Consider the following 121,896-nt stretch of genomic DNA (forward strand, 5'->3'; position numbering starts at 1 on the left):
ATACCATTACGCTTGCGAGAAGTCACTGGCCCTGGGCTCCTCCTCTCTACTACCCAGCTCACCTCAAATGCTCCTCCAGTCCAAAGGCAGCCCCCACAGAACCTGCAAAATGAAAAACAGAAACACTTCAAACGACTTGCCATATAATAACACCACGCTATCAGAGTCCACCCCGGCCCACGACCGCCTCACCTTCTCAGACCGCTCGTCGGCATGCGGTGTCACCCCTCCGAGCCTGCGTGCTGCACCTGCAAGAAGCCAAGCAAAAAGGAACATGCCGAGACACCGCTCAAAACATTAGCCCTCCAGCACTGATCCCCGTCTCGCCCTCCTTTACCTCCACAGCTCGCCCAGCATCCGTCAGGTTGGGTGGCCGCATCGAGGCTTGCGCACCACCTGCGAGACCCAAACAACAGGGGTTGCCGAGAACTTCACCGGTAATACAACACCTGGAAAAAGAGCCGCCACTTCACACCACCAAACGCCGCTCACCTTGCCCAAGTCTGCTCCGGTGCCCTCGTCGCACCTCACTTTGGACCTGCAAGTAAGAAAAAAATATCCATCCTGTAGTCCCATAGCCAGCAATCACCTCCGCCCTCTAATACCATGCACTGACCCACCTCCTTACAGCACATCGCTCGGCTCTCCTGCATCGCCCCTTGGTGCGCACCTCATGGCTCTGCATCTGCAAAGGCAAGAATATATGAAACGAGTCACCCAGATGCAGAGCAATACCTTGACCGTTCCAGAGGTCTTGTTCCCATTTCAAAATGCCATCTAGAGCCCAACTAGAGCCTGTCATTAAACACACTAAAACAAAACCCTTGTTGAGGCACAACACAGAAAAATGCCTTACCACCTTTGAGGTGGCACCTACTTCACTAGCCCCAAACAGCCCCTCCCCACATGGCTCTCTAAAGAGCTGTCTGCACAAGCTGCTAATGGCTACTCAATCCTAGATGACTGTACAACCTTTGCCTCAACAGTCTTGGCAAAGTGACATACTAATCCTCGACTCTCACGGCTATTCCACCTGCCCCCGACTCTGCACCCCCGGGCAGGGCGGCTCCAAGCCAAACACACACACACACACACACACACCCCGACCGACACTCCACGGAACGCTACAAGCAACGCGGCTCAAGGGCGAGAGAAAACTCTCAGAGAGAAGGATGGCAACCGAACGGAAGACGCCGTCAGGCAAGGTGAACTGCGGGACCTTGATGCGAGGGGGCTCTACGGCGAGCCCCCACAGAGAGCAGAACGTCACGGCCTGTGACAAGAACTTACTTCCAGAAGTACTGAGAAGATGGACACGCAAGAAGCCTGGCATCAAGACCTAAGAACGTAACGACGCAGGGAAGAAATCCCGCTCCACAGAAACGGGTGCCTGCGGAGCAGAACTGCTCACGCAGCCGGGAACGATGCCGCAGAAGAGGACCATCGGAAACTTCCGAGATGCAAGAGCAACCCACGTTTTAACCTCGCAGCAGACTAAAAGAAGCACCACATCGACGCTATGGCAATGACCGCAGGAGTTCAAGACCCTTAGGGGTGGCTTCGGAGGGGTGCGCCACACCCCTCGAGCGCAAACAGGATGCCAGGAGGCAAGGCAAGTCTAAGACACACAAGACAGACCACACAAGTGACACAGACAGGCTGGAACCGCCCTGCCCGGCACCCCCTAACATCATGCTGACGGGTAAGCCGCTGCTCCCTTGACCTGCCCAAAGGGGACCATCCTTGGACATCCCCCTCCCCTACACTGTCTTTGAAACCCCTCCCCTGCAATTGCCAACCTCGCCACCTCCCCCCACTGACCCCTCTTCTCCAGCCCCGGTGCCTCAACTTAGCTTTCAGACGGCCGGGAGTCCGCATCCATCCTCGACAGCAACAGCCACAGCCAGCCCACCGGATTAATCCTCCCGTCGCCAGGCTCCTCTCCATCTTCTGCAAGACAAAACCAAGCCACGCACACAAACGGCACCGGTCAGCCAGCGTCGCATCGGTCAACGCAGACCTTTCCCGCAACATCCCCCAACTCGGACGCACCGCGGCGTTCCGCTCCCGTGCTCCACGCCCATTCCGGAGTCGGAGGCTCCCGCTGTCATCGCTTGAGGCACCTAGGATACCAAGAGACACAGATACCATTACGCTTGCGAGAAGTCACTGGCCCTGGGCTCCTCCTCTCTACTACCCAGCTCACCTCAAATGCTCCTCCAGTCCAAAGGCAGCCCCCACAGAACCTGCAAAATGAAAAACAGAAACACTTCAAACGACTTGCCATATAATAACACCACGCTATCAGAGTCCACCCCGGCCCACGACCGCCTCACCTTCTCAGACCGCTCGTCGGCATGCGGTGTCACCCCTCCGAGCCTGCGTGCTGCACCTGCAAGAAGCCAAGCAAAAAGGAACATGCCGAGACACCGCTCAAAACATTAGCCCTCCAGCACTGATCCCCGTCTCGCCCTCCTTTACCTCCACAGCTCGCCCAGCATCCGTCAGGTTGGGTGGCCGCATCGAGGCTTGCGCACCACCTGCGAGACCCAAACAACAGGGGTTGCCGAGAACTTCACCGGTAATACAACACCTGGAAAAAGAGCCGCCACTTCACACCACCAAACGCCGCTCACCTTGCCCAAGTCTGCTCCGGTGCCCTCGTCGCACCTCACTTTGGACCTGCAAGTAAGAAAAAAATATCCATCCTGTAGTCCCATAGCCAGCAATCACCTCCGCCCTCTAATACCATGCACTGACCCACCTCCTTACAGCACATCGCTCGGCTCTCCTGCATCGCCCCTTGGTGCGCACCTCATGGCTCTGCATCTGCAAAGGCAAGAATATATGAAACGAGTCACCCAGATGCAGAGCAATACCTTGACTGTTCCAGAGGTCTTGTTCCCATTTCAAAATGCCATCTAGAGCCCAACTAGAGCCTGTCATTAAACACACTAAAACAAAACCCTTGTTGAGGCACAACACAGAAAAATGCCTTACCACCTTTGAGGTGGCACCTACTTCACTAGCCCCAAACAGCCCCTCCCCACATGGCTCTCTAAAGAGCTGTCTGCACAAGCTGCTAATGGCTACTCAATCCTAGATGACTGTACAACCTTTGCCTCAACAGTCTTGGCAAAGTGACATACTAATCCTCGACTCTCACGGCTATTCCACCTGCCCCCGACTCTGCACCCCCGGGCAGGGCGGCTCCAAGCCAAACACACACACACACACACCCCCCGACCGACACTCCACGGAACGCTACAAGCAACGCGGCTCAAGGGCGAGAGAAAACTCTCAGAGAGAAGGATGACAACCGAACGGAAGACGCCGTCAGGCAAGGTGAACTGCGGGACCTTGATGCGAGGGGGCTCTACGGCGAGCCCCCACAGAGAGCAGAACGTCACGGCCCGTGACAAGAACTTACTTCCAGAAGTACTGAGAAGATGGACACGCAAGAAGCCTGGCATCAAGACCTAAGAACGTAACGACGCAGGGAAGAAATCCCGCTCCACAGAAACGGGTGCCTGCGGAGCAGAACTGCTCACGCAGCCGGGAACGATGCCGCAGAAGAGGACCATCGGAAACTTCCGAGATGCAAGAGCAACCCACGTTTTAACCTCGCAGCAGACTAAAAGAGGCACCACATCGACGCTATGGCAATGACCGCAGGGGTTCAAGACCCTTAGGGGTGGCTTCGGAGGGGTGCGCCACACCCCTCGAGCGCAAACAGGATGCCAGGAGGCAAGGCAAGTCTAAGACACACAAGACAGACCACACAAGTGACACAGACAGGCTGGAACCGCCCTGCCCAGCACCCCCTAACATCATGCTGACGGGTAAGCCGCTGCTCCCTTGACCTGCCCAAAGGGGACCATCCTTGGACATCCCCCTCCCCTACACTGTCTTTGAAACCCCTCCCCTGCAATTGCCAACCTCGCCACCTCCCCCCACTGACCCCTCTTCTCCAGCCCCGGTGCCTCAACTTAGCTTTCAGACGGCCGGGAGTCCGCATCCATCCTCGACAGCAACAGCCACAGTCAGCCCACCGGATTGATCCTCCCGTCGCCAGGCTCCTCTCCATCTTCTGCAAGACAAAACCAAGCCACGCACACAAACGGCACCGGTCAGCCAGCGTCGCATCGGTCAACGCAGACCTTTCCCGCAACATCCCCCAACTCGGACGCACCGCGGCATTCCGCTCCCGTGCTCCACGCCCATTCCGGAGTCGGAGGCTCCCGCTGTCATCGCTTGAGGCACCTAGGATACCAAGAGACACAGATACCATTACGCTTGCGAGAAGTCACTGGCCCTGGGCTCCTCCTCTCTACTACCCAGCTCACCTCAAATGCTCCTCCAGTCCAAAGGCAGCCCCCACAGAACCTGCAAAATGAAAAACAGAAACACTTCAAACGACTTGCCATATAATAACACCACGCTATCAGAGTCCGCCCCGGCCCACGACCGCCTCACCTTCTCAGACCGCTCGTCGGCATGCGGTGTCACCCCTCCGAGCCTGCGTGCTGCACCTGCAAGAAGCCAAGCAAAAAGGAACATGCCGAGACACCGCTCAAAACATTAGCCCTCCAGCACTGATCCCCGTCTCGCCCTCCTTTACCTCCACAGCTCGCCCAGCATCCGTCAGGTTGGGTGGCCGCATCGAGGCTTGCGCACCACCTGCGAGACCCAAACAACAGGGGTTGCCGAGAACTTCACCGGTAATACAACACCTGGAAAAAGAGCCGCCACTTCACACCACCAAACACCGCTCTACCTTGCCCAAGTCTGCTCCGGTGCCCTCGTCGCACCTCACTTTGGACCTGCAAGTAAGAAAAAAATATCCATCCTGTAGTCCCATAGCCAGCAATCACCTCCGCCCTCTAATACCATGCACTGACCCACCTCCTTACAGCACATCGCTCGGCTCTCCTGCATCGCCCCTTGGTGCGCACCTCATGGCTCTGCATCTGCAAAGGCAAGAATATATGAAACGAGTCACCCAGATGCAGAGCAATACCTTGACCGTTCCAGAGGTCTTGTTCCCATTTCAAAATGCCATCTAGAGCCCAACTAGAGCCTGTCATTAAACACACTAAAACAAAACCCTTGTTGAGGCACAACACAGAAAAATGCCTTACCACCTTTGAGGTGGCACCTACTTCACTAGCCCCAAACAGCCCCTCCCCACATGGCTCTCTAAAGAGCTGTCTGCACAAGCTGCTAATGGCTACTCAATCCTAGATGACTGTACAACCTTTGCCTCAACAGTCTTGGCAAAGTGACATACTAATCCTCGACTCTCACGGCTATTCCACCTGCCCCCGACTCTGCACCCCCGGGCAGGGCGGCTCCAAGCCAAACACACACACACACACACCCCCCGACCGACACTCCACGGAACGCTACAAGCAACGCGGCTCAAGGGCGAGAGAAAACTCTCAGAGAGAAGGATGACAACCGAACGGAAGACGCCGTCAGGCAAGGTGAACTGCGGGACCTTGATGCGAGGGGGCTCTACGGCGAGCCCCCACAGAGAGCAGAACGTCACGGCCCGTGACAAGAACTTACTTCCAGAAGTACTGAGAAGATGGACACGCAAGAAGCCTGGCATCAAGACCTAAGAACGTAACGACGCAGGGAAGAAATCCCGCTCCACAGAAACGGGTGCCTGCGGAGCAGAACTGCTCACGCAGCCGGGAACGATGCCGCAGAAGAGGACCATCGGAAACTTCCGAGATGCAAGAGCAACCCACGTTTTAACCTCGCAGCAGACTAAAAGAGGCACCACATCGACGCTATGGCAATGACCGCAGGGGTTCAAGACCCTTAGGGGTGGCTTCGGAGGGGTGCGCCACACCCCTCGAGCGCAAACAGGATGCCAGGAGGCAAGGCAAGTCTAAGACACACAAGACAGACCACACAAGTGACACAGACAGGCTGGAACCGCCCTGCCCGGCACCCCCTAACATCATGCTGACGGGTAAGCCGCTGCTCCCTTGACCTGCCCAAAGGGGACCATCCTTGGACATCCCCCTCCCCTACACTGTCTTTGAAACCCCTCCCCTGCAATTGCCAACCTCGCCACCTCCCCCCACTGACCCCTCTTCTCCAGCCCCGGTGCCTCAACTTAGCTTTCAGACGGCCGGGAGTCCGCATCCATCCTCGACAGCAACAGCCACAGCCAGCCCACCGCATTAATCCTCCTGTCGCCAGGCTCCTCTCCATCTTCTGCAAAACAAAACCAACCCACGCACACAGTGGCACCAGTCAGCATCGCATCGGTCAACGCAGACCTTTCCCGCAACATCCCCCAACTCGGACGCACCTTGGATCTCCGCTCCGATTCCAGAGTTGGACACTGTTGCTGTTGTCGCTTGAGGTGCCTAGGATACCGAGAGACAAAATTAACATTGTGCTTGCAATAAGTCACCGACCCCCTGCTCCTCGTCACTACTACACAACTCACCTCACAGGCTGTCGTGGTTTAGCCCCAGCCAGCAACTAAGCACCACGCAGCCGCTCGCTCACTCCCCCTACCCCGATGGGATGGGGGAGAGAATCGGAGGAGTAAGAGTGAGAAACACTCCTGGGTTGAGATAAGAACAGTTTAATAATTGAAATAAAGTAAAATAGTAATGCTAATAGTAACAGTATAATAATGATAATAATAATAATGATACACGAAGCAAGTGATGCACAATGCAATTGCTCGCCACCCGCCGACCGATACCCAGACAGTTCCCGAGCAGCGATCGCTGCTCCCCGGCCACCCCCCCCCCCAGTTTATATACTGAGCATGACGTCATATGGTATGGAATAGCCCTTTGGTCAGTTTGGATCAACTATTCTGGCTGTGCCCCCTCCCAATTTCTTGTGCGCCTGGCAGAGCATGGGAAGCTGAAAAAGTCCTTGACTAGCATAAGCAGTACTCAGCAGCAACTAAAAACATCAGCATGTTATCAACATTCTTCTCCTACTAAATCCAAAACACAGCACTATGCCTGCTGCTAGGAAGAAAATTAACTCTATCCCAGCCGAAACCAGGACACAGGCTCACCCATTTCCAAAGGCAGCTCCCAAAGAACCTGCAAAACCAGAGATAAACTCTTCAACCAAAAGCCCTAATTACCTACAAAGCCCCTTATGGAATTACCGAGCCTGTCATCCAACAGAAAAATCACCATGGCGTGACATGCGGGCTCAAATATCTAAGATAGACACCTTACAACTACAAAAACGGACAATAAAAACACAACGGAGGAACAAGGACCATAGAACATAACTGCCATTACTGACACTAGAGCAGACCTCATGGGGCACTTGGAGAGAAAAGAATGTCAGGGTAATAGAAAAAGCTCATGTGCCCAGGACTGTAGTAAGAGATGAACCCCTGGGTGGAGACTGTTACCAGGGCACTTAAGATGCATCTTCTTAGAGAAATACCAGGTAAGACAGTGACACAAGCCTGCACAGAAAAAATATGCCTCGTCAATGCCTGTAAGTAGCAATGACCGTGACACAGGGACCAACAGTGAAGGGATGGACAGGAAAATTAAATCAGGAAGTGAAATAGTCAAGAGGCAGAGAAACATAGACCTCAGTTCTGGAGAATATATCTTAACATACCTTAATGCAAGTAATGCTTTCCAAGATGAGCCTCATCCAACATTCAGAGCCACGTGAAGCTACGCAGTGGCCCAGGCAGTTCACACCATGTCTCACGTGAATGCAGTCACACCTCCCATCGGCTGTGGCAAGACTGAAATAGAACAGGCCTCACTGACACCCAAAACTAACTGTGAAACTCGTCTGAGAAATGCTGATGAACCCACCTCCCTTTCCCAACTGTCCCCCGGTCCCAAAACTTTAGAAGCCCCTTCTCCTCTCCTGAACTGTCAAGGAAGGAAGGCCGCTCCTGCCCAACAACTCCTGCCCTGTATTTGTACCCCTAAACCCCATTTATCAACTGCTCCTTAGGAGCTGTTCTTCAAATCCCTATCCCACATGCTGTGACCACTTCCCATCTTGTATCTTCCCATAGACTCTGGGCTCTGTCACAAGCCTGCAAAATAAGCAAAGTCCCAACACCTACAATGTAAGTAAAATCTACTATGAACCATAAAGATTCCAACAGTCAATTAGTACTCTGTGGACAATTGGGAAAGATAGTAAGCTGTTCCATATGCTGAAAAGTGTTATGGCTTACATCCCTGCTGCTTTCCTGAGAAATGCTTAAACTCTATATAAAGATAAGTATAAGAGGCTCATCTGAACCCATAACTAAGTCATTTCACTAACAGTCCTATTAAGACATAATATCAGTTATTTACATGGTATACAGCAAAACCAACTAATTAACAAAGTTATGCCTTGAACAAAGTCAGGAAGTCCAGCAAAACACAAAGTACTTACAATTAGAAAAACAATCATTACTGTTAAGCCAACTAGCCACCTCTAAAAACCTGATACAAAATTATCAAACTGAGAAAGAAAAAAAAGACAGATGTAAACATACTTTCTATTATATATGAAGCTGAACATCAACAGGCCCTGAATTCATTACCTCAAACAAACACCTCTGCTTCTTTAAACCTCAAAAGATACCTGCCCCAACACATAAAAAAGCCCAAAAACTCCTATTAACTGAAAAAATAGGGGAACACTGATACTGCAGAAGCCCAGGAACAGAATAAGCTCCCTGAGCTGAGGCTGTGGCTTAAATACCCCAGGCCCCGCCCACCACCCCACCCACAGTCGCCTGGGAGAGGGGAGGGGCAAAACACCAGAAGGCATAAAGGCTGTCGGAGGAGCAACAGGAACTTCTTTTCCTGCCACGAGATAACAGCGTGCAAAGCGCCGAAGAGAGAAAGCAGCCCTCGCCAGAAACAGCAATATCTGCTGTTTTACCGCATCTATGGCATCGGCAATGTGACCGGGTAGGAAATTAAAATTCATTTATCTAGAGTATAAATAGAAAATGATAGATGCTATACTAAGCTATATAGGAAAACAGCTTCTTACACACAATAACAATGTTGCTATTGAAAATTATGTGCTTTAGTGTCCTATCATAAAAGACCAAAATGCTATAGGGTTGGGCTTCATTTCTAGCAATATCACAGGTGCTACCTAACTGTCCTGGTTTCACTAGTATAGCAAAATCTACTACTTAAAGACAACATTTCCCCCCTTTAGAAGTTTCAAAATCTTCTTTTGAGACTTCTACCTCTCCTACAAAACCCAACTACACATTGAATAATAACATAAATGCACACTAACAAAATCACTACAACTATTATTAATCCAATTATTTTCTTAATTAACAAAGATAAATCCGGAATCCAGGAAGTTAACCATTTCCAAACTTACCCAAACCCTAAGGACGTGTCGTCTTTCTGAATTTCATGAAAAACCCAAGTTTGTTCCCAAATCTTATTCAAATCTGTGGTTACCCTTCCCGATTGGTCGCTATAGGTACAACAACTGCTGTTAATAATGGTACATGCTTCTCCTTGAGAGGCTAATATCATATCTAGTACCGTTCTATTCTGTATTGTAATAGTAGCTAGGCCTAAGGTAACCCAAGTTTGTTTACAGTCTGGTTCAAAGTAAAATACCCACAAACTCCATGTTCGATTCATGAATTGTTCTTTTTAAATATTAACCGCAGAGAGCTTTCACTTGGTTTTTCCACAGTCCACTTATCTGGCGGAAGTCCCTTCTTAATCCGGGTGTAATGAATCCACGGTCCTATTCCATCAGGCTTGACTGCAGTATACGTAGTCAGGAGCACTTGAAAGGGTCCTTTCCAATGTTCTTTTAAAGGTTCATGATTCCAGGTTCTCAGATAGACACGGTCTCTCGGTTGAATCTTATGGACTGCGGTATCTAAGTTCAAAGTTGTTCTCGACTGTAGGTACCTGTAGAGAGAAGGCAAAACCTTTCCTAGAGAGATCAAATATTCCTTAGGGTACTATTTTCCCATTAATTCTATAGATCCTGGCTCATGGTTTATACTTTGGTAAGGTTTCCCATATAATATTTCAAAAGGGCTAACCTTTTCTCTAGATCTCGGTGTAATCCTTGCTCTCGACAATGTCAATGGGAGAGCATGTGGCCACTTCAATTGTGCCTCCTGACAAATTTTATTGAGTTGTCTTTTAATTGTTTGATTCATTTTTTTCTACCTGTCCGCTAGACTGCAGCCTCCACGGTGGATGTAAATCCCATTTTATTTCGAATATTTTTGCCAATGTTTGAAGTACCTTTGCTACAAAATGTGGTCCTCGATCCGAGGACATTCCAATTGGAATCCCAAAATGAGGTATCGTTTCTTTCAATAATACCTTAACTACCTCTCTAACCTGGTTGGTGGGACAGGGAAAAGCTTCTGGCCACCTGGAAAATGTATCCGCCGATACCAATGGATGCCGATACCCGCTTTGCCTGGGAAGTTCTGAGAAATCTATTTGCCAATACTTGCCTGGTGTATTTCCCTTTTTAGTTTTCCGAGGCGGAGGTCTAAGTTGTGTTTGTGGATTGTTTCGCTGACAGATTTCACACTTCTGAATGATGCTCTTGGCTACATTTCCCATCCCTATGCTTAGAACATAAAGTTTAACGTTGTCCATAACAGCTTCTATTCCCCAATGTGTTTTCTTATGCTCTTCTTCCACGAATCCTCTCATAACAGTTGGGGTCGCTACCGCTCAGTCATCATTTGTAATCCCCAATCCGTCTCGATTCTTTTCTGCATTAAGCAATTTAGCTAACTGATTGTCCTCCTTATTATAGTTCAGTGGTCCCTTCAGGTTTTCATATTTTTCAGGCCATATCCCAAGGACCTGTTCTGCTGCTGCTCTCTTAGCCACCAAATCCGCTTGTTGATTTCCAGCTACTTCAGGAGCATTCCCAAATTGATGAGCTTTACAATGCGTAACTGCCACTCGCTTGGGCAGTTTGATAACTGGCAACAGTTTTCCTATTAAGTATCCATAATTAACGGGTGTACCTTGTGATGAAAGGAGACCTCTCTCTTTCCATATGGCCCTATGTGCATGAACAACCCCAAATGCATACTTAGAGTCTGTCCATATATTCACAATCTTTCCTTCGGCAAGTTCTAGGGCTCTTATTAGGGCTACTAGCTCCGCCTTCTGGGCTGATGTATTAGCCGGGAGAGCTTTAGCTTCTAATTCTTGTATTTCCTTTCCTCCAATCGTGACAGCATATCCTGCTCTCTGAACTCCATCGATAGCTTGACTGCTTCCATCTATGAACAGATTTAGTTCGGCCTGTTCCAGCGGGGTATCTTTCAAGTCCACCCTGCTGGAATAGACCCGTTCGACTGTTTGTAGGCAATCGTGTTCTAATTCTGTTTCTCCAGGCAGCGGTATCAGGGTGGCTGGATTCAGAGTTGTAGTCCCTTTTAGTTCCACATCGTCTCGTTCTAGCAGCACGGCCTGATATTTTATCATCCGGCTAGGGGACAGCCAATGTCCCCCCTTTTGTTCCAAAGTGGTTGTAACTGCATGCGGTACCTGTACTGTTATCTATTGTCCCAAAGTCAGTTTCCTAGCCTCTTGAATAAGTAGCACCGTCGCAGCAACAGCTCGTAGACATGAAGGCCGCCCCTTACTCGCTCGATCCAGTCACTTAGAAAAATATCCCACAGGGCGTTTCCAGGATCCAGCTTTTTGAACCAAAACACCCAACGCGACACGCTGCCTCTCACCTACAAACAGCTCGAATGGCTTCTCCGAATTTGGAAGTCCCAAGGCCGGTGCTGACATCAAATTTCGTTTTAGCTGACGGAAGGCTTTGCGGCACTCGGGTGTCCATTCCAGGATTTCTCCCGTTCCTTTCGCTGCTTCATAGAAAGGTTTAGCGGTCGGTCCAAAATTCATAATCCATGATCAACACCCCCCCCGCCGTTCCAAGAAAGGCCCTCAGTTCTCGTTTTGATCTGGGTTCTGGTATCTGACAAATCGCTTCTTTCCTCTCAGTCCCCAAACTCTGCTGTCCTTTGGTAATGGTAAAACCCACACAGGTGACCGTGTGTTGGGCAATTGGTGCCTTCCGTTTTAACACTCTGTATCCCATTGTTCCTGAGAAGTTCAAGAAGATCAATAGTGTATCGTACAGATTCCTCCCGTGTTTGAGTTCCCAGGAGGATGTCATCTACGTATCGCAGTAAAGTCACTCCCTTACTGTCCTTCTGCCAGCTTTCCAATTCCTTAGCCAATTGATTCCCAAAGATTGTCAGGCTAGTCTTGAACCCTTCAGGGAGGACAGTCCAGCATAATTGAATTTTTTGACCCATTTTAGGGTTTTCCCACTCAAAGGCAAACAATTTTTGACTCTCAAATCTTTTAGATCCAATACTGTGAACCACTGATCTGTCTCTTTAATGGCAGTCAGTAAGGTATATGGATTTGCTACCACCGGGTGGACGTCTTGTACTATTTGATTAATTGCCCTCAAATCCTGTACTAACCGGTGCTCATCTGCGTGTGGCTTTTTCACTGGTAAAATTGGGGTATTATATTCCGACTGACATTCCTGTAATAATCCATGGGTTACAAATGTCTTTATTAGAGGTTCCAAACCTTTTCTACTTTCCAATTTCACAGGATACTGTTTTCGCCTTACCGGCCGTGCCCCTGGCTTTCATATGACATTCACCGGTTCTGCAGCACGGGATTGTCCTTGTATCCCGGAGGCCCGTACCGAGGGGGTTACTGCATTCAGCAGTTCTTCCGGAACAGTTTTGGGTTCCGAGTTCTCTCGTATTTCTTCCTGTAACAGAAACACTTGCGCCCCCAAAGGCTTTTTCTTCAGGTATTTGTACTTGTATATTATCCCCTTCAAACACAATCTGGGCATTCAATTTACTAAGTATGTCTCTTCCCAGCAAAGGCATCGGGCAATCGGGAATATACAAGAACTTGTGAGTAAAAATTCGATTACCCATTCCACACTTAATTGGTTGAAAGAAAGGCCTTACTTCCCTTTTTCCTGTTGCCCCAATAATAGGCATACTTTGCTTACTTATTTTACCTTTACAGGTGTTTAATGGTGAGTATGCTGCCCGCATGTAAACTAAGAAATTTATTTTATCATTCCCCAACTTCAGGGTAACCAGGGGTTCTGTTGGGAGTACTTTTGAGTCATCCCCTGGTCCCCTTCAGTCGGAATCTTGACCTAAAGTAAGCAATTCCTCTACCCGAGGAGTCTTGTTCTGGAAGGGGTTTCAATTTTGATTTAGAGGGCACTCCCTTTTCCAGTGCCCCCTCTGCCTGCAGAGAGCACGCTCATCTCTACCTAGAAATTGGTGTTCCCTCAGCCCCCTGGGAAGTTTTGTATTTCCTTTTAAGGGGGGCCTCTTGATCCCTGCCCATTATTTCTCCAATTACCATTCTGATTGCCTTTTGTTATTGCAGCAGCTAGCAATTGAGCCTTGCGACTCTCCTTTCTCACTTGATCTTTCTCCTGTCTTTTCCTTTCCTCCTCATCCCTATTATTGTATACCTTCCAGGCCACTTCCAATAACCTGTCTATAGATCTAGCAGCTGCTCCTTCTACCTTCTGCAACTTCCTTCTAATATCCAGGTTTGACTGACCAACAAGCAAAGTAACAAACGTCAAAGCATCGGTTTCCTTTTCTGGATCTAAATCGGTCCATTTTCTAGCCATCTCACATAATCGCTCTAAAAAGGCCGATGGAGTCTCATCTTTCCCTTGCACCACCTGATACAGTTTTGACACATTCTTTGGTTTTGGAATAGCATTCCTCATTCCAAACAATATTAACCTTTGGTATTCGGTTAGTAGCAGTCTTTGTGCCTGATTATTAGGATCCCAATTTGGGTCGGTGGCTGGGAAGTGATCCTCCAATCTCCCTGCCTGAGCATCCCAGGCATGCACCTTTTCTGCTTGTTCCCTAGCTTTGACCAACACGGTCCTCCGTTCTTCATATGTCAGTATAGTACTTAACAATACCCGAACATCTCTCCAATCTGGATTATGATTTTCCGCAATAGTTTCCAATACTTTTGCCACCTTTTCCGGATCTTCTCTATAAGTTCCAGCCATCTCCTTCCAAGCCATTAGATCAGCTACTGAGAAGGGTACTTTGACACAAACGGGTTCTCCCTCCGGACCCACTGCCTGTGTTAAGGGTGCTTGCAACGCCGCTCCCCTCCTTCTAGTTCGCCCTGCTACTGGGCTGAAAGTCTCTCCTCCGTTTTCTTTCTCACTTAGATTTCTACTCAAATTCCCCTGCCCTGGTGCCATCAATAACCACGGCTCATCATCCTCCTCGCTTTCCGATTCCTTATACTTCTTATTATACCGCTTTCCGATGCTACGTGCTGAGCAGCATCGTTTTGGTCCCTTATTTTTCACTTGCTCTAAAGCGAGACTATTAGAGTCCTTAACAACTAACCCACATTCCTTCCGACTTTTCCAATCATTTCTTAGGGTAAAGAACAAATCCACATATGGCACTTCATCCCAATTTCCTTCTCATCTACAGAACAGCATCAACTCTAATACAGTATTGTATTTCAAAGTTCCATTCTTTGGCCACTTTTCCTGATCCTCTAACGCATAGACAGGCCACCACTGATTACAATATTCTATCAATTTCTTTCGTGTCAGCGGATCCCCTCCAAACTTGTTCCCATTCTTTAAAATACAACCTAATGGGGACGCCTTAGGTATTCCCCCTTCCTGGGAGGATATCACATTTCCCATTCTTACAAATAGTATAATACAGCTTTATCCAAAATTACACAAAGTTACACAAAAGAGCTCTTACTTATTCAAACAATTATATACGATAATACAACCAATACCGATGCCACTGTGCACAGTAATACAACCAATACCAGCACCGCTTGCTCCGGTCGTCACCGTATTAACGCAAATAGCCTTATGCAGCTGCAATACCAATAAAACCCATACCAATATTCCACCGACACGTGCTCCGATCATCATGATTTACTTGGGGAACTTTTCAATATTAAGCAATATATCTTAATTTTGGCTACGGCGTATTACTCACCTCTCCAGGGAATCGCTCGGGGAAGTCCCTGGATAAATAGTTCCGGTGCGCGCCGGAGTTCCCGTCGCAATCCCCGGTCGTGGGTGCGAGCCGCAGAAGTTGAAAACTCAGGGTCCCATCTGGGTCGCCAAAACCGCTACCTGGAAATAAAGCTCCCGAAACCAAAAATGGTTTGGAAAGGAAATATTGCTTTATTCTGCACAGGGTGCAAGGTGGAAGAATTCCACAAATCAAGCGCACTAAGTTTGGATTCTATGCCCTTACTTATACATTGAATATACAATCTCCACACCTTTCTAATACATAATCATTAACCTGTCTTTGTATGCTCATCTTCATTGGTTAACAGTTTACTCGCATAGTCCTTAAAGCTATAGTGTCTTTTTAATTCACTGCGCTTGCACAGGAGGAGTGTGTCGGGGGGTACTTGCTTCAGTCCTTAATTGGGTCGGTGGTCATGATCTCTCCCCTGCCCGAATTACCTCTTAGCCAGTTTCTCCTATTTTGTGCATGCCCGTTTGTTTTACCGTCCCCTTATCTTTGAAGGTCAGCAACCAGCCGCTTAGCCATCCTCCCTTCCTCCTTCAGTGTAGCAAAATATGCATTACTTCACTACTACTGTGGTGGTACATCCCCCCACTCTATTCTTCTGTTCTGTTTTTCCTCCTCACTTCGGCCGCTTTACAATCTCAGGAACTCCAGGCCGCAGCTTTTGTGTAGCGAGTTGGTCAGTTAATTGTACCAGAAACTCCTACGTGGCTGAAGCAGAGAGCGGCCCTGTCCATATCAAGATCTTCATATTATGGCTAACGAGGGGAACGAGAACAGCTACCCCAGACAACCTTGAAACAGAGTGGTATCATCACTGCTGGAATTCCAACAACAAGCCGAATTGTGGCTCGGATGGAAATTTACTGGTGATTAAAGTCAATCATCTCACAATCCTATAAACGGCAGTCCTAAGCGAGGCCCTTTGAGCTCTCCTGGACTGCCGCGGGCTGCACCAACATCTCCCTCTGATCGAAATGTCTCTCAGAGTCAGCGAAAACTAGCAGACTCCAAAAGTCTGCTGCAACCAGAACTCCATTGCTGAAGGCCAACAACGGAGCCTGGGTTGCTGAAATCCTTCACTCCTCGAGGCTCTACTCTCGCCCGTTGAGAAATGCCAAGGCTTTAGACGTGAGTATTTCACTAAACTCGAGGGGAATTTTTAACAGGTATACCATTTTCATATATACATTCATATTTGTGAGCGTGCATGCGTGAATCAATTTAAGTAGTCTGTAGATGTATGATTTAATTTTAAAGGGAGTTGTATACTGCTGCATTATTCTTATAGCATTACTGTCATAAACCATTGACCAAGTCTGAGACTAAGAGTGGGCCCAGCGACACCTAGACTCCTCTCTGAGAATGAGTTTAGAAAGCAAGGGGGTCTATTCTGAACCTTGTGACTCAACGGGAGGGTTTCCGTATCCCCTACATACGATTTCTCCCCCCCCCCCCCCCGCCTTGTGTAACCCAATTTCCTTTATACACTTTCCCTATGTACTAGATATACATATATATATTATCCTTATTCCTATAAACCATTGACCAAGTCTGAGACTAAGATTAGACCTAGCCGCACCTAGACTCCTCTCTGAGAAGGAGAATAGAAAGCAAGGGGGTCTATTCTGAACCTCGTGACTCAACGGGAGGGTCCTCCTTATTCCCTATATACGCAATCCCTTTATGAATCATTCTAACTCAGTGTGATTTGATTTTCTTTTATGCGCTTCCATGTAGTAATAGAGTGAACCTTGCCATCTTCGAATCTGTAAGTCACAGTTTTGATCAGTTTTGTCTAATCGCTTTATGGATCATTGATGATTGAGTGCTATTAAAAATCTTATAATCAAATTCTGCGATTTGCTACAAGTAAAATCTAACTGTTACTAAATCAAACCAGACTTTTTGGGGTGCCGTAGGGACTAAACAAGTCTCTGGGATGCAATGAGCTCAAAAGGGAATTGAACAAAGCACAGATGTCCTCAGGGCACCGGGGACCGAACAGAGGTGCACTGAACGGGTGAGAGGACAGAAAGACCAACTGGGGTAACAGATGCAGACTCAGGAAGGGTTCCGAGGGGAAAAGAGAACTGCAAAGTGAGCTGAGCTCCTGAGGTAGAACGGGGCTCTGAGGCATAGTGGGTGTCTCGCGAGAGCTCGGCAAGGGGAGCGCACGAGTTCTGAGGGGGCCCGAGAGACTAAAGAAGCCTCAGAGATAACAATGAGGAACTCCAAAGGGGATTTCAACAATGTACAGGTATGGTCAGGGGGCCGGGGGCTGAATGAAACTTTAAAAGTAACAGTGATTAAAGAAATAAGGAAAAAAATTAAAAAGTACTGATGGTGAACTAAAACAAATATGTAGAAAGAAAATTTTATAAGCACAGGGATTAAGAACAGAGGGGAAAAAAGTTACAATGAGGGTCACCAAACTAAATAAATCAAGACATTGAAACAAAATTTTAAAAGTGATGAAGTAGAGGACAGGGAGGATAAAACCATGGAACTGGATAAATGGAGACACAGAGAGAAAATTTAGAAAGCAATGGGGTACTGGCCATACGGGTAAGAAGTTATCTCTCAGGAGAGGGAGACTGATAGACAGCCACAGGCAAAGGACATTGGAAGAGCGACGGGTGCAGAGCAGAGGGAGTAACCGCAAACAGAGACAAGTCGCTGGGTAGAGGGAGACCTAGAAATACAATTTTCACAAGCAACAGGGACAGGTACAAGAAACACAGGAATATTAAAAAACCAGGGACAGGGAGATGGATGGAAGGAACCATAGAAAGAAAACATTTAAAGCAATGGGGTGCAGCACAGAGGGAGGAAGTAAAAAATAGGGACAGGGCACCAGAGAAAGGGAAATGTAGAAACAGAAATTCAAATGCGATGGGGTACAGAAAACACAGGAAATCGTTAAAAAATAGGGATTGGGAGCCACAAAGAGGGAAACATAGAAAAAAAATGAATAGGTGAAGTGGTACAGGGCAGAGTTGGCAGAAGCATAACAAGTTTTTGGGAGCCAGACAAGTAGGTGGGCTGGCAGAGAGGGAGACGGAAGCAGGTACAGGCAGGGAGGCATGCAGAGATCTGGGGAAGGGGGGCACAGACAGACCGGGACGCACACGAGAGAACACGCGACTCACCGTGGCTCCTGGCACCGGCAGGAGGCTTTCATGGCCCCAAAGCTTTTCTCTCCGCCTCAGGGGCGGATGCTGCCACCTCCACCATGAGGCTTCCCGGCGGCTCGCACGTGCGGCTGATGGAGGCACCAAGCTCCCGGCACCGCATGCTGGCGGTGTGCTCCAGCGGGGATGGCTCGGAGGGGCCCTTCCTTGCTGCAGGCACTGGCTGTGCCTTGCTGCAGGCACCTAGCCCGCAGGGCCCCCTTGGATTGCCTCCTTGGACGGTTCCCCTTCATCAGCTCCCTCGGGCAGGTGCGCCTGGACAGACCCTTCCCTGGCCAAGGGGAAGCATTAAGAAATAGGGACAGTGAAGACGGATGGAGGGAGACAGAAAACTTAAAAAGCAACAGGGTACAGGATGGATAGGAAAATAATAAGAAATAATGACAGGGAGACGGATAGGGGGATACATAGAAACTAGAAAGCAGCGGGGTACAGGAAAGACTTTTAAAATAGGGACAGGTGGAAGACAGAGGGAGAAACAGAGAATTCGAAAAGTGACAGGGTACAACTCACATAGGCAAAAATTTAAAAAATAAGGCCAGGGAGCTGGCAAGAGAGAGAAATATGTATAAAGAAAATTTTAAAACCTACAGGGTAAAGGAAAGACTGAGAAAAAAATTAAAAATAGGAAAAGGGAGGCATAGAAAGAAAGTTTGAAAAGCAATGGGGTACAGAGCAAAGGGAAGCGTTAAAGAATAGGCTTACGGAGCCAGATGGGGGAGATAGAGAAATGAAATTTTAAAAGTAATGGGGTACAAGGTAGTGCAGAAAAACTAAAAAAATAGGGAGCGGGAGCCAGTTAGACACGCGTAGAAAAAAATTAAAAGGCAACGGGGTACTGGGCAGAGTTGGCAGAAGAATAACAAGTTTTGGGGAGCCATACAGGTAAGTAGATGGGCAGCGAGGGAGACAGAGGAAGGGAGGCAGACATCTGGAGAAGAGCGGCAGAAATGGGCCAGGATGCAGAGGAGAGGACGTGTGACTCACCGCAGCTCCTGGTGCCAGCAGGAGACCTTCTTTGGTCTCCGAGAACCGGAGAGAAGTCCCGATGCTTCTCTCTCTGCCTCTGCCCTTTCCTCCTCTGCAGGGCCACCTGCCTGACCCTCACCCATTCAGTAGCACGCAGCGAACACCTCGATGCTCCTCATCTGCAAGACTTCCTCGATACGTGGCAGCTTAGATCAACGTAGACACCGAGCTCCCAGCACCGCATGCTGGCATCTGCTCTGTTGGGAATGGCTCAGAGGGATCCTTCCTCACCGCAGGGACTGGCTGTTCCTTGCTGGAGGCACCTGCCTGCGGGATTCCCTCCTCAGCCCCTTCCCCTTCATCAGCTTCCTCCAGCAGGTGTGCCCAGGCAGCCCCCTTTATAGCCAGAGCCCCTTCGCACAGAGGGGTGGGCCACATGCTCAGCCTCACTGGCTGCACCTGGGGCAGCCCCAGGTATGGCCCCACCTGGAGGCCAGTGGAAACAGGTGCTGTTGCCAAAGCCTGTGGCACTCCAGCCCCTCCCCTGCATCTGTCCGCAGCTCCCTGCCCAGGGACAGAGAGAAGGTAGGAAAAGTTTATTCATTAATGCACCTCAGAAATCCCAGAAGTGAGTTGGCTGCAATGCTCAGTGCCCAAACGCAGCAAGAAAGAGCGATAAAGGACAGAGACACATAGAGATGTGGATGCCATGAATAAGGGGGGCAGGGGGGACAGACAGGACAACCACATAGCCAAAGGAGACCAGAGAGATTGCACAAAAAAATCAGGGACAGGGAGATGGAGAAAGATGTAAGATAGGTGGGGGGCATGAGAGAGGTGGAAGGGATGAGCAGGACAACAAGACAGAGACAAGACAAAAGACATGAAAAAATTTTAGCATGATAGGGGAAAAGAAACATAGGCAAGAACTACAAAAACAGGAACAGGGAGCCAGATAAAGGTACACGTAGAAATAAAATTTCAAAAAGCGACAGGGTATGAGAAATATATGCGAGAACTAACAAATAGGGACATAGAAAGAGGGAGAAGCAGAAAGAAAGTTTAAACAGTGACAGGGTAGAGGACAGAGAGGGAAGGAATAAGAAGAGACAGGGAGATGGATAGACGTAGAACAAAAATTTTTCAAAGCAACAGGATACAAAAATCATACACAAGAATTAAAAAAGAGATGCAGAGGCCCATAGAGGGAGATGTAGGAGGAAAATCTGAAAAGGGACGGGGAACACCACACACTGGCAAGAAGCTAAAATTAGGTCAGGGAGACAGAGAGAGGGAAAGGTAGGAAAAAAAAAATTAAAAAGCAACTGGGCTTAAGAAATACATGCAAGAATTAAAAAAAGATAGGGACAGCGAGCTAAAAAGAAAGTTTCAAAAGCCATGGGGTACAAGAAACGTAAGCAGGACTTAAAAAATTAGGGACAGGGAGCCTGATAAAAAAGCTGCAGTGGGTTGACATTGAACAGCCACCGGATGCGCACTGAGCCGCTCTATTGCTCCCCCTCCTTGACAAGACGGAGACAGAAAATAGAACAGAAAAGCTTGTAGGTCAAGATAAGGATAAAGAGAGCGCTCACAAATTACTATCACAGGCAAAACAAATTAAACTCAGGGATATTAATTTAATTTATTGTCAATCAAAAGCAGACTAGGTTAATAACAAATAAGAACAAATCTAAAGAAATACCTTCCACCCACCCCGCTCTTTTGTCCTCATCTTCACTCGTGACTTCTCTACATCCTACCCCCGAGCAATGAGGGGGACAAGGAGTGGGGGTTGCGGTCAAATCATCGCATGTTGACTATGCTGCTCCTTTCTCCTCACACTCTTCTGCTCCACGGCAGGGTCCCTCCCATGGAGCCACAGGGCCGCAGGTACCGTGCTCCAGCGCAATCCCTCGATGGAGTTGCAGCTTCCTTCAGGCACGTCCACCTGCTGGAACTTAGGGTCCTCCATGGACCTCGGTCCGTGCCTCCACCACTGTGGACCTCCACGGGCTGCAGGGGGACAACCTGCATCACCATGATCTTTACCATAGCCTGCCCCTCCTTCTCTGCTGACCTTGGTGTCTGCAGGGCTGTTTCATACGTTTTCTGTATCACAGCTTCTGTGCAGCACTTTTTACCCCTTCTTATATATTCATTACAGGGGCATGAGCAGCATTGCTGAGAAACCCAGCCTAGGCCAGCCACAGACCCATCTTGCAGCTGGAACTGGCTGTGCCCAACACAGGAGCAACTAGTGGTATGTTCTCACAGAACCCACCCCTGCAGACCTTATGCACACCCCCACCCCATCTAACAAAACCTTGCCATTAAACCCAATACAACAGCCATGGGCTACAGGGCAAAGAATGAGGATGGAAAAAGACAAGACAGGGAACCACGGAGAGAGGGGCATGGGGGCAGGAGAGTAGCAATGGGCTACAGGCCAGAGAAAGAGATGAAGAAAAACAAAGAATAGTGATGGGCCACAGGGCAGAGAAATGATTTTTAAAAGACAACACTGAGGTGGACAGAGAGAAACTGAGAAATCCCAAAAAACATTGGTGAGTTGAAGGGGGCGGCAGGGAGAGGAATTAAAAACTCAGCATGGGTAGCCAGACAGAGAGAGAACAGTAAATGCAAAAATGGGCTAAGGGACAGAGAGGGAAGAAATTAAAACATAGGGACAGGGACCTGGAACAAGATAACCTAAGAAAGAAAAACTATATCTAGAGCACTTGGCAGAGTGTCATGGTTTAGCCCCAGCCAGCAGCTAAGCACCATGCAGCTGCTCGTTCACTCCCCCTACCCCGATGGAATGGGGGAGAGAATCGGAGGAGTAAGAGTGAGAAACACTCCTGGGTTGAGATAAGAACAGTTTAATAATTGAAATAAAGTAAAATAGTAATGATAATAACAACAATATAATAATGATAATAATATACAAAGCAAGTGATGCACAATGCAATTGCTCACCGCCCGCCGACCGATACCCAGACGGTTCCCAAGCAGCGATCGCTGCCCCCCAGCCAACCCCCCCCCAGTTTATATACTGAGCATGACATCATATGGTATGGAATAGCCCTTTGGGCAGTTTGGATCAACTATTCTGGCTGTGCCCCCTCCCAGTTTTCTTGTGCCCCTGGCAGAGCATGGGAAGCTGAAAAGTCCTTGACTAGCATAAGCAGTACTCAGCAACAACTAAAAACATCAGTGTATTATCAACATTCTTCTCCTACTAAATCCAAAACACAGCACTATGCCTGCTACTAGGAAGAAAATTAACTCTATCCCAGCCAAAACCAGGACACAGAGAGAGAGGAATTTAAATATAGGAACACAGAGCCAGACAGAAAGACTGGGCATGGGGGGTAATTGTAAGAGGCTAAAGGTCAGACAGGGAGTAATTTTAAAAATTGGCAGAGGAAGACAGATAAACAGAGAAACACAAAAATAGTGATAGGCTGCAAGACAGAGGATGAAAAAAAAGGAACACAGGGAACAGGGCAGAAGCACATAGAGAAAAAGAAAACAGAACACCAGAGAAACAGGGGGACTCGGAGAACAAGGGGGGGGGGGGGGGGCACGAAACAGAAACACAGCAGCACTTAGAGAAAAACAAGGGGAAGACAGGGAAGGACCGGGATGCAGAACAGGAATGACACAGTCTCAAGGATCCAGGACTCACCACGGCTCCCGCTCTCAAAGCTGGTGGAAGAATTTGACAGTTCGGACATGTGTCTATCTCTGTCTCTCTCCATCTCCCTCAATCTCCCTCTCTCCTGCCCCATGCAGCTCCTGACACTTGATTGTCATCCACTTAAGATAATAGATTGCTGCCTTGTAACTCTTACAATATGAGGCTTCCCAAATCCATAGTGTAACATGCACTCTTTCTACAGGGCTGCATTGTGCTTTCCAGTTACACATACAGACCCTGTGGTGCACACTGGACATCAGATGTGCTAGACTACTACACAGAGGGATCCTTCCTCACCCGCAGAGGCAGGCTCTCTCTTGCTTGCAGTGGGAGGCAGCTGCCGGCTGGTTCCTCTTTATTTTATTCTTCAGTTGCTTTACCTGTCTCTGGCCACAGCACCTCCCATCCACAGCCAGGAAGTGCTCCACCTCGCCCTTTTAGCCCCATGCCACGAGGAGACTATGCCACACTGCATGCACTCAAGGGCAATTCAGCTGCCCTGCAGCAAATTCTGCAAAAACTACACCACCCAGCATGCACTGGCAAACACATCATGGCCACCCAGCAGCCGACTGCAGGAACAGTACACCTCCCGGCATCCTCCAGGGACCTAACATGGATGGCCAGAAGCCCCACACCACAGAACTACAGCTGCTGGCATGCTCTGGGAAACAAACATAGATGACTGGAAGCCCTACGCCAGAGAACTACTGCGCCCAGCATGCTCTGAGGGACCAACATGGATGCCTGGAAGCTCCTTGCCACAGGACTACCGCTCCCAGCATGCTCCGGGGAACGAACATGGACGACCAGAAGGCCCGTGCCACAGGACTACCGCTCCCTGTGTGCTCCGAGGAACCAACACGGACGACTGGAAGCCCTGTGCCGCAGGACTACGGCTCCCGGCATACCACAAGAGGCAGCCTTCCCCGTTTTCTCATCTTGCGGGAACACTGTTACCCGCAACCGCCGACATGCACGGAAGCCCTACAGAGACCCCAGCACAGCCCCGTGCTCCCCAGGCCCCTCCGCCGCCTGGCTCCACCTCCGGTCAGCCCCTGCCGCCAGCTCTGACGTGGCACAGCACCCTCCCAAACCCACCGCTCCATGCCTGCGACATGCACCCTGCTGGCCTGGCCGCCCCCCCCGCAGCCACCGCAGCCCTCCTCGGGCTTTGCCAGAGACCCAGCAGTCGATCGCCTGGCCCCGACTCACCTTCTCCCTTGGTGCACTCCACTCCTCCCTTGGCTCACACCGGACCCTCGGGGCAGGGCAGCACCAGCCCCTCCACCGGCAGCCACCCCTTTACAGGGAGGGGCCCTGGCCATCAGCCTCACTGCCCGCACCTGGGGCTCCTCCAGCCCCGGCCCACAGCTGGAGCCCAGCAGGAACAGGGGGCCATTGCCTGACCCCCACAGCGTGTCACCTCCTACCTTGGGCCCTGTCACAGCCCCTTGCATGGTGCAAAGGGAGCACAGTCGCAGCCAGGAGGGCGAAGAAGATGGCAAGTGTTTATTCAGTCACACACACGTAACAGGTCCCGGGAGCAAGTCTGCTCTGCAGCTCGGGACCCCCGACACTCACCGTGCCCCTGGGACACCTCGGCAGTTGTTCCCGGAGCCACACTTGCTGGTTCGGCGGGGAACAGACAGACAATTGGCTGGCTCCCAGAGCGATGTGCTGCTGGGCAGAGGTGTACACTGACAAAAATGAGAAGCGGGGCACAGGACACTAAAAGAGAAGCGAAAAGTGGCAGCTGGGGACAGCACAAGGCAGGGAATGGGACAGCGAGAGAACGACGGGGGGGCCATCACCTGACCCGCACAGCATGTCACCTCCTACCTTGGGCCCCGTCACAGCCCCTTGCCCAGTGCAAAGGGAGCACAAATGCAGCCGGCGAGTGTTTATTCAGCACTATTCGGCGACTCCCGCCGCCCTTCGGCACTCCCCGCCACCCTTCGTTAATTCCCGGCACTCTTCAGCGATCCCCACCGCCCTTCGGCGATTGCATCCTGCCTTCGGCAATTCCCGCCACCCTTCGACACTCTCTGCCACCCTTCGTTAATTCCCGCCGCCCTTCGGCACTCTCCACCGCCCTTCGGTGATTCCCGGTACTCTTTGGCAATTCCCGGCACTCTTCGGCACTCGCCGCCGCCCTTCGGCGATTCCCGGCACTCTTCGGCACTCGCCGCCGCCCTTCGGCGATTCCCGCCGCACTTCGGCACTTGCCGCCGCCCTTCGGCGATTCCCGGCACTCTTCGGCGATTCCCGCCGCCCCTCGGCACTCGCCGCCGCCCTTCGGCGATTCCCGGCACTCTTCGGCACTCGCCGCCGCCCTTCGGCGATTCCCGGCACTCTTCGGCGATTCCCGCCGCCCCTCGGCACTCGCCACCACCCTTCGGCGATTCCCGGCACTCTTCGGCACTCGCCGCCGCCTTTCGGCGATTCCCGCCGCCCCTCGGCACTCGCCGCCGCCCTTCGGCGATTCCCGGCACTCTTCGGCGATTCCCGGCACTCTTCGGCACTCGCCGCCTCCCTTCGGCGATTCCCGCCGCCCCTCGGCACTCGCCGCCGCCCTTCGGCGATTCCCGCCACCCCTCGGCACTCGCCGCCGCCCTTCGGCGATTCCCGCCACCCCTCGGCACTCGCCGCCGCCCTTCGGCGATTCCCGGCACCCCTCGGCACTCGCCGCCGCCCTTCGGCGATTCCCGGCACCCCTCGGCACTCGCCGCCGCCCTTCGGCGATTCCCGCCGCCCCTCGGCACTCGCCGCCGCCCTTCGGCGATTCCCGGCACTCTTCGGCACTCGCCACCGCCCTTCGGCTATTCCCGGCACTCTTCGGCGATTCCTGGCACTCTTCGGCACTCGCCGCCGCCCTTCGGCGATTCCCGGCACTCTTCGGCACTCGCCGCCGCCCTTCGGCGATTCCCGCCGCACTTCGGCACTCGCCGCCTCCCTTCGGCGATTCCCGCCGCCCTTCGGCGATTCCCGGCACTCTTCGGCACTCGCCGCCGCCCTTCGGCGATTCCCGGCACTCTTCGGCGATTCCCGGCACTCTTCGGCACTCGCCGCCGCCCTTCGGCGATTCCCGGCACTCTTCGGCACTCGCCGCCGCCCCTCGGCACTCGCCGCCGCCCTTCGGCGATTCCCGGCACTCTTCGGCACTCGCCGCCGCCCTTCGGCGATTCCCGCCGCACTTCGGCACTTGCCGCCGCCCTTCGGCGATTCCCGCCGCCCCTCGGCACTCGCCGCCGCCCTTCGGCACTCGCCGCCTCCCTTCGGCGATTCCCGCCGCCCCTCGGCACTCGCCGCCGCCCTTCGGCGATTCCCAGCACTCTTCGGCGATTCCCGGCACTCTTCGGCACTCGCCGCCGCCCTTCGGCGATTCCCGGCACTCTTCGGCACTCGCCGCCGCCCCTCGGCACCCGCCGCCGCCCTTCGGCGATTCCCGGCACTCTTCGGCACTCGCCGCCGCCCTTCGGCGATTCCCGGCACTCTTCGGCGATTCCCGGCAGTATTCGGCACTCGCCGCCGCCCTTCGGCGATTCCCGCCGCCCTTCGGCACTCGCCGCCTCCCTTCGGCGATTCTCGCCGCCCCTCGGCACTCGCCGCCGCCCCTCGGCACTCGCCGCCGCCCTTCGGCGATTCCCGGCACTCTTCGGCACTCGCTGCCGCCCTTCGGCGATTCCCGGCACTCTTCGGCACTCACCGCCGCCCCTCGGCACCCGCCGCCGCCCTTCGGCGATTCCCGGCACTCTTCGGCGATTCCCGGCACTCGCCGCCGCCCTTCGGCGATTCCCGGCACTCTTCGGCGATTCCCGGCACTCTTCGGCACTCGCCGCCGCCCCTCGGCGATTCCCGGCACTCTTCGGCACTCGCCGCCGCCCCTCGGCACCCGCCGCCGCCCTTCGGCGATTCCCGGCACTCTTCGGCACTCGCCGCCGCCCTTCGGCGATTCCCGCCGCACTTCGGCACTTGCCGCCGCCCTTCGGCGATTCCCGCCGCCCCTCGGCACTCTCCACCGCCCTTCGGCGATTCCCGCCGCCCCTCGGCACTCGCCGCCGCCCTTCGGCACTCGCCGCCGCCCTTCGGCGATTCCCGCCGCCCCTCGGCACTCGCCGCCGCCCTTCGGCGATTCCCGGCACTCTTCGGCGATTCCCGGCACTCTTCGGCACTCGCCGCCTCCCTTCGGCGATTCCCGGCACTCTTCGGCACCCGCCGCCGCCCTTCGGCGATTCCCGGCACTCTTCGGCACTCGCCGCCGCCCTTCGGCGATTCCCGGCACTCTTCGGCGATTCCCGGCAGTATTCGGCACTCGCCGCCGCCCTTCGGCGATTCCCGGCACTCTTCGGCGATTCCCGGCACTCTTCGGCACTCGCCGCCGCCCTTCGGCGATTCCCGGCACTCTTCGGCACTCGCCGCCGCCCTTCGGCACTCGCCGCCGCCCTTCGGTGATTCCCGGTACTCTTTGGCAATTCCCGGCACTCTTCGGCACTCGCCGCCGCCCTTCGGCGATTCCCGGCACTCTTCGGCACTCGCCGCCGCCCTTCGGCGATTCCCGCCGCACTTCGGCACTTGCCGCCGCCCTTCGGCGATTCCCGGCACTCTTCGGCGATTCCCGCCGCCCCTCGGCACTCGCCGCCGCCCTTCGGCGATTCCCGGCACTCTTCGGCACTCGCCGCCGCCCTTCGGCGATTCCCGGCACTCTTCGGCGATTCCCGCCGCCCCTCGGCACTCGCCACCACCCTTCGGCGATTCCCGGCACTCTTCGGCACTCGCCGCCGCCTTTCGGCGATTCCCGCCGCCCCTCGGCACTCGCCGCCGCCCTTCGGCGATTCCCAGCACTCTTCGGCGATTCCCGGCACTCTTCGGCACTCGCCGCCGCCCTTCGGTGATTCCCGCCGCCCCTCGGCACTCGCCGCCGCCCTTCGGCGATTCCCGCCACCCCTCGGCACTCGCCGCCGCCCTTCGGCGATTCCCGGCACCCCTCGGCACTCGCCGCCGCCCTTCGGCGATTCCCGCCGCCCCTCGGCACTCGCCGCCGCCCTTCGGCGATTCCCGGCACTCTTCGGCACTCGCCACCGCCCTTCGGCTATTCCCGGCACTCTTCGGCGATTCCTGGCACTCTTCGGCACTCGCCGCCGCCCTTCGGCGATTCCCGGCACTCTTCGGCACTCGCCGCCGCCCTTCGGCGATTCCCGCCGCACTTCGGCACTCGCCGCCTCCCTTCGGCGATTCCCGCCGCCCTTCGGCGATTCCCGGCACTCTTCGGCACTCGCCGCCGCCCTTCGGCGATTCCCGCCGCACTTCGGCACTCGCCGCCGCCCTTCGGCGATTCCCGCCGCCCTTCGGCGATTCCCGGCACTCTTCGGCACTCGCCGCCGCCCTTCGGCGATTCCCGGCACTCTTCGGCGATTCCCGGCACTCTTCGGCACTCGCCGCCGCCCTTCGGCGATTCCCGGCACTCTTCGGCACTCGCCGCCGCCCCTCGGCACTCGCCGCCGCCCCTCGGCGATTCCCGGCACTCTTCGGCACTCGCCGCCGCCCTTCGGCGATTCCCGCCGCACTTCGGCACTTGCCGCCGCCCTTCGGCGATTCCCGCCGCCCCTCGGCACTCGCCGCCGCCCTTCGGCACTCGCCGCCTCCCTTCGGCGATTCCCGCCGCCCCTCGGCACTCGCCGCCGCCCTTCGGCGATTCCCGGCACTCTTCGGCGATTCCCGGCACTCTTCGGCACTCGCCGCCGCCCTTCGGCGATTCCCGGCACTCTTCGGCACTCGCCGCCGCCCCTCGGCACCCGCCGCCGCCCTTCGGCGATTCCCGGCACTCTTCGGCACTCGCCGCCGCCCTTCGGCGATTCCCGGCACTCTTCGGCGATTCCCGGCAGTATTCGGCACTCGCCGCCGCCCTTCGGCGATTCCCGCCGCCCTTCGGCACTCGCCGCCTCCCTTCGGCGATTCTCGCCGCCCCTCGGCACTCGCCGCCGCCCTTCGGCGATTCCCGGCACTCTTCGGCACTCGCTGCCGCCCTTCGGCGATTCCCGGCACTCTTCGGCACTCGCCGCCGCCCCTCGGCACCCGCCGCCGCCCTTCGGCGATTCCCGGCACTCTTCGGCGATTCCCGGCACTCTTCGGCGATTCCCGGCACTCTTCGGCGATTCCCGGCACTCGCCGCCGCCCTTCGGCGATTCCCGGCACTCTTCGGCGATTCCCGGCACTCTTCGGCACTCGCCGCCGCCCCTCGGCGATTCCCGGCACTCTTCGGCACTCGCCGCCGCCCCTCGGCACCCGCCGCCGCCCTTCGGCGATTCCCGGCACTCTTCGGCACTCGCCGCCGCCCTTCGGCGATTCCCGCCGCACTTCGGCACTTGCCGCCGCCCTTCGGCGATTCCCGCCGCCCCTCGGCACTCGCCGCCGCCCTTCGGCGATTCCCGCCGCCCCTCGGCACTCGCCGCCGCCCTTCGGCACTCGCCGCCGCCCTTCGGCGATTCCCGCCGCCCCTCGGCACTCGCCGCCGCCCTTCGGCGATTCCCGGCACTCTTCGGCACTCGCCGCCGCCCCTCGGCACCCGCCGCCGCCCTTCGGCGATTCCCGGCACTCTTCGGCACTCGCCGCCGCCCCTCGGCACCCGCCGCCGCCCTTCGGCGATTCCCGGCACTCTTCGGCACTCGCCGCCGCCCTTCGGCGATTCCCGGCACTCTTCGGCGATTCCCGGCAGTATTCGGCACTCGCCGCCGCCCTTCGGCGATTCCCGGCACTCTTCGGCGATTCCCGGCACTCTTCGGCACTCGCCGCCGCCCTTCGGCGATTCCCGGCACTCTTCGGCACTCGCCGCCGCCCTTCGGCACCCGCCGCCGCCCTTCGGCGATTCCCGGCACTCTTCGGCACTCGCCGCCGCCCTTCGGCACTCGCCGCCGCCCTTCGGCGATTCCCGGCACTCTTCGGCACTCGCCGCCGCCCCTCGGCACCCGCCGCCGCCCTTCGGCGATTCCCGGCAGTATTCGGCACTCGCCGCCGCCCCTCGGCGATTCCCGGCACTCTTCGGCGATTCCCGGCACTCTTCGGCGATTCCCGGCACTCTTCGGCGATTCCCGGCATTCTTCGGCGATTCCCGGCACTCTTCGGCGATTCCCGGCACTCTTCGGCGCCCTTCGGCGATTCCCGCCGCCCCTCGGCACTCGCCGCCGCCCTTCGGCGATTCCCGGCACTCTTCGGCGATTCCCGGCACTCTTCGGCACTCGCCACCGCCCTTCGGCACTCGCCGCCGCCCTTCGGCGATTCCCGGCACTCTTCGGCACTCGCCGCCGCCCTTCGGCACTCGCCGCCGCCCTTCGGCACTCGCCGCCGCCCTTCGGCGATTCCCGGCACTCTTCGGCACTCGCCGCCGCCCCTCGGCACCCGCCGCCGCCCTTCGGCGATTCCCGGCAGTATTCGGCACTCGCCGCCGCCCCTCGGCGATTCCCGGCACTCTTCGGCGATTCCCGGCACTCTTCGGCGATTCCCGGCACTCTTCGGCGATTCCCGGCACTCTTCGGCGATTCCCGGCACTCTTCGGCGATTCCCGGCACTCTTCGGCGATTCCCGGCACTCTTCGGCGCCCTTCGGCGATTCCCGCCGCCCCTCGGCACTCGCCGCCGCCCTTCGGCGATTCCCGGCACTCTTCGGCGATTCCCGGCACTCTTCGGCACTCGCCGCCGCCCCTCGGCGATTCCCGGCACTCTTCGGCACTCCCCGCCGCCCTTCGGCGATCGAGCGGGGCTGGGGCTGCAGTACCAAATTTTGGTCACCGGGTGGTAGCATCGAGCCACGGAAAAGAGCCCCAACTGCTCATGCGCGAGCCGGAGCTCCACGGCCGCATTTCGCGCACCACGTGGCAGCACAGAGCGCGGCAAAGCGCATGCGCGGGGCTGCCGGTGCCGGACCCGGATGCGAATGAGCAACACGCTGGGGAGGCCTGGGGTTCGCTGTTCTCTTTGCATCTGTCCTCACCTCTGCGCTGTCGGAACTCTGCTCTCCTCATCCCGCCTACACGCGAGGAAGGCTTCCTGTGCAGGGCTTCTCGATTAGCTAAGAACACGACGTCGTGTAGTCTGGAACGGCCCTTTAGTCAGCTGGGGTCAGCTGTCCCACCCGTGTCCTCTCCCAACCCCTCGTGCCCCCCAGCCCGCTCGGCGGCGGGGCGGTACGAGGAGCCGAAAAAGCCTCAGCTCTGTGCAAACGCTGCTCGGCAGTTGCTAAAACACCAGCGTGTCATCAACGCTGTTCCCAGCACAAATCCAAAACAGCGGAGGAGGGAGACAGGGGTGGGAGCGGGCTGCAGGGAAGCATCTGGGGGGGCTGCAAGCAGCGCCCTGAGGGCCCAGAAGCAGAGGGGTTATGGGGGGTGGTGCCCAGTATGGTGGGGCAGAGGCAGGGGCACGTCCCCGGGGAAAAATAACTCACCTGGGGGAAAGCCTCGTGCAGGGGGACGCTCGGGTGGAAAGCATTCGGGAGGGCAGGGAGACACACACAGGGGGACTGGGAGGAGGAGGACACAGATGGACAGAGGGGCACGTGCGGGTGAAAAGGTGCACGGGGGGACACGCGTGGGGATGACCTACGCCAGGGGGTCCGCCCAGGGTAATCCACAGCAGGTAACTCACCTGGGACAACCCGCAGCAGGCGATCCGCGCCGCGTAACTGACCCACACCGGATCCACGCTGGATAACACTCAGCGGTGCTCCTCAAACTGCCAGCGTTTCACCCCACATTTAGCCCAAATTAGGGGCTGGGGTGTCATGGTTTAGCCCCAGCCAGCAACTAAGCACCAGGCAGCCGCTCGCTCACTCCCCCTACCCCGATGGGATGGGGGAGAGAATCGGAGGAGTAAGAGTGAGAAACACTCCTGGGTTGAGATAAGAACAGTTTAATAATTGAAATAAAGTAAAATAACAATAATAATAGTAATAATAATATCCAAAGCAAGTGATGCACAATGCAATTGCTCGCCACCCGCCAACCGATACCCAGACAGTTCCTGAGCAGCGATCGCTGCTCCCCAGCCAACCCCCCCCCAGTTTCTATACTGCCCGTGACGCCGTATGGTATGGAATGGCCCTTTGGTCAGTTTGGATCAACTGTCCTGGCTGTGCCCCCTCCCAGTTTCTTGTGCCCCTGGCAGAGCATGGGAAGCTGAAAAGTCCTTGACTAGCATAAGCAGTACTCAGCAACAACTAAAAACATCAGCGTGTTATCAACATTCTTCTCCTACTAAATCCGAAACACAGCACTGTGCCTGCTGCTAGGAAGAAAATTAACTCTATCCCAGCCGAAACCAGGACATGGGGTTTGTTTGGGTTTTGTTGTGGTTTTTTCCTTTTTTTCTTTTTGGCATTTCCACAATAGAAAACTGGCATTTGTTTGCTTTTTCCAAACATATTCAATTCTGGGGTTCTTCAGCGCTTTCCCACAACATAAAAATTGGTGATTCTTGCTTTTGGTTTCATTCTTGAGAAAGAGGGGTTCTTTTGGGCTTTTGGTGGGGGGTTTTTTTGGTTGGGTCCTGTGTGTGCGTGTGTGTGTGTGTGTGTGTGTGTGTCCCTTTCTTTCCGGCTGCACAAATCCAGGTGCCTTTGGCTTTCCCAAGAGCAGCAACAGCTTCACAAATATTTAGACCCAGAACAAGGGAGAGAAATAAAACAGCTTCATCTCACACACAGGAAAGCGGCAGACAAAGGGTGGGCATTTAGAGCCTTTACAGAAAACAGGCATTCTCCTTCCGTTCCTAAACCCATCTCTTAGGTCGAAATACTGCAACACTACTATGGCAGTATTGAGCAGGGAACAACAGCCCTGCCACCGCACAGCCTATCCTCTGATGCTAGGGGACCTATTTTTCCACACACGACCCTGGCTTTCCCAAAAAATTTATGCTTACCAAAAATAGCCATTTGGAAAATATTGCCAAACAACAGTTGGCAATAAAACTTCAATCTTTGACACACGCAAGTTTTTGGTAATTTGCTATTTGCTTCTTGTTTACTGCTGTTCTTCCTTCAGAAATTCTACTTGTAGCCAAGTGACTCGCTACCAGTTCAAGCATTTACCTTCCTGGTATTACCACCACATGGACACAGGCAAGTAACTTCACTGCTCTTCTAAAACGATCCAAGTTAAAATTAGAGCCATGAAGGAGGAGGGAAAGAGCAGAAAAGTAGAGGTCAGGCAGCAACAGAGCCCTGCAGGCTGCCACCGGTCAACACTGCACTCTTTTTAAAACAAATAAACCAACCAACCGACAAAAAACCAAAAACCCCCCAAACATCAAAACCCAACACACCAAAACCATGACGATGTATCTTTTTTTTCCTTTTGGAGCTCCTCCCTGTCTCACCGTGCTGTCTTGTCAGAGCATGAAGCGCAGGCGATCTGTTTCCCCGATGACATTTGCATATGACGAATACACATTCACAAGTAGCCCAGATCTCTACGACTGGTATCATGCTTATGGTTTTAATAACCATAATTCAGTTTTATTGACTGACGCATTTGTGAGGACACTAATTAACTTTCAAACGTAGCCTCTCCTTGGGGCGGGGGGGGAACCCAAATGTGTTAGAGACTGAAAAAAAATGACGATTCAGAGCTCCCAACCATGAGGGAGCGGTGAGGAAATTCATGAAAGTGAAGACAAACAGCAGCAACATTAAGTGAAATTTGGCTTCAATTCTGATCATGTACTTAAGCGACTCTCCAGGTCTACACCTCATTCCTATGAATGACCAGCCCTTTTTTGGAAGGGCAAACTTTTTTTACTTCAAAGTCCTAGATCGAAGGTTCCATGGAACAGAATGCAGATTGAGCCACAGGACAACACCCCACCAACATTCTAATGAAAGCAAACAAAGAAACAAAAAAAATTTTATCAAAATCAAGTTTAAGCACCAGTTTCCATCACGTGTCATTCATTATGCTTCTACTGGCATCTAGCTGCTCAAAAATCAACTATGCCGATACCACATATTACTAAAAATTTAGCGACGCACAGAAAAATAAAGGCTATTGCCAACTTGCCCATAAAACTAGTATGAACAAACAGAAGAGAAACACTTGACCCTAACAAAAGTTACAGGCAGCTCTTAATTTATCCTAGACGAAAGTTTGTTCTTTTACCTGAAAGGAAAACATTTGAGACTCCCAAGGGACCGATGCAGGAACGAGGCATGCTCCGGTAACTGCAATTTTTCATCAGCTTTTCGGCACTGGCCACAGATTTGCCTTTTCTCTGGATTTGATCATAGAATCATAGAATGCTTTGGGTTGGAAGGGACCTTTAGAGGTCATCTAGCCCAACCCCCCTGCAGTGAGCAGGGACAGCTTTAACCAGATCAGGTTGCTCAGAGCCCCATCCAACCTGACCTGGGATGTTGCCAGGGATGGGGCCTCTACCACCTCTCCGGGCAACCTGTTCCAGTGCTTCACCACCCTCATTGTAAAAAATTTCTTTCTTATGTCTAGTCTAACTCTATTCTTCTTTAGTTTAAATCCATTATTCCTGGTCCTGTCACAACAGGCCTTGTTAAAAAGATTCTCCCCATCTTTCCTGTAGGCCCCCTTTAAGTACTGGAAGGTCGCAATAAGGTCTCCTCGCAGCCTTCTCTTCTCCAGGCTGAACAACCCCAACTTTCTCAGCCTGGCCTCATAGGAGAGGTGCTCCAGCCCTCGGATCATTTTGGTGGCCCTCTTCTGGACCCGCTCCAGCAGGTCCATGTCCTTCTTGTGCTGAGTATCTGTAGTGTCCTCAAACTCACAAAGGTTTCTCAGCCCGACTCGCGCCGAGAGCGGCAGAGGCCGCCCAGCCCCAGCAAGGAGCAGCCAGGAATGGGATGGGACCGGGCTGCCTCTACTCGCCCCGGCTGGGCAGGGGCTTGGCCCCAAAACCCCTCAACAACCCCGCTGCAGCATTTGTCCCAGGGCTGCTTCCGCCCCCGCCAGCCCTGCAGAGAGAAGGAGCAAGAAAACGTTCAGACCGTGAGCAGGACAGAGGGAGACCGAGATGGCGGGGAGTGGAGGAGAAGACGAAGAAAGGAGGGACAGGGACAGTGACAGAGAGAAAGAAGCATTGGGGCAGAAGGAGAGACAAAGAAAAAAAGACAGACAGGAAGAAAGCTAGGAGATGGGGAGCATGGGGAAGAAGGACAAGGAGCAGGACACAGCTTGTCCGAGAAAGACAGGGAGCAAGACAAGGTGATCCAGAGAGAGAAAAAAGGGAGAGGAACGCAGGACAAAGTGCAAGACAGGCAAAAATTAGAGCCAGGATGCAGGACAGAGATGGAGGGAAAAAAGGCCTAGGATGGGTAGCAGGACGGGGGGGGGGAGGAAACAGCACCGGGCTGCAGGACAGAGATGGAAAAATTAAAAATAGAGACACAGGGAGCGCGACAGAATGACAGAGAGAGAAAAAAGGGATGGAGCGCAGGACAGCACTAGAGGGAAAAACACAACTGTGATGAGCAGTGGGACAGAGAGATATGGAGATCCAAAAGAGAGAAAGGAAAGAAGGGACAGCCAGCTGGACAGGGGGACACAGTTAGAAAGAATGGAAGAGGGAACGGGGCAGAGGGAAAGACAGACAGAAAAGATAGTGAGAGAAAGCAGGGCAGAGGGACAGCAAGAGGAAAAAGAGAAAGGGACAGAGCGCTGGACAGAGATGGAGAAAAAAGCAGCAGGGACAGAGCAAAAGAGACAGAAAGAGCGACAGGGAGTGGGGGGGGGGGGGGGGCGGGGGCGGAACCCAGGGCAGCAGCAGGATGGAGATGGAGGAGAAAAAAACACCTGGGATGGTCAACAGGACAGAGACGAACATGAATACGGGCAGGGAGTGGGACAAAGGAAAATAGTGAGAAACAACGGGATAGGAAGCGAGACAGAGCAACAGAGAATAATAATGACAATGAGAGAGAGAAAGACAAAGACCTTGAGAAACACAGGGGGTTGGAGAAAGAAAGGGAGGTATTAGGAGCCCTGCAGAGAGACAGAGGACAACAACAACTAGGGCAGGGAGCAGATGGTGAGCTACAGAATGAAAAAAAGCAGCAACAGTGAGCAAGACAAAGGGACAGAGAGAGAAAGAGAAGGAAGGAAGGAGGGAGGGAGATAGCAAGGCAGGGACATGGAGCAGCACGTACAGGCGCAGAGAGGAAAAGAACACTAGGGAACAGGTCAGAGCAATTGTGGGGAAAAAGGGATAGATGCAGATCAGGAGAAAGAGATGGAATAGGAAAAAAAAAAACAATGGTTGCAGGACAGAGACAGAGGATGAAAAAAACCAGGCAGAGGGAGCAGGAGAGAAGAACAGAGAGGCAAGGAGAGGTAAAGGGACTGGGACATGCAAGAGGGGAGGCTGGGCCCCGAGGGCCCGGGACTCACCGCAGCTCTCGCTCTCAACGCTGCTGGGAGAATTTGCCCATTTGGACACTTCCTTCTCCTTCTCTCCTCCCTTCCTCTTCTGTAACTCCGGCGGCTCAGCTGTCCTCCAACTAAGAGGATACACAGGTCTCTTACAGCTCTCATGAGACAAGGCTGCCCAGACACGGAGCCTCGCTCGCTCGTGCGCTCTGCAACTACAAGGAGGGAATCTTCCTCACCCAGAGAGGCAAGCGCTCTCTTGCCCACAGCGGGAGGCAGCTGCCGGCTGCACTCTCTTTAGTTTATTCTTCAGCTGCTTTACCTGTCTCTGCCCTCGCCAGCTTCAGCCGCAGCAGCTCTCCTCCACAGCCAGCAAGCGCTCCGCCCATCTCCTTTTGCCCCCACACCGCTAGGAGAGCGAGGCCAGGCACAGACAACCCACACCAGCCTGAAGCTGGGGCAGTCAACGGCATCCCCAGGAGAGAAACGGGCAACCGTGTCCTCAGCGTGGCCTCTGGGAGGGGGAAAGAGCAACCAGTGGCCATTATTACCAGAGCCTGCCCCCAGCCACAGCCTCTCCTTATGCAGGGGCTTCTGCAGACACCGCTCCTTCCCTGCACTGCTGCTATCGGTACTGCATTAAGGGAGAATCCAGCGTGTTCAAGGGCCAGCTTCCAGCCTTCACGACAGGGCTTGGGGGTGATCTAGGGCTACAGGACAGGCTTCAGGGCAGGTGCTGGAGCTGGGGGCAGCTGCATGGGCTCAGTGGGCCCGAGGGGGGGCTCAGGGGGAGCTCTGGCGAGTTGGGGACGTGCCCGCCGTCTGCACCTGCGGCATGTCCTCCTCCTTCCCTCCTATCGCCGCTCTCTCTCGGGGAACTCCCCGGGGCTGCCCCGACCCCGCTCGCCCCCAGCTGCCCGGCAGCCTGCCGCAGCGGCAGCTTTGAAGCTTCCCCTCCCGCCACCCCCGGGTGCCCGGCGGGCAGCAGACACCCCTGCACCCACCAAAGGGGCTCGCTCACATCACATCACATCGCCGCTGCTCCTGGCCCTCGCCCGCCACCGGCAATCGCGCCCGCCGCGCCGCCATGCCGCTCCCGCACACCGCGCATGCGCCGGACACCGACGGCGCGCCAGAGGGGCCACACCCGGCGCGCGAACGCCGGGACGCAGGACCGCGATTCGGCCACCAGGCTGCCGCGTGACTGGGCCGTGCCGCGAAAACTACAGCTCCCGGCATGCTCCGCGCAGGCAACATGGCCGACCGCAAGCTCCGTGCCCAGCACCGCAGCTGCCGGCACGCCGCGAGAGGCAGCCGGCCCCGCTTTCTCCCTTGCGGGGACGCCGCCGTTCCCCCCGCCCGCCGGCGCCCCCGGGAGCCCTGCCGAGCCCTCGGCGCAGCCCCGCGCTCCTCAGGCAGCCCCCGCCGCCCGGCTCCGGCACACGGCACAGCACCCCCCCACGCCCCGGCTCCCCTCGCCGCCAGCTGCGACACGACACGGCACGGCACGACACCTCCGCAGGCACCGTCGCCCTCCCGGTCCATCGCTCGGCCCCCGCTAACCTTCTCCCTCGGTGCAGCCACAGCCCGGCCACCGCTCCACTCCTCCCTTGCCTCACACCGGCCCCTCCACGGCCCCCCGGGGCAGGGCAGCACCGGCAGCACCAGCCCCTCCACCGGCAGCCACCCCTTTACAGGGAGGGGCCCTGGCCATCAGCCTCACTGCCCGCACCTGGGGCTCCTCCAGCCCCGGCCCACAGCTGGAGCCCAGCAGGAAGGAACAGGGGGCCATTGCCTGACTCCCACAGCATGTCACCTCCTACCCTAGGCCCCATCACAGCCCCTTGCCCCGTGCAAAGGGAGCGCAAATGCAGCCGGCAAGTGTTTATTCAGTCACGCACATAACAAGTCCCGGGAGCAAGTCTGCTCTGCAGCTCGGGACCCCCAACACTCCCCCTGCCCCTGGGACACCCTGGCAGTGGTTCTGGGAGCCACGCTCGTCAGTTCGGTGGGGAACAGACAGCGGTGGATGATGCCAAAAATGAGGAGCGGGGCGCTGGACAGGGGGGTGTAGAGAGAAAGCACGAGGCAGGGAATGGGACAGCAAGAGAAGGACGGGGACAAGGGAGCCCGACAGAGGTGGAGAAAGAAGCAGCAGGGAGAGAGGCCGCAGAAAGGGGGAGAGGGAGCTGGACAGACACTGACAAAGAGGGACGGGGAGCAGGATGGAGATGCGGGAGAAACCTGGGACGGGCAGCAAGACAGAGAGAGAGGAGAGAAGAGCAGGTGCAGGAAGCTGGACCGAGAGACATGGGGAAAGACAAAACAAGCAGCAGCAAGAACAGGGCAGGGACAGGGAGCCAGGACAGCGAACAACGAAGGGAAGGGGCCGGTAGGGTGTGTGGGATGACAACACAAACCAAACCCCGCAGCTACATACTGCAGGGCGGAGAGGGAAGACTAAAGAAATAGGGACAGGGAGCCGGAAAAAAAAAGTGGGAGAGCAAAAAGGGTAGCAATGTGTACAGAAAGAAGAGGCAGGGGTGCAATTCTAAAATAGGGTCCTCGGGGAGCCAGAGACAGCGAGATGGACGAAGGACAAAAGCGACAGGCTACAGGGTGGAGAGCAAGGAATTCACGAACAGGGGCAGAGCGATGGTGCCAGAGAGAGACGGAGAAAGGCAAGCAAATAGTGTGGAGCTACAGGACAGAAAACGTGGAATGAAAGAACAACGAGAGGGAGCCCGGCAGAGAGAGACTGAGGGAAAAATCCAGACCGCAACCCCCATTCCCCAGTTCCCCTCCTCCGCTCGGGGGGGAGGAGGTCGAGAAATCGGGAGTGAAGTTGAGCCCGGGAAGAAGGGAGGGGGTGGGGGGAAGGTGTTTTAAGATTTTGTTCTTATTTCTCATTATCCTACCCCGATTTGACTGGTAATCAATTAGACTGGTTTCCCCAAGTCGAGCCTGAGTTTTGCCTGTGACAGTAATTGCTGAGCGATCTCTCCCTGTCCTTATCTCAACCCACGAGCTTTTCATTCTACTTTTTCTCTCCGCTGTCCAGCTGAAGAGGGGAGCGACAGAGCACTTTTGGTGGGCGCCTGGCATCCAGCCACGGGGGCACTGTGACGGACACAGAGAGATGGAGAAAAGGAAAAAGCGAAGGGCTACGCAGCAGAGAGGAAGGAATTAAAAACCAGGGATGGGAAGCAAAAAAAGAGCGAGATGGAGAAGGGGGCAGGGGGGAGCCATTGATGGCAAAAATAATGACGGGCTACAGGACACAGAGGGAGGAATGCAAAAGTAGTGGCCGGGTGCCGGGCAGAGAGAGACACAGAAGGAAAAAACTAGCCATGGGCTACAGGGCAGAGAGAGGGAGGACCTAAAAGATGGGGACAGGCAGATGCTCAGAGCAAGATGCAGAAAGGAGGTACAGGGGAGAAGGGGGTGGGGGGGGGCGGGCGGAAATTAACCCCCACAAAAAATTGCAGCGGCATGGGAAAGTGAGGGGGCCAGGGGCGGGGCAGGGAGGCAACCAGACACACGGGACGGGAGACAGGGCCCCGAGGGCCCAGAACTCACCGCAGCCTTCGCTCTCGGGAGAATTTGCCAGCTCGGACGCTTCCTTCTCCCTTCCTCTTCTGTAACTCCGGTCGCTTGGCTGTCCTCCACCTAAGAGGATACGGGGCTGTCTTACAGCTCTCACGAGACAAGGCTTCCTGGACGCAGCCTTGCTTGCTTCCTTGCTTGCTCGCTCGCTCACGCGCTACACGACTACAAAGAGGGATCCTTCCTCACCCGCAGAGGCAGGCACTCTCTTGCCTGCAGCGGGAGGCAGCTGCCAGCTGCACCCTCTTTATTTTATTCTTCAGCTGCTTTACCTGTCTCCGGCCTCCCCAGATTCAGCCGCGGCAGCTCCCGGCCACAGCCAGGAAGCGCTCTGCCTGCCCCTTTTCGCCCGTGCCGCCAGCAGAACGGGGCCAAAGGCGAAAACCACGCAAGTCCGAGCCAGGGGCAGTCAACAACGTCCCCGGAGAGGAACCAACAACTGAGTCCTCAGCACTGCCCCTGCGAGACAGAAAGAACAAGCCCCCATTTATCCACAGCGATGACTGACCGACTCTAGCTGCACATGGGGATGCGATGGGGAGCAGGACAGAGGAACGGAAAGAAAAAATAAGACGAGGGAGAAAGACAGAGGGGCAGAGAAAGAAAGGCACAGGGAAAAGGACAGCCAGATGCACTCATCACTAAAAAAAAGGCACGAGGAGCCCCGCAGGGACACGGTGGAAGAACAAACAGGGTCGGGGAGCAGGCCAGAGGGAAAGAGAGAGAAAGGGACGAGCAGGGAGCCCAACAGCTGGATTGAGAGAGAACCCGCATGTGAGGAATAAGGGAGGGAGGAAGAGAAAAAGATAGGGAACAAGCCAGAGAGATTGAGGGGGGAAAGAGAGGCACGGATCAGGACAAAGAGAGGGAGAAAGACAAACCAGCGCTGGGCTGCAGGATGAGAAGAAAGGGAGCGGGGCAGAGGGGAATAACGGGACGGCGAGCTGGGCAGGGGGATGTAGCGAGAAACAATGGGACAGGCAGCGGTACGGAGACATACAGGCAAAAAGTTAGGGGGAGGATGGAGAGTAGAGAGAAGAAGAGAAAAGGGACAAGGAGCAGGGCACAGATGGAGAAAGAAACATTAGAGAGAGGAGGAGAGGCACAGGACCAAGGCAGACAAATGGAGAAAGAAAAAAGGAAGGACAGAAGGAAGGGAGGGAGGGAGGAACAAAAAAAACAGTGATGGGCAGCGGGCCAGAGGGACAAGGAAAGAGAGGATGAAGGACGGAGCAATACAGAAACCAGGTGAGGGACAGGGAGCCAGGAAGCGGGATACTGCGTAAGAAAGAGGGACGGGGAGCAGGATGCCGAGACAGGTAGCAACCGAGAATGACAGAGAGGTGGAGCACGAGGAAAAAACAGGGCACAGAGGCAAAGCTGTAAATAACAGGGACGGGGAGCAGCACAAAGGCTCAGCAAGAGTAAGAGATGAACAGGAAGGGGGACATGGACCGCAAAATACAGAAGGAAGAAACCCAGCAACAGCGAGCAAGACAAAGGGATTGAGAGAGAAAGAGAAGGAAGTAAGGAGAGCGATAGGAAGGCAGGGACACGGAGTGGCACGTACAGGCGCAGTGAGGAAGAGAACGCCAGGGAACAGGCCACAGAAAGTCGGGGCGGGGGGGGGGGGGGGGGGCGCGGTAAAGAGGCAGATACAGATCAGGACAAAGAGATGGAAAAAGGAAAAAAACAGCGATGGGCTGCAGGACCAAGACAGAGAATGGAGGGGAAAAAAAAAAAAAGGGAGAGGGAGCAGGACAAAAGTGCAGAGAGAAAAAGGGAGCGGTAGAACAAGCAAGATGAAGGAAGAGAGGAAGAGGGAGTGGGAGAGAAGAATAGAAAGGAGAAGAGAGGTGCAGGGAAGGGGCGGGGGGACGGAAATCGCAGCAGCGTGGGAAAGCGAGGGGGCCAGGGGCGGGGCAGGGAGGCAATCGGACGCACGGGAGGGGAGACAGGGCCCCGAGGGCCCGGGACTCACCGCAGCTCTCACTCTCGGCAGAATTTGCCAGCTCGGACGCTGCTTTCAGCTTCTCTCCTCCCTTCCTCTGCTGTAACTCCGCTTGCTCGGCCGGCCTCCCCCTGAGAGAACACACGGGGCTCTCCCGGCTCTCCCGAGAGCACAGGCCCAGCGGGGCAGGCGACACCCCCGCACCCCCAAAGGGGCTCGCTCGCCTCACCGGGGCTCCTGCCCGCCGCCCGCCACCGCTCATCACGCCCAGCACCCTGCCGCGCTGCGGCGGCAGCCAAGGCTGCTGCGGCGGCGCTGCTGCCGACCCGCGCAGTGCCGGCGCTGCGGGAACCGCGCTCGCCTGGGGTCAGCACCGGCGCTGCTGTTCCGCCTCGTGCGCGCCGAGAGCACGCCCGGGGGCGGCAGCGGCGTTTCCTTACCGACGGGCAGCACCGAGCACGGCGGCATCGCGTGGCTGGTACCGACGGGCGGCCCCCTGGATCCCGTGGCCGCAGCAACGCGCATGGGCGGCTGCCGGTCTGCAGTACCGGACTGTGGTCACGGGGCGGCAGCAGCGGGCCCGGGGAAAGCGCCCCACGGCACCGTGCGCGGGGCTGGAGCTGCAGTACCGGACTTTGGTCACCGGGCGGCAGCACCGAGCGTGGGAAAGCGAACAACGGAGGGAAGGGGCTGGGGCTGGGGCTGGGGCGGGGGGAAACCACGCAAACCGAACCCCACAGCTACACGCTGCAGGGCAGAGGGGGAAGAATTAAAAAAATAGGGACAGGGAGCCGGAAAAAAGAGCGCGGGTGGGCACAAAAGGTAGCTATGCGTACAGAAAGAAGGGGGGGGTGGCAATTCTAAACTAGGGTCCGCGGGGAGCCAGAGACAGCGAGATGGACAAAGGACAAAAGCGACGGGCTACAGGGCGGAGAGCGAGGAATTCACGAACAGGGGCAGAGCGCTGGCTAGAGAGAGACAAAAGCTGGGGCTGCAGTACCCATTTTTGGTCACGGGGCGGCAGCAGCGAGCGCGGCAAAGCTCGCCCCCGCGCATGAGCGGGGCTGGAGCTGCAGTACCACATTTTGTTCACCGGGGGGCAGCACTAAGCGCTGGAAAAGAGCCTCGCTGCGCATGCGCGGGGCCGGAGCTGCAGTACCCACCTTTGTTCACGAGGCGGCAGCACTGAGTGCTGGAGAGCGCGCTACTGCGCATGCGCGCGACCGGAGCTGCAGTACCCACTTTTATTCACCAGGAGGCAGCACCGAGCGCGGGAAGAGCCCCACTGCGCATGCGCGGGCCCGGAGGTGTAGTACCGCATTTCGGTCACAAGGCGGCAGCACTGAGCGCGGGAAAACAGCCCCAGTGCCCATGCGCAGTGCCCCGGCCACCCGCAGCGTCTTCAAAATTCTTTTCCGCTTATTCCGCAGAACGAGAAATGACTGCTACCTCAGCCCCGTTTAGACCACCCAAAGGCGGCAGCTACTGACTGCGGGGGGCCCAAGAGCAGGGCTTATATTGCTCTGCCCTCTTCCCACTCGCGGCCCACGCGGCACGGCGTGCGCTGCTTCCATTGCCAGAAGCATCCCAGCGGCTCGACTATGTCGGGGGGGGGGGCGTACAGCGGCATCACCCCCTCAAAATGGGGGTGGTGGGTGCCCCGCTGGGACCCAGGGGAGCTCCCCTGAGGGACCCATGGGTCTGGGTGGCCCCCGAGGAAATTCCCACCTCCCTTCGGCGATTCCCCGACTCCCTTCGGCGATTCCCGGCACTCTTCGCCGATTTCCGGCACTCTTCGGCGCTCGCCGCCGCCCTTCGGCACTTGCCGCCTCCCTTCGGCGATTCCCGGCACTCTTCGGCGATTCCCGGCACTCTTCGGCGATTCCCGGCACCCTTCGGCACTCCCCGCCTCCCTTCGGCGATTCCCGGCGCCCTTCGGCACTCGCCGCCGCCCTTCGGCGATTCCCGGCACTCTTCGGCGATTCCCGCCTCCCTTCGGCGATTCCCGGCACTCTTCGGCGATTCCCGACTTCCTTCGCCGATTCCCGCCGCCCTTCGGCGATCGAGCGGGGCAGGGGCTGCAGTACCAAATATTGGTCACCGGGTGGCAGCACCGAGCCCCGGGAAAGAGCCCCAACTGCGCATGCACGGAGCCAGAGCTCCACGACCGCATTCGCACACCACGTGGCAGCACAGAGCGCGGCACAGCGCATGCGCGGGGCTGCCAGTGCCGGACCCGCTTTGGAGCGCCGGGCGGCCGCAGCGTCTTCAAAATTCTTTTCCGCTTATTCCGCAGAACGAGAAATGACTGCTACCTCAGCCCCGTTTAGACCACCCAAAGGCGGCAGCTACTGACTGCGGGTTGCCCAAGAGCAGGGCTTATATTGCTCTGCCCTCTTCCCACTCGCGGCCCACGCGGCACGGCGTGCGCTGCTTCCATTGCCAGAAGCATCCCAGCGGCTCGACTATGTCGGGGGGGGGGAGGGGGGGACGTACAGCGGCATCACCCCTCCAAAAGCGGGGTGGTGGGTGCCCCGCTGGGACCCAGGGGAGCTCCCCTGAGGGACCCATGGGTCTGGGTGGCCCCCGAGGGCAATTCCCACCGCCCTTCGGCGATTCCCCGACTCCCTTCGGCGATTCCCGGCACTCTTCGGCACTTCCCGCCTCCCTTCGGCACTCGCCGCCGCCCCTTCGGCGATTCCCGGCACTCTTCGGCACTTGCCGCCTCCCTTCGGCGATTCCCGGCACTCTTCGGCACTCCCCGCCTCCCTTCGGCAATTCCCGGCACTCTTCGGCACTCCCCGCCTCCCTTCGGCACTCGCCGCCCGCCCTTCGGCACTTCCCGCCTCCCTTCGTCACTCCCCGGCACCCCCCCAACCCCGCCGCCCGGCTCCGGCACGGCGCGGCACCCCCCCCGCCCCTGGGACACCCTGGCAGTGGTTCCGGGAGCCACGCTCGTCGGTTCGGCGGGGAACGGACAGAGGTGGAGGATGCCAAAAATGAGGAGCGGGGCGCTGGACAGGGGGGTGTAGAGAGAAAGCACGAGGCAGGGAATGGGACAGCGAGAGAAGAACGGGGACGAGGGAGCCCGACAGAGGTGGAGAAAGAAGCAGCAGGGAGGAAGGGACGCCGCAGAAAGGGGGAGAGGGAGCTGGACAGACACTGACAAAGAGGGACGGGGAGCAGGATGGAGACGCGGGAGAAACCTGGGACGGGCAGCAAGACAGAGAGAGGGAGGAGAGAAGAGCAGGTGCAGGAAGCTGGACCGAGAGACATGGGGAAAGACAAAACAAGCAGCAGCAAGAACAGGGCAGGGACAGGGAGCCAGGACAGCGAACAATGGAGGGAAGGGGTCGGGGCTGGGGGGGAACAACGCAAACCAAACCCCACAGCTACACGCTGCAGGGCGGAGAGGGAAGACTAAAGAAATAGGGACAGGGAGCTGGAAAAAAGAGTGCGGGAGGGCACAAAGGGTAGCAATGTGTACAGAAAGAAGAGGGGGGCCAATTCTAAAACAGGGTCCTCGGGGAGCCAGAGACAGCGAGATGGAGAAAGGACACAAGCGACAGGCTACAGGGCAGAGAGCGAGGAATTCACGAACAGGGGCAGAGCGATGGTGCCAGAGAGAGACGGAGAAAGGCAAGCAAATAGCGTGGGGCTACGGGACAGAGGACGTGGAATTAAAACACAAAGAGAGGGAGCCAGACAGAGAGAGACTGAGGCAGAGAAAGAAACAGAATCGCAACGTACCACAGGGCTGGAAGGAAGACCTTGACCACCTGCAGTACCAACTTTTGGTCCCCAAAATTTGTCATTTCGCCAACTTTCAAAGCTTGTTTTTTACTGGAACAGAGGGACCCATGGTGTTCTGTAGCTAGTGATGGGTACAGAGCTTTTCTTATATCTTTTAATTTATTCTTTTAATAGCAGCACATGTGGAGAGCCAGGCACCTGCCCCACACAGCCTCCGCTGTGCTTCTGCCGGATGCAGCCCGGTGCATCGTGAGGTCCTGGGCAAGGTTGTGGCTGCAATCCAGTGACCCGGGCAGCAGCCAACAGAACAGGGGGACCTGGCACAAAGCATGGATGCGGTGACAGCAGCAAGAACACCTGCAGCACCTCAGGACGACGAGTCGCCCTTAGCTGTAGAGCCTCAGAGCGAGGCCAGCACAGACCCTCTTGTCCCTTTGGCATGCGAGGATGGAGACCATCAAAGAGAGGCCAGCACAGCCATTTGTCTCCCTGGCAGCGCACAAGGATGAATCGACTTCTTCATTGCCTCAAAACCCTCCGGCAGATGCTGGCACACCCCACCTTGCCCCAGCAGTGGACAACGAAGGACACACAGCCATTTCTCCCTTGGGTTGGGACCCTCGGCACCAGGTGAGCCAGGCACGCATGGCCAGCACCGGGCATCCCAAGGCACCAGATGCAGACGCAGCGCCTGGGCTGTGCAGCAGGGAGATGCCTGGTGCTCTCCATGTCATCCCACTGACATCCCCTGCTTCCCCTGCCCGTGCTCCTGCTCTCCCTGTGCAGGTGTCCTCAGAGCACAGAGGTCGCACAGCCCTCCTCCAGCTGCAGGGACGCACCCAACAATGACCCAGCTACATCCCTGAGCCGAATGCCACCCTGGCGAGGGCAGGCCTGGCTTGGCCACCCTAGCGAGCCGCACCCAGGCCAGCCCAGCAGCACTGTGCGCGCAGGGGCTGGCCATCCCCTGGCCACCCTCCCTGGGGAAAGCACCTCGCTGGTGCCAGCTTCAGGTGGGTCCGCAGAGATGGCGGCTGGCCGAGCCTGCGCAGTGTCCAGAGGGAGCAGCACAGGGAGGCACAAAGGGATGGATGCATGGACAGCACCCCAGGCATTCAGCTGCCCTGAGGACATCATGCTGCCGGCCTCTGCTTGGTTGTGGACGCCTTCTGAGGCCAATAAAAGATGACAATTTTCCTCCAGTGCTTGTCTGTGCGTGGTTCATCTCAGGAGAAAGATGGATGCAGGCAAGGCCCATGCTGGCAGGCAGAGCTGGAGAGCCCCCCTGCTCCCTCTTGTCCAGGCTGAGCAGAGCCCATGCCCTCGGCCTCTGCCTGTGCCTCTGGCGCTCCAGCTCCCAACCAGCTGGGACCTCCGCTGGCCTCGCTCCACAGTGCCCATGTCTGCCTGGACCCTGGCAGCCCCAGCCCGCATCCAGTGCCCAGGCACAGCCTCCCCTGGGCCCAGCGGTGCAGAACAGCCCTTTCCCGTCATGCCACCTGCACCCTTGCTAGCACAGCCTGGGCTGCAGGACTGCCCTTGCTGCCTGGGCACACTGGCCACCCTTGCCCATCTTGACCTCCAGGGCCTTTCCTGCAGCCACTGCTGCTCTCCAGCCATCCGGCCCCCACCTCCTGTGGGGCATCAGCCCATCCCTGGGTCAGGCCTTGGTGCTTGCCTTTGCTGGACTTCCTAGTGTCCCCAGCAGCCCATTCCCCTGCCCTGGGCCAAGTCCCTCCCAGGAGCTGCCCAGCCTCCAGCACCACCACTGCCACACCCAGCACGGGGGGACCCCGCTGCCCGGGCTGTCAGCGTGATCCCCCACACGCTCCACCTCGGGAGAAAGGCACTGAAGAAGAGCAGCCCGCGAGTGATCTCCCCAGTAAGCAGCCACCAGCTGGGCTCGGGATGCTGCGTGCCACCACACCCAGAGCCCAACCCGCCAGGCAATGCACCACCCACCCCAGCACTGGTCACAGAGCCTCCCCTCTCTGCCCAGTCCCATGGCCGGGGGCAATCCCAAAGGGCCTCAAGCCTGTCTGGCACCACTGGCCCCAGGGAGAGCACAGCTGGCTTGTCCCTGTCCCCTGCTCCTCCAGCGTATCCCTGGGAACCATGTCTGGGAGTGTTTGTGCCAACACCTTCCCAGGGATGAGGCAGCCTGGAGGTTCTCCCACTGCTCCTCCTTGCCTCTCTGAAGATGGCTCTGGCAGTTGCTCAGATTGCCAGGAGCCCCCCCGCCAGATCAGCAGGCCCTTCCAGAGAGCAGAGCGTGGCTTTGCACTGGCACAGCACAGCTTCTCCCAGCCCTGGGATGCTCCCCAGCCGGTCACACAGCCATTAGGTAAACGGTTTAATTAATGTACTGAAAGGACCACTGCTGGCCCGAGCTGGAGTTCACCCGCTGCTCTGCTTGGCTGCCAGTCTCTTGTCTCTCTCTTCAGCAATGGTCAGGCGGATGCCCTTTCCACGGGGCAGGGAGATCCACGGCTTGTTGCCCTGCAGAAAGGGAGAAGCAGCCACTTCACACCATGAAACCTGGACAGGGGCAGAGCTCTCCCTCTCAAGAGGGAAAAGCAGCAGCAGTCAGCCCCTGCCCATGCTGGGCCACATACACATGGCTGTGGCATCAGCCCAGCAGAAGCCCCTCAGGAAGGTGCTGAAGGTGTACAGGCCTACATCTGCGTCTTTCGGTCACACCCATGACGAATGCACTTCAGCCAAAACTGAAACACGCTCCCCTTACCAACCTGGACAAAAGAGCCCATCAGGGATGGCGAGAGAACAGAGGTGTTGGGGGAGAGGGTGCTCTCAGTCAGAGCACCTGCCCAGGTCACATCAAGATCTGAGCACTGCTCAGCTCCAACTCTCAGGGGGGTTTACAAAACCACAGGGCTGCTTCTTGAAAATGCCCCCATTCCTAAACTTACAGACGCCTCCCCTTCCCAGAGCAGTCAGCCTGGAGTAGGCAGAACCACAGGGAGCAGAGCCAGAACTGATGCCAGCACTGGAGCTTCGCTGTGTGGGAAGGCAGGTGCCTACAGAAGACACCAACACCTCTTTGCTTCACCCAGCAGCCCCCAACAACAGGAGAGAACCCACCCGCCTTGTGTCCGCGCAGGCTTACTTTGCCAATAACGAAGATGTTGGAGAGCCTGGTGGCAAAGCTATTGCCGTTGGCGTCCTTCACGTGAACCACATCAAATGACCCAGGGTGTCTCTCCCGGTTGGTGATCACCCCAATACGACCCAAGTTGGCGCCGCCGGTCACCATGCACAGGTTACCTGGGGTGAAGGAAGATGGGTGTGACAAGAGCTGGTGCAAAGTGCCGTGGTGAAGCCCTTCCGCTTGGGCTCTTCGAGGAGCACTGCTGCAGAAGTGCAGGGACAGAGCCGCACTGGCCAGTGGAGCACCTGGTGACACCTATATCCCACAGGAACCCTGGCACACCTCGAGGAGCCAAACAGCTCTCTGGCCCCAAGGCCCGTACCAAACATTCCCCACCACCTTCAAAGTTGTTGTCAGCACCACAGAGGTGTTCCTGTATCACTTGTCCTGGCACTGCTCATGGCTCTGCAGCTGAAACCTTCTCCCACAGCAAAGAGCCAGGAATCTCCCCATGGCTGCCCAGAGCTTTCCGCTCATAGCCCCGCGAGAGCTGGGCTTAAGCAACCTCTCCACCAGCTCGCTGCTTCTACCTGGTGCCTGCTCGCTCTCAGAATCGCTACAAGTCCCTACACCAAACACCTCCCACTGCCAGCACATGGGAGGAATCCCTGCTCCAGCTCCAGGTGGAGATGCCTCAGGGAAACAGCCCCTTTCCCAAGGCTGCCACCACTGCCTCTCTACTTTAGAGCAAAGATGTCTGGTATTTGTATTTAACTTCCACGTTGCTCTCCACGGTGGGGAAGAGTGTAGTGTTCTACATAGGACGCAAGACCTACCTGTGTCAAACTTGATGAAATCTGTGATCTTGCCTGTCTCCAGGTCAATCTGGACTGTATCATTAACCTTGATGAGGGGGTCCGGATAGCGGATGGTGCGGGCATCATGGGTGACCAGATGAGGGATTCCTTTGGTGCCCACGAAGATCTTCCTCACCTTGCACAGCTTGTACTGCAAAGAAAACCCAACAGTGTTCAGCTGAGGCAGCGAGCGGCACCATGGACCAGGGGACTCTTGTCCCCAGAGAGCTGCCAGCCACAGCAGGCCTCGACCCCAAGCAAAACACCCAGACACTCCAGGGCTTGCAGCAGGAGCCAGGCAGCAACTTGCCCAGCTCACTGCCCCAGCCATCCCTCTCATCAGGGTGCCACACAGCTATGCTACAGCCCCACCGGAAAACACCTGCGCTTCGGGAACAGCTGCCCACGCCAGGGTTCGGCCTCCCCACAAACACTGGCTGCATTTTCCCAGGAAAGCATACACCAGGGCAGTTTCCTCATTTTGCCCTGAAGCCTGTGGTCACACAGCAGAGGCAGAGGCTGCCTTTCTTCAGGACCCAAGAGATCTGTACCCCTCCTCCAGGGGACCCTGGTCTCCCTCCTGCCTTTCAAGCCCAACCCCTTCACAGCCACTTTGGGACTCGTGTCAACGCAGAGTGGTAGCCAGAGGTAAAAGCGTACCATGGGAGGGCGGAGAGGTCCCAAATGCACACTACAGCTGGCTACTGCACAGCCAGCTCTCCCCTCAGCATCACTGCGTGCCCACACAGCCTGCCCTGAGGAAGGACACGTGAAGGGGAGCGCGGACTCGCAGCTCAGGCACGCCAACGTGCTTGGGTTAAGGAAACATGTGCAGGAGTTGCTCCCCGACACCCAGGGCCAGAGGGCAGTTTTGTAAACACTTCTATTACAGACCTGGGAAGGAGTTCAAGGCCTTTGCACCACAGGCAGTACCCTGGTTCTGATCACTGTTAGCTTGCAGAGCCCTACACTAAGGCTCACCATGCCACAGCAGAGCCACCCCCACCCCAAAGCTCCCTGCGAAGGTAACCCAGCCCATGCCAACAGCGGTCATTTCAAGCACCAGACAATGCACCTGCAGTCATCTGGGAGTTGCTCTCACGTCACCCAAAGATTTCCCCCGCCAAAGGCTTTGGACCCCAATCCTGAAGACCCTGATCTCAAGGGTGGCATGGACTCAGCTTTCGGGGAAAAAAGCCCGTTCAGGAGATGCCAAAGAGGAAACATCACCCTGATCAAATCCAACTGGGCCCACGCTCACACCAAGCTGAAGCTCCTCACCTTGGCCTCTTCAGCTGTGATGCGGTGAACAGCAAATCGGCCCTTAGTATCATACACCAAGCGGAAATGCTCGCCTGTCTTCTCAATGCTGATGACATCTGATTTCAGAGATGAAAATAAAAGAGCAGCTGTTATCAGCTATGTTACCCAACACCTCAGCACAAAGCTCACATTTAAAAAGAACCAGGGACTACTGAACAACGCTTCAGGCGTGAATGATGAGGTCAGTATCTCCTCTTGACCACATGCTCACATCTTTTACTGTGATACAGTGCAAATTAGCAAAAACTGCCAAAGGCTGAAGTCTGAACAGCAATTTATGCATATGCAAGCAGGCAGTTACAGGCTACAGATGTCTGGCTTTGGTATGCATTGCAGTGCGTAACTCCAAACTAAATAACAACTGCTTACACTTATCTTTCCTTCAACTCCACCGGGGAAGCACCTTTCCCCCCAAATCGTGCCAGCCTCACAAAACAACCCCCCGCCCAGTGCAGCAGAGCTGCCTAAGGTACCTGCCCCAGCCCCCCCCGCTCACCCATGAAGCCCGCAGGGTAGGTGATGTCTGTGCGGACTTTGCCATCTATCTTGATGAACCTCTGCATGCAGATCTTCTTGACCTCATCTCCTGTCAGAGCATACTTCAGCCTGTTCCGCAAGAAGATGATGAGCGGAAGGCACTCCCTCAGCTTGTGAGGGCCTGTCGATGGACGGGGTGCCTGCAAATAGAAGCTTTCTGCTGGGCGCTCAAGCACAACAGCAGCATCGACTGTCCCCAGGAGAAAAATGCTACTGCCCCAACAGCTCTCGCAGCAGCACCCGAGGACAGCTGCGTGGAGCCTAACTGCTAAGCAGGCAGTGACAGGCTGCAGGTATCTTTTCTCAGTATTCACAGCGCCTTTCCCCTGAGTCTTGCCAGCCTCACAAAACACTGCCCCCAACACAGTACAACCATCTACTAACCCATCTCAGCGAAAGAAAAACACAACAAGAAGCAGGTTAAAAGAGAGCAGCCAACTACCCCGCTGCCATATCCGCTGCAAACGGGGGAAACACGAAAACCGCCTGCAAAGCCCCTAACAGCAAGCACCCCCTTCTGCCCTGCACCGCCCAACTGCCCCAGCTCACCGCCATCCCCCGAGCAGCACCCCTGAGCACGCCCGCCCGCCCACCCCGTCAGTGAGACTGCGAAGCTGCCTGGGCCCGCAGAGAGCGGGAAAGGCCGCTGCCGCGGGCAGCCCAGGCCCAGGCCCGGCCCCATCCCCGGCCCAGGCCCAGGCTCAGGCTCAGACCCAGACCCAGACCCATCCCCGGCCCCGGCCCAGGCCCGGCCCCGGCCCCGGCCCGCACTCACGAAGACTCCCGTCAGCTTGTCCAGCATCCAGTGCTTGGGCGCAGCCACGCGCTTCAAGTGCTTCTTGGGGCCGCGGGCCTACGGAACGGAACGGGACTCGTTACGGGCCGCCGCCAGGCCCGGCCCCCCCCAGCCGCCCCTCCCCGGCCCCCCCGGGCTCCCGCCCGCCCCGGCCCTGGCGGCGGGCTCCATCCCACGCCCCTCGGCGCGGCGGCGGCGGCGGCAGCCCGCGACGGGCGGTGGATGGCAGCGGATGGCGGCGGGGAGCGGCCGCGCCGCGCTCTCACCATGGCTGCGCTCCGCCGGGAAAGGGCTGCCGCTTCCGGTCCGCCGCTGATATCCGCGGGCGCGGCGGCCGCGCCCCCGGGCGCCCCCTGCCGTCCCGGAGGTCCGGCGCCGCCCGGTGCCAGGGCAGACGGGGTGCGTGTCCCTCCCACGCGGGACAGGCCTGGCACTCCCCGCGGTGCCCCGCCGACGTGCTGCCCACGGGAGGTGAGGCGGGGGTCCGGGAAGCCCCCACCAGCAGGGCCGGGTGCCCCGTCCCCTCCCCGCTGCAAGCGGCCTCGATGGGGGCGCTCCGCTCCCGGCAGCGGGCGGCTGTGTCAGCGCCGGCTGGGCACGGGGGTCGCGGGGGCGTGGGGAGGGTGACCGCACACCTCCCGGCCCTCGCCGGTGCCGTGGGACAGCCCCCCACGTTGTGCCCCTGCGGTTTGGGAGAGTGTGTAAGGGTGTCGGGGGTAGCACAACACCCCCACCCCCTCCGGGAGCCGAGCCGGGGGGACACGCGTGCCGGGCCGCCGCCCTCCCCTCGCCCACGGCCCCTCCCGGGGTGGAGCTGGGACCCCACGCAGCTCCCCCGAACCCGACTCCGAGCCTGAGCGCCCGCTCCCGAAGGCACCTCGGGGGCCAGCGGTCCCCGGCTGGGCTCCCCGGCGAGGCTGGCGCGTCCCCCCGCGGTACCGGGGTCCCCGGGGCACCCCCAGCGCCCCGCCGGGCAGCCGCGTGGAGCGGCCCCGCACCGGGCGGCCCCCGGCGGCTGCTCGCAGCGTCGCTCCCGCAACGGGGCGCGGGCGGGACAGCGGCCCCATCCTCGGGGGTGACACGACGGGGATCCCGCGCAGGTGGCACCCCTGGCACGGGTGGCACCCCTGGCTCCGCCGTGAAGCCGGAAGGAGGCACGGGAGCTGCGGGGGGGCAGATCCTCCTCCCACCCTGAGCCGCTTCCCACGGGGTCCCCCGCGGAGATGGACCCCTTTGCCCCCGCCCCAGCCCCAGCGCTGAGCTGGACAGGGAAAGGGGCACAGCCGGGGGGACACCGGCCCTTCCAGATTTTATTAGATAGCAGCTTGAACGCTCCGCCTGCCCGGCCCAGCGAGGCGGCTCCGCGTCGGGGGCGGGCAGCGCGGCCCCGCCTCTCCTCCAGCGCCGCGGGCGGCCCCGTCCCACCCCGGCCGGGCTCCGAGCGCTCCCCGCGCCCCCACCCCACCCGCAGCGCCGGCCCTCGCCCCCCGTGGGGCAGCCGCGGCGCTCCCCGCGCCCAGCGACACCGGGCCGCGGGTCCCCGGTGGAACGGGGCGACGCGGGAGCCGCCCCGCCGCCCTCCAGCCTCAGCAGCCGGCCGGCAGGTCCGCGGGGAAGTCGAACTCGTGGTGGCCGAGCCAGAGCTCCGGCAGCTCGTCCGCCCTGTCCAGGCCAAGCTCCAGCACCAGCGCCCTCAGCACCTCCTCGTCCACCGGGTCCGAGTCGATGATGCCGGGGCCGGCGGCCGGAGGGGGGCGGCTCCCCGCGCCCCGCGTATGCGTCCCCAGGCTCCAGCCGGGCAGCGGGCCGGGCTCCGGGGGGCGCCGGGCTCCCCCCGCCGAGCGGTGCTGGCTGCTGAGCTTCTGGAGATGCATGCTGGCCAGGAGCTGGGGACCCGCCTGCAGGGCCGAGGGGGCGGCGGGGGCCGGCGGAGCCCCCCCCGCGGCGGCCGGCAGCTCCCCGGCCCCGGTGCCGGAGGGGTAGCGCAGCGTCGCCGCCACCTCGCGGTCCTTCGTGCCCCGGGGCGGGGACCGTAGCGAGCTCATCTCCGCCGGGGCCTGCGGGGACACAGCGGCGCTCAGCGGGGCGCGGGATGCCGCCCCCCCCCCCCCCCCCACCGGCGGATGGGGTCCGGCGGGGTCCCCGGCCCGGGGGGGAGGCTGGAGCGGGGCGGGGAGCGGCGCCCCGGCTCCCCCCCGCGCTTACCTGGGCGGCCCCGCTCCCCGCTCGGTTCCGCTCCCCGCACGGCCCGGGCAGCCGCCGCCGCTGCTGCCGGATTTATAGCGGGCCCGGTGCGGCCGGGCCGCGGGGAAAGGCGAAGCGGAGCGGGGCCGGCGGGCGGACGGGGCGGGCTGGGAGGGATGGGACGGGGCGGGACGGCCCCCGGGGGCGGCGCCGGCAGCGCCTGCCCCTCCGGCCCCCGGCCGGACCCCCGTGCCCCCCACTTCCAGGCTGGGTCCCTCCGTGTCCTCCCCGTTCAGGCTGGGACCCACCATGTCACCCCATGCAGGCTGGTACCTCCCACGCTTCCCCATCCAGTCTGGACACCCCCAACCCCCTCCACGTTCTCCCACCTGCCTCCCAATCTCTTTGGTCACCCCCATGTCCCCCTCCATCCAGGCTGGGACCCCCCCATGTCTCCCCCCATCCAGGCTGGGACACACTTGCAATACCTATCCAGGGTGGGGTGCAAGAAGGGGGTTAATCGGTGCCAGGGCTCGTGAGGGAGGGTGACATGGGCTGGTGCCCTCAGCGGGCCAGAGGGGGATTTGGGTGTGAGGGGGTCCGCTGAGAGGGCACTGGGGGTACCCCCAAGCCTTTGTCCCACGTTTTGCAGTTTTGCTTTGCACTGAGCTGAGCTCGTTGTCTCTCTGCTTTCGGGGATGTGGATGGAGATGGTGGAGGGCGTGCTTTACCCTGTGCTTCCATTTCCCCAGCTGTCTGTGGGTGGGCAACCTGCCTGGTTTAGGGTGCCATATCCCCACAGTCCCATCCCCGGGTGCAGCTCTCCCTGCACCTCACCTAAACCCCATTTAGTGCCACAATGTTTGACACTCGGGGGGGGTTCCTATTGTTTGTTTGTTTTCCCAGTTGTGTTCCTGAAGCAGCTCCTGCAGCTCACAGGGCCGTCTGTGCCTGGTGCAGGGACAGAGCACGTGGGGCCCCAAGGTGGGTCAGAGGGGGCAGCCGGCCAGCTTTTCTGATCTCTCATACCCCACTTTTCTCCTGGCTGAACGATCCCAGGGCTGACACCTCCCCTGGGCACCGAGAACCTTTGCTGTGCAGCGGCAGCACCAGCATCCTGCCAGCGGTCACCAAACAAGGCTGGTCTCGCCCCACCCCACTGCAGTGGGTGCTGGGGGGACACGGGGGAAAGCAGGGAGGGGGTCAGGAGTCACTCTGCGGGAACATGGGAGCCATGTCTAGCTGAACTCCCTCCACGCTGGATTTCCTGTTGTTTGGATCAGCAGTGAAAAACAAGAGACCAAAACAAAGCCAGGCCAGGCTGGGAGTCCCTTCGTCTTGCTATTTATTCCAGCGTAATCTAATTAAAGCAACAGGAAATATGCTTTCCCACAGCGACTGGACATCTTTAAAAAGAAACAGCACAAATAAAAGCTCCATGGGCCAGGTGAAGGAGGGGACAAGGGCAGCAGAGGCCAGGCTCCACGGCCCGAGGCACTGGCAAGGATCTGCCCCAGATATCTGTGTACCTGTGCCCTTGCCGAGATGCCTCGCTGAGATGCTGCGTGGCAGCTCTGTGGGGCACTGGGGCATCTGGAGGTTCATCCCAGATCTGCTGGGACAGGAGCTGCCACCCTGCTCTGCATCTCCCTCGACACTCTGGAGAGCATCCCCAGGGTCCGGCCCCTCCGCACAGGATTTCAGGAGCCCACCCATCGCCAGGGGTGGGGGGTGTCTGTGCTGCCTTATGTGATGGGGCTGGAAGGGACGGTCACAAACGCAACTGCAGATGTTCGCTTTCCAGCGCTGGCTAGACCTCCGCTGAACGCGTGAAGTGCTGTGGAAAAGAGCACTGGCAGGGCAGGGTGGGTACAGGAGGAAAGGAAAGGGCTGAAGCAGTATTTAAAATACTTTATTTTAAAAAAATTCCCAGTTAAAACCACAATGACCATGCCTTTCTGTGGGTAAAGAGGCACAGCCCATGCCCCGGGCCCCAGTTGGCCCTTGGCACCGCTCCCCCCGTGGGCAGCTCAGAGGTCGTGCTCCTGTCAGGAAGGCAACGCAGCGCTGGGCTCCAGCTGGGGAGGGTTCACAGCTCTGAGCAGCCCCTCTCTTAAAAAACCTTTAAAACCAGTTGTGAGAATAAACTCTGTGGTATTAAAAAAAGAAAGAGAAAGGAGCAAGGGAGGCTCTGTCAGCTCTGGAAGGCTGTGACTGGAGAGCCCACACTCCTGCCTGGGGAGAGCCATGGTGCTCATGGTGCGCAGCAGCTTTTCTTCTTTAAAGAGAAAAAAATCAACCAACCAACTAATTTCTTCCAAATTTCCCCCACAGCCACAAATTTCACCAGCTGCTCACATAAACACGCCATCTTCCCCACGGGAAATGCTCTTGCGGAAACCTGAGCCTTCCTTCTCCGCTAAACAACATGCTTCAGATTCCCTGCAAATAAAAGGAAGCAGAAAAGGATATTTCCACTGGTATTTCAGCCTGACGGAGTGGCCTAGCCAGGGGCAGGGGTGCCACCCCTACGCCTGATGGACTGGGCAGCGATACAGGAATCCAGCCCCAGCGCAGACCCTGGTCTCCGCTGGCCCCTCGCTCCCTTCGCGGCGGCTGCTGCCCTCCTCCGAGCCAGACCTGGTGAACCACCAAAGGGAGACCCTGCCACTGCTTCTGCTACGAGTCTCTCCTGCAGGCTGATGGCTGGTTCGGGATTCATGAGCCAGCACTGGAGGAGCACAGGCTCACTCCCTGCTGCCGTGTCCTTCCTGCAGCCTGGAGGTGCTGCCGGGAGCGTGCAGCATAGATCCCTCGCTTCCAGCTCTGGAGCGATGCTGTTCCTCCTCCCATCCTGGACAGGTCAGGGGCGATGTGCCCTCCCTAGGATTGGCCTGTGCTTGGGAATGGACACCCCAGGGCATCCACTGCCATCACACCTCCCACCCACCTCCTCCTACTTCGCTGCTAACACCAACACAGCACAACATTCACAGAGTTAAAAGGGCTGTGGAGCCCTGCCTTGCTGCCCCCAGCTCCTCCTGGGGACAGGGATGAGACAGATGGGCAAGGGCATCAAACAAGGCTGGCAGGAGCTGGCAGGGCTCACCCAGCTGCCTGCCCTGGACTCCAGCAGCTTTCAGTCTCCTGCCTGGCTAGAGGACTGCCCCAGCTCCTGAGGAAATGCATGGAGATCAGGTGGGGAACCATCTTCCTTTGCCCTCAGGCAAGCCCCAGCCCTGCATGCAGCTTTGAGAAGAGCAAGGAGGCTCTGGCTCTGCCCCAAGGGCCAACAGAGGGATGCCAGTGCCGCAGGAGCCGGCCTCAGGGACGCTACACACGCTCCTGCCAAATGCAGACCAGGGTCTCTCTAGTTCTAGTTAAGCTGCAATTGCCTTGGGAGCCCGTAAGTCAAGCATCCATAGGGAACGGGGTTTATAACTGCCTCGTGCCCCATGTAGCACTTTGACAGGTGACAGTAAAGAGGAGGACTGGTCTTTTGTGACATGACAAAGAAGGAAACAAAAATCATCATGTGTAGGAGAGAAAAGGAGTGGGGGAGCTGTGTGTAACAAAGCACAGCAGTTGCAATCAGGCAGTGGACCGAACGTTCCCAAAGAAGGGTTTCAACAGACCCACACTGAAGTCACCCATCTCCAAAGGATGGGCACAGACCAGTCCTGCAGGTTTGCACCTCCTCCCAGGCAGCGGTCCCTCACACAGGCATGGGGACAACTGCCTTAAGGTGATCCAGGTGAGGCTGGTAGTGTGCCACGTTACAAGCCCGCTTCAGCAAGCATGGAGCCTAACCACTTGCCTTTTATTCATCTCTCCATAAGACACCAGAAGTCATGGCTGTTTTCTGAGTTGCTTCCACAGAATTGGAGCATCCGTGCTCTCTTGGGAGCAAAGGATGGGAACTTTGCTCCAGGGCAAAGCACCGCCTCAGAGAAAAGACATGTGCCAGGACTGACTGTGTGCCAGGGATATTTTTGCATTGCAGGGTTCACTCTCTAACTGACAAGCTCCAACCAAACTTGCATGCAGGAGGAGGATGTGAGCTTATGGTATAAGCACGCAGAACTTTGACTTTTGATGAAACAAATGGTGATTTAAACCAAAGAGGCAGAGGAAGGTGTCTCCTACTCTATGTCAGGCTTGTAACCGGTGATGAGTGTACATGTGGGAAGTGGTAGCCCACCAAACTGCGGTAATGGGACTGTCAGCACCTGGGAAGCATGTCTAGGAGTCAAAAGTGGGCTGGGGACTGGAGAGGCTGGGGAAAAACTAGGCTGGGGAACTGAAAAGCTAGCCATGGTGCAGGGGAAGAGCTACATATGCAAGCTCTCCCCTCCTGAACTCAGACACTGTGGTACGAAAGGGAATGGAAAACCATGCATCAGAAGCAGCTGGAACATATTCCCCTGAGAGCATCTGCTTCTCATTCAGCCCTACACAGCCTCCAGGTCCTCCTGCATCCAGACGTTAACCCCCAGCTCCAGGCAGTCCACTGAGAGATTTCTCTCTTATTGACAGGGTAATCCCAGCCATGGTACCTTCCCTGCATCCAGGCTGAGACGTGTGCTCACGCCCCCAGCTTTTTCTGTCTGGCTGTAATTAGCTGCCCTCCTCTGTAGGAAGCCCTTGTGTGGGCACATGTGTCTGAGGCTGATGACACCCACAACCACGTGCAGCAAGCATTTCATCTCACTGAATGCATCTCAGAATCACAGAAGGGTTTGGGTTGGGAGGGACCTCTGAAGACCATCTAGTCCAACCCTCCTGCTGTGGGCAGGGACATCTTTCACTAGATGAAGTTGCTCAAAGCTCCATCCAACCTGACCTTGGACACTTCCAGGGATGGGGCATCCACCGCTTCTCTGGGCAACCTGCTCCAGTGTCTCACCACCCTCATCAAAAAACATTTCTTCCTTATGTCCAACCTAAACCTACCCTCGTTCAGTTTAAAACCATTGCCTCTTGTCCTGTCACAACTGGCCTTGGTAAAAAAATCTCTCTCCATCTTTCTTCAGAGCCCTCTTTATATATTGAAAGGCCACAATAAGGTCTCCCTGGAGCCTTCTCTTCTCCAGGCTGAACAAGCCCAACTCTCTCAGCCCTTCTTCCTAGGAAAGGGGTTCCAGCCCTCGGACCATTTCCTTGGCCTCCTCTGGACCCGCTCCAGCAGGTCCCCGTCCTCCCTGTGCTGGGGACCCCCGAGCTGGATGCCGGGCTCCAGGGGGGTCTCACTAGAGTGGAGTAGAGGGGCAGAACCCCCTCCCTCGACCTGCTGGCCACGCTGGGGGTGATGCATCCAGGATAAGATTGGCTTTCTGCGCTGCAAGCACACGTTGCAGGCTCATGTCCAGTTTTTCATCCACCAGTACCCCCAAGTCCTTCTCTGCAGGGCTGCTCCCAACCCATTCATCCCCCAGCCCGTACTGATACCAGGGGCTGCCCTGACCCAGGTGCAGGACCTTGCACTTGGCCTTGTTGAACTTGATGAGGTTCACGTGGACCCAACTCCTCCAGCCTCTCAAGGTCCCCTTGGATGGCATCCCTTCCCTCAAGCATATCAATTACACCACTCAGCTTGGTATCATCTGCAAACTTGCTGAGGGTGCACTCAATCCCACCGTCATGCCATTAGTAAAATTATCAGTCCCAGTGCAGACCCCTGAGGGACACCACTTGTTACTGATTTCCACTTGGACACCGAGTCATTGACTACAACTCTTTGGATGTGCCCATTCAGCCAATTCCTTATCCATTTAACACTCCATCCATCAAATCCATACCTCTCCAGTTTAGAGACAAGGATGTTGTGTGGGATCATGTCAAAGGCCTTATGGAAGTCCAGGTAGATGACATCAGTTGCTCTTCCCTTATCCACCAATGCAGTCACTCCATCATAGAAGGCCACCAGATGAGTCAGGCATGACTTGCCTTTTGTGAAGCCACGTCGGCTGCCTCTAGTCACCTCCCTGTCATCCATATGCCTTGACATAGCTTCCAGGAGGATCAGCTCTATGATCTTACTGGGCACAGAGGTGAGGCTGACTGGTTGGTTCCCAGGGTCCTCCTTTTTACCATTTTTAAAAATGGGCATGATGTTTCCCTTTTTCCAGTCACTGGGGACTTCACCTGACTGTCATGACTTTTCAAATATGATGATGATCGTATTTTTCAAGTATGACCTCTCAACACAGCTGGCTGTTTATTTGCAGTGTCACCAATTCTTTACAAACCTGACCTTACTTTTAAAAACACTCCTCTTAACAAGGTAACAGAAGCATAACCCAAGCCACTACCAGACATGCTGTGGCCATCTGTCCACCTGTCAGGAAGATTTCAATAAAAGCTGACTTTAATTTAGGCTGTTTGTGAGATAAGGTTTAAAGAGTTTTGGCATATAGCTCCTATTTAACTGGTCCATTCACAAGGACTCATCTTGTCCAGTGTCATGCATGTCCTACAGGCCTGACCAGGCTGGCCAGAATAGTCCATTTCACCCAAGACCCACTCACTGCCTGCTGCTTTCCCACAAGGCTTCCAGATGTGGCCAGGGGGACTCCCAAGCTTGTGCTTGCTGTCACGTGACATCCTTCCTATCAGCCCCTGCCTTCCTCAGCAGGCTTCAAGAGCTGGTGCTGGCAGAAGGGATGGACAGAAGTGCCATGGCAGGCTGAAGTCCCCTTCCTTCCCCTGCACTGTCTCCAAGGAGTTGCCATTCCAAAGCACTGACCACAAGCCACGAACTGAGAAGCCAGAGCACCAAGCCATTCCTTATTTTGAGTGCTGCATGGTGGAACAGGACAGAGGAGATGATCATCTGCTCCTCAAGCTTCTGTAATGAACCAGACCCTCAGCAACTCCTTGTCCCCCACACAATGGATTTCCAGAACAGTGGCTGTCCTCAGGACAACGCTCTGCTGAGTTGGCAGCAACATCCTCCTGACTTTGCGGAAGCCCCTTTCTCACAAAATGCTTTCAGCCCTACCAAGACAGTGGACCCTGCAATCTTTTCTCAATGCCCAGTGCAGATGTGAGCCCACTGCTTTGTACCAACAGGTGTTTGCCAGGCACTGCTGTCATGCCAACCTACTCTACCACCTCTGGTGATCTCTGTGTGAGATGCTGAAAAGCGGTCCCCTGTAAAGATCCAGCTGCCTTTAACTGATTTTTCAATCCTTTGCTCTTTGCTTCCTTTTTCGAAATCAGTGGATGTGAAAGTCTCAGTGGCACAAGGACTTGATATGTTTCCAACTTGGCCTAAGGAGTCTCACTTCTTGGTGTAATGCTGTTATAAGTGAGGTACTCTGGCACTTAAAAAATAATGGAATAGAAAGTCCTATTTTTCTCCTAAAAAGAGCTGGGACATCTTTCTCATTTCAAATTTGGGAACTGCACCAAGTTCTGAGGGTTTATAAAACTGCTGCTGGGTCCAGTTAATCCCAGACGAAGATGTGCTGCTTGTAGAGACGGAGCAGACTAAGGCCCTTCAGCTTGGAAAAGAGATGGTGGTGGAAGTGCAACATGGGTCCGGGAAATCACAGAAATCACCAGCATTGGGAAGGTGAATAGGAACTAGTTACTTGCTGTTTCTCATTTACAAGAACAAGATGGCACTCGGTGTAATTACCCAACACCAAGTTTTACACAAAAGAACGTAGTTTTCCACAGGCCAACCATGACACTCACTGCTGTGGACACCCAAAGTGTCCTTATCTTATTTAGATAAGCCTGGAAAGGAATAGAGGAATTAATGGAGGACAGGTTCCTTGGTGGATCTCTAATGTGCATCCAGCAACAATGTCTGGCTTTGGAAGCTCCGAAACCACCAAATCCAAGAAGCTGGGTAAAGATACCAGGAAAAGGATATATGAAACCAACTGCCATGCTTCTCTTAGAAATGCAGATTTACAGACACATTTACTGTACATTTACAGATATATCTACTGACCCTACCTTCCTGTAGGGAGCTACATACCCTCCTGGCTTTAGTAACCACCCTTGCGTTCAGTGACATTTTTATTAAACATCAAGAAGTTAATACAAGAAGAATGGGTTCTTCAGATAAAGGAGCAGTAAGCAGAAGCCCAGAGAAGACACAGGCCCATTGCTGACAAGGGCAGGAAAACCAATTACTAATAATGCTGACAAGACAGAGGTTGTCAATACCTTCTTTACCTCTGTCTTTACCGGCATAGCTGGACCGCAGATCACAGGAACGTGTACCTATGAATGCATGTGTCCATCCACCAGCAGGAATGGGTGGTCCGTGACCTCTTGCAAAGGTTCAGTCCACATAAATTATATTAAGAGAAGTGACTGACATTGTTGCAAGGCCACTGTCTATAATATTTGAAAAGTTGTGGAGATCAGGGGATATCCCTGATTACTGGAAGAGGGCAACTGTCTCACACCCATCTACAAGGAGGGCCCAAAAGAGGACCCAGGAAACTACAGGCACATTAGCCTTACTTCAGTCCCTGGGAAAGTCATGGAATGAGTCCTCCTAGAAACTATTACAAAACCAAATGAAGCAGGTGACTGGGAAAAGCCAGCATGAATTTACCAAGGGCAAATCACGCCAGGCTGATCTGGTCATCTTCTACAACAGAGTAACACCTTCTGTCGACATGAGGAGAGCAGTGGATGTTGTCTACCTGGATTTCAGCAAAGCGTGACACTGTTTCCCACAGCCTCCTCTTGGACAAACTGTCAAGATACAGATTGGGTGGGTGGTCTGCAAAGTAGGCAGGGAGGGAATTGGCTCACAGGCAGCACACAGAGGGTGGTGATCAATGTTTTTTTACTCAGGCTGGCAGCCAGTCACAAGTGGGGTCCCCCAGGGATTGATACTGGGCTCCACACTGTCGAACATCTTCATAAATGATCTGGATGATGGGATTGAAAGCAACCTCACCAAGTTTGCTGATGACACCAAATTGGGTGCTGAGGTGGACACAGAAGGGAGAGCCATCTTAGAGAGACCCGGACAAGCTGGAAGATTGGTCTAACAAGAACAGTATGAAGTTTAACAAAGACAAGGGCAAGGCCCTGCACCTGGGACAGAATAACAAAAGAGCCCAGTTCAACCTAAGATCTGTGTGGCTGGGGAACAGCCTTGCTGAAAGGGACTTGGGGGTGCTGGCAGACAGCAAGCTTCAGCTGATCCAGCAGTGCGCTGCTGCAGTAACAAAGGCAAATTGGATCCTGGGCAGTATCTGCAGGGGCATTACTAGCAGACATAAAGACGGGATCATCCCACTCAGTGCTTGTCAGCCACACCTGAAGTACTGTGTCCAGTTCTGGTCCCCACAAATCAAAACCAACATGGACAGACTGGAGAGGGTCCAAAGGAGAGACACGAAGATGATCAAAGGGCTGGAGAACCTGCCCTGTGAGGAATTTGGTCTCTTCTCCCTGGAGAAGAGAAGGCTCAGGGGGACCTCATCACAGTATTCCAGTACTTGAATGGCAGCTACAGAGAGGACAGAGGGTCTCTTTTCACAAGGAGCCACATGGAGACGACAAGGGGCCACAGGTATGAGTTGCACCAGGGGAGGTTTCACCTCGTTGTAAGAAAGAAATTTTTTACAGTGAGAACAATCAATCACGGGAACAACCTCCTCCCATTGCTAGAGGTTTTCAAGATGCGACTGGACAGGGTGCTAGATAACCTCACCTAGGCTCTCTTTGCCATGAAAGGTTGGACCAGATGATCTTAGAACAGCCCAGGTTGTAAGGGACTTCAATGATTCTAACAAGGACAAGGGCCCATGCTCCTCTGCCCAGCCAGAGGAAAGGCAATGGCAGCTTTTGCTAACAGGGACCCACACCTCTGAGCTGGTGGGCTACTAACACTGGGAATCCCAAGTGAAGCAGGAGACGGATATCATTGTACATGATGAGCAGTCAAGTGAATGTCATTCACCTTTCTAGTCAGCGAGAAAGACTCCAATGACCTTTCCTGAAGTCCTCTCTAAAAAGACCCGTAAGCCTGAAGCAGGAGTATTGGCTTGGAAAACTCACCTTTGATAGAGTTAAGAATTTCTCGAATTCTCTGTGGCTCATTGCGGTCTGGTCTGCAACTCGGTGTGATCTCCAGCACATAATCAGGACCATACTCTGTGAAGAACTGCAGGGAAGAGGAGAGGAGAGTCAGCAGAGAGGTCTCTGGCTGGCTGAAGCTGGAGGGAGGGCTCCCCATGAGTACCTGTTTGTAAAAAGGCAAAAACATTTTCTCTCTCTGAGGGGCACGTGTAGCTTAACTACATCAAAGAGGCGCTTTTGCAGCGTCTGTGCCCACCTGAAGTTTGCAACTGCTACCAATTCAAAGGCTTGGGAAGCAGAGCTCAGTGGTGCAGCCAAAGGCAGTATCATGTCTATCCCAATGCTTTATTTGGGAAAGCTGTTGACGCTCATTTTACACATGGTTACCTGCAAACCTGATTTTTTTTATGAACAAAATTCAAGTGCTGCCTATCAGATATCTTTCCTTTCGGCTCCCCGCCCCACCTTGCAGAGTGCTGCATTAACATGACTGTGAAACAGTCAGAAAAATCAGTGTGCTTCAAGGTTAATAATGTGTCTTTCCTAGCTGAGTGCTCCAATAGTGTGCAGCTGAGCCTGAATGAGAAAATGTCTGTAGCACGTGGGCTCTACACAATAACGCAGCATCACAAATTATTGCCAGCGGTTTTTTTCACAAGCACGCAGCGCTGAGCAAAGAAGCAGACACACCAGGGTTAAAAATTCAGCGATGAATTCGCGATCGGTCCTGTTGCTACCCCTGGAGAGCTTCACCCCATGGAGAGCTAGTCCAGACTTAAAGCTATTGTACCAAAGATAGGGAAATTCAGAGCATTATAGTCTTCCAAGTGATTAATGATGCACAGGGCTGGCGTTTTCTTTAAGGGTGAGATTGGAGGTGGCAGATCTGGCAACCCAAGACTGACATCTCTGCACTAGCAGGGGCAATGAGGACTTCTTCAAGCAGACCTCAATGCACCAGTACTGATGAGGAAAATGAAGTGGCTCCTGAATGCTGCAGGTTACAGTCCAGCATTTGAAAGCAAACCTGAAATCACGCTGGGTTTACCAGCCTGTGAATCGCAGCGTTAAAGGAGCTGCCCGCTCCGTAAGTACATCAGCTATTCACACAAAATGGGCAAGGCAGCTGGGTCAGGGCAGGCAACGTACTGCCTGCCCTGCTGCTTGCCAGACTTTTTTGTGGGCCAACACAATATTCCACTGAAAAGGGAGTAAAAGGCAGATTTTGACAGCTGCACTGGCTCATTTGTGCAGTGCTCGGTCACTCTAGACCCAGCCAGCTGACTTAAAAAATGGAAAACTCTTTCCTTTTTAGCGAGTCAGGTTTTTGATCTATGCTTTCAATGCTGTGAGAATGAGATCCCATCTGTCCCCCAAACCAACGTGAGGCAGCAGGAAGCTGCAGTACATTGTGGCTGCTCTTAGCTCATTAAAAAATTACCATGACTATTCAGATCAAAGACAGAGCTGGGGCCAGCCTCAATGGGAGCTCTACCCAGCTGTATTGTAGAGCATGGGAGCACATGCTTAGCTAATTAGCAGCTAGCCCTCTTTCTTCCAAGCTTCTCCGTGGTCAACCCAAGGACTGATGTATATTTTTCAAGCAGACTATTTTCACAGTTTTCTTAAGTAATCTCCTTTATAGCTCAACATTTTCCTTTCTTCACCTCTGCCTGGAGATCACTTTGAAAAGTCCCTGCTGAAACACTGACACAAGAGGAGAACACTGACATTTTTCCTGCTTAGAAAGACTGAAAATGGCTACAGCAGAAGCAGCCAACATGTTTTGGGAAGTCCTCACTGAGAGCTGGTGCCTCTAGTCTGGTTTGAGCTTGCTCTTGTACTGTGACGAGGAGACAGCTACTCCCAGAGCATACAGGCTCCACTAGCAAAGCCCACTGACTCCACAAACCAAGCAAGCTGGCTTATTTGCAGGAAAAAAGGCAATACACATCTTGACTGCAGCACCTGTGAAATAGCACGTGGAAAGTGCACACCTCTCAGCAACTGGTCTCAGCTGCACAACCTGCTGGTTACACAGGCAGTGGCACAGTGGACTTTGTACCATGGGTCTAGCACATCCAAGCTGGGAATCGAGGCACAGTTAATCCTGATGAAGGCATCATTTTACACTTCCTCATCCTCTGATTTCTGTGGCATCAGGTGAAACAGAGCACCAATACAGTTTCACGCAACTGTTTTTCAAAGTCTACGTTAAAGGGCAAAAATACCTGGACTTTTGCACTGATGTGCTTTATGGCAGTTGAGAAGCTTTTGGTATTAAATAACTAATATCCTGTAGAGCAGCAGAAGAGCTTGGGGCCAGCTGGGTTTTACACCATCCATCAGAAAGCAGGTCAGCAGGGCAAGCCTGGTAAACCTTGAACTGACTTATCCAAGAGCTCTGATGCAGGTGCTCTGAAGCAAACAGCCCCAGCCATTCAACACGTTCCTACCCCTCTGCTGTAGGTTCCTGCACAGGTGGCAGGAGAAAATACATGTCCAGTCACCCCAGGTCACGGACTGAGATACAAGGGCTGAGAAACAAACTGGCAGGGCACAGGGGCAGCAGTAGGAGCCCCTGCCCACTTCTGCTGCCTTGCACCGGCAGTAGGATGGCCAGGCAGGTAGGCAGGTAAGGACAGGGCCACCTCTCACTGCCGCAGCTAGAGGTTCTTCTTGTCTCCGAGGAAACACCAATAAAAGAAATTCTTTCAACCACTCATCAATTGACAAAAGCAACAAGCATCACCCGGGAATTGGCTGAGTTTTGACCCACCACAGGGACCCAGAGAGGCAAATCCACCAAAACAAACCAATAACATTGATTTTCTCTTTGAGGTGGGAAACTTAAGCCTTAATATTTCCAAAGACAGTACAAAAGAGCCATTGGTACAAGCAACTTGTATCCCCTCTCTTGCAGCCTGGAGGGGATTCAAGAGGTGGTTTTCAGTGCTTCAGAAAAGACTCATTCTGTTTCTTCGTCTCTCAGAACAAGGAGGATGTTACAAGCAGGCAAGCTCATGCTTCGGCAACAACAAAATGCCTGCACTAGTCACTCATCCATTTATTTCTAGCAGCGAAAAGTGTATCTTTTTATCCCTAAAAAAACCCTGTCATTTTCAGGGATGAAAAAAAAAACAGTGTTGAGAACCAAGACTCACAAGGAAAGTTAAAAATCCTCTCCTTAATCAGCCGATCATCTGGAAACTCACAACCGCTCCCTTTTAAAACCCAGGCATGCCAAAACCAAGAGAATCACAAGTGTCCGATGTGCAATCCTAAAACCCTGAGCAGGCCAAAAGGAGCTGAAGTTTAAACCTGAGGGGAGGCATACCTGGGACTACAAATGTCTTCCCTCCCATCAGTGGCGTGTCCTAGAGAAAGGAACAGTGACCAGTGTAGTAGGACGACTGCCGAGTGCTTTGGTGGTCTGAAAGAGGGTGGGAGTAATGGTTCAGGAGATGGGAATGTGGAATGACTGCAGGGAAAGAAGTGTTGGAGGAAGAAAAGGGTAGGCACAGAGGCCAGGAAAAAGGGTGAGAAATAGAGAAAGGAAAAGGCAAAGAGGAGAAGGAAAAAAAAAAAAAGGCTAGAACAATAATGTTCTTAAAGGGGAAGGAAATTTTCTACCAAATAATGCCAGATCTGACAAGTACTATGCCAACAGCAAAAAAATAGGCATCTTATAAAAGTCTAAATTCTGTCCCTGATTTTAGTACAAACAGCTCATCGGCAGGCACTGCTGCAGGGGGACCAGGACCCACTGCACCATCAGCACTGGATGTTCAAAGAAATTCTATGTTGGTCCTTCCAGACAGCCTAAGACTATTTAAACACCATTACACTGCTGCTTAGTCAAATGCTTTCTGGATCTCAAGACCACAGCCATCTTGTTTTCAAGCTTTTCTCTACAAACTCAGAACAAAAAAGAAACACCAAAAGACCTCCATGTTTCTAAATATTGACTTTCTTTCACAGTAACTTGATTCCAAGTCCTGGAGCTGTAAAGAACATCCCCAAACCCCTCAATGCTGGAAGAAAAACAAAGTGCTGAATATAACTGGGTAGAATTTGACCCATCATCACTGAAAAACCATGCCAAACCTGGCTGATGGAGAGAAATACATCGAGAGCAGCACAACCTAGCCGCTTCACAGCAAGGTGCTTCAGCAATGATCTGTCCCAGGTCACGCACTCTCATGAGTTTCCTTCAGGAGGCGAGCAGAGCCCTGGGGTTATACAGCAGGAAAGCAGTGCCTGGACTGCCTTCAAGCTGCTCACAGTCAGGATTTCTGCACTGATCTCAAAAAGCTGACTGGTCTGACAGCTCAGTTTCCAGGTTTCATATTAATCAGAATGGGAATTCCTATTTAAAGCAAAGAAAACATGAAATCAGGAAGTACCAACCTTTGTTTCTGTGCACAGGCACTGATAAGCTATTACACCATTAGTGGTTCTTTGCCAGAAGCAGCAGAAAAAAGAATGGGAATCTGACTAAAAGACATCAGTCCTATGTGCGCACAAATACATACGTGCACATACACGGAAAGCACATGCTGTTTCCCCTTCAGATTATCTCATAGCTGTGTAAATATTTCATATGCACCGGCCTCCAAACCAATTCTCCTCCTTCATGACTTTCCGCCCTGCCAAATCTGCTTCCACCAGTTTACCTTAAATATGCCAACCCATCCCAACAGCACAACACAGGCAGCCTGGAGCATCCCGTGGAAAGATTATAGAGGGTAAAATATACCAATGAGAACGACACTAAAAATATGCAAAACCAGTCAGCTGTAGCTTCTCTGGGAGTTTCTGCTAGGAAGCTCTGCAGGATTAATGCAAGATGAGGACATCTCATTCTTAATCACTGAGAAACAGGCTGCCCCACAAAATGGGGGGAACTTGCACTAGCAGCAAGGCGAGGAACTACGTTACCTTTGACTAGTTCCATCTAAGGGGGGGAAAAAAGCCTTCTCTAAACGCAGTGACTCATGGAGTGAGAGAAGGGAACAGAATTCCCATCAAACTGAAGGGCCACATATTGAATACATAGTAAGACACTCCTTCCCCTGAAAATCTGAGGTCTGTAAGGTTTAAACTAACTTCTCAAGTCAAAAATCCAGGGGTGAACATCACATGGGAATGTGCCTTGTCTAGGCTCTGGAATAAGGCAATAGCAAAGCACTGCCTGGCATCTGACTGCTCTCTGTCATGCTCTGATGTGAGATGAGCCTGCTAGAAAAGACAGAAAGTGTATTTTAAGTTCAGTAAATGGCAGAGCAAGATGGGCTATGGCTCCCAAGGATGGCGTACAAGTATTATTCCAAACCATGTCCTCCAAAACCTGTATTTGCCGTCAACCATCTTACCGTCTTCTGCTCTGACAACTGTGACCAGCAAAGACTGGTCTTCCAGACAGCTTTGCTGTAAAGCAGAGCTGTGAAGAGAAGCCAGAGCGCAAAAGGTCCTCAGTGACGTTGGATGTCAACTCCATGATGAGGTGGCTCATCCCTTCTACAGGCAGCTTGCAAAGAGCTGTTTGACTTTAACAGACTCGGGTCCCCTCGTAGAAAGTGCAGGAGTGCAAGCTGATTCCCAAAGCGCCAGTGGGCCAGCATGTGTATTCACATCTCTACCCGAGGCAGCTGGTAGAGACGCTGCACTGAACTGCACACCATGCCTGCATCCATCAGCGAACCTGCCTGATGGCTGGGAGCCTTTTCCCTTGGCAAACGTGGAGAATGGAAGCTTCATCTTAACTTCGTCCAACCCCTCCACAAGGCAACAGCCCGTCTCGTGGATGCAGAGTGGGATAAAGCTCGGTTTTGTTTATACAAGGCTTTCCTGGCTCACTCTGTGGCTTTTTAAACAGAGCCAAGTCTTGATGTACCCCTCTCCAAGCTTCAGAGGAAGCCAGAGGACATGAAGCCATCCCCACATCCAAGCTGAAACACAGCTGGGCAGGAGGAGGGCCCCAGATACACTGCACATCACACAGACACCCTCGAGGGAAGGCAGAGGACACCTGCGTCCTGGCCACTGCATTGTTTGATAGAGTTTGCCTTCTCCACATAGCCACCCACCAAACACCCAGACAAGCACTCCCACGGCATCTCAGAGTTAAGAGCCCCAAACCTCCATCATTCTCACCTGGACATTAAGTGTGTGGGGCCATGTGCTGCCACGCTCATATGCAGCTCTTCATCGTGAAGGGGCTGGCAAGTGGTGGCACAAGAAGCCAGTTTTTTATGCCCTTAAACAGCACAGAGGTCTCGGGAAGCCAGACCTGAGATGTTTCTCCCCATCAGGATCTGCATCAGCGCACTCTCACTGTGCTCTCCACAGTGACCTCTCCCCAGACATCAAGCACCAGCATTTCTTGTAGTTGACTTATTACAGAGGCATCTCCATCTGCTAAGGACCTATGTGCATGTGCCATTGGACATGGATATTTCCGATTGTGCTGCGTCCCAAACGCAGGGTTCAGTAGCAGGCTTCCAGGAGAGACTGGTACCTGTATGTACCTTGCAGCTTTCATCAGAAATCAGACTTGTTTCAGTGCTCCTGAGAAGCAGGAGGTTCCCAGCCCTGGAGAAACACTCTTTCCTGGAGGAGAAGCACAACACAATCCAGTACAAGCTGTCCCATGCTGGCCTTAAGACAGGGCTTGCACATCCACTCAAGGGTGAGAGGCTAATAGATCTCAAACTCCTGCTCTCGTGCATGCCAAAGCCTGTGCTATCCCTCACCAGAAGACAGAGCAACATGCTGAACCCTGGAGCCACAAGAAGCCCCAATGTGGGGGGTACGCAGGTACCTGGCAGGGACTCTCCCATGAGTTTTGTCAACCAGCTGGGATTCCCGTGTCACGGGGAATAGATTCACCAGGCACGGGTTAATACACACAAAGGCTGGGACATAACAGAGGTGGAGATTGGAGTTGCTAAGAGAAGAGTTGGGAAGAAGACACACACTGGCCCTCACATGCTCAGGCTGCACATGCCCTCTGCAAATGAGCAAGTAACAGCATTTTCCCAGCTGGCCCCAGGCTCTAACTGTCACATCCAACACAAAGACCAGCCTTTTCACAGCTTCACTGGTTCATCAGCCTCAGCTATTCATTTCCCACTGATGAGGAAACAGATCCAGCTGGCAATGTTTCCAGTTGACTGTTCTTCCCCCATGAGTGACAAGACCTTGGAGGACCATGGACACAAGGAAGAGTTATTGGTTGAGTAAAGCAGCCACCAGGCTGCAGCCTCAGTGGAAAGCCCACAAGAGCAGGATCAGGCAGTTTGGTCTGTGTGGAGAGGAGCAAGCCTGGGGACAGCATCCAAATTAGAAGGCAACGTTAGCTGCAGCGAAGACAAGCCTACAACTGCTCGGGATCTGCTGTGGCTTCTGATCTCATGGAAAACAGGACAAACAATAAGAAGGATGTCAGCTTCACTGCAGATCGCCTGCAGCTGTCCGACTGCAGCAAGGTTCCAGCCTCCTGCCCATGGCATTGTTGCCGTGTTAAAAGGAACTTGCATTTACCCAAGTACCCAAATCTAGACTGGATCAAGAGGGGATTTTGTAGCCAAGCTTCAACAGAGCTTTCCACTCTTGGAAAACAATTTTTCTCCTCTCCAAGCCAGGGTGGTCTTCAGAAACCATGTCAAAGGAGGTTTTTATTGCTACTGTAATCTTATTACAGAGCCATTCTGTCAGACACCCTCAGCCAAACCTGGGACCAAGTAACCAGAAATTGTTGCGTTTGTCTCTACCTCAGAGATGGCATAACAGCAACCCCAAACCCAACTTTCTTCTCTTCTAAGAGACATTCAGGCACTGACCCAAACCACTGTCAAGCAACCAAGTGCAAATCAGCTGGAGAAATCACTCCCAGGTTTGCTGCATATCTGTACAGCTTCCCATTTTATTTTAAAGTATGAAAAAGACTTAAGCTATAAACCCAAAGATGCCGTTTCCAATGAGAATGAAAGTCGGCCAGAAAGGCTTTACCAAGGAAGAAAGGATGGGAAGAACCAAATTTTTACACTGCAAGAGGAGCTGCTGGAGTCTCCAGCTGGGAGGTCTAAGCCCTGAGAGTTGGGTAAGATTGGTCTGGTGGCACTGGGGATACTGGGACAAAACCAAACTGAGGGAACCAACTGAAAATCTGAGCATTTCCTGTGACGGAAATCTTTTTGAAAGTGGAAATTTTCCTAAAGGAAGTGGTGGAAACCCAACTGCTTCCATTATCTCAAACCAGATAAAGCCTTTGAGCATAAACAAAAGGGAACATTCCTGTACTGGGTGCCAGTTTACTTTGAAAGGGGAGTTTCGATATCTAAAAGTAAGTATTTTTTTCCATGTCCAGTTTTCATGAGCCAGGCCCAATATATCCCCTCACGGGTATCTTTTAGCAATCCTCTCACGCAGAAAAAACCCACCACATTTTCTCCACACAGTAAGACTTAACATGCTGTAATATGCAGGTTAGGGGACAACGGGCAGGGATAACCTACCCACAACTCCCCGACTGTTGAAGAGTATCCAGAAGACAGAAAACTTGGGACGATGGAGACAGAGACTGCTGCACGTACATGAATTCTATCCATTACGGGGGTACAGACCTTTGCATCACCTGAAACCTCGGTGCTATGGACACTGAACCTGTCATCCTCATTCAACGACGTGGATGAATTTGCTCCAGGTAACTCAAGCCAAAGTGGCAGAGCAGGCTCTCGGTACTAATGCCCCAGCCTCATTTATGGTAGGCAGGATTTTAATGAAGAACAGTGGGATTAAAGTCCCTGCCTTTAGTGTTACCCCATGCAAGGTGCACATTGGATCACATTTTGGCATACAACCCGGTGTTCCCGCCTCGCGCCAAACCAGAGGCTCAGCCAATTCAGCCCTGTCAAGTACTGGATGGAGAGCAAGGAATTACAGAAACCAAAACGTGCCACCCTGGAGAAGCAGCTACCTCCTTTCCTGCATGCACTCAGCAAGTCCCGTAAAGCACGCTGTGCACAGCCAGTCGCTAGCCTTGTGCTCTTCTTTTTGCCCAGGGTCTCACTTGACCAGGACAGGTTTGGAGAAGTGCTGAACACCCACAGCTGCCCCCAGAACCAGCTTAAACATGTAAGTACTATAATAATGCTGAATTCTCTCACAAACCAAGCCTTACACGTTACCAACGGGACAAATACAGAGACAGAAGGATACTTCTTGGCCATACATCACAAAAAGCTGGAAGAGCACCCAGAAAAACTCTTGTGTTTGCACTGTTCTTTATACTCGCCCCCTGCATCTGCTATTGGCTACTGCAGCAGAGAGGAGACAGACAGACTGACAGCTTCCTGGACAATACTGCTCACCTGACATGGTGAAGGAGGTACCATCCTCCAGATTGCACATTCCCATGCTATTTAAGACCATGGCAACATGTCAATCAAGCAAAGTCCGGTGTCCAGGCCAAGGGAGAAAGAAAAACATTTGCAATGGACATAACCATGACACAACTGTTTCTTGCAGCGCATGGGGAAAAAATATTTCAGATGCACGGTTTGGGAAGAAAGCTCTTGTGGGCTGGGAAGGGGAAACGGCTTTTGCTACAGATGGCTCAACTCCACTTTCCAAGTCTCTTCAGCTCTGTGGAATAGCTGTTACCTTTTGGGAATCACCATCTACCAGGCCAGGTGCCCAGCTCAACGCCAGCTGAGCGGCCAGCAGACACTGGAATGTGCCCCAGTGCACAGGCGAGAAACAACAAAAGGTCTTCACTTACAATCAGGGCTTTGTGACAGCTTTCCCCCTGCCCCCCCATGCAAATTGTCCCATTCCCTGCCCCAAGCCCCTTGCCTCCCCTCAGAAAGGCCTGGCCTCCTGTTCGCTCACTTCTGGGAGCGGCGGCAGCAGTTGTTGGAGCAGGGAGCAGAGTGGAGGATGTTCAGCAGGTACAAAGTGCTTTTTGTTCCCTCAACAGGGCTGAGCTGCCACTTCTCCTGCTTCTAACCCTCCTGGGATGCCCGGGAGAAAGGCCAGGGGCAGTTCAGGAACGTGACTGTGTTCAGTTTGCAGTATCTTAGCAGGGCCACAGCTTCCTTCTTTGATCCCTGGCCATGAAAAGTGCATGAAAGATTGAACTCAAGAATGAAGACCTGTGCAAACTGGCCTACGGGGACTCTGTCTGCTCCAGGACCTCCTCCCACAGTAGCAGTGCCCTGTATTATCACCACCCCCTGCGCTGGTCACTGGCCGGTGGTCCCTTTCATTTAGCTGCCAACACCTCCCTCCCCAACACATCGCACTCAAAAAGCACCCTGCAAGCGCCACTCTGGGGCCCCAACACCGAATGTGCCGCAGGCTCACTGCTGCCTAGACATACGCAGTTGGTATCTCATGCAAAACACTTGATTCCTGCAAGCACAGCCCGAGCACACAATCACACAGAGGCAAAATCTCCCCAGCTGGCTGCAAAACGGAGCGACATGTTGGAGCGGGACCAGAGGAGGCCACAAAAATGATCTGAGGGCTGGAGCCCCTCTGCTACAAGGCCAGGCTGAGGGAGTTGGGGTTGTTCAGCCTGGAGAAGAGAAGGCTGCAGGGAGACCTTATTGCGGCCTTTCAGTGCTTAAAGGGGGCCTATAGGAAGGATGGGGACAATCTTTTTAGCAAGGCCTGTTGTGACAGGACAAGGAGTAATGGCTTTAAACTAAATGAGGGGAGATTTAGACTGGATATAAGGAAGAAATGTTTTACACTGAGGGTGGTGAGACACTGGCACAAGTTGCCCAGAGAGGCAGCGGAGGCCCCGTCCCTGGAAACATCCCAGGCCAGGTTGGACGGGGCTCTGAGCACCCTGATCTGGTTAAAGCTGTCCCTGAGGTTGCAGGGGTTGGGCTGGATGGCCTCTAAAGGTCCCTTCCAGCCCAAAGCATTCTGTGATTCTATGATTTAACTCCTCCCCAGTAAACAACCTTCAGGAGGGCAGCAGGCAGCAGCCAGAAGGCTGGGGCGGAGAGCACACCGCTCTGCCTGACGAGCCGGGGCCCATCAGGCCACCTTGCTCACACTGCACACGAGGATGCTCTGCTCCCTGTGGCTCTGGCTTTCAGGGTACTTGTTGATACAAACTGCTTAATGCATTTCAGAACAGGACTATAAATGTAAATGAAAGATAGCATCTGGTGCCATTAGTGCGGCTAGAAATGAAGCTCTTGATCTCCTGCCAGAGGATGTGAGCTAGCACCCCTCTACGAGAGGCAAAAACTTCACACCCGGCTGGAAAACACACACCTTCCTGACTGTGAAGCGGCCCGCACTGGCCACTTGCAGGCAAAAACACAAGCGTGGCAGCCAGCTTCTGCCTTCATTCACTGCAAGCCCTACACGGCTGCAGGGCGTTGCATGCACATGGGTAACACACTACAGCCCAAAAATCTCACCTTCAGCTGCAAGACAGTCCCAACCACCAGCAGGTTCTGTAGCAGATAATAATGGGATAAACCTGTTGACAGGGAACACTCCTCCCAATGCCTTTTAATTAGCAGTTCATGGATGCCTCGAAGCCAGGGAGCATACATCCTTTTGTTCTACTACTTAGGAGCAGAGCTGTAAGGAGAGGTTTGTATGCCAACCTAAGGGACATGTCTTAGGGTACTTTACCTTGTGCTGTTCAAACCCAACTTCACCGCTTCCACCTGGTAACTGAGAGGCCTCTTCCCCAGGGATCTGAACCCCACTGCAGTTCGCTTATCCACTTCTTCCAGGTCCCAAAAGAGATGCAGATTCCCTAAAGGCAGGCTGCTGCTCCCTGCTTACTGACATGAATATCACCATCTTTTAGCTGGTATCTGATCCAGAACCAGTCAAATCATGTACTAAGGCTATTTCTTATTACCAAGGTCACTTTATCACTAAGGCTACTTTATTACCTTTGATGAAGCACATGGCCAACTTATCAGACAACTTATCATACACCAGTGTCCCTACTCATTCTTTGTGGACCTGATGTATATTCTAGCAGAGCACCGTGGATTTCTGACTCGTTCCCGATTCAGCTCCAGCAAACTCCATTCACCCAAGACCTTTCTAGCTATGATGAACCACCACTCCAGCCACTTCACCTGGCATTCAAGAAGCACTGCAGCTATGCTTCTGATCCTCACCAGCTGCTTTGCTGGCTAACATCACCACCCCAGAGATGATTCTTACTAAACCCTCTCCATGGTGCAGGAGTCAAGATGCACTTGCTCATGGCAGGCACTTGGTTTTATGAGCCTGCCATATAAATTCTCCTTTAGGTGCCCAAGTGGGAACAGCAGCACTTGGTGACTGCTTCATCCAAGGCAGCCCAGGTTTCCCCTCCCTCCAGTTCATTCCTCTTCAAGTGCTGCACCACAGCTCCAAGAGACAGGCTGGGCTGATCTCCGGGAGCTTGTTACTCCACAGTGAACCCTGAGCAGCTCAGCTCATCTCCGGAAACAAAACCACAAGCACTATTTCGCTGCAAGGGGAACCCAAACAGGCCAGCTACCAGCAGCACCACAACTCGCAGCCAGCTCAGCTCTGCAGCCCAAGTGCCAGCCAGCCCAGGAGGGGATACAAATTCATAGAATTATAGAATACCAGGTTGGAAGGGACCCCAAGGATCATCTGGTCCAACTTTTCTTGGCAAAAAATTCCTTTGAGAAGGAGCAGCCAGAGCACGCGAGGCCCCACTGTGCACATTGTGACATCCTGCAATCAACTCGTTCCCACACTGCTCTTATCCTTCAGGGCACTGAAGTGCAGGAAGCATTAACACAACAAATAAATTGTTCAGAGCAGTAACAAACAGGCAAAACGTACCCACCTTCAGCAGTTAATTCCTACAGAGGGACCCACCCTTTTCATCTCCTGCATATATGAAAGATCCAGGCTTGTTTAAAACCCGTTTCTGCAGAAACATGCTTGAAGGATCATATTTAAGCACAACACCGCTCAAAAAGCATCTTGTATCTGTAATCACCAGTTTCTATAATGATGAATTTCCAGTTTCAATCCACACAAACGCTTTACATCCTCATGCACACTGGTCCAATAGATCCTTAGACAAAGGCAAAACCATAATTCTCCTCTGTAGCCATTGTAGGCTTGAACTGCTTTGCACGTGCAGGTTTGTTTCTGTAGGGTCAATAACATTGATCTGCGATTTGAGACCTATTATGAACCTACAGTTATTCCGCTCAAATTCAGTCTAGATTGTGTCCCTCTAACCAGCTGCCCAGCCCCGCTCAAGACTTTAAAAGTGCCAGCACTGGAACTGAGACAGCTCATAGGTGATCATGAACAGCACCTGGCCCCATGGCCTGCTGCAAGACTGCTGGTCAGAAAAGCTTCAGAGCTGCACCTGGTACTTTCTGTAAGTCAATGAAAGCAGGGCCAAAGTTTAAAGCCTTGAGAAAAGCCTGGCTCTTTCCTGGCAAAACTACGCGCACATCCTAAAGAGCTCTTTGAGCAAACAGGTGACTCCCCCTCCCCATGCTCTCTGTAATTATCTGAGACTGGAGGTTATTGGCGCCTGGGATCTCTTGCAAAAAGATGTGGACAGCCTCGGGTTTTGGGAACAAGCACCCACTATGCTGCGAGGACAGTGCGTTATTGTTACCGGAGTGTCTCAACAAAACAGTATTGAGTGGCAAGGATGCCGTTTGGATTAGGTAGAATGACTCGGCTCTTGCGCAAGGAGAAGGGAGGGTTTGTCAAAGCTTTACCTCGTGATCGGGGATCTCGGAGGACAGCGTTCTCCCAAGGATGACCCCAGTCAAGTATGTCCAGCAGCGAGCTGTGTTGGCAAGGTTGTAGCCTCCTGTCTCCAGCAAGAATTGTGATTTTGGAGGGGGAAGAGTGGGGAAATGGAAGAGAGAGGGAGAGACTTTAGCGGAAGGAACAAATCGCAGAGGCAAAACGTGCAGATTGCATTAATTCAGCTTATTTCATCCACTCAAGCTGTGCCCAAAACCTGCATTTTGCACCTGCTGGCTACACAAGGCCAGGTCTGAATGACACTGTACGCAAGGGCAAACCTCCCAAACTGAACCCCAGCTACACCCAGCACGGCACAGGCCAGGATCCTCCAGCCACCATCTCAGACCCAGCACGAGCCCCTGGCCCCAAGCGCTGGGCTCTCTCCTGGCAACAAGGAGGGGTGTTCAAAGGCAACAGGGAGAGAAGTGCGAGGGCAGCAGTGGAGATGGGGGATTCCTGCCTTTTAATGCCAGCCTTTGACCCGTAAAGCATTACACACATGCCCAGCCATTCGCTGGTGAGCTCTTCCGCACTGTCAGGTCTGAAGGACAAATATGAAGCTCGTTAGTACAACTCGCGACTGCTTTACAATTAAATGAGGTTTCACAGTCAGTATGGTCATGATCACCTCCATGGTAACGGTACATGAGCCCACAAGGAGAAACCTTAGCTGAAAACAATCTTGCAAGAGACTCAGAAGCAGCTTTTTTCCAGCAAAGACGACTAAAATAGTAAGAGAGAAAACCACTTTGAAAATAGAGGGAGACCATATTTTTCAATGTTCCCTTCTATTTGGGTTGGGATTTTTTTCTTTTCTTTCTTGGTTTTTTTTTTTTTTCCCCAAGTATTGACTCCTCCCCCAATTTCCCCTTCAAATGCTTCCACAAGCTGCAGTCGTGGGACGCTTCTTTAGTGTTTCCACAAGTGACAAATAGTTGTCCCTCACTTTTTGACAAAAATTCTGGGGTTTCTTTCTGCCTGAGAGGTGCCATCCCCAGCATACCCCTGGACATGCCACAGCAGGATTAAACACTCATAACCTTTCCAAAAGTGCATTAAGCACATCAAATTTTAGGCTTAACACGCTATACCTGATCTCCCCCATCTCAAAAAGGACAACAGCTAGAGCTGATAGGCTCCAGGCACAGAGCTGGGGCTCTCTCCCTCACACACAGTGGCTTTTGTTGTTCTGAAATGCTCTGTTGCATAAAGCCTGTCCTGTGCTCTCCCCACTGGACAAGCAGCTGGTTAAGCAGCATGGCGGAGCTAAGTCAACCTTAGCTTTCACTGAGTATCAGAGCCCTGCTGTACCATGCAGGCAGCCAGTCCTTTTCCCAAGCCCCTGCTCGAATCCAAACGAAATCATTCATTGCCAGATGCCCGAGGCAGGTTTGGGAACACAGCGCTCACTTTTACAGAGAAGCACTGAAGGGCTGATCAGCAGAGATGGGAATCAGAGGTGCCATTGAGAAGCCAGGGTCGGTTCATCAGGGTTAACAGCCTGTGCTCTTCTCCTGAGGAGCCAAGCAGCCTTTAGGGTCTTAGGGTCAGGACTGAGACTTGCACCTGTTGGTAACAAGGATTTCAGGTCTGTGTGAAAACAGTACCGCACCACACAGTGCCCTCCTGATGCTGCCCAGCAGTCACCCAGCTAAACTCCAGTCAGTGCCAGGCCTAAGGGCACACACTTGAGGAAGGGTCGCAGGAGGACAAACCTGTTTCCTTGTGAACAGGACGCGCGTGCACTCACCTCCTCCCAGGATGAGAGTTGCTAGCTGCCACTGCAGGACATACTTCAGGCACTTGCCCACTCCCTCGGGCGTCATGTTGAAAGAGCACATGGGATCCCCGGCGATGGTGTCTGCCCCCAGTTGCAGCACAACCGCGTCTGGGTTGAACGCGGCGTACACCTCCTTCAGCACGCTGTGGAGAAGAGAAGCAGTGGGGGTTACTGCAAACGCGGCTCAGAAGGGTGCTGGTGGCATGGCCCTGGTCCCTCAGATCCACCGATGCCTGTCAAGATTTCTGCATTCTCTGCTCCCACCCCGCTCATACCAGTTACTCTCCCTCTGCTCCCAGTTAACCTTCTGCCTCCGCTACTCTCCTGCAGCAAGTTTAGCTCTCAAAGCACTCATCACAAGGCTGATGAAAGCAAAAGCATCACTGAGAACACAGGGGAGGGTGATCTAGTTCTGATCAGCTCAGTGGTAGCATCAAACCACACGCTTACATTGGCTGCTCTGAGTGGAAGGGCTGCAAGCCAAATCCAGCATTCTCCCCTGTAAAAGTCATGGTGAAGAGCAAGATCTGGTGAAATAACAATCCTAAACTCTCAGACACCTCTCACCAGGACAGGATAGGACAAACAGAGGAAGGCTCTGCCTAGATTCTCACTCTCTTCTCTCCCATGTGGCTCTTGAGGCAGAAACGTATTTCCCCCAGCTCTAGCGGATGCTGGGGTGCAGCAGGGCCAGTGTCCTGGAGACAGTTTATTAGAAATATTCCCTCTTGCAGAAGGCAATTGGGCACGTCAGACATTTGGCTTTGGTCCAGGAGATTTTTAGTATTACGAACACCACAAAGGGAATAATCCTGTTCCCAGCACTGTGCTCCAAAGCCCAAAATACAAGGCAAATAATGGAGAAAAACATGTTCCTTTCACAACAGTGTTTTTATTTTGCTGAACTAGAAACAGATGTGATCCCTGGAATAAATGCTTTTTGCCTTGATTAAGAGAACCTAACCATTGCCAGTTCCTATTTGATATGCAATTAGAAACCACTGCGGTGCCAAACGAGAGAGCTGCTTCCCTGTGACAAAGAGCTTGCATTTACCAGCACTCACCCCAAGAAACTTAGCCAGTCACTGCACCCAGACAAGGAACCCCACTGAGCTCAGCGCAGTCTGCCAAGGCAGATGCCTGCAGGGCTGAGGCCATCAGCTCTACAAGCACCACAAATTCACTACTGAAGTACAGGCACCACTGGGAAAAAACTCAACCCTGCCAAGACCAAATATGCGAGCCTGGGGGAAAGCAGGATTTCCATTCAGTGTGAGTATTCACCCCGGGTATGGCAGCGCAGCCTGAACACGCTGAGAGCCTGGCCCCAGCACCCCAGGTACCCATCAGGGCCAGGCAGCCGACAGCTACTCACATCACTCATGTTTTGACAGCTACCAGGCCATGTTGTCCACACAGTCCCACCAAGCTAAGCAAACTGAGGCAGACAGTGAAAATCACAGTGCCAAGGAAAGAGCACTCAAATTGGCATAAGCTTCCTTCTTGAAGTGGACCCAAAGTCAGCCTCTCTTCTACAGATATCAAGGATGGGATGGATGAGGGCCTTCTACCTCTGCCCAAGGCCCACGTTGTACTACCCTTCCCTGGAGTAAGGAGGACTGAACCATCTTTCTTCAAACGCTGTAGGGCTTCTTGACACTGCCTGCTGCTGGTGAGGGCTTTTGTTGCCTGCACTCAGACCTCTGCAAGCACATCTAGCTCCTACGAGCTGTCTCTGGGTCCCTCTTCCCCCATTTCCCTCGGACATGCTTCTCTGCTTTTGCCAGACAGGCAGCTGACACTGACTGGCCAGTTCAAACAGCTCACTTTTTCCCTAGGAAGCTTTACATTCCTCTTGGATCCACCAGAAACTGGCAGATGCATGTGAAATAACATGAACAGAAGAAGGTTTACCTCTTGCTAGAAAAGACTGGGGATCCCCTGCCCCCTCACCAATCTCACTGTGCAAGGACAGCCACTTCCACCAAAATGCAATCGCTATCATGAGTCCTTCTATTATTTCCCCAATGAAACTCACTTCAGGCGAAGGCTTCCTACTATTTCTCAGCAAGGTCTCCCAGCAAGGATGGAGAAGAGTCTCTTAGCTCATCCCTGCAGGTTTTTGCTGGCTGCATGAGGAATTTTAAACAAAGTTCACTCTCTCCCAGGGCTTTTCATTTTCAAAGCACATTGCAGACATTACCTAAATGATAAACATCTCCCTGACATGACAGCATTTGTCTGTAGCTGCTGGGATCTCTGTTAATGCAGAGATCCCTCTTTTCCTTGCTATGAACTAGTTAAGCGAGTTAACCGAGCAGAAAACTAACCCTGCTAAGCAACTCTCTACTAGTTCAGCTCTCTGAAACTGCGCACTGTGGGATCAGAGCAGCTCCATCATAAGCAAAAGGAAGGGGCTGGGAAGGATGAGTGGAAGGGACTACCTGCTGCCGTATGGTCAGTTTGACTTTATTGTCAGCTCAAGCTGACCTGTGATAGCTGGCTCCAGTGGGATGGTACCCCCGTCACTGTGGCCAGGGCATGGCACGGCCAGCGAGGACCATGCTGTCTGGGCTGTGCGCTCATTTGGCACACGTGCAAAGGGGATGTTCTGCCCCCTTTCTGTTCCTGAACTAACAAACAAGTTCAGGGAAGTCTCCTGAGCAACGTAGGGCCACGAAGACAAGGTGACCCCAGACGTCCCTTTCTGGCCTTGGCAGAGCGGTGCGCCAAGGCAGGGCTGCACTGCCTGCCCTTGCAGTGGAGATGAACAGACATTGCCAGTTTTCAGACTCCTCCAAGCTCTTTCTTTCAGCAGTATCCAATTCACTGCCCCCCCTGCCAGCCCCTGAAGGAAGCAGCTGACAGAAGTCAGAAGAACAGCTAAACAGTCAACGGCTAACAGGGAGGATGGAACAGAACAGCAAACCCAGAGCCGTATCAAAATTTCACAGCCCCAGTGAGATTGCCACTGGAAGAGGACTTTTCCTCTTCCGAGGAAACCGACATTTCCTCCTATTAGTGTCAGGAGATGGCCAGCAGCATGGGAAGGAGCTCCCCAAATTGGAGGGCTTTCCTTTACCTGGATATACAGGCAAGATTGTGACTTACACCTCTGACATCCAAAAAGCTGCATCCAAAACCCACCAATCAATCAAGTTACATCTGCTGTCACCTCAGCAGCAACACATGGGCCTGCCTGCTCCTCCTTCTGCCCACGCTGCAGGCAGACAAGACCCAGAACTGCCCAGGGTGCTGCTGCTCTCAAAGCCAGCAAACGCTCCCCACACCAGCTTGCCTCCTGCCTCCCCTGCGTCTGCCACCCTGCTGCTGACTGCCCCGCTCTGTACACATCCCAGCAAGACCCACGATATGCCAAGGTGACAGCTGCACCAGCAAACACCACAAGCCCTGTCCGTAAGCTAAAGAAAGTAGCCAGACTAATCCTGTGAACTGGAAAGTTTGGTTTGAGCTGGGGGTCATGCCTGCCACCACAGTCACTCAGAAAGCTCCACAATCCAGCGGGTTAAATTGAGCCTTTTCCCCAGGTTAAAACTTGGGACCTTTCAAAAGAAATCAGGGGTCTGGAATTTAAGCCCGAGTTTCAAAATTTCATCCCAAACCATGAAAAACTCAGGACATGAAATTTCTGCAAAGTTTGTGGGACTATGGACATATTTTAAACTTCTAAGTCTGGAAGAACGTTTAGGATCTGTGCTCTGCTGCATGACAAAAAGCAACCAATGAAGTCCAGATGGTAGGCTAGGTCTCCTGCACTCACCGCTTGCCCCGTGCTGTATTCAACCCTTACAGCAATAGGAAGGGGAAGACCAATCCCTTCCAAGCAGATCCCAAATCCAGCTGTCAATCGCATCCCTAATTGCCAGAGCCTCCCAACACCACAGTCACTCTGGGGTCTGTACTGTTCAGTGCCTGTGCCCAAGGACCAGATTCAGAACCGGCCTCATATTGCAGGATTTCCAGGCCACGTGGCGCTTTTGATGCCACGCACACCCAACACCTAGGAGTCTCCATTTACACCTGCATGACATGAAAAAGCCCTGCTAGACACTGACAGGCATGCAGGAATTGCTTTTTATCATGCACTCCATTTTTTTTTACCTCATTTTCCTCCACTGCTGTCTGCTTTAGACTGGCACTCCACTGGGAGGAGGCTGCTCACCTCTCCGCTGGCCTCCTCCCCAACACTGAAATGGGGGAAGGATGCATCAGTAGATACCCTCGACCCACTGTAGCTAGGAACAGGCACAGCTGGATGCACTGTGAAAGTAATGCTGCAGCCTCCCAAGAAACAGCAGTCTCTGCTTTTAGTCTTATTCTTGCAAGTGGGAAACTTTTGCTTAAAAAAAAAAAAAAAAGTCTAGTCTGGGGTTTCCCATCTGGGGCTTGTCTAATGGCTTCACAAGAGGCACCAAAAGACAGCCAGCCAACCATCGGGAGGCTGCAATTGGATCTACAGACAGCTATGCTGCCACCTGGGACACTGTAGGTACCCACATATTGACAGAGATTTAAAGCCCTTGCTTAGAAGGATTAAAAAAAAAAAAAAAAAGTATTATTTTTCATCTCGCCAAAAGCCTGCAGAATAGGAAAAAGCAGATCATATCAGAGAAGGGGGAACTGGCCTTGCTGCTCCTATATCATGCCCCGAGATCAATCAGCCTCACTTTGTCTGTGCTGCTGTGGGCAGCACGACGGGACCCCAGCCCATGGTCCCACCACCAGGCAGTGAACAGGCAGCGCCACGCAAGGTATATCACCCACGGTGGCCGAGTCCGAAGGAACAGAGACAGCCGGCTGCTGGGATAAAACACATCCACCACAGTCATCCTGTTTTCCTTTACTAAGACACTGTAAATAGAGAAATAGTATCTTCTTTCTAGGTAGCAGGCAAGCCTTTGGTGCTTTGCTTTCCTTGCAGGTGACCGTTGTTACTAAGCGGTTTCTCCACCAACATAATGGGTACATCACAACTTCCACCCGAGCAGTTCTTTGTCACACAGTCCAGCCTGCACTGGCTAAAGCAGAATTTTCCTAGATCCATGCCTACACACTGCTAATACAGCTCCCCTGCATCACGTATAACAAGGCCAAATAGCATTCAGATTTTGGGGTGGGTTGGTTTGTTGGGTTTTTTGGGGTTTTTTTGTTTTGTTTTTTTTTACATTCTGGACAATACTAGAGGACAAATAGCTCATTAGTTATCTCTCTCAGCTATAATTAATTGTAAGTTTACCAAGCAAACTACTACAGTCATTTAAAATAACGCAGATTTCTCTTTGTCTTTGGAGCAAAGATAATGCTTTTGAATGTCTCTGGATTATTTCTAAGTTTACTTTTCTGCACTTGCAATGTTTCTCACCTCTTGCATTTTTTTAGTCTTCAAACAGTTAATATTTAAACTCCAGGTAAAGTTATTGACATGTTTTCAGAACCAATTTCATGCACCAATTTGGGCAGTTTCAGAAGGTGATCAAACAAAACAGCTATTCTGGATGCTTACAATTAGCCAGGCTCATCACAACGTTCTCTTTTGATGGAGAGACTACGTGAGCAGGTGGGCTCCCAGAGGGCTTAGTGGGAACATGCCTCGGACACATCTCTGCACGAGCAGAGCATACCACAGAAACAGCATCCAACTCTGGTGCTTCCACTTTCAAGGCAGCTCCGAAACTTTTCATCCCTGGCTGCCTTTGTCTTCAAAATTGTAAAGACATCAGACTTTCCAGAAAATAAATAAATAATGTCACACTTTGGCCCCCTTTCCGCACAGCAGCTATTAGTAACAATGTACTTTAATTGGAGCCCGTGTCATTCCACTTCCAGAAACAATAGGCAATTATCCATGTGCCACATCACCTCGAAAGCAGGATAGGAGTTTATCTACTGGAACAAAAGCGATCAAACACAAGCACTGTAATTTATAGAGAGGTAAGTTCAAAGTGCATATGCTCCGAGATGCCAAGAGCAAACTTCCTCCCCGTTTATTTATATTGCTGTGCTGCAGCAGGTCAGACTCCACCAAGACTGGGGAGGCAGCTGTCCCTGGCACCGAGGGAGGTGAGACTGTTTTGCACAACATCTCCCTGGCATTTGTTCCGGGAATGCCTGCCTCAGCAAGGAGCAGAGAGCCGCCAAGGAGCAGGTCTCCTCTCACCAAAAGGGGATACAGGAGAAGAATATAAGGAAATGCTCCGCGCAGGGCGTAGTCAGCCTGCAGAAACCTGTGTCAGAGGGAGTCACGCGCTCCAATCCCACCACAGGTTTGGGCAGCACAGGCAATCATCCTCAGACATCAGCTGGATGAGACACCCACAGTCATGCACATGACCATCTCCCAGCCAGGACAGACCTCTTCCTCTTTGCCCATGAGATCTCAAAATTTCTTTGTAGATGCTTTGGTTATATGCAGCTTGGAACCCACGGTAGGTTTTGATGTCCTTCAACTGGGAATGCATGCAATGGGCTACTCCTGACTGGGCTCCTAACCCCTACTCAGCCCCTAAAGCTGCCCTGCCTTTTGGGAACATGTCCCCTGGCAGGAAGAGGGATGCTCTACCACCAGCAGTGACAAGCACCAACAAGCTAGCAGGAGGTACGGCCACAGCACGACTGCCCTAATGGGCTACAGGTCCGGAGAGGATTCAGCCCTCAGCTGTTAGAGCTGAGAGGTGGATGCGCTACTGTGTCCTGCAGCCCTGTGCCGAGGCTCCTCTCCCCCTGAAAAGAACAAGCCCCATGGCCCAGTTTTGACATGGGCAATGGCTTGTGAGGTCCATCATCACCAATTGAGTGACAGAGGGGCCTGCCAGGAGGCAGCTCAATCACCGGCAAACGTTCAGCCTTCAGCCTTTCATTCTTCCAGCACAGACAAAAGGTGCTCGGAAAACACTTTTAGCTCAGCCCCAAGCGTATCTCCCACCGATGGTCAGGGTTCAGAGCATTTATTTGAAGAAAAAGCATCTAGCCCTAAGTCCACAGCTAAAAAGTACCTGTCCCTTCTCAATCTCTCCTTAAACACCCAAGGCTGACCTGTGGCAAAGAGACACTCCAGCTACCCACAAGCGCCTCTGTATATTCCGTTTGCCTAAGGATTCGGACAAGACCTCTGAGACCTCTTAAGATCTGCGTTCGTTGTAATAAAAAATTGTAACAGGGGAAGGGGCAAACCTTAAGGAAGGACTGTAATTTAAAGTAGAAAATAAACAAAATCTGTGCAGTCTCTGTGCTCTAAAATCCCATCCAAGTAAACTGTATCAGAGCCAGAGGGCTTACGTTTCACAGATCTGGTAATATTTCTCATCCTGAATGCCATCTTGAATAGGTACATTCACGCTGTAATAGCGACCTTTCCCCAGGCCAACATCGGTCACATCACCGGTGCCTGAAAAACAGAAACACCCCATGGTTCATTACGAGGGAAAGGGGATCAGCAGCAAGAGAAACGTGTGGGATGTCTCAGACGAGAGCAGAGCGCCAGGACCTTTGACATGCTTATGGAGAAGTCCACTTGCCACCACCAATAAAGGAGGGGTTGGATGGAGCTGGTTCTTGCCCTCTGCGCAGTTCTGTCATGCAGCTTTCAAGGGCTGCAGGTGGCTGCCCAGCAGCGGCTCTGCCCAGAGCTTAGCCACAACCAGAAGGAGGGAAATGCCAAACATGTAGTTCCCCACTCTTTCCTTCTCCTGGGTCAACAGAAGAGGCAGCGAGATGCCTCTGCTGGATGGAAGGGATGGGACTTCCCTTTGCTGGGGCCTCGTCAGTGATGTGTGAACCGAATTAGCACAAACCTCACAAGTGCAACTTGCCTGGGAAAAATCCTGGTGAAAACTTGTGCAGAGAAACAGTCATGACTTTCGAGGTGAAACTAAAGGCATCTTCAACTCCTATCAGCAAAGGGAAGAGAAAAAAGCTTTTGTGCATCATTCACATAAATGACAGAGTCTAAACACACAAACGAGCCACTCGATAAACATGGGGCAGCAGGCAGAGCAGGAACAGAATGAACAAAGCAGAAAACCAGATGTAGTTCAATAAATCCATCCTTAATCAACGGAGACCCGAATTCAACTGCAGCAAAGGTCACAACTGAAATGAATTTGGTGGTCTCATGCTAATCAGTACTGAATGAATCTCAATACCTCAGGTTAGTGCCCACGTTAGCAGCACTCACTTGCACTACTTGGCCTGCAAGGCTGTGGGAGGGAGCTGAGCAGGGATGGCTTGGCCAGAGCTTGGCTCTGATCAGAATCAGAGCTACCGGGCTCTCGCACTTTCTCTCAGTGCTGCTGCGGTTCAACATGCCTTTTCTTTTCCTTAAAGACATATTAAAATAGTGGGGGTGGGGAGGGAAAAAGAAGTAACAGGAAACTTAACAAAAACCAAATGTGGGGGGAAAATGGAGCAAAATGAAACACACCATAAAATTTAGGAGAGCAGGAAATGTTAAATGGTGTTGAAATAATGTCCCTGAAGGAGACAGCAGTTTCAGCAAGGCCAGCTCTGGCTTTAGTTTTATAGCGTCAAGCCTTCTTTTAAAAGCACCATTTACTACTGACTGCTTCCCTCTTGCGCTGGTGGCATTAAATGATTAAACACTGTCAGCAGCTGTTCTGCTGGGATGGGAGACAAGGGACTGGGGGAAGTCCTTGCTGGAGAGCCACTGGCAGAGGGGACTACTGGAATGGGAACATGCTGTTTGTTGCTTTAGGTACAAGACTGCTGCCCAGACCCTCAAGAGAGGTCTGATGAGCAGCACAGGGCAAATCCATAAAGCAGGACAAGGCAGAAATGGATTGAGGGAACCTGACTGCACTGAAAGGAGGCAAAGCCACAGCTGTTGCAGCAGGTAAAGCCCTACTGCTCTGACAGGCCTTCACTTCTCCCATTCCTCCCCGAGTCTGCGCGGCTGTGTTGTTTGCAGCCTGTGCTGGGCCTTACCATCCCCATGATGCAAATCCAAATCGATATAAAGGACACGGTCAAATTTCTGACGCAACCGCAGGATCCCCAAGACAGCATCGTTCAGGTAACAGAAGCCAGAAGCTTCATCTCTGTGAAAACAATGTCCGTGAGGTTGAACATCGCCAATGCAATCACCACTGATCTTGGCATTGTCACTTTTGCTTTGCAAGACTCCACCTTGCAGGGGCACAGGGCAGGATGAAGAGCCCAGCCAAGGCCCAGGAGTGACCAAGGGACGTGTGAGGAGCAGCTCAGGGCATGGCTGGGAAGCACAGAGAACACGACTGCTTGTGCCAATCGCTTCTCAACCCTGGGCTTGCTGGCAGCTGGTAAAACATCAGCTGGCTCTGCTGCAGAGAGGCCCTGACCCATGGGGGACTTGGCAGGGTACCTCTGACCATTTCACTGATGCACAAATAAAAAATTAGCTTTCTGCACCTGAGATATTTTAAAGAAGTTCAGAGCCACTCAACTCAAACCCACTCTCTGCTGTACCTCCTCTCCCTCTGTGGCAAGAGGACGGGCCCTTGGACTGTCCTGCTTGGCCATTTTCCTGCGAGTGGTGGACAGGCACAGGCAGGCAGCCACTCCATCCCTGCTGTCCAGGTCACAGTCCCAGGAAGGTCCTGGCAGTGAAAGGCAGGTCCAAGGCAGTTGCAACACTCTGCTGCTCTGTTCCAAAGTCTCAGGGTATGAAGGTTAAGCCTCTCCCCAAAGCAACACTCTCCCTTCCTCCCCAGGAAAATGCAAACAGGATGCCCCACATGCAGTCCCTCACAATACAGCTCCTAGGCTCAGCCAGAAGAGAGCCCCAGCAGCTAAACAGAGGACAGATGCTGCATGGAATAATTTATCCCTGACATACATCGGGGGCAGCTTCCATATTGCTGGCATCAAAGGAACAAGAAGGTTTCTTAATCCCTGCTCCACGTGCTTCGAAGTCAAGTCCCTGTCACCACTTGGCACCACTGGGCTACCATATGACCTCTTAGGTCAGCCCTGGCTAGCTGATTTAAACCAAAGCTTTATACTTTGCAACAGGAGTGTCCAAACCCCTCTTCCCCAGGCTCAAATGACTCCAGGATCTCCACATCCAAGATGTGCCTCTTGGAAATGCTTCTTGACTTTCAGCCACAGCACTCGGCTCATTTTGCCCAACACTCCCCTGCTCAGCAAACAGCTGGAAACAGCAAGGAGCAAGCACTGGGTGGCAGAACTGCACTTGCTCTCACTCAGCGCAAATGTCATGGAGCACAGATGCCTCACAGTGACTCTGTTCATTTACAGTGATGCTGAGAACTGGGATGTTAGCAGGTATCCTGGGAATCTTCCTCAACTGTGATTACGCACTGTACTCTTCCCCTCATTCCCAGCCAGGAAGCAAAGTGAACTCTGTCATGCCTCAGGCACTCTCTCCATGCTGTAACACACGATCTCTTTCAAACTCGAGGCCAAGCAGAGCAGGACACCAGCTTGGACAGAGGCTGACCAGCGTCGGAGCTGCAGCTCAGGGCCAGCACTTGGGATTTCTCCCTGTCACAGATCCACACAGCAGAGCTCGGACTGTCACTGCTGGAAGGGAGGGCAGGGCTGAGTCAAGAAAAGGCACCAACTCAGCATCTCACCCTCTGCCCTAAAGGCATACCAGTGAACTGGGAGCTTCCAAAGCCCCAGGTGACAGTGGTTACCGCTCCTACCTTTGCGACCTTGGAAAGTAACTAAGCCAATAAACAGCAGGTCTTTTTTGACAAAAGGACACAGGCCCTAGCACGAGGCACCTGCAGCTGGGTGTCCGTCTGGCTGGACCTTCACACTGGACTGGCACCTACCACAGCTGCTGCCTACCCTGCAGCACCCCACGCCACCTCACTGGGGTGACTGGGAAGGCTCCTTTGGGATCAGTAAGTATTAAATGCCTTTTTTAAACAGACTGTTTGCTTCCCAGAACAGTGCTAATAGCACAGCTCAGTGGCAGCAACACTGCTAAGATTTCTTCTGTTACAGGCATTTTGTACCATGCAATCAAGATAACACAGAACGGAAGATTTTTAAAAAGCCATCCCTCCTGCGAAGAGCAAGAGGGCTCAGCTCACCCAAGCTAAACTCTCTTTCTCAGCAAGCCATAGCTGAACCCATATTCAGCAAAGTGCTGACAGGAAAAGGGTCCTGATGAGACGTTGCCATCATTGGAGTTTGCACGCTACCGTTACACCTCCAGAGTTTCTCTGTCAGGTCAGAAAAGTCATTGGAGTAAGAAGAGAAACCTGTGCGCTCATGTACAAGTTGTTAGGGTTGGACACATGGTTCATGCTAATTTCTGGGGCTGCCCAGGGAAATAGAACGGCACTGCAAAGGCCAGTTAGCTGGGGACAAGGAAAGGTGCTGTCTTGTCTGCATTTGTAGACAGGCCTCATGTTTTGGGAGATGGGGGACACAAAATAAAACATGCATCCATGGAAAATGGGGAAGCCATGGAAACAAATTATTTTACCATTACAGAATCACAGGATTCAGAGATGAAATTTTTAATTCCTCTCCTATTGTTCTGGAAGATCATTACTGACATTACAGCTCAGAGCAAACAGCCATCCACAGAGCATGGGGAAAACCAGAGGTCAGTCCTGCACTGTTTCAAATTTCTTATTAAGAAACCAAAAAAGCCACACAAAACAATTTTGACAACATGCTGCCACATTCCCATTCTCTTCCAAGTCGGAAGACACCAATTGTTTGCCTCTCCACAGCCCTTCTCTATGGACTTTGCAAAATCAATTCTCACTTGAATTCCCAGAGATAACCAAGTATCAATGGATGGCGGGACACCTCTGAATAGATCTGCCCCAGACCTGCACTGCAGTCCATGACAGCACCAGGACTGAGGAGTAACCAGCCTACTCTCAGGCTTCTGCCCTACGCTCTGCTTCTTTCCTATCTGCCTCCTGCCCTCCTTCACCCCTCTCACCCCTTGCTCTCTCTTCCAGCTGGCTTGCCACACCCTGAGGGTTCGCAGGGAAGCTGGGAGCTAGGAGGCAGGGTTCAGACACCAGGTGAGAAAACACAAGGGAAGAGATTGTTTTCTTACTTCTTTGCATGATGCCACCCTCCAGGCCAGTTAATCGCTACCTTGCACTTGCCGTCCAGCAGGCACTGGGCTGCAGTGATGGTGGCTCCTCCCACGGCTGCTGCATACTCAAAGATCCCTTCAGTAGCCGGACAGTCATAACCTGTGGGTAAGAGTCCATGTGTCAGACACAACAGGCCTTTTCCTCTGGGGGAAGCACATTCTCTTTGTTTTGAGCTCTCTCTAACTGCTGCTCTAACTTTCTGTTCCAGGCACAATGAAAAAGCCATGGCACAAACCCCTCACAACAGGTGTCAGATTTGGACTCACACAGCAGATTTAGGGGGCATAAGTAGGAAAAAAAAATTGCATTGGGTTTGCGTGGCAAGGTTTTCATAGCAGGGGGGCTGCGGGGGTGGATTCTGTGAGAAGACACCAGGAGCCGCACCCATGTTGGGACAGAGATGGCTCCAAGACAGACATGCTGCTGGCCAAGGCTGAGCCCATCAGCAATGCTGGTGGTGCCTCTGTGATGACATACTGAAGAAAGGGTAAAAAACACTGCGCAGCAGCTAGGAGAGAGAAGTGAAAATAAGTGAGCGAAACGGCCCTGCAGACACCAAGGTCAGTGCAGGAGGAGGGCAGGAGGTGCTCCAGGCATGGAGCAGAGATTCCCCTGCAGCCCGTGGTGCAGCCCATGGCGAGGCAGCTGTGCCCCTGCACCCATGAAGGCCTACGGGGGAGCAGAGATCCACCTGCACCCAGGGAGGACCCCACGCTGGAGCCGGTGGATGTGCCTGAAGGAGGCTGTGACCCTGTGGAGAACCCACGCTGGAGGCAGGCTCCTGGCAGGACTTGTGACCCCGTGGGGGACCCATGCTGGAGCAGTTTGTGAAGAACTGTAGCCCGTGGGAAGGACCCATGTTGGAGAAGTTTGTGGAGGACTGTCTCCCATGGGAGGGAGCCCACGCTGGAGCAGGGGAAGCGTGTGAGGAGGAAGGAGGGGCAGAGACAAAGTGTTATGAACTGACCATAAGCCCCCTTCCCCATCCCCTTGCACTGCTCAGGGAGGAGGGAAGCAGAAGAACTGGGAGTGAAGTTGAGTCTGGGAAAAAGGGTGGATGAGGGGAAAGCTGATTTCAGTTTTGTTTTCACTTCTCACTATCCTACTCTGTTATTAATTGGAAATAAATTGAATTAATTGCCCTAAGTCAAGTCTGTTTTGCCTGTGATGGTAACTGGTGAGTGATCTCCCTGTCCCTATCTCAACCCACAATCTCTTCCATCATATTTTCTCCCCTACCCTATTGAGGAGGGGGAGAGGCAGAGCAGCCAGCCAAGGTTAACCTACCACAAAAATCAACAACCAACACGTTTCCTTGCACTCAGATCATTCACAGATGGGTCTATGAACCAACATGTGATCTGTGTGCCTGGCTAGCCTGACCTACTGGTCTGTCATACCAACCTTGCAAAAACACTCAGTTCTCTGGCTACTCTACCAGGAAAGCCTTGACACGGTCACTGATGTATCTCCCCCCTAAATCAGACATCCGCAAAGGAGACAGGCCTAGGTATACTGCAGGTCTATAGCTAGAATATGATCTTCACCTATTCCTACAGTAGCCTCCCTGGAGCTGTTCCCCAGCAAGGCATGACCCCAGGGCTGCTCTTCTGCCTGCAGACAGATCAGCTTCAGAAATGTAAATGGCAGATCTAGGGGAGACTCATGAGATCAGTGCAGAATCTGCACCACTGCCTCAGTGCTGGGTCACTCCTCCTGTTCCTGGGACTAAGACAGTACCCACAGCCACCTTGCCTGCTTTAACTACTGCGTTGCTCAGGCTGTCTTAAGTCCAGGCAGGCCAGAGACCTCTGCTCAAGACATAAGCAAAGTCACCATGCAAACAGCAGCTGCTGTAGCTTCAGGCTGCTGTTCACACATGCCCTCCACCACAGCAGGCTTTGGCAGCCAGTCTCACCTCTGTTCCAAGGGCAGCACGTCAGGGCCTTCTGTCCCACCTGAGATCCTCAAAGAAGCAGCAAAAGGCACTGGCTCCCGGTGTGCAAGGGACAGGCTGAGCTGCACGGAGCAGTAGCGTGAGGCTGACAGTCCCCTCTGCTGGCAACAGTGAGAACGCCAGCCTGACAGGTGACCGCTGGCTGACAGGGTTCAGCAACACCCCTCAGCATGCTTCCCTCCACAAACAGCCCAGCAGTCCACCTGAGCTCACCCCTCTGTCTAATGTCAGCTCCAGCAAAAAACATCCTGGACCTGATATTTAGTTAATCTCTTGCTGAAGATACACGTCCTTACCCAGTCCATACTCCACGGACTCCGGATGGTCATCATCCCCCTCCTCACTGACCTTCTGCAGGTGCTGCAGGTAGGCATCCGTGTGGAAGCTCGCCATCTCCTCCATGGAGGCCACTTTTGGCTTGACTATCCTAGGCAGAGGGGAAGAACAGAGCACGTCAGGACAAGAGGCTCCAGGGTTCGGCTGGAATGCCCAGCTTTAACCTCCTCAGACTAGGAGCCTTCTTTTGGCAGTTACTGTTAAAAAAGCAAACAAAACCCCCTCCTCCTCTCGCACCAGACCGTCACTTTGAGTGAGAAAGCCGCTCAGCTGAGCTGGAGTAGGCCTTTCCCCCAGCGTGGCACTGTCTGCTGTGTCCACCCCAATGAGGGACATCTGCAGGTGCTGTCTGCATTAACCTTTCCACTTTGCTTCAAGTTTTTTTTCCCTTTTCTGCATGTCCTCCCAGTTTGAGCAATCTCCAGCAGATCCAACATTCTAGTTACACGCAGAGGAAATAACAGAGTGAAAACATCCAGGCCCAGCCCAGTGCTGTGGCAGGACACCAGCCCGCTGGGTCAAGAGCTGAGCAGCACCTCCCACATACTCTTAACTCCACCTGTGTTCAAAGCAGAGACCATCTCTGTCCTCAGCAACTCGTGTATCACCCTTCCCAGGTTTAGGCACTTTGCAATCTGCCTAAATAAATCTTGCAACATGTTGAAGCTCTCTCCAAACCTCAGACTCCGGGGGTGCACGCCAGCAACCCAGTACAGCTCTGTTGCTACTGGAATAATGCAAGAAGCTCCCAGCTCCAGGCTAGCCCAGGTGCTGGGCACTTCTCACTCCATGCCAGGGCAAAGAGCCCTTTGGGTCTGCCTCTGTAATGGTACCTGCAGCCATTTCCCAAGGACACTCTACCAAAATAACCAGAAAGAAAAAAATCCTTTAAAAAAAAGTCCCAATAGGACTTTCTGGCCCTGCTGAACAGGAGGGTGGGTTTTTTTTTAAGATTTTATGAGATGCTACCTAAGAGAGGCTCAGCTAAGCCTTTTCTTTCCCTTCGTATCCCCCAGAGTCAAGAGCAAGGGTTCTCACTCTTCTGCCTCAGACCTCATCTTGTCTTCTCTCCTGAACAGCACCAAGACCCCACAAAAAGTCTCCCAAATCAACCACAACACAGCACAACAACATGGTCCCTCTCAGCATCAGCACTGGCCAGTGGCTTCAGAGCAGTGCCAACAAGGATGGTTTCTATGCCATCGCTTCTGCTCAGAGCCACAAGAGCAGCAGGTGACAGTGCGCTCTACGGAGAAAGCACAAGGCAATTTATACTCCACTGGACCAGGAAGGGTAACCATAAATTACATCTGCCATAATTACCATAATCTTGTCCATTTAGCAAAACAAGCAGACTTTCCCTAGATCCTAGAAAGACACACTGCGTGGGCTCCTATAATCATACTACCAGCATGCATAGTATAAGACCTGCAGTTATTCAGTATCTTCCAAACCTTAGCAGAGAAGAAAACATTCCCTTCACAGAAGATGGGAGCACTTACTTCATGTGGTCAAGTAAGGAATACGCTTCAATCAAGGAATGTACCATACTGGCCTAAAGAAAGAAGAGTAAGACCATGAGAGCAGCTCTAGCGTAGGCAACAGAAGCACAGCAACCGGGGACTAAATGACTTGCAGCGAAGGGGTAACTGTGACTTCTCCCAGCATCACAGCTAACCCGGCACCCGCCTGAACAGGGTCCCCGGACAGGGTCTCCCCCGCGAAGGGTGCGTGCGGGGCACGAAAAGGCACCGCTTGGCTGCGGGCGAGCCCCAGCCACCCGCTGCCGCCCGGCCAGGGGCGGTGCGAGGGGAGGGACGGGCCCTCCCTCTGCCCCCCTGCCCAGCGCCGGGGGTGCCCCCACCGCTGCCCCTTCTCCCGAGCTCCCCGCACCCTCCCGCTGCCCCAGGTGCCGGCAGCCTCCCCAAAGACCCCAGACTTCCCGGCAGCCCCCTGGGCCCCCCTGCGAGCCCGGGCCTCCCCGCTGCACTCCCAGCGCCCCCACGCCGGGGTTCCACAGGGCCCGTTAATCCCCCCCCCGCCCGCCCCCCAGGCCCCGCCAGCCCCCCGGCGCGGCGCTGACCCGCTTGGGCACTTTGCAGAGGGAGTCGCAGAGGCCCACGTACTCCGGGCTGTACACGTAGACCGGCGGCACCGCCGCCATCAGGGCCGCCACGCCGGGACGGGCACTGCCCCCCGGCCGGGCAGTTCCGGCCCCGGGGCACGCCGGGAGGAGGCGCTGGGCCCCGGGGCACGCCGGGAGCTGTAGTCCCTCCCGCACGGGTGGGGCGGGCACCGGCAGCCCCCGCCCCCGCAGCGCCAGCGACCCTCCCGCCCTGCCTAGCCCGGCCGGGCGAAAAGAACAGGCCGCACACTCGCGTTAGAAACATTTTATTGGGGGCCCCACGCAGCTCGGGGTGGTGTTTTTTCTTTAAAAATGTAGTAACTGTCATTAAAAATGGCCCGAGGCCGCATGCACCCACCCACCCGGCCCTCCTCCCACCAGGGAGGATGCAGCCCTGTGCCCTGCTCCCGAAGGGAGCCCCAGAAAGTGCCCAACGCTTTCTGCTGGGGCTCCCTGCGCTCGGCCAGAGGCGTGCTGACTCCCAAATGCAGCTTACTCCTGATTTTCTTGGGACAAAGAGAAAGTCAGGCTGGGGCTTACAGTCTCTTCAAGCCTCCTCTGCCCAGGGCAGGGTTTACCACGTGTAGAAGTGTTGCCCTTAAGCAGTAGATCTTGTTATACTAATGAAATACAGTCCTTGGGTAGTAGTGAAGTAATGCATATTTTGCTATACTGATAAAATGTAAGGAAGAAGGGAGGATGGCTAAGCGGCTGTTTGCTGACCTTCAAAGATAAGGGGAACGTAAAACAAACGGGCATGTATAAAATAGGAGAAACTGGGTAAAAGGTAATTTGGGCGGGGGGAGATCGAGACCACTGACCCAATTAAGGACTGAGGCAAGTACCCCCCCACACTCCTCCTGTGCAAGCGCAGTGAATTAAAAGGACACTGTGGCTTTAAAGACTAGGTGAGTAAACTGTTCACCAATGAAGATGAGTGCGCAAAGACAGGTTAATGATTATGTATTAGAAAGGTGTGGTAATTATATATTCAATGTATAAATAAGGGAACAGAATCAGAACTTGGTGTGCTTGATTTGTGCACCTTGCACCCTGCGCAGAATAAAGCATTATCTCCTTTCAAAACCATTTTTGGTTTTGGGAGCTTTATTTCCAGGTAACAGAAGGATGAGTGTGCAGCAATTACAGAATAGCTGCTACTGTCAGGAAGCAGCCCTGAGAGACAGCCCAGGAACTACTCCCAGGGCCAAACCAACCTGGAGATCAGAAATCGCACAGGAAAGCATCAGTCACCGAGCGGAGCTGCTCCACAGCCAGCCCGGTGCACAGCAGAGCGGCAGGTCTTGGTGCACAGGGCTGCAGCCACCTTGCACCTACAAAAAGCAGCCCGGGGAGTGCTAGCAACCAGGGGCACTGCAACCAGAGTGGGCAAACAGTACGGCACAGCAGTTTGCGCAGAAAGGCATCGTCACCCTACCAGCTCAAGAGACGAGTTCAGTTGGTGGTCATCACCCTCTCAGAAGGAGCTTAGCTATGATATCCACCGGGCAGAAAGCCATGTCCTCTGCACTCACCAGAATGGATGTGCCAACCCAGACAGACCTCCCGCAAAAACACGCAGCCACCCGGGCCTCAGGCTGCAGGGCGTGCCAGAGCCTTTCACTGGCAGGGATAGCAGCAGCGAGAACAGCTGAGCGGGCTGACCGGGCGGACGATCTGCTCAGCCTGGCAGCAGAGCTACAGGAGGAAGTAGAAAGGTTAAGGAGCATCAGGGAGTCTGAGAAAGAGAGAGGCTGGTGGAACCATGCTCTGTCCTCCCTGAGACAGAAACAGGGACAGCTGCCAGAAAAAAAACAAGATCAAGGGGATCCTGTACCCTCCCTCCACCAAGCTGAAGGCAGCAGTTTAAAGGAAAGGAGTGAATGGAAGCAAGTCCACGCTTGGGGTGGCAGGTGAACCCCCTCCTTGCCCACCTCGGCTTCTCAGGTGCCTCTGTACAGCAGGTATGAGGCTCTGGATGTGGAAGGCCAGTCAATGGATGATGTGGATGATGGTCCATCTACACCAGAAGTGTTGCCAAGGTGAGAAAGGCCTACCCCCATACCACGACCACCTCCACAAGACAGAAAAGACGGGTGACTCCCTTCTGAGGGAACAGAGGGTCCAACATCCCGGACAGACCCTCCGCCTAGGGAAGTCTGCTGCCTCCCTGGGGCCTGGGCCAAGGACATCACTAGGAAATTTCCTAGCTTGGTACAGCCCTTGGACTATTACCCACTACTGCTCTTCCACGTGGTGGCAATGAAGCCACAACACACAGTCCAAGGACAATCAACAGAGACTTCAGGGCCTTGGAACAGCTGGTAAGGGAAGCTGGAGCACAGGTTATTTTTAACTCTGTCCTTCCAGTTGCAGGCAGCGACACTGGAAGAAACAGACAGACCCAGTCTATTAATATATGGCTCCATGGCTGGTGTCACTGCCACAATTTTTGGGTTTTCGATAATGGGATGGCCTATGTGGCACCAGGCCTGCTGGTGTCAGATGGGATTCATCTTTCTCAAAGGGGGAAGTGGGTCTTTGCTCATGAGCTAGCAGGGCTCATTGACAGAGCTTTAAACTAGACTTAAGAGGGGAGGGGTTAATGTCAGGCTTGCCTGTGACAAGCTGTGGGATGACACGCCAAGGTTAGAGGGACAGGGTGCTAGCGAGGGCCCTCAGCCTGTTGCTCTGAGACGTGCTGGGTACACTGGAGCACACTTGAAGTCTTACAGAGATGAGCCAGGGGCTCCTGAGGTAGTAGGAGCCAACAGAGAAACGCCAGTGAAGTACCACAAAGGAACTAAGGGGTGTTCCTTTAAAAGAAGGCGACGCAGCCAACAGCTCAGTTGAAGTGCCTCTACCCCAATGCACACAGCATGGGCAACAAACAGGAGGGGCTGGAAGCCACCACGCTGCTAGAAAGCTACGACCTAGTTGCCATTGCTGAAACTTGGTGGGATGAATCCCATGACTGGAGTGCAGCTATCGATGGCTACAGGCCATTCAGAAGGGACAGGCGAGGCAGGAGGGGCAGAGGCATTGCCCTCTACATCAAGAAGTGGATAGAGTGTGAAGAGCTGTCTCTGAAGAATAGCCACGAGCAGGTCGAAAGCTTATGGGTAAGAATCAGAGCCAACAAAGGGAACCTTGTGGTTGGTGTTTACTACAGGCCGCCCAGTTGAGGGGAGCCTTATTGGCAAAGGCTTCTCACTCCAGCTACAGAAGGCATTGCGCTCGCAGGCTCTCGTCCTGCTGGGGGGCTTCAGCCACCCTGACAGCTGCTGGAAAAGCAGCACAGCGAGCTGTAGGCAAGCCAGGAGACTTCTGGAGTGTGTGGAGGATAACTTCTTAAGCCAGGTAATAGACAGCCCTACCAGAGGGGATGCGGTCATGGACCTACTGTCACCGAGCTAATCGGTGACATCGAGTTTGGAGGCAGCCTGGGCTGCAGCGATTATGCACCAGTGGAGTTGGCAATCCTGAGGGATATGGGATGGGTCATGCAAAGAGTAAAGTCAGGACCCTGAATTTTAGGAAAGCAAACTTGCAGCTGTTCAAGGAATTAGTCAATTTCCCCCTGGAAAACTGCCCTCAGGGACAAGTGCACAGAACAGAGTTGGCAGATCTTTAGGAAGGCTGGAACCTTTCCTATGAAGAAAAGCTGGGAGAGTTGGGGTTGTTCAGCCTGGAGAAGGTTCCAGGGAGACCTTATTGCAACCTTTCAGTACTTAAAGGGGACTCATAAGAAAGATGGGGACAAACTTTTTAGCAGGGCCTGTTGCAATAGGACAAGGGGTAATGGTTTTAAACTGAGAGAGGGTAGATTCAGACTAGATAGAAGGACAAAATTTTTTACAATGAGGGTGGTCAAGCACTGGAACAGGTTGCCCAGAGAGGTGGTAGATGCCCCATCCCTGGAAACATTCAAGGTCAGGTTGGAAAGGGCTCTGAGCAATCTGATCTAGTTGAAGATGTCCCTGCTCATTGCAGGGGGGTTGCACTAGATGACCTTTAAAGGTCCCTTCCAACCCAAAGCATTCTATTCTATGATTCTGTAACCCCACTCCCACCACCATTTTGTGGTGTGTGTGCCTGATTCCCATCAGTCCAACCACAATTATCCTATGTGGGGTTTGACCTGCAGGATAGAGCGGAGCTAGGACCCACTCTAAAGTCACCACCCCTCTCCTGTGCAAGGTTGTGGGAGCTGGGGCAGAGGCCAGAGCTGAGCGTTAAGAGCACATCTGTGATGGCACAGCTAATGCCAAGCCAAGCAGCCAGCTCAGAGCTGCTTCACAGTGCATGTATGAACTTGGGAACCTGCGACTTAGCCATTAGCAACACTGCCAGGGACAGAGCAGATGGCACAGAGGGGCTGCCACGGGCATCCCCCAGCCCGCCAGAAACCCTGTCCTCACAGCTTGGTGGTAACAGGGATCTGTTACCACCTTGGGATGCTCCTGGCTCCCACAGCCTCCCCAGCTCTGCACACAGGTCCCCGAGGCAGGCATGCTGGGCTGCGTGCTTCCAAGCAGCACAGCTGTGGCTGGGTTGGACTGTTTTGATTCTGGGTGTGCTGGGAGAGAGGCTCAGGCAGCATCCCCTATTCCTCTAACAAAGCTTTTCCATCAGCAGCAGGAAAAGCCAGAGCTCCAGCCTACACTAGTATAAAACCTGCAGATTTGGAATAAAAAGCAGCACAGAACAGGTTAAAAACCTCAAATCTGCTGGAGGCAGGGAGAGCGTGAGCACTGCAGTGCTGAGCGCACACGCCTGGTGAGGGGGTTCCTTTCCATCTCCCTCAAACCAGGCCCCTCCAGGGGTGATAGCCCAGGAGGAGCCATGCAGACAGACACTTATAACACAAGCAGGCTTCAAAGCTCAGCCTTTCCCTGCCAGCCCTTGCTCCACAGGCTGCACGCAGGCACAGGTCAGCTTAGCACGCGTGCCTCCTGCAGAGCTCCTTGGGAGAGCCGCTCATCCACCGAGAGGCCAGGACTGGGAGGAGAGACGGCCATGCAGGCTGCCTGCAAACTAGCCTAATGCCCATCTTTAAAAGCTGTATGAAACAACCCTCCTACGGCATCTGCAACCCGAGGGAGGAGCTGCAAGAGCTACTGCATGGGGCAGCCATCGGTGGGCAGGAAGTCATACACGTACATGGCCACCGACTTGGACAGATAGGTCATGGTGCCGAACCGACCGCTTGGTGCACTGTCGTACAGCAGGCTGCAGATGCCCGTTGTGGGATCTCTCTCCAGCATATAGTCATCAGCGCCCAGGGCTTTCTGGATTTTGGACAGAGAAGGAAAAAGGCAGCATCAGGAATAAGGGCAGCCCCCTCACCAGCTTCCACCCCAAGCATCCTCCATTGCACTTGCAGTGTGACACATCGATGGTGAGCAGCAGGAGGACACTACATCTTTGCTGTGCCCCATGAACACAATGGGGACAATGGGCAGACCCTCCAGGTGGGTGAACCCTGCGTAGCTGTGGGGAATGCAGCCAGCAACCCTGGGTGCAGGCCGCGGCCCCTGCGCAAGGCCTGGCCCCTACCTGCTCCTCATAGAAGAGGTCATTGGCCATCTGCAAGATCTTTTCCACAGCTATGATGCCACCGATGGTTTGCACCTCCATGTCCACCAGCATGGTGAGCACTAAGATAGCCTCCACAAGCAGCTGCCTGTACTCTGGCTGGGGCACGCGGTTGAGGACTGACTCCACGTGCACAGCAAACTTAATTTCCCCTGGGGTCATCTGTGAGAAGGGAGAAAGAAATGCACCTAGAGCACTGTACCCACCAGCAAAAGTCCTGAGCTACGCTGGGCGCTCGCCCAGGGCAACCCAGCACCCAACAACCAACCCACCTGCCCTGTTTCCCCTTCACATAAACCTCCTACCTCTCTAGTTGTTGAAGAGGGAAGAACAAAGCCCTCCACGGAGAGGCCATGGCACTGCAGAACAAGAAGGAGAGACCACGGTTATGGCCTGAAGAAGCACTGTGCTAAGACACGTAGGTCCAGCCCACCAACTCGTTCCCACTTGAGCACTGGTGCGTGCTGCCCACACACCCCAGCTCCACCTCCTGAGTCTTTGCGCAGCATCACTCCTTTCCCATCAGTTCGGCATCAGCTGGAGCCCTCCCGCACACAGCACGTGGCTCTGCTCCCTGGCTTACCATGCCGAGGACGACCTGTGCCTGGAGCGGCTTCAGTTGTGGCTCCAGCCCTACCCCTGCCTGGCTAATATATAAAGCACCTGGGCAGACCTAGCCCCCCTCTGCAAGGGTCAGCACAGTATGAGGTAGGTCCTGCATGCCCACCAGGCAGCTCCAGCTCTTCCCCAGCTTTCCAGGGCCAGCTGCAGGTGTTGTCCATGAAGCACAGATCTACACAACATCCAGGACCAGCCCCAGGTGCCTAAGTCCCCCTAGCAAGGCTGGTGCCTGCGACCACAAGCTCACATGCTTGGAGAGGAGCCAGCCAGACGTCCAGCTCACCTTCTGCAGGACCTTCCACACCTTCTGGTAGAAGCCCACAGGGACACGGTTGAGGGCCCCATCCAGCCGCCGTCTCCGCTTCCACTGGCCCTGGCGGCTGTCCTTACTGCCCTGGTCTTCCAGCATGCTTGAAAAGGAGCCCTTGCCCAGCAGCTCTGAGTGCCCAGCGGACTGGGCAGACAAAACGAAGACCACAGAGACTGCTGCAAAGTTAAATACCCCACAAGAACGCAGCCCAATGCTGCCCAAGAGTTTGTGCTCACCCAGCCTGGTTCCCAGGGCAGAGCTGCCACCCCCTGCCCCCAGCAAAGCCCACCATGCAGCCCCAGCTCCCTGCAGCACCCCCCAGAGCACAGCTCCTTTCATGAAGCCACAAACAGGACAGACCCCATGCGTGCAGCCAACAAATGCAGGTTACCAGAGAGGACTTCAGGTCGGCGTCCCCGGACTGCAAACTGAGGGGCTGAAGGAGAAAGGCAGGGACAAAAATCAGACTGTGCTGGAGCAGGGCAGCCATCACGGCAAGCAGAGCAGCAGCAGCATGGACCAAGCTCAGGTCACGGGGCAGTTATCCCTGGGGCTGCGGTTAGCTGGAGACCGAGAGGTGGTTTTGAAAGGCGAGCTGTGGAAAGTCTCACGTTAGCATCAGAGGGGAAGGACTGCGCCAGGGCACGGAGCGGCTGCGGGGCCCCCACACGCCAGCGCTGTGGCAGCAGCGGGCTCATGCCAGCTGCCCACAGCAGCAGGGCTGCTACTCCTCTGTTGGCTGCTGGCACGGGCAGGGATTTAGTCTCAGGCATACTAGAGGGCCAGCAGCAAGGTCACCGCCCGTGGACGACCTATCCTTTATGTGGATAAACCGTGCCTCTGCAATGTCAAGTTTCACGCTGCAGCAGGTTGGCCATAAACCTGCTGCATCAGCCTGGGTCCCACAGGCCCTGTCTCTCTGAGGATGGGACCCCTCATAGAGCTCAGGACTCCTCCTGGACACACACTAGGCACCAGAGGAGGTCCTTGTCATTTGTAGCTGGGCAGGAGCCTCTTCTCCCAGAGGAGAAATGGCTGGGGAGGCTACAGGCAGGATCTGGCGATCATCAGTGAACTGCCTGGCAGGGCCACTGCTGGTCATGGTACTGGAAACATCATGCCATCCTGCTCAGCAAGTTTTTGTGGATATAATGGGATCTATTCAGGCATAGCAGCTATGGAGCACAGCTCCCAGCTGGTTGTAATGCCAATACACCCATGGCTTAGAGAAGCCTTCCTCCCTGCCAGTCCAAACATGGCTGGTCCCACTCAAAGGGGAGCTCCCCAAAGGTTGTGGGGCAGTGCCAGCCCCGGGCCCCCCACAGCATGTTAAGCCATGCCGACCTCTTCCCCCGTCCTGAACAGAGCAACTTGAGCCTGCCGAGAGGGGAAGCCAGCTCACTGCTGCAGCAGCTCACTCAGCGGGTTTGTTTAGGAAAGCTCATTAACTCATGCATGCTTGGAAGCTGCCCTGGTGTGTGGCGTGAGGGATAAAAGCTGAGGCTGCAGGAAGACCAGGGTGGCTTCACCTTACTCCCAGTCAGAGACTGCCTACGTTTATCCAATTGCTGCAAGAGAAGAAGGAAATGAAGTTTCTGCTGATGGAAGAGGCCCACCAGGACACCAGCCGTGCCTGGGACACCGCGTGGTCCTCCCCACCCCTGCACCTTCTCAAGCACCCCTATGCTCCCCCATAGTGCACTGCCAGAGCAACACCCACCCCCCACTAACAGATTTACCCCAATTCTACCCCCAGGGCAGGACTGGAGCCAAAAGGAGCTCCTGGAAGCAGCTGTAAGCCCTCTGAAGCCCAGGAGTGAGCTCACTCCTGCTCTCCCATCAATCCTGCCTGTCATATAGCTGCTTGTCACCCACAAAACCTGGCAGAAGCAGCCTGCACCACCTGCCCTCACCTGTTTGATCTCACTTTTCAGCTTGACGATGCCGGCACGCTCAGGCTTGGTGGCCCCGACAGCCCCCACCTCACAGATGGAGATGGCGGTGGTGAGTGATGAGTCGACCGATCGCACTGGAGGGGAAGAGAGGTCTAGAGTGGGTACCCATGGCTCAGGGCATAGATGTCCCTCATTGCTGCTCGGGCACTGGTACCTCTGCATACCCTTGCCCTCTATCCCAACCGGCACCAGCGATCCATGAGCACAGCACAGAACTGCTTCAATTCAGGCCTGACTGGGTCAAGTGCCAAACTAAGGAAAGCCCCCATAGCCACAAGACTCAGGCTCAATCCCTGGAAATTGGCTCAGTACCACCCTGCTGAAGAGCACGGCTTCTCGCTGCACCACTGCAATGCAGAAGGAGTTGTGCTGAACATGCAGGAGGACAGGGACATCCCCCACAAGTGGCAACACCTGGAGCTAGCCATGCTCCGCAATAGGACCCAGCTTTGCCCAGAGATGCTCTTGCAACCCTGCTGAGAGACTCACCGCTCCTTTCCACCCCAAACTCCTTGCCAGAGAGGATGTGGTAGAGGAGGCTCTTCATGTCTGACGGGCTGAGATTCATCAGGTTCTCAGTGGCTTCTCCAGCTGGAGAGAACAGAGTTGGGATGTTGTATCCCGCTTCACAGCCCTCCTGGGACACTTCTACCCTGCACCCCATTCTGTTAGCAGGGGAAGCACTGGTACCGGAGCTCATCCTCCAAGGACGTACACTAACTCCGGGTGTTGCCTACAAGGACTCTTCCCCATGCCAGCTCAACACATGCCTGAATAGAGATTGCAGTGAAATCGCCCACCTGTGCTGCCTGAGAACAGTCCCAGCTGCAGACCCCGGCACTTTCATGCAGGGTCTCATCCTGGCGCTGAGCTGCCCATTTTCAACAGCACTTCTCCCTCCTGGCTGACAGGGCCCCAAGCACCTCAGCACCCACCCCAGCCGGGGTGCCATCCCCGCTGCACGTACCTGAGCAGTGCAGGGAGTGCGCCAGCTCTGTTGCCATCACCTGGATGATGAGCCCGATGCGGATGCGGAACATCTCAGCAAAGAGCGCGGGCTGTGTGCGTATATACATGGCCAAGTACACCATGATCTCCTGGAGGGAAAGAGGCAGATCACTCCACTGCTGCTCGCCAGGGCAGACACCCAGCTGTGGGGTCCCCTGCCACCCCACCCCCTCACCTGGGTGAGGATGGACACACTGAGGTTCTTCTCACTGGCTTCATCAATGAGGTGAACGAGCTCCTCGTAGGGGATTGGGCTGGGGAGGGAACAAACAGCAGAGCAGGTGAGAGGCAGCAGAGCAAGCCCTGCATCCCTCCTGGTCTGTACAGCCCAGAGGGGAGATATACAGGCTGCAGACAGTCACCCAGAGCCGCTCGTGCCCACAGACTCCAGAGCGGTGGGCTCACGTCCAGCCCCAGCCCAGCACGCGTGGCGAGGGAGAGGTGCCGCACTCACGCGGAGATCGTCTTCTCGCGTGGCTCCGGGGGCAGCCCAACCGTCAAGTGCTTCTGGTGAGACAGGAGGTCAGTGCAGGCCTGGGGACAGAAAGGGTCACCCCAGGCATCACCAACAGCTCAGGGTTTGGGGCCTTAGCACAAGGCAGAGGGAGACAGAGCTGATGCAGCCACGGTTCACCTGCCCACTCTGCTGCCTCCTCCCTGACAGACCTCAGCCTGCTAGAGGCTGGCTGCACGGTTGTTACCTCGTCCAGAGCTTCCACCTTCTTCTTGAGGATGCCAGAGATGTAGCGGATCAGGGCCCACTGGCGTGTGTCCCCGACCCGCACGTACAGCTCAGTGAGGAGCTCCTTGACGGTGGGGCCAGGCTCGCTATCAAGCCCCGTGTGCCACTCGGGCCCCCTGCAGTAAAGGGGATACCAGGTTATGGCCAGCAGTTTGCCCTGGGGCAGCTCCCTGGCAGCCCCCAGGCTTTGCGGGTTGGGACGCATGCACAGCTGTGCTGGCTCACTCTCTGCTCGGTGAGCCAGCAGGACTTGGAGCTCATCGTACTTGAGGATGTGGAGCATGTAGAGGATGTCCGCTTGCTCCTGCAGCGTCGGGCAGATGCGCAGCTGGTCCACCAGTGCCTTGCAGTCCATGTTGCCATCCTCATCACGGGGCAGGTTCATCTCTGCATGGAGTGTGTGGCTCTGGGGGAAAGGAGACACGCTCCTGGTTAGCACCGTCAGCACCCCACACCAAGTGCAGTCTGGTTATGCAGCCAAGGCCATTCACCCATGGATATTCCCCCTCGCCAAACACCAAGCCTTCCCCATGCAGCCCCGCAAGGACCCTCTGGCTCCAGCTGAAAGGATGGCACTGCTCGGCCAGTCCGGGAGGGACAGGGCTCACCTTGCTATCCACATCATGCTGGTGAGGCGAACTCAGAAGCTTGACCGACTGCTGGGATGCCTGGAAGATCTTGCTGGGGACATACATCCCAACATCTAAAAGAAAGCCAAGGTTGGTGCAGACACTTCTCAACCCCAGCCATCACTTCTGTGCCCCAAACCACCTCACATCTGACACTCTGCTCCCCCAGCAGCCCCTGCAGAGAAGTTGGCTGTGGGAGAAGCAGCCCCTGCCCACCCAGTTAGAGGAACACCACGGGGAGCTGCCATCCGTTATCGTTCAGCAGTTTCCATGAGGACTGCACAGACACCGACTCCAAGATACTCCACGGCCAGGACTAACATGATGGACATAATGTGCCTTTGCCCAGGCAAAGGCTGGGTTGCTCTGCAGTCCATGGCACGCTCCCCTGGGGCCCCCAGCATCACACAGCTGGGAAAGCTCCCAAAGCACCTGAGCCTCATCCCCAGGCTTGAGCAAAGGTGCTGACGGTGCTCGAGGTACTCACTCTGGACATGAAGGTCCTTGGCCTTGGATGCCAGGGACATGAGGTCACGGGTGGTGTGGACAGCAGCCCGGAAGCGGCTCAGCCCTCCCCGCTGGGCAGTGGGAGGGAGGTTCGACTGGGGAACCGTGCGCTGCAGCAGGTGGTCCAAGTACTGAGCAACCTCATCATACGTGTCTGCTGGAAGGGGAGGCAAAAGAGGGGGGGGTTCAGCCGCTTTGTGCTGGGGCACCCCCAGACACCAGAGAGCTCCCCAGCTGTGCCTCAGCGAGGGCAAAGCTTTGGTGGCTGCACAAAGCGACAACATGGGGCTAGCACCAGCAGCCAGACGGACAGCGCCAGCAGCCAGGCTCACAAAGAACGGCAGCCGCGGCGCCCCTGTTCCTGCACTACTCTGCTGCCTGAGACGCTGGCTGCCAGCTGGGGCCAAACTGGGCCTCCCTCCGAGTCCCACCTGGACAAAGGAAGCAATGGATATAAGGAAGAAAAGAAATTTTTTACAATGAGGGTGGTGAAACACTGGAACAGGTTGCCCAGGGAGGTGGTGGAGGCCCCATCCCTAGAAACATTCCAGGTCAGGTTGGATGGGGCTCTGAGCACCCTGATCTGGTTAAAGCTGTCCCTGCTCACTGCAGTGGGGTTGGGCTGGATGGCCTCTAAAGGTCCCTTCCCACCCAAAGCATTCTATGATTCTATGGGCCTGCAGTGTGTGTCTGGTCCAAGCCTGTCCAAGGACGGCAGAGTCTGCTCAAACCCCGCAGTGAAACACTTGTGCTCTGCCCTTCCGGGGAAGAAGGGGAGGCACAGCCAGGGGCAGCCTGTCCAAGCAGAGACCACTTAGGAGCACCCCAGCACAGCAAGGGCCTCATCCAAGTAGGATTCCAGCATGGGAGCAAGGCAGGGTGGGTTTTGCAACAGTTATTTCTAATTAGAAATTACCAGTTATTTCTACTTAGGAGTTAGAGGAGGAGTTACAGCTCCTGCCTTGCTCTTTGCTCAGCCTCCAGCGGTTCCCATTGCTCCCAAGGCAACATCGGGCGTGCCAGAGCCACCACTCGCTAACTGCGGCACGGAGGAGGGTGCTCAGAGGCCACGACAGAGATAACAGCGCTGCCCAGCCAGTGAGGGGGATGCCCGGGGTGGGGAGGTGCCCCATGCCAAAGTAATGCAATACAATGCAGAGCTGTGGATGAACTGCCAGACGGTGGGCCAGGACAAAGCCGTGCTGCTCTCCAGCTGGCAGTCGAGCTCTGTGGTGTGTCTACCCCAGGAGATGAGCTGCAGACTGCATATGAGGCCAACAGCACGGCATGCCCTTTCCACACCTGATGGGGATGCCTTGTACCAGCGCCTGAAGGCTCGACTGGAGCAGTCCCCCAGACATCAGGCTTGAGAACATCATCCTGCCTGGCTGCAGCATCTGACCACAGAAAAAACTTAAAATTGAGTATCTTCTAGCTGCTGTAGAGAGGCCAGGCAGGCCCTGTGTCCCATAGGGGGTGGGGGGAAGCAGACGCCTTGGAGAAGCCCAGTTGCAGCCTGCAAGGAGACCGCAGGCAAAGCGAGAGGAGGGCAAGAGAAATAAGTATTCAGAGTCACAGCAGCGCAAGCATTGGCTACAGGAGCAGCAGAGGCAGAGCAGACTGATGGGAAGGCTGGGAAGATGATCAACACTAGGTCACACAGGAGGAGGATGTACCCAGGCCTGCTTGCAAGGGGAGCAGCAAAACTTGCACCCCACCATGGTCTCAGGACAAGGCGGATCCATCACACTGTGATGGGCCAAGGCCCTCTCAGGCACCCTATCCACACAGCAGCAAGGCCTCAATTTGGCATCTGCTGGAGCACTCTGCCCAGGGAGGGTCAAAGGCTTCAGGAAAATAACACCCAGAGATTGCCTGGGGACATGGTGGCTCTTCCCCACCATCTCGCGCACTGTACCATCACTTTCTGCACCGTCACTTGTGCACCAAAGATCCTCAGCCAAATCTCCTGAACAGAGACAGGTTGCCAAGCCTTCATCTCTCCCCCTTGCAACAGCCTACGAAGGTCGGAGTGGCTCACTCCAGAGCATTCTCTGTGCTCTCCATGGCCACATCCACCAGCCTCAGCCCTGTCTGGCTGGGAAACCCCTCCAGCGAGGGGGCTACAACAGCTGCATCGATTCACCCAGTCCCATCCCACCACTGGTGTCACCATGACCGTCACCCAGACAAGGTTAATTGATGGAGGGTCAGATGGGAACAGAAACACGGTGAAAACCCAAGTGTATGAAAAACACAGTTGCAGACACTGGCAGGGAGGTTGGGTGTTACGGGTTTACGGGTGAGTTTGGTATTTGCCATGCCACAGCAGTGACTGGCCTGTTCCCCCTTACCATCCTCTGCTATCTGCAAGCCATGCAGCCACTCATCGGCGTCTAGCTCCTCAAAGCTGTCAATGCTGAGCTCGTAATTCTTGGCAAAGACCTTACCCTCTGGCCCAGGGTCCATAAAGCTGAGGTGCGTTCGGCATGATGTTGTCAGGAACTCCGACAACTTACCCGTCTGGATCCTGGGCGAGAGGAGGGGAGGTCACACAGAGAGGAAGGGGGAAGCAATACTCTTGGCTTTGCCTCCTGGATCCAGGGCAGGCCCTTTGGCAGGGAGAGACGCACTCGTCCAGGAGCGTACACATGCCCCCGTGCCTGCTTTACCTGCCTGCAACTCCTCCAGCCACAGGTGGGCATGGAAGGGCTGCCCAAAAGCTATTAGAGGGATCCTGCAGCCATGGGTTTAATAGCATGAAGAGATATGTCCTCTCTCGCATCTCCTCTGTTGGGTTTGTAGCCCCGGGGTGCGCTTACAGCCTAGCACACCCCAATGTATCCTCCACAGCTTGTTCCCCAACAGCTGATGCTCAGGCCCAGCAGGTACCCTCGTAACCAGGCTCTCAGAGGCCACCAGCCCTCTCCCCTCCTCCACCCCAGGAAGCCGTGCTCACCTTGCACCACCGAAATACCCGTCCTGCAGCTTCCGCAGCGTTGCCAGCACTGTGGGGTGCACGCTGCTGCCGGTTTCATCTGTTGGGGACAGAGACACAGACAGTCAGGCTCTCCCGCTCAAACAGGCTCACAGAAGGTAACACAGGGCCAGGTGGGCATTCAGACATGCAAAGCACCGTAGCATCGGCCAGACCCTTGCTTTGGGGTGTACAGCCAGGCTGTGACACCAAAACCACCACCCAAAAAGGGAAATTCAGGACTGTCCAGGCTGGATTCCAGCAAAACCAGGCCACGATGCTCCCAGGCTCCTGGGATTCCACCTTGGGCCAAAGCCAACAGTACCAGACAGCAGCACCCAAACCACCCCCTGCTCTGTCCCTGGCTTTCGCACGAGGCAGTGGAGGAGGTGCTGCTGTTGGGGCAGAAGACACCACAGCAAAGGGCATGCTCAAGACACTAAGGGGATTTCCAAGTACACAAGGAGAGCCAAAAAGGCTTGAAAGCAGAACAGAGTCCCTTCCCTGCACCAGGTTCATGGGGAAGCTGCAAGCTGCTCCAGAGAAGCCAGTTTTGCTCTGCACCATTACACAGCTCTCTGCTCCTTCTGGTTTGCTGCTTTCCCCTCCCTGTTGTCTAGGAAAGCCTTTAGCAGGTGATTAGTCTTAGTGAGGAGTCAAGATGCACAAAGAGCCCCAAGAACACTTTTACAGTGGGATTATTTTTTTGGTCTTGCTCCCAAAAGACCTCCCAACAAGCCTAGCTGCCTGGAAACTGAATACCTCCATGCCAGCAAACATCCCTTGAGCTGCTGGCACTAGCGCTTGGCAGGCAGCCCTGCTAGCTGCCGGAAGAGCTGCCAACTCAGTGTGGCTCCTTTGAGTGGTAAGCTCTTTACAGGATGCTACTGGCTGTTCCAGCCCCACCGTGTCCCCATTACTGAGACGGTCTCACATCTGCCCACCCCCTTCCTCCCGCAGAGGCTGCTTCCCAGGGCTGCTCTAGCCAAATGCCTTGCGAGGCCAGAGGATCCATACCAAGCATGGTGTGGGAGATGGGGAAGGTGATGGTTGGCCGCCCAGTCATCCTCCAGCGGCTGCACAGGTACGAAAGGTCCGTCCTCAGCATCTCCACAATCATCTTGTTGTCAAGAGCAAGGTAGGACTGCTGCTGGTCTATGAACTGCAAGGACAGCAGGAGACGTGAGCGGCCCTTCCTGCAGCCACCAGGTCCCTTTGATGCCACCCACATGTTCCCACAGGCCCTAAGCCAGGCCAGCCACACAGCGCGCCCAGGGAAGATGCTCCTTTGCACAGACAGCTCATCCCACCTTACCTGGTACGTGCCAGTACAGTCTAGCAAGGGACCCTCAACCTCCAGGGCAGCTACTGCCCACCAACAACTACGAGGAGATAACACTACAGCTCAGCAGCAGCATCACCCAGGCTCCATACATCTGGTCAATGCTGTGCCTATCCCAAGCAAATACGCACTTCCACAGCGCCAGGCTTGCAACCCTACTCATCCCCACACCATGCTGGACAGAGGGATCCCTGTCCTGCCATCAGCCTCTTCCTGGTGTCCTTGTCAGGGTGAGCAAAGAGATCTTAGAATCATAGCATCATAGAATCGTTTAGGTTGGAAAAGACCTTTAAGATCATGCAGTCCAACCATTAACCTAACATTACTAAGTCCACCACTAAACCAATTAAGGGTGTAGTAGCAATTTCATGTTTCCTGGCTTGGTGGCTGGATTATTTATAATCAAAGTAAAAACTAGTCACCCAACACTGATCATCAGAAGGCTGAAACCATCTCCCAGCATGCCCACAACCAGGACCACCAACTCTGCTGCTTCATGCCATGAAGCTGGGGCTGCTCTGCCCTCCCAGGCTGTTCAGAGGGTGTTGGGGCCACCCCTGAGAATAACTTGAGTGCTCAGCCAGTGGAGAAACCTCCTGCCCAGTTCAGATTGCATGACAGCTGGGAATGAGCCCATGCAATGCCACCTACCTGCGGCGTAAAGGTAAAGATGTTCTTCCTGATTTTGTAGAGTTTGGAGGTCCCAAGGACGCCCATGTGCCGGTAGGGCCGTCCCGTCAGGCACATCTGCTTGTTGCGGCCTAGGGGTGCAGAAGGAGGAGGTTTTAGTGCAAGCCTCCTCACGAAAGGGGTTGCAGCAGTAGAGACAGGGCTCTGTGCTACCGGCCAGCAGGAAAAGGCTGGTTTGTGGTCGGGGTATCCCAGAACCCTGTGTTGAGCCGGCACAGCTCTAAGGGACAGTGATACTGGCCCCCAGACCTGCCCAGGGGTCTACAGACACCCAGGCCCTCCCCAGGGACTCTTGCTGGAACAGGGACATACAGCCTGTCCTGACCTCCACAACATGCCACACACACCTCCAGGTCTTTGGGGATGTCAGAAGCCAGGGCAGGGCCAGGGGTTACCCCCTGCACAGGGCTGGTCCCCCCAAAGCTGACAGCTCTATCAGCATTTCCATTGCTCCTGGATTACTCCCAGAGCCCAGGGTGATGCAGCAGCAGCATTGCCCCTTGTTCATGTCAGCCCTGGCAGCTGCCAGGCCGCTCTCCTGCCACCCTTTGCCCATGTCACACGTGGCCTTTTGGTGGCTTAAATTAGCCAGCGTGTGCAGCCTATGGTGGATCAGGTTTCTCCTTCGGCCCAGGCTGGGTCTCCAGCTCCTGCACAACAAGCCCCACGCCCAAGGGGTTGCAGCGTCACAGAATGAGTGTGCAGAGCTCTGGAGCTCACCCTCCCCTCACATTCAGCCCTGCCAACCCTCCGACAACAGACGTCCCACCTGAGCTACAGGGTCTCTCAGCTAGGGACTGCCAGCGGACCCTTCTCTGGGGTCTGGCTTGCCTCCCCCATTGCGAGCTGGGTACAGGAACAAAAGCTAGCTCCTGCCCACACCAGGTCCACCCTATATGGATCAGAGGCTCTGCCTGTACCTAGGGTGACTGTGAAACTGCAATGCCAAAGCTTTATCCCTTTCAGAATCACCTTGAACAGTGCTGCCTGCCACCCCAGTTCCCCTTAGGCAGGAGTAGCTTTACCAGGCCCAGGAATGGGTCCAGCAAAGCCCTCATCAGCCAGGCAGAGGGTAGCAGGGCAGGACATCAGGATCTATGAGCAGGAGTGCCAGGGGATAGGACAGACCCTTCTGCACCCACTTTGCTGCAGGAGCAGGGAGCCCAGCTCACCTAGCCGGGCGTAGATGTGGCTGAGGATGCGAGCAGGCTGCACTCTGATGGGATAGACATCTGCTACAGTCTCCACGTTGATGTCCTCCTTCCTCAGGACAGCCTTAATCCCCTCCGTCTCTGCCAGGATGCACACTGCGGAGGGAGGACAGGCTCATGTGGATACACACAAGGTGGCAGGTCATGTAGAGGCAGCTGTCTGGAGTCCCTTTGGGAACCATTTCCCACTGCAGAGGTCTGCCTTGCTGCTCCTATCACTCTCTACACCCAAGCTTTCCCTGCTGAGTGGCAGGAGGACAGGACAGTTTTCAGCCTCTCTGCAGAGAAGGCTGTAGCAGGTGATATTTCCCTGGGGCAACACAGGGTGGAGTGGAAGGACTTGCAGCCCATCTTATACCCACCTTGCCAGGGCTGAGGACTGGCTGCAGTGGCAGCCACGCAGCAAGCAGAGCCACCCCAGAGCCACCCCTGTGAATTCCACACAGGCAGAGTCCCCAAGCCTGCCAGGCACAGGGGTTTGGGACCAGTCTCTTTCCCTCACCTTGGACCACCACATCGGGCTTGGGGACAGTCGCAAACCGGCGGTTGAGGGGATCTATTTCACCGGGAGCTAGAAACCCCTGAGAAAAAAAAGAGGTAGGAGGAAATGAACATTTCATGGGCAGGGTAGAATGGGTGATGCCTACAGACAACCCACCTTTAAGAGGTCCTGGGGGATGGAGGTGACAACTTCCCCATGGTAGGTGGCTCAGGGTGGCAGCATTTGCCCTTTCAGAGGTCAGAACCTGGCCCCACAGCCCTCCCCATCACCAGGGGTGACCATACCTCGGCCATCAGGCAGCCCAGGATGTAGAGGGACTGCCCCCACATGAGCGGCAGCTTGCCCATGGGTATCCTGTCCACAGTGTGAGGGTTCCTGTACTCCTCATCCACCTGGAAGACAAGCCAGGAGGTCAGGGAGGGATCCACAGACACAGGATGCTGAAGGAAGCATCATCATCGCATTATGAAGTCCAGCAGTTTAAGGCTTAAAACAAGAGCCTACAAAAGCATTTGCCAGAGGGTCCAAACCATCCTGGCTGCATTCCTCCCCTCTTCTCGTGATTGCCCCAGGCACCCCAGTCAGGCAACAGATCAGCTGCTCAGACTGCGTTTGGGTTCCCAACACAGACCATCCCATGGGAATGACTGACATGCCCCAGGAGCACTGGGGCAATGCTCTCGGATGCTGGCGGGGAGAGCATCTCTCCTGTACCACCTGAGCACCAAGAGACCGCTGCTCTCAGCCCAGGCCCACACAAAGCCCTCACCACTGAATGGGAGCTCAGCACAACCTCCTCAGCCCAGGTCTGCGTGTCCTGAGCTCTCAGAGGACTCTGACTCCAGGCCAGCAGACTGTCAGCACAGCACCCTTGTGTATGGAGGCAAGAAATGCTTTTGCGGGGGGGGGGGGGGGTGGGAAGCAGTTTCTTTATCCAACATGGTTTTCTAACAGCTCCAAGCCATACTTTTTTTACATGGGGTTTTCATGCACTACATGTGCTGCTTTACTAATGATTTGGGTTAATAAGCAGTTAAAACCTAATTATCTGGTAATGAGACATTCCTGCTCCCACTGTAGCTCAGGACTGCTCACCTTATCTGATGGGACGCTGTACAGCTCTGGCATCAGGCGCACCCCATTCTTCCCTTTGATGAGAACCCCCTCAAGGGCTTCTCGGTACTCCTGCACCTGAGGAGACAGGACAGGGGATCTGCTGCTGGTCATGCCTCCCTTGCCAGGGACTTCTTTCCACCAGTCCGGCAGGTCCTGCCTCCCTTACCTGCTCCATGTTTCCGCTGAAAATCCCATCAATGATCAGGTACGCCCAGAAGAGAGGCCACTCGCACTCAATGTTCTCAAACAGCTTCAGCTCAGCAGGTTCATAGTAGAGGCGGTTGGGGTCCTGCAGGGAGGGCGTGACAGCAAGGCAGGTAGTGGGTGGCAGGATCCCCTCAAAGTGACAGGGCTCCTGCTCCCCCCAAGACCCCAGCCTCAAGTGCCCTCCCAGTCCTCCTCTGCAGACAATGGCTGAGACAGAGCCAAAAAGCAGTTTCACCTCCAGGCTGTGTCCTTTCCATCAGACATCCCCTCCCAAGCCCCCTGCGCTGATGCTGAAGGGACTCACCCTTCCTGGGCAAAGGGAGCCTACCCAGTCCCCAGGAGAGCTTCCCAGAGCCTTGTACAACAGCACAACACCCCCCTCGCTGCCCTGGGGACACCTGCGTCCCCTTCGCCTTTCCTGCTCTGCCCCAGCCCCTCAGTGCCTGCCTTCTCCAGCATCACCAGGCTGGCCCAGCCAGGTGCGAGGGCTTGGGCTGGTCACGCAGGGCCAGAGAGCAGGGTCCCTCCTCGTTTGGTGCAACTGTGAGCCTGACATGAGGGAAGTGGTCAGGATGGAGAGCTGCCTTCGCCGAATCCTCCCACCCCAGTGTGTGGCGTACTGCCCCAAGGGACCTATGCTCAGCCCTCCCTGCTAACTGCATTAACTCTATTTGCTACAGAGAAGGGAGAGACCTGGCCTTAGCAGACTGTCAGGCAGAGAAGGCAGCAGGGACAGCGGGAGCAGATGTTTTCTATAGTGCCTGCACACCAGCCACATGCTCCCAAACTCCCATTTGACTCCAGCCAACTGCAGTGCCTCTGCAGACAACGCTGCCCTTCTTGTGCCTCACAGCTCCCCAGAAGTAATCCATGGCTTTGCACACTGACAAAACTCGTGAGCACTGGGAAAGTCAGGCTGGAGATGCTGCTGCTCTTCTCTGGCTCTAGAGAGACACAGTCACACACGCTGCCTATTATGGTCAGGTCTGAAGAGGCGCAGCAGAGGAGCAGCATTTAGAGGCACTCATGCCCAAAGGCGCCTCACCAGGTTACAGGCCCAACAGCCAGTGATGATTTAAGAGCCTCCACGTACTGTTTTCCTGGTTCTGTGGTTATTAAATGTGACTGTGGCTTATAAAATTTTCCTGTTTTCCCTGCCCAAGGCAGCAGAAGAAGGTCTCTACTCGCTCCGCTGAGAGCCAAGCGCGGTAGTACACAAGCTGCCTGCTGTCCCGGGAGAGGCAGAAGCAGCTTTGTGACCTCCAGTGCTGCCGCAGAGCCAAGGCCGTCAGGGAGGAGCACTGCACGGTCGCCCCCACAGGCCTCCGGCCCTCATTCAGGGTTCGTGCAGCCCTGGGAGAGCTGGGGAAAGAGCCCACCTCGGCAGGGCTCCCACACAGGGCAGTAGTCCCATCTTCCCCCAGCCTAAGAGATACACACCACCACCGGGCCCCAAGATGCGGGCAGAGCCAGCCTCTGCCCATCTGCTATGGGTGTGGGTGGGATGTACCACCTCTACAATGGGCTCTGGCATTTTGGGAAGCCTTGCCCAGGCCCATGACACTGCCTGGGGCTACGCAGGGCTCTCATCTTCCCAGTGCTCCCTGCCACAGCCTTTGCGCTGCACCTGGCAGGGCTGCAAACGCAACCCAGGGCAGCCGCTCAAGTTCTGGCAGGTGGCAGGGCTGGGGACACTTACCTCTTTGGGGGTCCTGTATCCATCCCGGAGGAAGCGGCAGCAGCCGTAGCGCCCCTGGAAGGGAGGGAAAGAGGTGCTGAGCAGGAGGCACAGAGTGAGATACCTTGTACCTTCAATGCAGAAGCATGGTGGGGGGGGTCTCCTCCAGCCAAATACCCTCTCACTCACTCACCCAGCTCTCAGGCACCACGATCACAGCCTAGGGCCACAGCACACAGGACTGTTTCTTTGCACACCCCTGCCACAGGTCATGGAGACTGGGAAAGGACATGCCCCAGCACCCCCTCCCCATGTACATTTTTGGGGAGAAAAGGGCTACAACAGTTTGGGCTGCAGCTGTCTCCCAGGAAGGGTGAGATAAGGGCAGAGCCACTCACCTGCAGCTTCGTGATTATCTCTTGCTTGGTGATTTCCACCAGCTCGCTGTCCTCCACAGCAAATGCTGGGTAGGAGATGACAGAGAGCACGCTGGCGTCCACCTCCTTGGATGTGGAGGCCCTGGGCAGCATCGAGTGGAGGATGGACTGGGCGAAGGGGAAGGAGGGGTGGTTAGGTTGCCAGGCTGGGCGTCATTCACACCACAACCCCAGCAGATCACGGTTCATCCTGCAATGGTGTAAAGCCCATGCAGGTCTCACCTGGCAGTGCTGCACCTCGTCTGACAGCACCCGTATCACCGACTGCGGGCCTCCCTTTGCTCCAAAGAGATCCAGCTCATCCAGTGCCTCCAGGGCAGCCTGCAAGCAGGGCGAGACCCTAAGCAGCGAGTCCTCCACCATGCTGCTCATCTGTAAGAGCTCTCACCCCGTGCTAGCCCCTCTGTGTAATGCGCTACCCAAGTTTAAACAAATTTAAACCCCGCTGTGGCTGCAGAGCGCCCCTGGTCAGAATGTGACCACATCTCCAAAGCCATAGGTAGCCAGACATCAATAGGGCCCTGGACATTTCTGCCACACACCCCAATTAATTTCTCACTCCCAGTTCAGGCAAAACTCAGGCAAGAGGGGCACAGTTTTATCCCAGCACACAAGGAGAAAGGCCTTCCTCCGCAGGAACCTATCACTGCATGGCGCATTGAGCCTCAATAGTTCAATGTGCCCAGCCTTCCGCGTAAAAAAGCTGCACGGGGCCACTGGTGCTCCCCAGCACCCACCCAGCACCTCTCCCTGGCTCACCTTGGCCATGCCGACAGAGCTAGCATTCAACTCAGTGATGCCCTGGTTCGTCTTGTCCCCACGCTCCCATATGCCAAAGTCCTGCGCAGAGGCAGCAGCACGTTGGAGCAGGCAGCGGTTCACAGCACACCCAGAAAGCCTTCAAATCCCACCCATCAGTGGTGCTCCCAGCGGGGACTCTGCCCGCTGGGGCTCAGGGGAGACCCACAGCTGTCCCTAGACACCAGACCACCACCTGCACCCTCAGGGCGTGCTCCCCTTCCCCAGCATGGGCTACCCACCGCGGTTTTGTAGGCTGCTTCGATGTAGAACACGAGGTTCTGGATAAAGTTGACTTCATCCAGGCTGTGAATTATGTGGAGGCCTGAAGCAGAAGGAAGAATTCACATTAGCTGTTCCAAGCCCACAGGCATCCCTAGGAAGGGGCTGAGTAACCCAGGCCAGACCCCTCCTCCTCATTGCACGCCTGCCCCGTGGGAGCCACATCCTGGCTGGCTCCTGTCCCCACTCCCACTCCCCTACAGCAGCTCTGGGGCTTCAGGCAAACGGGGGCTCTCAGAGAGATCCATCGAGCGGCTCAAATCCACCTCGGGTGCTGTGAGAATAAGAAAACAGTGAGGTCGGGGAGGCCATCGCAGCAGCTTGGCACCCAGGAAGCTGCACCCAAACTGACAACGTGGAGAGCCCTGGAGATCAGCGGGCTCAAAGCTGAAATGGCATCCCCCAACAGCGTCACCTGAGGCCGTCATTTGCGCCAGCATGAGGAGGTAGAGGGAGGTGGCATCCATCTGTAGGTGACCCCACTCGTGGTCCCCCACCACGGTGGCACAGGTGTGGGTGTTGTACTTGGCATGCAGGCAGTCCCTGGTGCTCCGGCTGTACTTGAACGCCTCCACCTTGTCCACCTTGAGAAGGGCAAGGAGATGCAGGGGTTCATGAAACCCTGTCTCCAGAGAGATCTGGCAGCCCCAGGGCCAACGGCTGCCCCGTGCCATCAGCCCAGCATGTGGAGCCGTGCCTGTCAGGGCAGGGATCCTACAGCCCCCGGGCTGAGCCCCTCCACGAACCAAGGCAGTGAGTGCAGGCTCACGTGCCACCCTAGTGCAGGGCTGCAGCCGTGGAGGGCCCGCAGCCACAGTTGCACTGTGTGGAGCGAAAAGTGTCACTCCAAATGCCCTCAGGGAGAAGAGCTGTGGAGTCCCAGTGCCAGCCAGGCCACAAGACAGGGAGCAGCTGGCAAAGGCTCCGCTGGCCACCAGCCCGCAGCACTGGGACTTCCATCACACCAGGGACAGATGCCAAGTCAGAGTTTATTTCAAGACTTGCTGGAGGGGGCCTTCCCTCCGCTCGTCAGGGAAGGCTGGGGAGAGCTGGCACAGCTGGGACCAACAGTCTTTGTGGCAGAGCTGGGCTTTGAGGAGACCACTCGACTCTCAGAGGCGCTCCCCAGCCCCTACCTGTCTCATCATGCACTGGAGAAGCCCCCGCATCAGCTTCACCACGCTCTGCAGGAACAAGGAAAACAGCCTCGTTAATCCCCACACAGCCAAGAGAAGCCCTGACTCAGGATCAGCTGGCCGCTGACCTTTGCGGGGCTCCGGCATCTGTAACCGGAGCGCCTGCTCACATTTCCACGGCCCCTGCTTCCTAGGCAATAGCAGAGGGAAGCAAGATTTCTTGGCCCGCCAGCAAGGCTGAGCTGCTGTGCTGTGCAGGGGGAGGGAGCGCAGGGCTGCAGGACGCAGCTGCCCAGCTCTTGGGGTAAGGGCTGCACCCCAGATCACGGTAGAGCCAGAAGGCTGGACCCTCCGGCTGGGCTCCAGCGCGCTCGAGGAAGAGCAGGCTCTGCCACCCCTTCCTATCGCCCCCCGCGCCTGGGGACAGCCCTGCCCCTGTCCTCACCGCGCAGCCTCCCACGGCCGCCTGTCCCCAGAGCGGGGCCGTGCCAAAAGCAAAGCAGGCAGGAGGTGACAGCCGGCTGCCCGGTACCGCGGGCCCTCCCTCCCCTCCCGCCGGCTTCCTCCTACCTGCTCCAGCTCGTAGGCCTTGGCCTTGTCCTCGTCGCGGTCGGCATTCTTGCGGTAGGCCAGGCCCAGCCCCCAGACGGCCAGGATGCTGTAGACGTTGTCCCGGACCCAGGCATCCCGGTGGTCGGCGCTGGCGGGGAGCAGGCCCGTCACCGCGTCCTGCGGAGGGGGGACACACCGAGGGGCCGCGGCCCCCCTTCCCAGTTAAGTCCGCAGCGTCGGGCGGCGGCTCCGCAGGCGCAGGGGCCGGCGGGGCGCACCGGGGCCCCGCGACGAGGCTGATGCCGCCCCCGCAGGCCGCGCACCTGGTGCCGGAGGATGGTCTGCTGCACCAGGCGCGCGTAGCCGTCCAGCCGCACGCCCGAGTTGCTCCGGCTGCGCATGGCGATGGCGGCGGCGGCGGCGGCGGCGGCGGCGGGACCGGGCGGGCGCGGCGGGCACCGGCACTGCGGGGACGGCCCCGCCCCGGGTCCTGGCAGCGCCCCGGCTCCTCCCCGCCCCGCCCCGCCCCGCGGCGCCGCCCGCTCGCTGCCGGCCGCAGCGCTGCCCCCAGCACCGCCCCGAGCACCGCGGCACCTCCGGAGCGGCCTCCCGCCCGCGCCGCCCCGCGCTCCCCGCCGGCAGCGGCGGTCCCGGCCCGCCGGGCGCTCACTACCGAGCGGCCAGGACCCGCCACGGCCCGGGCCGGCGGGGGTGTGGGGGTGGACGGCGCCCCCTGCCGGGCGGAGGCCGCGCAGCGCTGTGGGCGGACACACGTCCGCGCGTGCGGGTGTACGGACGGACACACGTACCGGTGTGCACCTCTGGACGGACACACGGACACATGGACACATACCGGTGTGCACGTCTGGGCAGACACACGGACACACGTACCGGTGTGCAGGACTGGATGGACACATGGACACATATCGTTGTGCACCTCTGGACGGACACACGTACCA

General features: G+C 54.9%; 4 protein-coding genes across 10 annotated transcripts; all 4 read right to left on the reverse strand.

The window, feature by feature from the left end:
• Positions 1 to 48,018: 48,018 nt before the first annotated feature.
• On the reverse strand, positions 48,019 to 52,595 carry RPS4X (ribosomal protein S4 X-linked). Its single transcript, XM_075720520.1, has 7 exons — positions 52,567 to 52,595; positions 52,280 to 52,357; positions 51,464 to 51,644; positions 50,926 to 51,023; positions 49,624 to 49,795; positions 48,806 to 48,963; positions 48,019 to 48,177 (listed from the first exon to the last, which is right to left on the reverse strand). Exons 1-7 carry the CDS (start codon positions 52,567 to 52,569, stop codon positions 48,076 to 48,078), a joined length of 792 nt encoding a protein of 263 aa, XP_075576635.1. The 5' UTR covers positions 52,570 to 52,595; the 3' UTR covers positions 48,019 to 48,075.
• Positions 52,596 to 53,886: 1,291 nt separating this feature from the next.
• Positions 53,887 to 54,345, reverse strand: CITED1 (Cbp/p300 interacting transactivator with Glu/Asp rich carboxy-terminal domain 1). The gene has a single exon (XM_075720384.1). The coding sequence runs from the start codon at positions 54,343 to 54,345 to the stop codon at positions 53,887 to 53,889; it is 459 nt and encodes a 152-aa protein (XP_075576499.1).
• Positions 54,346 to 56,798: 2,453 nt separating this feature from the next.
• On the reverse strand, positions 56,799 to 96,680 carry HDAC8 (histone deacetylase 8). Of its 5 annotated transcripts, none has more exons than XM_075720499.1 (11): positions 96,598 to 96,680; positions 96,017 to 96,069; positions 94,475 to 94,605; positions 92,179 to 92,320; positions 89,073 to 89,185; positions 87,941 to 88,018; positions 87,408 to 87,516; positions 80,082 to 80,254; positions 78,298 to 78,392; positions 64,523 to 64,628; positions 56,799 to 56,926 (listed from the first exon to the last, which is right to left on the reverse strand). In XM_075720499.1, exons 1-11 carry the CDS (start codon positions 96,676 to 96,678, stop codon positions 56,904 to 56,906), a joined length of 1,104 nt encoding a protein of 367 aa, XP_075576614.1. In that variant the 5' UTR covers positions 96,679 to 96,680; the 3' UTR covers positions 56,799 to 56,903. The 5 variants fall into 5 exon arrangements, with proteins under 5 accessions (XP_075576614.1, XP_075576616.1, XP_075576617.1 ...); XM_075720500.1 differs by lacking the exons at positions 56,799 to 56,926; positions 64,523 to 64,628 and adding exons at positions 64,363 to 64,455; positions 74,719 to 74,744; XM_075720501.1 differs by lacking the exon at positions 87,941 to 88,018.
• Positions 96,681 to 101,756: 5,076 nt separating this feature from the next.
• Positions 101,757 to 121,338, reverse strand: PHKA1 (phosphorylase kinase regulatory subunit alpha 1). Of its 3 annotated transcripts, none has more exons than XM_075720342.1 (31): positions 121,261 to 121,338; positions 120,956 to 121,114; positions 120,386 to 120,433; positions 119,665 to 119,833; positions 119,210 to 119,292; positions 118,929 to 119,009; positions 118,392 to 118,490; positions 118,131 to 118,277; positions 117,754 to 117,807; positions 116,014 to 116,136; positions 115,827 to 115,922; positions 115,016 to 115,123; positions 114,732 to 114,810; positions 114,191 to 114,325; positions 112,980 to 113,089; positions 112,004 to 112,148; positions 110,969 to 111,047; positions 110,364 to 110,539; positions 107,990 to 108,166; positions 107,482 to 107,576; positions 107,140 to 107,279; positions 106,833 to 106,989; positions 106,586 to 106,665; positions 106,307 to 106,385; positions 106,091 to 106,220; positions 105,613 to 105,714; positions 105,082 to 105,197; positions 103,142 to 103,312; positions 102,543 to 102,596; positions 102,199 to 102,399; positions 101,757 to 101,930 (listed from the first exon to the last, which is right to left on the reverse strand). In XM_075720342.1, the coding sequence occupies exons 1-31, from the start codon at positions 121,336 to 121,338 to the stop codon at positions 101,757 to 101,759; spliced, it is 3,645 nt and encodes a 1,214-aa protein (XP_075576457.1). The 3 variants fall into 3 exon arrangements, with proteins under 3 accessions (XP_075576457.1, XP_075576456.1, XP_075576458.1); XM_075720341.1 differs by having other exon boundaries at positions 103,142 to 103,341; positions 105,072 to 105,197; XM_075720343.1 differs by lacking the exon at positions 107,990 to 108,166.
• Between the last annotated feature and the right edge of the window lie 558 nt (positions 121,339 to 121,896).

The sequence above is a fragment of the Pelecanus crispus genome, chromosome 13 (assembly GCF_030463565.1).
Source record: "Pelecanus crispus isolate bPelCri1 chromosome 13, bPelCri1.pri, whole genome shotgun sequence".
Taxonomy (NCBI): Eukaryota; Metazoa; Chordata; class Aves; order Pelecaniformes; family Pelecanidae; genus Pelecanus; species Pelecanus crispus.

Coding starts and splice junctions, on each gene's coding strand:
- RPS4X (XM_075720520.1), bottom strand. Junction 51,024..51,463: donor CTACCCTGCGGGCTTCATGG/GTGAGCGGGGGG, acceptor CTCTGAAATCAG/ATGTCATCAGCATTGAGAAG. Junction 49,796..50,925: donor TCACAGCTGAAGAGGCCAAG/GTGAGGAGCTTC, acceptor TTTTCTTTGCAG/TACAAGCTGTGCAAGGTGAG.
- CITED1 (XM_075720384.1), bottom strand. CDS start 54,345: ATGAGCTCGCTACGGTCCCCGCCCCGGGGCACGAAGGACCGCGAGGTG.
- HDAC8 (XM_075720499.1), bottom strand. CDS start 96,678: ATGGCGGCGGTGCCGCCGGTCTACGTGTACAGCCCGGAGTACGTGGGC. Junction 87,517..87,940: donor TTCACCAGGATTTTTCCCAG/GCAAGTTGCACT, acceptor TCTGTTTTTCAG/GCACCGGTGATGTGACCGAT. Junction 80,255..87,407: donor TATTACCAGATCTGTGAAAC/GTAAGCCCTCTG, acceptor TCTTCTCCACAG/CGTGCTGAAGGAGGTGTACG.
- PHKA1 (XM_075720341.1), bottom strand. CDS start 121,338: ATGCGCAGCCGGAGCAACTCGGGCGTGCGGCTGGACGGCTACGCGCGC. Junction 108,167..110,363: donor CTTGCAGATAGCAGAGGATG/GTAAGGGGGAAC, acceptor CTCCCCTTCCAG/CAGACACGTATGATGAGGTT. Junction 103,342..105,071: donor GATCAAACAGGTGAGGGCAG/GTGGTGCAGGCT, acceptor ACTTTGCAGCAG/TCTCTGTGGTCTTCGTTTTG.